Genomic DNA, 144,179 nt, shown 5'->3' with positions numbered 1-144,179 from the left:
AAGAGGATCCTTCTTCTTATTCTATGACTGTTGAGCTTATTCAGGAGTCTTTGGTGACTTACCTTGTTAAAAGCTTTTTGAAAATCCAAGGGTATAATGGAAAAGGATCACCCCTTCCCAAATGTTCATTAACCTGCTAAAATAATTCCAAAAGGCTGGTGAGGTAGGACTTCCCTTCGCTGAAACCATGTTGATTTTCTGTCAAAAAGCTTTGCTCCTCAATGTGCTTAATATTCTATCTTTAATAACAGTATCTGCTAATTTACTTAGAACAGATGTTAGGCTAACTGGCCTGTAATTCCCTAGACCATCTTCTGGAGCAAAAGAATTGGTCTGACATTAGCTACTTTCCAGCTGTCTAGCACAGAGGCCAATTTCAGTGAAGTTACATATACTGGTTAGTAGACCAACAATTTCATATCTGAGTTCCTTCAGAACTATTGGATACATGCAATCTGGACATGGGAACCTATTAGTTTTTAGTTCGCCTAGTAGCCCTAGAACTTTATACTTGCAATTTGACTCAATTCTTTAGACACCCCAAAAACAGCAGCTCCGTGTGGATGCAGTCCCCACATTTTCCACAGTGAAATATGCAAACAGTTCATTCAGTTTCTTTGCCATCTCCCCAATTTTGCTTATGCAATCCTTTCTTTGTCATCCAAAGGCCCAACCGCCTCCCTGGCCATTTTCCTACTCCCTGATATATTCGAAGAAATACTTGTCTGTCTTAATGTTTTTAGCAATCTGCTCCTCTCGATTTGACACAATTCTTTAGATACCTTTCCCCAAAACAGCAGCTCCGTGTGGGTACTGTCCCCACATTTGCTCCTTTTTGCTCAGCCTTTTGTCAACTTATATTTGTTTTGCCAGAAACTGTGCTCCTTTCTGCCTTGACTTGGGTCGTTAACCTCACAGGCATCTTTTTAGCTCATACTGAAATAAATGTTAGAAAGAGGCAAGAGTCCAGTAGCACCTTAAAGACTAACAAAAATATTTTCTGGTAGGGTATGAGCTTTCGGGAGCCACAGCTCACTTCTTCAGATACGAAGCTCATACCCTACCAGAAAATATTTTTGTTAGTCTTTAAGGTGCTACTGGATTCTTGCCCTTTTCTACTACTGCAGACAGACTAACACGGCTACCCACTGTGAAATAAATATTGTTAGTCTTTAAGGTGCCATTGGACTTTATTGTTTTATTGTCTTTTGACAAAAAGATTTCAGCAAGGATGGAAAAGGTGTACAAAACCTAAACATAAAAGCTGTGCCCCAATCCAGCCTAAACATAAAAACTGTACCCCAATCCAGCCTAGGCCAATATGCCCACAAGAGGCTGTTCAGGCTGCCATTCCAAAACCTCAAACCACAATGCAATCTCTAGATGCATAGCAAGGCCAAAGCTTCTTTTATACCCCTTATTCAAAAATGCCAGTTTATCAATTCCCGACAAAGACACACTGTCCCAAGACTGAAACAGAGGCAGCAATACGTGCCATGAGTAGGAAGGGTCAAATACATGTTCCTACGTGCCCACTGAAGCAAGGGATGTAATTATAATATCACCTGCCTTTTTGATGCCAACTAATGGGTTTGTATCTCATTAGGCAGCTCTTGAAATATAATTTTATTTCTAGTGATTTTATCACCTCTGTATATGATTCAGAACAGATTACAGACAGCAGATCATGACAGTCCTAAAGTGGGGCTGCTAAATTGTTTCTGGGCACATTTAAAGGTGCTGGTTCTTATATTCAAGGAATTAAAGAAGAAGAGTTGGTTTTTATATGCCGACATTCTCCACCACCTAAGGAAGAATCAAACCAGCTTACAATCACCTTCCCTTCCCCTTCCCACAACAGACACCACATTATGTAGTAAGTCAAACAATCTGAGATAGGGCCTTCTCTGTAGTGATGCCTTGACTGGTGCACATCCTCCTTCACAGCTGTTTGCCTGGTACCCACCTTGTTAAGTTTCAGGTACCAGGCCATAACTATTTCCCCAGACATTTGGTTAATGCATATGTTCCTTATAATCTTTCTACTTTTAATGAGAGTCAAAATAGTGTAGTAGAGTGCCAGAATGGGACAAGGGAAATTTGGGTTTGAATCCCAATTTTGTCATGAAGCTCACTGGGTGACTTTGGGCCAGCTGCACACATACGGTACTCAGACTATCCTAATTCACAATCTTTATATAAGGAATGAAGGACAGAAGAACCATGTAAACTAGCTGCCCTAATCTCCTTGGAAGAAGGGCAGGATAAAAATACAATAAATGCTGTCTTTATTCTTCAGGTTTTATCACTACTCATGTGGCTTTGTGTTTTTACTCTGGATATTTTGTTTTTAAATGGTATGAGGTACCTTAAGAATTTAATGGCAAGGCTGCCAATAAATAGATATATGTGAAAACGGCCCCAAATCCCACCTTGCAAAAATGCAAGATATAATTTTAAAATAGATTACTGACTTGCATCTTCCCCCTAATGGAAATAACCAAAAATACTAATTACTTCTCACAACAGATTACCTATTATGCATTTGGCAGTCTAGTAGTGTCGCTGCCAGCACAGATCCCATCAGTGTATATGTGAAGTTGGGATTTTTTTGCCTCAATATGCATCACTTTACACTTCCTCACACTGTCACAACTGATCTCCAGTGCTTTTAGAGTCTATGGAAGTTGAAGTACCCGTTTTCATTTAATACATTTCTACAGTGTGCTTAAAGACTTGTTATGGTTTTGGAAAAAACTTATTTTCCATGGGTGAGGGTGATTCTCTCAGATTGATAGATATCAGCAAAATCTTAGAATGTCCAGGAATTTGCCAGTCCCACTTTCACTCTCCAATTCCCTAGCACTGTTATTTACCTTCACCCATCTACAGTTCACTCTTTAGACATGAAGCCGCATTATACTGAATCAGACCATTGATCCATCAACTTCAGTATTGCCAACACAGACTGGCAGTGGCTGTCCAGGATCTCCAATAGAAGTTTTTTGCATCACCAGGTCCTTTTAACTAGAGATACTGACAACTGAACCTCAGACTTTCTGCATGCCAAGCAGATGCTCTTCCACTGAGCCACAGCCTCAGACATATCTGCCATGCCAGTTCTATATCCAAAGCACTGCATCCACATGAAAAATAAGGTTGCAAGGCAATTTACTAAAAAATAAATTAAAAGATTTCTTAACTCCACAAACCAGGACAACTAGGCCTCCAAGATAAGGTTAAGAAATGCATCCTGAATTAAGAAAATAAGAACATAAGATTGCTATCTTTCATATGGCAGTCTCTTGAACTTACTTGAAACTGTTAATCAAGAAGGACAAATGCAGACCTTGAGCCTTTCACTTCTCAAAAAAAAAACACCCTACCAGATTTTTTCCCTGCAAGGAAAAAGATATACAGTACCAGGAACTCACTGGAGGAAAGAGGTGTGGACCCATTTCCACAACAGTGTCTGACAGGAACTCTTGTTGGGGGGAATGACTTTTCACCTCTCTGGAGCAAACATGGGGACAGAGGGTGCTCCTTATTGGGAAAGGAACGATTAGCCGATGTTCCCCAAAAAACACTGTAAGCTTTAGCTATGAACTGAAAGGTTTAGCTATACCTTAAAAAGGCGATCAATATAGGGGAGTTCATGTTGAGCATACTATACAAGACTGGCACTTGTACAGCAAAAGAGAAAGCAATTTATCCCCCCTGCAAACACTCAGCTCAATGTCTTGCCAGACACAGTGCAGGACCAGTGTTCCATAGAGAAGGGCGGCAGGTGACCTAACACAGACAGCATGAGATTAACTAGCCTCTTCCTGCTAGTAGGAATCAAACTGGACAAAGGTGGGTTCAGAATACAGCTTTCTACCTCTGCATTTTTTGGTTAGCATTCCTGAGGCAGTGCATATTCTACTATACTCTAAGAGACTATAATGCTGCTTCAAAAACATCATGCTTTGCTATGATACTAACATTAGTATTTAAAAGACTAAACCACCACAATGGAATATTTATTTTCCAATACACCCAGTCCAGCATATGTTACTTAGCCCTACATAACTTGGCCAATACAGCAAAACATAACAACATAAGAAAGGCCATGCTGGATCAGACCAAGGTCCATCAAGTCCAGCAGTCTGTTCACACAGTGGCCAACCAGGTGCCTCTAGGAAGCCCACAAACAAGATGACTGCAGCAGTATTATCCTGCCTGTGTTCCAAAGCACCTAATATAACAGGCATGCTCCTCGGATCATGGAGAGAATAGGTATGCATCATGACCAGTAGCCATTTTGACTAGTAGCCATGGATAGCCCTACCATCCATGAACATGCCCACTCCCCTCTTAAAGCCTTCCAAGTTGGCAGCCATCACCACAGCCTGGGGCAGATAGCTCCACGCTTTAGCTATGCATTGTGTGAAGAAATATTCCCTTTTATCAGTTTTGAATCTCTCACCCTGCAGCTTCAGCAGATGACCCTGAGTTCTAGTATTATGAGAGAAGGACATCAGCTACACCACCCACCCCTGGCTCAAATGTTTGGTACTCAAGAGTTTAACCCAGAGGAAGGAGGGCATCTGATGAGTAGCGTTATACAACAGACAACTGCCTATTATTCTTATTCCTTTGTATTGCTGAATGGCTAAGGGCCACGTTTGCTCCCAGCCACACACCACCAGGGCAACAAACTCTCTAGGCATTACTGAACTGGAGAGGATTCCTCTGATCGCTGAACCGGTTGCAAGTTAAGAGGGCCCACGTGAGGCCCTCTGGGAAGAAAAGCGTTAACTGTAGGCAGTTCATGAAGGAGGATCGGTAAATCTCCCACAACGACCGAGATTGAAAAGAAGGAATCGACCTGGGGCAGCCTGAGCAAGACGGAGGTTGCCAGACAGCCCTTTCATTCCAGCCCCGCAGGAACGGATCGATAGCCGCCGCTCCATTACAGACTCCCCTGAACCCATGGCGCTATGCTAAGGCCCCATCGTTCATGAAAACTGCGCCTGGGAGACCCCAGTAGGAAGAAAAAGAAAAGGGAGGGAAAGTGAAGCAGGACCCACCCACCCACAGCAGTGGCGATCTTTTCTCCCTGCATTGCTACCCAGATCCCCTTGGTCTGCACAACTGAACTGTCTTGCCCACATAGTTTGTGTAATAGAAAAGGGCAAGAGTCCAGTAGCACCTTAAAGACTAACAAAAATATTTTCTGGTAGGGTACGAGCTTTCGTGAGCCACAGCTCACTTCTTCAGATACAGCTAGAATGTGAATCCATCTGTCTTTAAGTAGAGGAGAGTGAATTCAGACAAGCATTAGTATGTAAATGTGAATAGCAGGCGTGATGGGATTAGGTGTGGTATGCAGAAGAGTCTGTGATGTCCAGGGTAGAGATGGGTGTGGAGAAATCAGCACTGGTAATGAGCCATGAATGCAAGGTCTTTATTCAGCCCAGGTAAATGCATTGACTTTAGTTTGAATATCAACTGTAATTCAGCAGTTTCTCTTTCCAATCTCATAGTGTGTGTGTGTGTAGGGGGGGAGAATCCACTTGGGAACGACTGCGAAAACGCAACCAGAGCGCCATATTCAAAGATGTGCGGATGCAGCCCAACTGGGAAATCCCCACGACGGCGGTTTGTACAAAGCAGTCTCCGATTCTCCCCACCCCATGCATGCTTACTGTTGTGTATGTATATAGTTCCACAACTATACACATACACAACACTTACTGAGAAGTAAGCCGCCCCCATCTCCCTTGCATTTGGTAGGCCACACCAATAAGTATGCATCACACACTCCAATCCCGAGTTTGAAATATCACGGGCGCAGCAAGGCGTGGAACACGTGCCAGGACATTTTACTCGGGAGTAACCTTCAACAAGGCGCTCGATCCCAAGCCAGGGTGCAGGGGAGCGTGCTACAAGAAACTGGCCTCATCTTACATGAACAGAGGGAAAGGGCAAGAGCCCAGTAGCACCTTAGAGACTAACAAAAATATTTTCTGGTAGGGAATGAGCTTTCGTGAGCCACAGCTCACTTCTTCAGATACAGCTAGAATGTGAATCCATCTGTCTTTAAGTAGAGGAGAGTGAATTCAGACAAGCATTAGTATGTAAATGTTAACAGTATGTAAATGTGAATAGCAGGCGTGATGGGATTAGGTGTGGTATGCAGAAGAGTCTGTGATGTCCAGGGGAGAGATGGGGGTGGAGAAATCAGCATTGGTAATCAGCACCTTAAAGACTAACAAAAATATTTTCTGGCATTCACAGTGGGTAGCCATGTTAGTCTGTCTGCAGTAGTAGAAAAGGGCAAGAGTCCAGTAGCACCTTAAAAACTAAAAAATATTTTCTGGTAGGGTATGAGCTTTCTGAAGAAGTGAGCTGTGGCTCACGAAAGCTCATACCCTGCCAGAAAATATTTTGGTTAGTCTTTAAGGTGCTGTTGGGCTCTTGCCCTTTTCTACTACTGCAGACAGACTAACACGGCTACCCACTGTGAGTTCACTAGAGAGTGCTTGCACCCTTAACATGGTAGGAGGTCTTTCTTTCCTTCCATATGCTCAAGACAAAAGCACAGAAGAGTATAACATATGAGTGGAAAAGCATCCAACAAAACCACCTTGGTCACACAAAAACATGCCTGCCGTCTCATAAACGTTATTTGCCTTTCTTAGTGTGGCGTGACTCTTACGAATGGATTAAACTGTAATATTTGGAGAGTCCTTATGCCTTCTAAAAAAAGGAGTATGCAATGCACACCTGACTTGCTTTGCATGTTGCTGTTTTATTAGTGGAATTATGCTGCAGCTCTGTAACACATACCTGTGAAGAAGGTTGTGAGTGAAGCATCTCTAAGAACGAGTGCTACTAGACTCTTGCCCTTTTCTACATATACATATGTATATTTTTTACATATACATATGTATATTTTCTACATATACATGAGATAGGAGCTGTGTCTCACGAAAGCTCATACCCTGCCAGAAAATATTTTGGTTAGTCTTGAAGGTGCTACTGGACTCTTGCCCTTTTCTACTACTGCAGACAGACTAACACAACTCTCGATGTGGCTCACGAAAGCTCATACCCTGCCAGAAAATATTCTTGTTAGTCTTTAAGGTGCTACTGGGCTCTTGCCCTTTTGTATTTGGAGAAGGATAATTCCCAGTGGGTAGCCGTGTTAGTCTGTCTGCAGTAGTAGAAAAGGGCAAGGGTCCAGTAGCACCTTAAAGACTAACAAGAATATTTTCTGGTAGGGTATGAGCTTTCGGGAGCCACAGCTCACTTCTTCAGAAAGCTCATACCCTGCCAGAAAATATTTTTGTTAGTCTTTAAGGTGCTACTGGACCCTTGCCCTTTTCTACTACTGCAGACAGACTAACACGGCTACCCACTGGGAATTATGCACAGAGGGGTTTATTTATCTCGGGGTTTAGCTACTTTGTGTGTGTGTAAAGTGCCGTCAAGTCGCAGCCGACTTATGGCGACCCCTTTTTAGGGGGGGGTTTCATGGCAAGAGGCGAACAGAGGTGGTTTGGCGGTGCCTTCCTCTGCACAGCAACCCTGGTCTTCCTTGGTGGTCTCCCATCCAATTTCTAACCAGGGCTGACCCTGCTTAGCTTCTGACATCTGACGAGATCAGGCAAGCCTGGGCTATCCACGTCAGGGCAAAACAGATACTAGTCATGATGAACACCTATTCTCTCTAGTATCAGAGGAGCATGCCTATTATCTTAGGTGCTGTGGAACTCAGCCAAGATGCTGCTGAAGTTATCTTGTTTGTGGGCTTCCTACAGGCACCTGGTTGGCCACTGTGAGAACAGACTTGATCGTCTGATCCAGCATGGCTTTTCTTATGTTCTAAAACAAATTCTCAACTATCATTACATCTGCCTTATGGGAAAGCTTTTTATACTGCTTTTCTATATTTGGACATGATCAAGTTGCCCAGGGGTGAGATCTGACGAGATCAGGCTAGCCTGGGGTCATCCAGGTTAGCTACTTTAGGCGACTTCAAAACACAATTGCTGCCGGGAAGCGGGTTTTCAGAAGAGAGCGATACCCGCTAGGGGACCGGGGAGTATGACCCTCCATCCCCCCAGCCACCCGGGCAAGGAGGCGGGGGACTCGAGGGGAGGCCCAGGCCGCCGGGAGCAGGAAAAGAGAGGCGAGGGGGAGAGAGAGAGACAAAAGGGCCCCGCCTGAACGCCTCCTCCCGCCCCTCACCCCGGGAGCGGGGCGGCTGCAGCAGGCGCTGGGGGCCCCTCGGCCAGCACGCTTCGCTAACGGAGGCCGGGAAGGGGCAAGCCCGTCTCTCCTCGCGGTAGGAAAAGGGGGAGGAGGGAAGCTGGCGACGCCTCCTACCTGCCAGGCGGCACCCAGCCTGGAGCTGCCCCGGCTACAGGCGTCGCCTCATTGTGCCGCCATTGCTGCCGCCGCCATTTCTCCTCCTCTGCCGCCGCCGCCGCCGCCTCTCAACTGTCAGGTCCCTCCATTCACCTGGGGCCGGCTAGGACAAGCCTCCTCCCCGCCCCTGGCCTACGCAAAGGGAGCTCCACCCTAAGCTGGCGACGGTAGGGCCGGACTGGGCGCCGTTGGCGCAGCGGCGCTCTGAGAATGCGGGGCCGCCTCCTGGCTGCGCGCGCGTAGGCTCTCTCTCTCTCGCTGGAGTGTCTCTTCCCCCTGGCCCTGCTCCGGGTAGCCGCCGAATGAAAGAGCTGGCCGGGTTGGAGGAGGGGACCGGGTGAGAGGTCAAAGGTGGAGGTATAAGCCAATCGGGTGGCAGGAGACAGGAAAGCACGGCGGAGGAGGAGCCGCGGCTTTGCAAAGGGAGTCATGTGCGGTGGGGTTATTTCGCGGGGGTTTCGGAGCTAGGGATTTGCTGTAAGCCAGTGTTGGGGGAGCCCCCCCCCCAATACAGTTACAGAAGGAAAGGGGGCGGGGACTTGCTTAATTGAATTGTTCTTCTGGCTTGCTGGGGGAGCCCTGTGCAAGCAAGGCTTTTATGTGTTATTAGGATGTTTCAACATTAATGCTTCTGGGAAAGTAGCTGTATTAATCTGGTGCCATTAAAAATAATGGGAGTCTTGTGGCACTTTAAAGATTTAGCTGGAGCGTTTATGGACTATCGCCAGCTGCTTTAGTGCACTCAGGGAAGCCTCAGATAGGGTTACCAGCCTCCAGGTGAGGCCTGGAGACCTCCTGGAATTACAACTGATCTCCAAACCACAGTTTTCCCTGGAAAACAATGGCTGTTTGGGAAGGTGGACTCTATGGCATCATTCCTGACTGAGGTTCCTCCCCTTCCCAAACACTGTAGTTCCCAGGCTCCATCCCCAAATCTCCAGGAATTTCCTATCTCAGAGTTAGCAACCCTAAACCTTGCCATGATGCATTTGGGGTAGAATGGAGTTGCAGCATTTCATGGAACTATGACCCTGCTATCTCCTAAAATACAGAGCGGACTGCAATTATGTAAAATCAAGACAGGTACAGAGACCACTATGCTAAACTAGTTATCATCTGCTGTGTTTGGTGGAGAATCCCAGGTTTTGCTGATGGTTAATGCGTGAGATACAGATTTCAAGGCCTGGATCAGATCAGGGGGAGAAATGAAAAATTACATACTGAGTTCTGATTTAGCAGTTTCGTGCCCCAGTCTCCCGCTGAATTACGATGACTTTCAGGTCTGTAGCTGAATGACAGCATATTGAGGATCAACTCATTGCATCTGAAGAAATGGCCTCTAATGCACAAGATCTTACACCAGAACAAAATTGTGTGAGTCTTTAAAGTGCCTAAAGACTCTATCTTCAAACCAATCCATAGGTTTAAGCCTGCCCATGGGCAGCCCATTCCTGAGCTTTGGGGCCAAAAGAGCTCAGGAGTTGTGCAAGTGGCCGCGCCAGCGTCTGGCCCGCTTGCATCGGTGCCCAGGCCGCTTGCGCTGCTGAGAGTGGCACGGATACCGGCGTTGGGGTGCTCACGCCCATCTCCCTGTGCTTGTGTGGCAGCTCAGCCCTGGGACGCTGGCTCTGCCTCCCGACTGTGTCCCAACAGTGCAAGTCCCGGTGTCGTCATCCCAGGGGGCGTTCCCAGGGAGTTCTGGGGGACAGAGCTGCCAGTAGGCAGCTTCCTGACCCCTTTCACACCAGGAACAGCATTGCTGTGCCAGGTTTTTCCTATTTACAATGGGGGGAAATGCCCCATTTTCTAAATTTAAACTTCAAAAAGGCTTTTTTAAGCCTTTTGGAGGCTGGGGAACCTCTTTGGAGGTGCCGAGATAGCACTTTGGCCATGCTGTCCCCAGCTGCTGAAAGGCTCAGGAATGAGCTGTTAGTGACTGGGCTGTAAGGAGTATTCAGGATTCCCGCCATTAATCAGTTTTCTTAACTAGTTAAAGGTGCCACTGATGAATCAAGCAGTTTTTTTAAAAAAAACCACCCTAACCCCACCCTAATACATGCAGCTATTATGGTATACAGTGTCAGCTAGGGAGACAAACTAGACAGCCCTCACTCTGCTGTGAAAGCTTGCTTGTTAACCTTGGGCCAGTCATTATCTCTCAGCTTAACCTACTTCACAGAGCTGTTGGGATAAAATGCAGGAGGGGAGAGTAATGTTGTAAGCTGCTTTGGGTCCCTGCTGGGGAGAAAAGGGAGGGTATAAATGCCTAAACAAATTATCTTCACCAGTTACTTTCTCTCAGCCTAACCTATCTCATAGATTTTATATGAGAATAAAATGAATGCAGGGAGTATTAGTCCCAGGCTCACCTGATTTCATCAGACCTTAGAAGCTAATCAGGGTTGGCCCTGGTTAGTATTTGGATGGGAGACCTCCAAGGAACACCAGGGTCGTGACGCAGAGGCAGGCAATGGCAAGCCACCTTTGAACGTCTCTCGCCTTGAAAACCCTACAGGGTTGCCATAAGTCAGCTGTGACTAGATGGCATTAAAAAAGGGAGTATTATCTTAATAGAAATATAGAATCATAGAGTTGGAAGGGGCCATACAGTCCATCTAGTCCAGCCCCCTGCTTAATGCAGGATCAGCCTAGAGCATCCCTGACAAGTGTTTGTCCAGCCTCTGCTTAAAGTCTGCCAGTGAGGGGAAGCTCACCACCTCCCTAGGTAGCTGATTCCACAGTTGAAGAACTCTTACTGTTAAATTTTTTCCGTAATATCCAGCTGGTTCCTTTCTGTCTGCACATTTAAACTCATTATTATAAGTCCTATCCTCTGCTGCCAACAGGAACAACTCCCTGCCCTCCTCTAAGTGACTCCCCTTATGTTATGATAGATTAACATAAAAACTGCAAATGCTAGGCACCATTTTAGAAGAGACATTCCCCTTTCACTGTCACAGGAGAGAATTCTTCCAAGGAGGTGCCTACTGTGTCATAAAAGTGCACCATCTAAAAACAAAGTACATATATTTTCTTTGCTGGGGATTCCCGTGAACAATACTTACTTTTAAAAATGAATGGTGCAAGTGTCCGGGTGACCCTGAGGGGGTCAAATTTTCCACTTTTGTAAATGGTTTTTAGATTGAGGTTGGCACAAATTGCACCCTCCACTTCTCACTAAGCTATGAGGTGGACTCAAAGAGCCTATATGGAAACCACGTAGAGCAAATTAGAAATACCTAAATGCCCTTGCAAGCACTTGTAAAAGTAAGTCCCATTAAGCAATCATGCATAGGAGTAGTCAACATTCTACCAGAAGCAAGTAAGGTGAAATGAACAAAACTACTGCCATGGCAAAGACAGGAAAGAACAAACAAACAAAAATATTGAAAATTCAGAATTTAGCAGAGGTCTGAAGATATAAGGACTGCTGGCAAATGTGCAGAAGGAATCTTTTGTAGGAGTGCTTTTTCTACCACTGTCAATGTGAAAAATGTGTCAGTTAAATAAGTTTATTTGTGGGGACTAGAAAGGATTTAACAGCAGCTTTCAGAATAAATTCTTGAATCGCTGCTCTGCCTGGATTTGAGTTCTATTGCCTGAAACGCCGTGCATTTGCTGAAGCCTGACAACTATACATCTAATTGTAAATATTCAACAGCAAAAATGGCACACAGAGTAAGGACAGATTTTTAAATTTATTATTGCACTGTAGAAGGCTCACATTTCTATGGTTTTAGACCAACCTTGAGCTTGTGTAGAAATAGGTTTTCCAGGCCAGATTGGCAACCAGTGGGAGACCAGGAGAGCAGGAAGATGGAGTGGAGGCTGTGAGCGACAGCATGACATTATTTCTGGAGAGAAAATGGGGGAGGGGATGCAGAACAGGGCCTCTGAAGGTGATTTGTAAAGCAGATGTAATGACAAATTCCTTTGCAAGATACACATGAAGCTGCCATCTACTGGATCAAACCACTGGTCCATTAACGCCAGTGTTGTCTACTCTGGCTGGCAGAGGCTCTCCGGGGTCTCAGGTAGAGGTCTTTCATATCACCTATTACCAGATCTTTTTAACCGGAGATGCCAGTTGTACCGGGGACTTTGTTCATGCCAAGCAGATGTTCTGCCACTGACTGAGCCATGGCCCCTTCCATAAATAAATAAAAGTTAGATAAAGTGCTGCAAGGCAAAGCTAAATGTGTGTTTTATCTCCCACATTGAGAACCTACTGAAGAAAGGCTGTGACAACACCGTTCAAGCTGCTTCATCAAATGAAATATAGCAGCTTGTTGTCAAAGTGCTTCTTTGTCCATTTTCACATGCTTCTTCAGCAGTGTCTGGGCACTAATCTCTAAAGCCATAAAGTATTTCTGGTTCATACAAGGGACATCATTCTGCTCTTCCTGGCTGGAAGAAGAATTATATCCTGTCATGAAGAGCCTAAGGAAGGGAAGCAGCTGTTCTGCACAATGCAGTGGGAGTTTGTCAGAACGCACAGGTCTATTTTCTGCTTGGGTCAGGCAAATTTTTGCATTCTTCTATAATTAGAATACAGAAGGGCAAAATAAACCCAACAACAACTACTTTAAAGCAAATACATTTGAGAGCTCTCCGGCCATCATGAAAGAAGGGAGTGACTGGTGCAGCAGTAGTTGAGTTTTACAGGCAGTTGGGGGGGGGGAGTTTCAAGAAAGTTAGGTGTGGATCCTACCAGCTTTCTGCCAGTGCAAGACTGGGGGAGGAGAGATTTTGCCCAATTCCCCTTCTCATTGGTGCCCACCATCTTTTGTTGGATTCCAGTCAGTCTTGAATAGACTGAATGGGGTTGATTAGAGCCGGTATCAGGTTGCCCCTAGGCCTTCAGAGAAGAGATTGCCTTACTTGTATTGGCTGGGGTCCATGTGGCCCCCTCTGATCAGATGAAGAGTATGACATTACTATAAGAGCCAGGCTTCCTGTCAGAGAAGCAAGTTTGTTGCCATTGCGGAGAGCACTTTCATTTACATGTGTTCCATAGATTATCCAACGTTCTAGATTCGGCTATCTAGCTACAGTGATCCGTGTTTCTGTAAGTTTCTGTCTGTGCTAACACACCATGTTCTTTTGGTCTCTCTTGTTTTGCAAAGCACCGAAGACCTTCTGCTTTTTTTTTTTGCGCTGCTGTTTCTCCTCCGAGGCAAGGGCATCTTATGATTGGGTATTTTCCCGCTGCTTCCAGGAGGCAGGACCAAAGGAAACTTCCTGTCTCCTTGGCGGGAAGACCGCCCACTATCCTCAGTTTTAGTCCTGCCTTGCTCCGGAGAGCAGCGACCTTCCTTAGCTCTAGCTAATTCTTTTAAAAAAAAAAAAAATTCCTTTCCCTTTGTGCCTGTTCTTCCCTCGTTTGTCTCCCCGTTTTTGCCCCCCCCGTTTGTCTTCCCTCCTTTCCGCTACTGCGGATTAGTGAGGGGCTGAAGTAGTCGGCCAGGCATCCAAGATGGCTGACGCTACCACGGAGAGGGAGGACGATCTCCTCTCCTTTGAGGATTTTCAAGCCGGCGGGCTGGTCCATTCCGCCCAAGCCCCCTCCAATGACCACAGTTGCGGATCGTTGGCCAGGGAGGGAGCCGCGGTGGCAATTGCGGCCGAGGAAGGAGAGCCTGCACCTGCAAAGAAAAAGGCGCGAAAAACCGCGCCAAGGGCGGCACCGCTCCCGGGCGCACAGAAAAGAAGGAAGCGCTCCAACAAGCCGAAGCTCGGCTCTTCCAAGCTCGCCCCGTCAAAGCCGGCTCCAGCTCAGCCTGCAACCATGGTGCAGCCTTTGAACGTCTGATTACCGGTAGGAGGGCTCCAGGCGGGAGGTGGCAACCCCCCCCCCTTTGAGTACTGTGGGCGAGGGGCGGACCTTTTCCAGCGAGGAAGCTAATGACCTGGTCAACTTAGCTCTACAGAGGCAATGGCAAGCCTTCCAAGCCTTTCAAATGAGGCTTCCCCCCCCCTTCCCCTGGGTAGTTCAACAAGCTTCCCCACACCCTTCTTCCTCCTATTCTGCCAGCACAGATAGAGAGGATCTGGAACCTGCTCCCTCTACCTCTGCTAAGTGGCCCACTAAGGCGGCCAAGAAGGCCACAGTACAGACCACGGTGCTTCAGGACGAGGACCCTTCCTCGGATGAGGATCAGTCCTTGGACCTAGTTGAACGCGAGGAAGGCGAATATGACTCAGACGAAGACATCCCTCCTCCAGATGAGCAACAGCCAAGGCTGTTTTCTGGGGATGATTTTCAGAGTCTATTAGCTAAGGCCTTACTGGCACTGGACCTCATTGAGGATCAGGAAGCCCCAGAGGACCCCTCCCCAAAGCGCAAGCGGGGAGTACAGGAGTGCTTTCCCAGGAAAAGACCCCAGACTAACACGGTGCCATTCCCAGAATTTTTTCTGCAGGCCGTCACAGATGAATGGGACAACCCCAGGGAAACAAATCCCCAGTGGTGTTAAAAAGAATTACAGCCTGGCACCTCATGCCATGAGCCTTCTCAAGGTCCCCCTTGTGGAGGCTCCAGTTATCGACCTTCAAAACCCCGGCCTAGTTCCTGAGGATGGCGCTGGTTCCATCAAAGACCAGCTAGATAGGAAAGCAGAATCATTGACTAGGAAGGCCCATGAGGCCGCTGCCTTGGCCATCCAAGCAAATGCAACTACCTCCATCTTCGCCAGAGCATCTTACCTCTGGATAAAGAAACTTATCCAGCTGGTCCCTCAGGAGAACCAACGTGTAGTTGCAGGTCTGGACAGAGCCCTCAAGGCAACTTCCTTAATGGCTGATGCCTCTCTGGACGCGATTTCCTTTTCAGCCAAGTCCATGGCATCGGTCACCTCAGTCAAAAGAGCTCTATGGCTCAGAGCCTGGCCTGCGGATTTCAAGGCAAAGTCTACCTTAATGGCCTATCCGATCCAAGAGGGGAGGTTATTTGGAGAAAAGTTAGACAAAATCCTAGTAGAAACTAGGGATAAAAGACATGTGATGCCTAAACAGTTGAGAAAGGACAATCGCCCATCTGGATATCAGTCCTTTCGTTCCCCCAGAGCTCCCTTCAGATACAGGTCAGAGTCCAGGAAAGCGCCTTGGAACAACAGCAATAGCTCCAACTCCCGGGCCTTTCGTAAGGGCGGCAGATTCCTCAGACAGAGTCAGCAAACCCGGTTGGATAAATCCGACAAGTTTGCCAAACCTAACACCCAATGACTCCAGTTCCCCCCCCCCATCGGAGGAAGGCTACAAGGGTTCGCAACAAGGTGGCAACAATCGAACCCCGACAACTGGACTATGCCAATTATCTCCCGGGGTTACCTCCTGGAATTTTCTACCCCACCCCCGGACCGCTTCATTTCTTCCCCACTACCAGCCAAAAGGCAGAAACATCAAAGAACGCTCCAAGCCATTCTCCATCTTCAACAGCTGGCAGCTATAGAGAAGGTTCCAACCCAGGAAAGGTTTCAGGGAGTGTATTCCATCTTTTTTACAGTCCCCAAAGCAAATGGGGACTGGAGAGCAATTTTGGATTTAAAATTTGTCAATCGCAGAATCCTGAAAAAGCGCTTTCGAATGGAAACAATGCGTTCCATTGTGGAATCTCTCCTACCAGGTACCTACATGACGGCACTGGACCTAAAAGAAGCCTACCTTCATATCCTTATCCATCCTATTCACAGGCGATTCCTCCGCTTTACATATGCCCAGGAACACTATCAGTTCCGGGCACTTCCCTTTGGTCTTTCCTCAGCGCCCCGAGTCTTCTCCAAGATCCTCATCACCATCATGGCAACCCTCAGACAGGAGTCTATCCAAGTCCACCCCTATCTGGACGACATCCTGATATGCGCACAATCCCGGTACCAGTCCCTGGCAGATACCGCAAGAGTGGCACAGATCCTGCAGGAACACGGATACATCCTCAACTTGGAAAAAAGCTCTCTGGACCCCTCCCAGATCATCATCCACCTCGGAGTCCAGATAAACTCAACCACGAACAGCCTTTCCCTGCCACAGAAAAGAATCCACAAGATAATCATCTTAGCCAGAGCCACTATTCTGAACAGAAGATCCAGTCTGAAGGCGCTAGCAAAACTCATGGGTCACATGGTCTCATGCATAAACATCGTGCCATGGGCAAGATTCCACCTTCGCCCCCTCCAGTGGCTGCTCCGACCTTTTCAAAGTCACATCACCCACAAGACACACAAATTAATCCAAGTGCCATTTTCAGTGAAACACAGCCTCCAATGGTGGACCAATCCATCCAATCTCAGCAAGGCCCTGAAGTACCTCCACGAAGATCCGCTTCAAGTCTTCACGGACGCCAGTCTGGAAGGTTGGGGAGCGACTCTCAACTCCAAGGTAGCGCAAGGTCGCTGGTCGGCGGAGGAAAAGAAGCTCCATATCAACCTCCTGGAGCTTCGGGCAGTTCGGCTAGCCTTGCGGGCGTTCACAAGGGACATTCAACACCATCACGTCCTCGTACGCTCGGACAACATGACCACGAAGGCGTATATCAACAAGCAGGGAGAGACCAGGTCCTCTGCCCTTCACCAGGAGGCATCCCTGACTTTCAAGTGGGCACAGGCCAATGTACAATCGTTAAAGGCGGAGCACATCAGCGGAATTCTGAACACCCGAGCGGATTGGCTAAGCCGACAAGCTGTGGAAGAGGGAGAGTGGTCCTTGGACCAAATGACCTTCCAAGCCATCACAGACAGGTTCGGACAGCCCGAAATAGATCTTTTCGCGTCGGCCTTCAACCACAAGACCCCTCGGTTCTTTTCCAGATACTTCCACCCAAGAGCAGAAGGAACGGATGCACTTCTCCTTCCCTGGCCTCAGGGACTGCTGTCCGCCTTCCCACCGATTCCAATTCTTCCCAGAGTCCTGCGCAAGATTCGACAGGAGAGGGCCACGGTTCTTCTAGTGGCTCCCTTTTGGCCACGCAGACCCTGGTTCGCGGCTCTCCGAAGTCTCTCCATTCGCGAACCCTGGAGGATCCCAACCACCCCAACCATGCTTCAGCAGGGCCCTCTGACGCATCCAAAGCCCCAGTGGTTTTGCTTGACCGCTTGGCTCTTGAGCGCTCAAGACTCCTAGCATGTGGATACTCACGAGAGGTGGTGGGCACCATCCTAGAAGCTCGCAAACCTTCGACGCGACGTATATACACTGCATCCTGGAAGGCCTTCGTCAGATGGGGACAGAGAAAGAAAATAAACCCCTTAAACCCAGGAGTTATCGGAATCTTGGAGTTTCTGCAGGAGGGCGTCAGACTGAAGTTATCAGCCTCAACTCTCAAGCGTCAGATCGTGGCCATCTCCACGGTCGTTCCTTCTGTTGAGGGCGTTCCTACCTCTCAGCACAGGGACATCTCTGCCTTCCTAAAAGGTGTCACCCACATATGCCCTCCGACCATCCACCGCTTCCCCACCTGGAAGCTGAACCTAGTATTAAAGGCCCTCATCTCAGCTCCATTCGAACCCTTGCGGCAGGTTCCCCTCCAGTTCCTTCGGATGAAGGTACTATTTTTGACGGCTATCACCTCGGCCCGCAGAGTTTCGGAGCTCAGAGCCCTTTCAATCCACAAGGGCTTATGTACATTCCATAAAGATAAGGTCGTCTTAAGGCTGGATCCAGCCTTCCTTCCAAAAGTAAACTCCTCCTTCCACAGACCCAAGACATTTCTCTGCCATCCTTTTGCCCAAAACCTTCTTGTCAAGCAGAAAGATCATGGCACACCCTGGATCTTCGCAGGGCTATCCGCATCTACATCGATAGGACAGAAGAATTCAGGAAGTCCGACTCGATGTTTATTAATATTTCCAATCCCAACAAGGGGTTAAGAATGTCGCCCGCCTCCATAAGCTACACTCTGCGTAGGTGCATTGTTGAAGCCTACAAAGCTGCCAAGGTCACTCCTCCAACAGGAATCACCGCTCATTCCCTTCGCAGTTCAGCAACCTCAGCGGCGTTCAGCCGACAGGCCTCGCTTGACAAAATTTGCCGTGCGGCCACCTGGTCCACCATTAACACATTCATCAAGCACTACAGGATTAACACCTGGTCATCTGCTCAGGCGGCCTTTGGACGTAGGGTCCTTCAACACGTGCTGGAAGAAGTCTGACCCACCCTCTCTGGGAGCTCTAGAAGGTCCCAATCATAAGATGCCCTTGCCTCGGAGGAGAAGGATGCCTTGGTTCTTACCGTGAAGGCTCTTTCTCTTCCGAGGCGAAGGGCATCTGGCCCACCCAAATGGAATTCCTACACTTCTGAAGACCAGGTCGCTCCTTGCTTTATTAATCAATGGACCAGGAAAAGACACGAGGCTCACACGGCCGATACCTGACTTCTTAGCACTCAACCAGTGTGAATGAACCAGTAGTCCTCAAGTTTTTTGCCCGCCCGTTGGCGGCCCAGTTACCATGTAACCCTCCGGGGTCATTTAGGTTCACTGTTCAATGTTTTTAAACACTCCTGTTTTCCTTCCTTACCTGTGTACTCCTCTCACTGTTTGTTTAGCAATTCTCTAGAAGCTAGGCAAGCCAGTAACTGAGGATAGTGGGCGGTCTTCCCGCCAAGGAGACAGGAAGTTTCCTTTGGTCCTGCCTCCTGGAAGCAGCGGGAAAACACCCAATCATAAGATGCCCTTCGCCTCGGAAGAGAAAGAGCCTTCACGGTAAGAACCAAGGCATCCTTTTAAAGGGCTGATCTGGATTGACAGCCACTAGGTGCTTGCTTCGAGATTTCCTTCCAGACAAGAAGAGTAGAGTCTGTTCTAAGTCAGAACTAACATTGGGCTATCCCATCAGAAGTCTGTGAAACATTACAGTGTCACAGAAGGTTAAGCAAGAACACTGGACAATGTCTTTCCCTTGGCAGACTGTTCTGTAATTTAGGATACAGTGTACTGTGAAGAGTGGGGAAGGAAAGCTAAGGAAGGCCAGTTAATGTTTACAAGGGAATTTGGGATGGAACAACTTGGGGTGTGGAACACTGAGAGCTCATCAATGTTCCACACCCCAAGTTGTTCCATCCCAAATGTGAGGTAGAACTTTTGTAGACATTCCATAGGGATGTATAGCAGTAGCTTGCATGGCGGCTTACGAGCTTTCTGGATCCCACCACCAAGGACTGCTGAAGGGGATACCGTGCCCCCGTACTGGAGGATATCAGGGGTTGGTGACCAAGGTGTCTGAACTGCAACTGTGGCTCTATTCAAACATATGGTTGCTTGACAACAGGACCCAGTGCCAAATGTCATCGCCTGAGCCCACACTGGATTGTGCTATCTGTTCAGTAGCAGCACAGTGGCACACTGCTGCATCCGTGGCCCCATGCTACCGTCTCCACCTTCTGATGCCTTCCTATAAGGGCACCACATCCCCCAGCAGCGGTGCTTAATGGTGAAACCCAGAATCCTTCCTGTTACCTGCCAGGCAAGCTGCTGCTACAAGCCTCACAGATGAAAATAGGGATCTACTTGTAAAATCCTCAAGAACAGACTTCCTCGAGAGGTAGTAAGTGCTCCTTCCCTGGAGGTTTTTAAGCAAAGGCTAGATGGCCATCTGTCAGCAATGTTGATTCTATGACCTTGGGCAGTTCATGGGAGGGAGGGCATCTTGGTCATCTTCTAGGCATGGAGTAGGGGTCACTGGGTGTGTGTGGGGGGAGAGGTAGTTGTGAGTTTCCTGCATTCTGCAGGGGTTGGACTAGATGACCCTGGTGGTCCCTTCCAACTCTATGATTTTATCCTTGTGAAGGATCTCCATCCAAGCATTATCACCTACTCATTGCAGAAGGCTACACCATCTGGTGTACTTCGAAATTGTTTCTTCAGCACTGATTTAAAGGCTAAGAAGGGGTTTTTGTTTTAAGTTAATGGTAAGCTAGAAAACTGTAATTGTCCTTCAATTTATTATTGAGGACAAGGCTTACCGGTATGTGAAATACCCCCTTAATGTTCATGCTTGTACACTGACAGATGTATATGTTAGAGACAAAATGCACTCATCCGTCTCAATCAGAAATATAACTTACAGGAATCCTGGGGAGAGTGGTTGAAGCTGAAGAATAACAATCCTAGCAACCCACACATTTTAACAAGACATGCCCAAAGGCAAAAATCAGGGCAAGAGAGGAACAAGCAATTTATCAGTGGCAGGAACCAGGAAGGGACTGTTCTTGTTACATATGGGCTGTTGGAGCACATGTAGGGGGAGGTTTCCATCCAAAACCAACTCCTGCAGAATTCCAAGATTTCTGATTTTTCTGGACATTTAAAGACCTAGTTCTCATAAGTAATGGCCAAGGTAGTGTTGTGTAGCGCAGGCAAGGAGGTAACACAAGGCAGGATTCTTAACACAAGGTTTCATTCTTTGGTCCTTACCAGCCCCTTCTCTACTTTCTCCTCCATCTTTCTTTCCTCCTCCTCCTCCATTTTCCTTTCAGAATTGTCAGCCCAGCAACAGATTATGGTTTCCCTACATCAACAGTGCAAGAAATTATACCTCTTAAAATACAACAGGTAGTTTCCGAGGGGAATCCATGGCCCAGGCATGGGGGACAGTGAGTGGGAAGCCGGGGAGATTGGTATGCTATCCTGGGTCTGGGCCAGAAGCCCATTACCATGATGAGCTTTATGTCTGCTCAGTAAAAATAGAATTTTTCTTTCATGTCTCATGACATTGTATAGTTTGGGATTGCAAGAAAGCTCATTACAAATCTGTAGAGGTCCAGTGAAATTATGTGTGGGCTTTGACTGCAGGTGGGGACTGCCTCATGAAAAAGTACATATAGAAAACTAAAAGGAAAAGTTTAGGCTCCAACCTTCAACGCCTGCTTTTTCTAGGGGCAGGAATTTTTGTTTGGCCTGGAGCAACATCCAGTCATATGACCTGCCACTGGGTGATACTGCCTGACACAAGAGGCTGTCCCTGCAGTTGCCACCACACCTGCAGCATCTGCTTTTTTCTCAGGGTGGGTGAGTGTCAAAGGAGGTTGCTAAGGAAGCGGGCATCTGGGAAAGATCCACGCCTGTACTACTGTTGCATGATCCAACCCTTACTCTTTTAAAAATAAATAATACAGCTGAAATTTCAGGCTAGCTAAGGATCTGGCAATGCAATCCTATGCAGAGTTGCACTATTTAGAAAGGTGCAACTAGCACTAGCAAACTCTGGGAGATGTGGTGTGTGTGTGTAGTCTTGATGATTGATGTCATATTGCAAACCCAGAAATGTCATCAAGGCAACACTCTAGGATTCACCTGATGGTTTTTTACCAGAGAGGTACAGAGGTGAATGCTAGAGGATCACCCAGATGAAGTGACATCACATCCAGGTTAACACCAGAGCTGCCATCGTGGTGTTGGCATGACATCCACCGAGCAGCTATGGGAGTGATGGGGCCCAGGGCAGGACTGCCCTAGGTGTAACTGGGATTGCACTGTAAATGGCCCATGTGGCAGATCCAGAATCCAGGCAAAGCCCAGATCACAGGGCAATCTCCCTCCTACAAGGAGGAATTGTGGGATTTCTCTGTTAACCTGAGGGAGAGGAGGCAAATCTATGTAATAGAAAGTGGAGTTAGAAGGCTAAGCTTCCATTGTTAATTCCTTAAAATTTATATCAGCAGTTAAAGCAATTCTTAGCTTAATCAGAACACATTTAGTCACTGAAGAATGCAGTAAGTAAAATGTAGTTATGCACAATAGGGAACTTTTCTTGGTGGCTCTCAATAGCTTGGAACCACTAGGATTTGCTATGGACAGAAAAGATTTCCACCCATGAAGCATGACTTCCTTCCCTGTCCTCTTCCTTTGCAGCCCAAAATGCTCCCCAAATTCTGCTCCTGGGGGTCAGGGAACCCCCAGGGACAGGATGAAGAGGGAATCCAAGGTCTGCAGTGGGAAGGAATCAGTGAAAATTGCCTCCCTTCTGTATGGAGAAATCCTCCAGTGGACTCAAACCCGCGTATGCCTGACATTTCTCTAGTGCTGATTCTTTCAACTTATGACAATACAACTTGAGAGCTGTGCTGGCTTTTTATTCATTCAATGTCAAGCTGAGGAAAGTACACAGACAAAGTTGATTTAGTACAGAAAATCCATCCATTTATTTGAAAATTTTAAAATTTAGAAAATAAAGTTTTCAGCTGTTCATTGGTGCATACTTTTTTTCTTCAAAGAACAGTTTTGTGAAAACACTTGCTTCTTGTGGTTTGTTCCAACTATACATAAAGCATTTCATTTATTTTACAAGCAAATGTTTTTGAAGATTAAGTGCAAACATTCAGTGTATAGAACTGACCAGGAAAGCATACCTGAAAAAACAACAACTGGGAAGCATTTTTGTACATGTGCTCACTTATTTCTGTGCTTTAAAAATAAATCGTCTCTCTGTAACAGCATGTTTCAGATTGTCTCCGCTCAAGGAAAATGCCAAAGAATATATTCTTCAAATCACTGAAGTTAGCATTAAATAAAATCAACTATACGTAAGATTCCAGAGAAGAAACCGATGTACAGTAATGTGACCTCCTAATGGAAAAAGCTTTTTGTTATTCGATAATGGGTTAGCTTTTCCTAAGCTGAAAAAGAAAAGAGGGGTCCCCCATAATGACTGGAAAAGGCTATGATGAGAATCATGGGACCTGCATATATGAAAGCCTTATGAGCTGGGGGCTATAGGAAGGAGCAGAATTGGGTGATACCGAGTGAAAAAGCTGCCTGGATCCCACCCAATGGAAGCATTAAAAGACATGCAGCAAGAAGTGAGAAATGGGGGCGAGCTGCTCTCTTATTTTCTTTAATGTTCTCATTTTTTCCTCTACAATTTTTTAAAAAAAATAAAAGTTATGGATCTCAGGATTTTACAACCAAAAACACAAGCTCCTTGGAAATACTTTATCATTATTAAAAAAAACACACACAAAAAAAAAAACAAGACTTGGCTAAAGAAATGTGACAGAATATTCTATGTTAAGAAACAGCCAATTTCTTAACCATAAAGAGCAGTCCGTCTAGGGAAGTTGCCAAATCTCCATCCTCGGAAAGTGAAAAGACTGAGCGGGCATCTATCAAGGATGCTTGAGGTATAAGGTACACAGCCTTAAGGTAGTGTTGGATGAGATGATTTCATATTTCTTCAGCTCAAAGTTCTCCCGGGCCATCTCAGTGAACAAATTGGACAAGATGGTGCCATCATTTTAAGCTGTCCTCTGCCTGTTTCAATAGGGTACAGCTCGGAATTGTACATGCTAGGTCTTCTTGGCCTCAATATAATGCTCTCCAAATCATGCCAAGACGGGCAGGAAATGGGCTGTGCAGGTAGGCACCATATGTCACCATCCTCCCCTTTCCATAATCACAAAGAGAAAGATTTCTCAGCTTTGCCTGTGAGATATAGAATAAACACTTTTTTGCTAAATGGCCTGATCTATCAACTGCAGAACGTCTGGGGCAGCAGCTGCAGACTGTGCCACGTTTAATCTGAGCACTCTGCTTGCTTGAATGGATATTCAGTAAGCACCAGGGTAGAAAGGAAAATAATATAGCTTTCCTTGCGGTCCTTTGTTTTCCTGGCAGAGGAATCTTTTTGGAAGGCTATCAGTAGCATCAAGCAGTGTGACAAAACAATTTCTAAGGTGTCGTGCTGCTCTTTATAGATGACTCAGTTAAAAAATAACCAGAAAAAATCTTCTCAGTTTTAGAATTTTTTTTAGAGGCAATAGGCTGCTTGCCAAAAACAAAAGCGAATGATACAAAATAAACGAGTTATGTCATAGATATAGAAGTCTCCTTCCTGTACTGTTAATTTGATGCTGAAAGGGGGGTCAGGGAATGAGACTTCTATTTGGAAAGCGAAGCTGCAGACAATAGTCACACTGGGTTTCTAGGCGTCTGAAAGAAAAGTAAACACAGCGCAGCCGTGTTTGCATTCAAATTGCTTCAGGGCCACCCAAAAGGCATGAATTAAAAATCAGGACTCATTCAAGAGGTCAAAAACAGATGGGACAGAGGAGACCTGTGAATAGATGCACATACACACAGGAAGCTGGCAGGTCGATACTGTCCACTGTAACTGGTAGAGGCCTTTCACATCACCTGCTATCTGATCCATTTAACTGGAGATTGAATCTTGGACCTTCTACATGCAAAGCAGATGCTCTACCACTGAGGTTAAGAGTGGTGGATTCTAATCTGAAGAACCGGGTTTGATGCCCCACTCCTCCACGAGTGGCGGACTCTAATCTGGGGAACCGGTTTGGTTTCCCCATTCCTCCACATGAAGCCTGCTGGGTGACCTTGGTCTAGTCACGGTTCTCTCAGAACTCTCTCAGCCCTACCTACCTCACAAGGTGCCTGTTGTGGTGAGAGGAAGGGAAGGTGATTGTAAGCTGGATTGAGACTCCTTAAAGATAGAGAAAATTGGGTATAAAAACCAACTGTTCTTCTATCTGCCTGTCTTTCTAAAAATGTTAACAGCAGCAGCTGTGATGGGACTCCCAGAGAAGTATGCTCAGGACTGCAGCCTCTATCTGGCTTCAAGTCCCATGGGTTTGGATAACACAGAGACCTCTATGCTGTCTTCTATCTTGCCATTTATCTTGTAGATTACTGGCTGCCCAGATGTTTGGGAGCCCTGCCCAAGGACTTGAACTGGTGTCCGAAACCTGCTTGGGCTGGAAGCTCAAAGCCTGTACTTTATCTCTTGCTTTACCTCTTTTGACTTTGCGCTCTCCTCTTCTGGACAGTAGGTGTTTTGGTTTATTTGCAACTTTCCATGGGCATTCTAGTATTTGGTAGTGTCATTCCATGCCCAATATTATCTCAGTACTTCTTCCTAACTTAGTTTTAGGAAACTTATCAAGCGATCCCTTAATTACTGCTTGTGTGGGTCACGGCCTAATTTGGCAACAGCAGCTCCTAAGAGTGAGATGTGGCAGAAGGAAGATTTTCTTTCACAGTCTTTCCAACTTGGCTACACTAGTGTGCTTCTGGGCCAAGTTGGAAAGAGGGCTCTATTCACACAGACACGTGTCTCAGGTACAGGTAGATCATCTCAGGTACACATAGTAATAACACATGCTTCCTCAACCAGCTAGGGACATTTACAGTAACCTGCTCCCATATTCCTCTGGCTGTTAGCTGAATCAATGAGAGGAATAATACCACAACAAAGTGGAAGATGCCTTATTTTATGGTGTGAAGAACTGACCCAGGAAAGAGATGAATGATAGGCAAGTAATTGTCACATATTATCAATCACAAGGTTTTGGAAAAGGTTTAGGAGGATAGGTCTTTCATCTATTATTAGGCATGACAGCTAAATGGAGCTTCCCTATTCAGAGGCAGTATATCTGAGTACCAGGTGCTGCGGAGAAACAAGAGAAGGCTGTTACCTTCTTGTTTTATTTGCAGTCTTCCTAGAGGCATCTAACTAGGAAAAACAGATTGGTTGCTGAAATGATCCTTCAGAGCATTTCTGATGTTCCTATCAGACAGGCCCATTTTCAATTTCTCCTGGACAAACCTAAGCTTTAACCCTTATCAGGTGTTTTGCTGGCCCAAATCCCTTCACATCCAAGCAAGGGAAGCAAACGTACAGTGTGAAGAAGGTAAATGGCATCTATAATAAGTACACTATATAAACACAGCTAACCAGTAATATGACATTTACATAAGGGCATTCAAGAAACAGGTCTATGGATGAACATGGTTAATGAAGTCATAATACAGCCCTGGTTGACAGCAACCATAGGTTCAATTGTATGGCAAACAAACAGAAAATGGTGAGTTTTCTGCTCCAGTCGATAAGACATGGCTTTATTACTTCATTTCAATACATTGGGTGCCCCAAAATACACTAACAAGTTCACAATAATATTCTATTACATTTCCATTGGAAATGAATGGAGTCTCTCCTTCATTTTCAGCTAGAGTGCATCTGCTTTGCCTTCATGGTATATTAAATCAAGAGGGGCTGGATTCAAACTTCAAGTCAGATGACTTACATCGAAAACAAGTTCCCTACAGCTGCACAAGCGCAATCATAACAATCACCTTGAGTTTCAGCGGACCGCAAGTTTCTCCAACCCAAAATTCCCACTAGGGAAAAAAAAACATTAGAATAAATACGCATATACATTTTGGGCAGATTTCATGGCCCGAAATCAATTATAATTCCCAGTGAGTTGTGAAGACCAGAGACCTCTAAATCTACAGCATTTCCTAAAAGATTATATTCATTTTTTTCTTTAAGATCCTATAAAGCAAGGCACATATATATAAAAATTGGGAATATTGAATTGTTCACCCCGCCATTTTCATTATTTATATACATATATCTCTTTATAAATATAATCTATGTACAAAGACAAATGTGCCCAAGACTTGATAGGACGACGCAGCGGAAAAAGAGCTACGAAGTGAACCGCCTTCCAAAACAGGTCCTGCATTTGGACCATCCTTTCACCTGAATGAACCTGGTTTAGGGGCAGAGAAAACAAACCCAAAAAAAATCAGGCCGCTGTCTTTTATTATTCTGACTCACGAGTATTCAAAGGGGGTTGCTAATCAGCTGCGGGAGGAGCAACAAGCAGTAGACAAGCACCCAGAGGAAAACGATGAAATAAAACAACTCAGGCTGGTCTGACTGTGAAGTGCTGCTCTGTGGACCAGCCTTGTCTGGAGCGTCCCTCTTTTCCAGGCCTTTTCTCTTCCTAGAAAAGGATGCAAGCAAACATCAACGGGTGGGACAATGCAGTGATGAACAGAACTACAGAGGCCATCTAAAGTGAAGGTTCGTTTCGCTTAGGTATAGTTACTAGCAGAATTCATATTCTGCTTTTCTCCCCAGTCAGGACCACCAAGGCAGCTAACGATTGAAAGCTCAACCCTATAACAATGATAAAATCTATTTAAAATGAAAGGTAAAATACATAGATGAAAACACATATATGGCATTCATGGTGTATATTTCTAGTCCTCCTTTCTTGCATAGATTTGGGGGGCTACTCCCCCCACCCCCAGAACCTGACCCAGGAGAAGAAAAGGTAGTTGCGAACACAGCAAGGGTGGTTCCAAACCAGTTCTGATCTACAAATGTTACATCTCTCTTCACTCAAAGGCTCAATTTAGAAAAGGAAGAGAAAATGTACCCACCTGGTTGAGGAAGAAACATTTTCACTTGTGGCTGCGCTCTTCTGGTCATCCGTACTTCCGCTTTCCTGAAAACATTTAATTACAAATGTTTAATCCACAAAGGTCTGGGATGCAAAAAATTAACTGATACAACAATGGAAACTTATTTGGGGATGAATAGTATAGATAGGGTTGCAAACCTCCAGGTACTAGCTGGAGATCTCCTGCTATTACAAGTGATCACCAGCCGACAGAGATCAGTTCACCTGGAGAAAATGGCTGCTTTGGCAGTTGGACTCTATGGCATTGAAGTCTCTCCCCTCCCCAAACCCCAACCTCTTCAGGCTCCACCCCCAAAACCTCCCACCGGTGGCGAAGAGAGGCCTGGCAACCCTAAGTATATGGAAATTATTTTTTACAAATCCACTTACCTTACTGGCTGGATCAGCGGTACTTTGGAAAACAACGTTGGGATCGCTGTGGCAGACCCTGAAAAGTTAATTAGTAATAAGTAAGGTACATTTAAGGGGGGAAGGGCCTGTTTCCAGCACTTTTGCATGGAAGGCGCACACTGCTCCATATACATTTTTTTTTTTGCCCATCAAGTCACAGCTGACCTATGGTGACCCCTGGTGGGCAAGAGACATTTCAAGGCAAAAGACATTCAGAGGTGGTTTGCTATTGCCTGCCTCCGCATCACAACCCTTGTATTCCTTGGAGGTCTTCCCATCCAAGTACTTGCCAGGGTCAAGGCTGAGAGTGGGTGACGCCCACCGTCACCCAGCAAGTTTCCATGGCAGAGTGGGGATTCGAACCTGGGTTTCCCAGATCCCACTACGCCATACTGGCCCTCTATACATTTTAGGCCACCTGATGATCTAAACATGTTTTTTACTCAAATGCAAGGCTAGCCTCCCCTACCCAGTATGTTATCAAAAAAAGAAAAGAAAAGAGGATGGACTTACATTCACATACTAGTTACTGTTAGGTCTTGTAACAAAAATATTTTTGCTCATATAACTTTTTAAAGGGATTGTCTTATGTTCAGAGTCAACTTTCTTTCGAATAAATATGGTATATTTGTTTCCCATGCAGCCCATATCTCCATATTTCTATGGTGCTAGCATACCCACTTAGCCACAGTCTTAATATGCCCAGGCCAATGTGGAAGCCCTGACCTGGATGGCCCAGGCTAGCCTGATCTCCTCAGATCTTAGAAGCTAGGCAGGGTCAGCCCTGGTTAGTATTTGGATGGGAGACCACCAAAGAAGTCCAGGGTCGCTATGCAGAGGAAGGCAATGGCAAACCACCTCTGTTAAGTCTCTTGCCTTGAAAACCCTACTGGATTGGCATGTCGGCTGCAACTTGACAGCACTTTACCCACACACAAAATTTGGAGAAGTTATGTTATGGAAGACAAACGGTGGCTCCTGGAGAGGAAATGATCCAGCTCCCTAATTCACATATGCAGTAGGGATGCTTCTTCCAATATGGTGAGAGAGAGTGGAGCTTAAGGGGTGGCAGCAACAGCCACGGGACATAAAGGGTCACCCAGGTAGGTTCTCAGTGGTAATGCACATGCATGGTGGCGTGGTTAGAGTGTCAGACTAGGATCCAGGAGGCCCAGGTTTGAATCCCTGCTCTGCCAAGGACTCACTGGGTAACTTTGGGCCAGTCACTCTCTCTCATCCTAACCTACCTGATTGTGGTAAGGGTACAATGGAGCAGGGGAGGACAATGTTGCGAGCCACTTTCAGATCCCAGTGGGGAGAAATCGGGGTGTAAATAATCACAATAATGCATAAGGTTCAGTCCCAGCATCTCCAGCTGGTAGCATGTGTTGGCAAAGGCCTGGTGTTGGCCAGTGTGGTGTAGTGGTTAAGAGCGGTGGTTTGGAGCGGTGGATTCTGATCTGGAGAACCGGATTTGATTCCCCACTCCTCCACATGAGCGGTGGAGGCTAATCTGGTGGACTGGATTTGTTTCCCCACTCTTACACATGAAGCCAGCTGGGTGACCTTGGGCTAGTCACAGCTCTCTCAGCGCCACCTACCTCACAGGGTGTCTGTTGTGGGGAGGGGAAGGGAAGGTGATTGTAAGCCAGTTTGAGTCTCCCTTAAGTGGTAGAGAAAGTTGGCATATAAAAACTAACTCTTCTTCTCTGTCTGAGCCAGTCGTCAGTCAGAGTACTGTACACCTAGGGTACAATTCAGCTTAGTACTAAGCCAGATGGATCAACAGGCAGACTGAGTATAATGTACATTTGAATATCTTACAGAAAAGAGAGAAGGAGCCACAGTATGGGCAGGGACACAATTCTTTGCAGAACACAAGTTCTTGGAAGTGAATTAATAAATTGGGAAGGGTGAGGGGAGACGGGCATGACATGGAGTTACCTGAAAGCATAAACCTGGCTTAGACTACCCATTGTACTAAAGAAGTTCAGCCAGTTTGGTTCAATGTGCAGAATGCTGGCCCTGGAAGAATGAGGTCAAAGTCCCACACTCAGCTGCGAGCCCAGCTAGAAACAATGAGAACTCTGCGCCCTCTCTTGCTCTATCTCAACCTACACTCCTCATCTTGACAGCATTAATGGGCTCCCTCTGTGCGAAGCAAGTGTCATGGAGCTTGGCTACTCGACAACTGCAAATTGCATCTGTGCAAAAAACAGCCAGGCTATTGCTGAGCTTGGAAAACTTGCCTATGAATAAAATGTCAAATGAGCTCATATTGTTCCTGCTACACTTTTCGGGGCTTCCAAGGAGAAGAGGAGCCTAAAACCTAGAAAGCCGGGGGCAGGGACGCCGTGGGTATGAACTGGGAAATCTTTCAAAAAAAATTTAGTGCAACCGACCAACTGGCTTAATGGGTAAGCTGGTTCCGAATGAAGATGGGATTGCTGTACCACCGAGCGATCAGCTGCAGCTTGGGGCACGATCCTGCCAGATCTGAGCACTTTGAAGCCCCACTGGTGTTAACGGGAGAGTTAAGGACACACTTAAATCTCTTCCACTGGAAGAGGCTTAACTTTGAACTGCATCTTGTCCTTTCAAAATGCATGAGCTCTCCCCACAGTTTGCACTACCGTTGTCTAGGGCTGCAGCCAAGTCATCCCACAATATCTGAGGCAGGGCTGGTAAATAAGCTGAGCCTGGAAGAGGAGGGGCTGTGGCTCAGTGGTAGAGCATCTGCTTGGCATGCAGAAGGTCCCAGGTTCCATCCCCGGCATCTCCAGTTAAAGGGAGTAGGCATGTCGGCGATGTGAAAGACCTCTGCCTGAGGCCCTGGAGAGCAGCTGCCAGTCTGAGTAGACAATACTGACTTTGATGGACCAGGGTCTGATTCAGTGTAAGGCAGCTTCATGTGTTCATGTGCACAAGTTAAGTAGCTAGTGAGATAAAATGTCAGAACCAGACCAAGAAAACTGTACCTTGAGAGCCCCTGATGATCTGCAGAATCTTCTTCTAGCTTATCTAGCAACCGAACAGAGCCAGCTTTTGCACCTTGGGTGTTTTCTCCTTGGAAAATGGCCTTGTTCTTCCTTTTTTCTTTCCTTTTACTTCTTTCCTCCTGCACTGCTGTAGTATCACATTGATTTACCACGATCTGTTTTTTTTTAAAAAAAATCCTTTCAAAAGCCAAGCCCAGCACAAGTTTATCAAGACCCTCCTAAAAGAGGCTCAGCCTCTTCAGCAGAAAGTTGTATTCGGCATACAATGACACAAACGTTAGCTTTATTTATACCCAAACAAAGAAGAAGAGAACAGACCACTATCCTAAAGCAGGTCCATCTTACACTGGTAGCTGTTGCCTAAATACACAGTAATTGCACCTGGAATCTGAGGACATGGGACACTTTCAAAGGCAAAAAGGTCAACCAGAGAAACAAGAACAGGTGCCCAACATCTCAGGGCTGCTTCCGTTTGATGATCTTATCAGTTATTATATTTCCAATTGGATGGCATCCATTTTTGCGTCTTCCCAGCATGCCAGGCTTGATACCTGCTAGCCATCCCATAGCACCTACTGAAATCAACAAAGCAACCTGCATCCTACCCAAGATGCCGTGAGAGAGGCCTCAAGACCCGTGGCTAAAGATTCCCCCCCCCACGCTGCCACCACTTTTTAACAGAGTTCTGGAGATTTTGAAAGCTCGTGCAATGGGTTGTTGTTGTTTTGGGTTGGCTGTAATATAAGATATTACCGTATATACTCGCGTATAAGCCGAGTTTTTCAGCCCAAAAAAAGGGCTGAAAAAAGCCAACTCGGCTTATATGCGGGTCAATACGGTAGGGTAGGGGAGGAGGGAGGAGGGAGGAGGGAGAAGGAAAACCTACCATTGCCGCCATCCTTCGCTGCCGGCCCACTTGCGTTCCCGCGGCCTGGGAGCGGCCAGCGGGGCCTGCCTGCTCCCAGGCAGGCCTCGCCGCCGCCCCCGCCGCCCCCCCCCCCCGCCGCCGGCCCGCTCTCCTGGGAGCGGCCAGCGGGGCCTGCCTGCTCCCAGGCAGGCCTCGCTGCCTCCCAGCTCGCCTCCCCGTGGCCTGGGAGTGGCCAGCGGGGCCTGCCTGGGAGCAGGCAGGCCTCGCCGCCGCCCCCGCCGCCCCCCCCCCCGCCGCCGGCCCGCTCTCCTGGGAGCGGCCGGCGGGGCCTGCCTGCTCCCAGGCAGGCCTCGCCGCTGCCCCCCCCCCGCCGCCCCCCCCCCCGCCGCCCCGCCCCCCCGCCGCCGGCCCGCTCGCCTGGGAGCGGCCAGCGGGGCCTGCCTGCTCCCAGGCAGGCCTCGCCGCCGCCCCCGCCGCCTCCCCACTCACCTTCCTGCGGCCTGGGAGCGGCCAGCAGGGCCTGCCTGGGAGCAGGCAGGCCTCGCCGCCGCCCCCCCCCGCCGCCGGGCCCGCGAGGGTTCCTCCGGCCGGCAGGGGCCTCCTGCAGGGCCGGCAAGGCCGCGCCGCCATCCCCGCCGGGCCCGCGAGGGTTCTTCCGGCCGGCAGCGGCCTCCTGCAGGGCCGGGAAGGCTGCGCCGCTGCTTCCTGCCGCCGCTTCTCCTGGTGAGTAGGGGGTTCAGGGGCTCTTCCCCCTCCCCCCCTTGAATGGCACTGGGGTCGGGGTGGGTTGGGAGGTCCCGGGAGGCCGGCGGGAGGGCGACCTGGGGCAGGGGCAAGATCTTCCCTGCGCTCTAAAATGGCGGCCGCCATTTTAGAGCGCAGCTTTACCAGAAAAGGGAATTTCTTATTGACCCTCGGCTTATATGCGGGTCAATAAGAAATTCCCTTTTCTGGCCTCAAGTTTGGGGGGGTCGGCTTATACTCGGGTCGGCTTATACCCGAGTATATACGGTACATGGTTTCTCTTTCCACGTTACTGTTGTTGTTGTTTTTTAATTGTTCACCTAAAAGCATCAAATAGTCTCTTTGGTTAAGAGCCGGCATGGTGTAGTGGTTAAGAGCAGTGGTTTGGAGTGGTGGACTCTGATCTGGAGAACCGGGTTTGATTCCCCACTCCTCCACATGAGCGGTGGATGCTAATCTGGTGAACTGGATTTGTTTTCCCACTCCTACACTTGAAGGCAGCTGGGTGACCTTGGGCTAGTCACATCTCTCTCAGCCCCACCTACCTCACAGGGTGTCTGTTGTGGGGACGGGAAGGGAAGGTGATTGTAAGCCGGTTTGATTCTTCCTTAAGTGGTAAAGAAAGTCGGCATATAAAAACTAACTCTTCTTCTTCTTTAAAAGTGCCTTAGCTAGAATGCAAGCTTTATAAAAATATAACAACTGCAATACAGACAATTACAATATGACAGGAGATCTGGAAAAACAGCAAACATTCTTTCAGAACTCCATAATAGAGAGTCATGATGGACCTTGGGTGTCAGGCCTGCTGACCTTCCTCTTTCCATGCTGCTCTCGTTGTTAAACCTCACCAGAATTTTCTAGCTCCCTGTGCAATATTGACTCGTATTCAATTATTCTACTCAGCAAAGTTCGCTGCCTTCACCCTTCCTTCAAATTGAACTGAGTGGTAGGACACATGCTGCTAAGAATTGCCCAGGTACCTAGAAAATTCTGATGAGCGTTAACAGCAATTAGAGCAAAATGTGCAACATTTAATAGGATCTCTTCTACACCTATATATACGTGGATTCCTTTTCCACAAGAAGGTCAGCTTTTGAACAACAGAGCAATACCTGTGTCCTTCCAGAAGCTGTGAAAGAAATGTTGGCCTTTGATATTCTAAAACTGGTTCCAACTACATTGCCTCCTAAATTGCTTCCGGGTCCAATTCAGGATGCGGGTACTGACAATCAAAGTCCTACAGGGCTGAGCCAGCATACATTAAGGACCACCTACTCCCATAGGAACCTACCCAACCACTAGTTGTCTTTAGAGGCACTGCTTCAGGTGCCTCCACCATCTGAAGTTAGGCAGGTGGCAACTCAAGAACTGGCCTTCTTTGTTGTGGCCCCAAAATTATGGAATTTCCTCCTCAGGGAGATTCATTTGTCCCACTCTCACACTGTCTTCTGCCAGTAGGTGAAAACTTTTCTATTCTAGTTGATGTTTCTTCAGCAACCCTCATTATCCCTCCTCTTCCGTTATGTGTATGCCTCTACGCTAGGGTTGCCAGCTCTAGGTTGGGAAATAGCTAGCAATTTGGAAGGTGGAACCTGGGGATGGTGGGGTTTGGGGAGAGGCGGGACCTCAGCAGGGTACAAAGCTATAGAGTCCGCCTTCTAAAGCAGCCATTTTCTCCAAGGGAACTGATCTTTGTAGCCTGGAGATCAATGGTAAAAGCTGGAGATCTCCAAGCCCCACCTGGAGTTTGGCAATGCTACTCTATGTGTTTGTGTTTTGCACAATTGTTATTGTTTTATATTTATGTGTATTTTAAAATGTGTTTTGTCTATTATCTGCCTTGGGGACGCTAAACTGGGTGGAAAGGTGGCATAAAAATGTTTAAAATAAATGATATAAAACAATACATAAAAACCTATAGTAGTGAGATCACTGAACTCTCCATTACCACACATGTACAAATGCAGCTCTTGTGCAGCACATTTTATGCTATGAATATCCTACAAACAAAGAGTGATGGAAAGCCAGCAGATATCATGTGTGAGATGGCTCTGCAAAAATAAGAACCAAAATTTATGGCCCAAAGCCTGACCTCTTCCTTGAACCTAATATTGCAAATACATGTGGGCCCACTTTTAGTGATGTGGGAGCATGTTTCATTCATAGGACTGGCCCTCCTAAGTTGCACACATACATAACAAGAATCCTTCTTGTACATTTTCTACAGGGTACAGAACCCTTTTGCTATGAAGAATCACAGAATCATAGTTGGAAGGGACCACCAGGGTCATCTAGTCCAACCCCCTGCACAATTCAGGAAATTCACAACTACCTCCCCCACTGACTGCTACTCCATGCCCAGAAGATGGCCAAGTTGCCCTCCCTCTCATCATCTGCTTAAGGTCATAGAATCAGCATTGCTGACAGATGGCATTGCTGACAGTTGACCATCTAACCTTCTTCTACTTAAACTCAATGTGCATTACATTATCAGAAAGTCAGCCTCAAAACAAAAGACGAGATTGCAACCACTGACTGCAATGTCGTGTGCAGTGAATGAGAGTGAAACGTGGGGACAGTTGACACAGACATCTGAATGTTGACTATTCCAGACAGACTTTGTACAATGTCCAAAACTATTTGTGTTTTTCCACATACGGGAACGCCAAAAACAACTGTAAGATGTTGGGCACTTATTTCAGGATAGTTGCCCAACGCATCTGGGTGTATCAGCATTCATAAGACTATCAATACTTTTGGATATTCTCTGCACCATATACAGATATAATTACAGAGCAAAGCATACACCAAATGGAACATTTGGCCAGCACCGAGGGCACCACTATCAGGTCAGGACCCTGCAGAGCTGAGAAGAGAACATGACGGGGAGGTTGTCGAACTGTGCCATATGGTATTCTGCAGTCATTGGGCATGGTCCCAAACATTTAGATTCGAGGGACAAGCAATTGAAGATTATATCCATATAACAATACTGGACTCACGGACTCAAACACATCTGGCATTTCTTAAAATTAGCCAAAGGCAGTGAGTACCAACTCAAAGAGAACAATGGCAGAGTACGCTATTGTAAAACCATCTGGATGGCATACAGTGAAAGTTTAAGACATGTGCTTAAATATGCATGGAAATATAAGAACAAACATTACCACAGGGACATCAGGACGTGCTGGATCCTTCTGAGAAGAGGTGACATTACTTTTGGCTCTAGGCACAGCACTCCTTCCTACTACAGTAGCTTCTTCATTGTTCAAGGAAGACTTGGTATAACTGCAAGTATTTTTCTTTTGTTTTCCCAAGACTTTGTCATCAATTGGTGTTGGAGAGACCTCCTCATTGACGCATAGGCCAGGCTTTAGATTACTAATGTCCTCATTAGTTAGGGCAAGTGACTTTTTCTCAGCTAAACTGTTCCCTGAAACCTCAGGGCAGATTTTATTGCTTTCAGAAAGAGATGAATCTGCGTCAGGGATAGTAAAGGCGTCCAGAACTGCTGATATAGGAACGTCATAATGTGGATAATACATGAGGTCATGGGGAATTACAGAAACTTTAGGAGAGTTTGGTATTGTTTGAGGCAATGATGCACCTTGGTTAGTAATATCTAAACTCTTGGGAGTGCTCCTAATTGTTAGGGAGGGATGTTCGGCTGGAGATGGTAAAGACGTCTCAGAATCATCCGTGAGATTAGATGTCTCAGCTTCTTGATCTGCAGAATCCACTCTTTCTGGAAGTTTAGATATCTCCTCGTGCAGCATTTGTAATACATATTTATGTGCAGTCTGTTCCAATGGTGAACCTGACACTGGATGTTCCTTTGTCGGATCTGATTTGTTTTCAGGTGGATGTGAAGTCTGAGGTAATGAGCAAGTCTTTCCACCAAGTGATTCTTGTGTTTTATTGGATGGCTCCTGCACATCAATTTCTTCTTGGCCGTCTTCTGAAGAACCCAATGGGTCAATAGGATGTTCACTGTTCACAAGGACTTCAGGAGGAAGCTTATCACTCCTCTCCGGTGAATCGTGCATGCTCACTCGATTCCCTTCAGGCCCATTTATTTTATTGGTGAGAATGTCGGTAACCGGGCTGCACTGTAAACCTGCAGATTCTGTAACTGGCAGAGAGGTAGGCCTCTGAAGATCTTCTGAATGCAGCAATTCTGTGAGAGTCTCTGAATGGTCAGATAAGGGTTTGCTTAGATTGTCATGGAGTTCATTTGCCATATGCAGATTCTGGTCCTCCTGATCAAAAGGCAGATCAAGAATATGAACTTTTGCTGGTGGCGACTGGCTTCTGTCCCAGTGTGTGGTATAAGTGTGTCCCCCATTTTCATTCAGAATTAAGATCTTCTCTGGTGTTTCTTCCCCTGGTGTGTCTTTGACATGGACATAAGTAGATTCAATTGGAAATTCCTTGTCTGGGTCTGAAAAATCTTCCTATATTACATCAAGGAAAAATAATGACAATTAATATGGAATAATATTCTGTACTTCCACCAAACAAGACAAACAAATCTTTGGCAGCAATCCTAAGATCATGTTCCTGGGAGTCAGCACTACTGATTAACATGGGGCTTACTCCTGAGTAGACCTACTCAGGGTTGCATCCCATTATCTCTTAATATATATGAACAGGTCTAGTGGCCAAGCAAGTTTTAAAGTTAATTTAATTGACAAAGATTGATGAGAATTTGAGAATTCCACGCTGTCAAGGCAAATCCTTACGGTTCTGATTTAAGAGACTGGATATGCTGTTTCTGTACTTCTGAATTGTCCAGTTGTTCCAGGAGCTTTATTTAGCCTGTGTTGCTTGGTCTACTAGGTCACCTGGCTGATAGGAACCAATTTAGAGTGTACAACCCACACAGCTAGATTCCTATGGTGGTTCTTGAGGGGGCAGAGCTCTATATAAAAAGTGACCCTATTTTTTTTTAATGGACCCTTCCAAATACAGAGGCAACATACTTCTGATTCTTATATGTTATGAAGGAAGGGGGTTGACAGAAAGGTTTGGAGTAGGAGATCTGCCTGTGGGAAAATAGTGTTCTTCTATCAGTAGGTAAAAGCTTCATGATAATAATTTAGTGACACTAAAATGTACAGAAATACTTGGGTTTGGTGGCAGGGTTATACAAGCTTGTCGGTTATGAGGAGATCACTGGTTTTGCAACCATTTCTTCAAAGCTCCATCTGGAAATGATTATGACCCAGGTTGGGCTATATTGTACAGAGTTAGAAAGTCACTCACTGTTAGGGATGGGCACCATTTTTTTCAGGTTTTTTTCAGGTTCGGGTTTAACAGACTCAGAAATTTTCAGAAAAGCTGAATGTCAATATCGGCTTTCCTCGAAAATCTCCAAGTCTATTAAACCTGAACCTGAAAAATACATGGCGCATGGACTCCCCAGTGTTCAATTCTAAGCTGCTACCTCCGAAGCCCAGCATTCAGTTCTAAGCCACCGCCTCTGAAGTCCGCACAGACTTTGGAGGCGGTGGCGGACCCAGCCAGCAGGTATGTTAGGGAGGGGGGAAAGGGGTTAAAAATGGCAGCAGGGCCAAAGCAGCCCCTAATAATGCCAAAAACATTCAGCATTATTCGAGGGTCCACTTTTCAGCTCCCTTTAATTGCTGCCATTTTTTTCGGTTCGGCTTTAACCAAATGCACACCCCCTACTCACTATATCCTGGAAGGTTTTCCAGAGATGGGCTGGACCAGGACATGGCAAACTGCACTGTGAATGTGTACTGGGGCATCCACAAGGCACTCTCGCTTTTTAGAAATCAAATGAATCAATCCACAGTAGGTTGGATCTTACCGACTGCTGGAAAAAAAGAAAGGATGAAACCCCCTTTGACCACCCAAAAAGGCTATGCTGGGGTTTGCAGGATCTGCATGGACAAAGCATCATGTGGGAGGGGAGGCTGAAATAAGGAGAATAAAGCAAAATTGAGCTAAAAAGCTGTCTGGATTCTACCCAGCATCTGCACATTAACAGCAAAGTGGGGAAGAAATGCCACAATTGTAGCAAAGTCAGCTAATCAGGAAGCTGTGGCTTCTAAATCTACTCAGAATGAATTGTTTGTAATAAACACGCCAAGCAGTAGGACATGAATCACCTTTAATTTTTTTAAAAAGTTGAAAAGGTAAAAGGTGGGGGAAGAAAGCACATACCCCTTCCATCTCTGGGAAATGCTCCAAGAATTGTGCAATGTAGGTCACCACTGACTGTTCATCAGGTGATTCGACCATGATGTCTGAAGAGAAATCACACAATATGTTGAGGTTTGCGAACACTTATAACTCATACTCGCAGAACAGGAGTGTGATCAGGCATGATTCAATGAAAAAAATAATCAAGGACTTCTTATATATTTACTCTTAACGGCACATTCTCAAAGCTTAATATTCCTCTCCAATCACAGTCATAATCAGATATTTTTTCAACCAACTAACACGACCTAGATGATGTTTCTGGACACCAAGGCTGCTTTGGCATTTTGCTTGAAGGAGGCCTTGTGGAATGTTCAGTATGGATTGCTTCATAAGGGAAAATGGGCCGACTGCCCTCCTCAATCTTTGACCTCTCTAGAATTGTGGCATTGAGCCTTTGTAGAGAGTCTTTCAAAGTGAATCTTCCAAAGTGAATCAAATTCAGGTGCAACTGGGCCTGCTTCCAAGCGAAGCCAGCTCTGTAGAGTGCAAATTGGCTGGCCCCTCATGGCAATAGGGTTGTGCAAAAAAACATTTCAGTAAATTTCAGGTTTGGGTTTTTACAACCCAATTTTTTTGGTGATACTGAAATAAGTCATATACCCATACCAGTAAATATGGGTAAGCAGCTTATTTTTGGGCTTACCAAAAAATTTGGGCCCGTTATAGTCAATAGGGGTTCTTTTTGAAGCTCCTGGGGGGGCATTTTTGGAGGTAGAATCCCCAAATTTGCAGTGTGGCTGCAAGGGACTCTCCTTCAACCTTCACCAAAGTTTGGTGAACTTTGGGACAGGGGGTCCAATTTTATGGGCCCACAAAGGGGTCACCCCCATCCTCCAGGCATTTGCGAGCTGAGTTGTCAGCCTTGCCAAGGACTGGCGGAAAGAGCCAATTCCAGGCTGGTGCCTCAAAGTCTAGGGTCTGCCTTTGTTTCTGGGGCAAATGACATCCTGAGCAGTCCTTTATTGTCGTCATGAAAAATCTGATTCCAAGAGATGGTCACGTGCAGGGAAACGAAGCCTCTACTCAGGACAACCTTCCTTTGTAAAGGAGGTTTTATGGGGGGGTGATATTGGAGCTGACTGAAGTCATGACCACAGGGCTGTCAGAGATTGCTCATCCACAGGGCTGTCAGACATTGCTCATCCACACGATAGCTTGTCCTTTAGAGACTGCTCATCCACGTGGATGAAGAAATCTCCTTCGGAAGCCTGGTGGATGGCTGTTGAAGCTGGCTCTTTTTAGTTGGAGGATATATCCCTCCGGACGGGCCTGAGTGAGCTTCGTCTTTTAAATAACCCTATCTCAAAAGGGTCCCAACTATGGGGCCCTAACAAAACCAGTCAAAAAAAGAAAGGAAAAGGGGAGATAGCACAGAGTCATGCCTCTGAGCAAAGGTGAATAACCGAACCGGAAAAGCCAGATATCTATTTTTCAGGAATTACCTATTCGGCTTTGGCTTTATCCCCAGGTTTTGCATTCTGGTAAACTTGAATCCCGAAGTTTACTGAAATGGCTACTTTCGGGTTTATTTTCGGTTAGGGTTTATTGATATGTACAACCCTACATAGCAATCATGAAGCTCTCTCCCTTTTTACCTTGGTGTCCAAAGTGCTGATTGACAGAAGGGCCAGCCAGTCACAAAGCCATTGCCTCCCCTCATGATCCTACATGAGGCTACAAACATGTATTGGCCTTAAAAATACTGCAAGTCCAATTGGAAGGCTTGGTAGCAACAGTCCACAGGGCCCAGGCTTTATCTGTTTGCACTAATAATCCAACAGGCAAGCAGAAGAAGTTCAACTATGAAAAATGTTACCTTCTGGCTCCAGAAGTCTTGGAATACCTAGATGGTCTTGTGCTATTGTGAAGGCATCCTCTAAATTATCCCGAGATGATTTATCCAAAGCTTGCTTAATGTCTACCAAGCTAGCATCTATTGCTTTGATTATAGCTAAGAAAGCAAGACCGCTTCGCCAACTGCTGGTGAAATCCTGAACTGCAACTCCATACCTAGACAAGAGTACCAAAGAGAAGGCATTGCGAAAAACCAAACACACAAACAAAAAAGTAGAGTGCCACTGTCAAGGCATGGAGTGCAAGGCTGTGCAGGTTTGCCACAGACAGTTCGTCCCTTCCTGGGATCTCTCCCGGCTTTCCCCCTGCTCCATTCAGGCCTGTAGCAAGCTAGGGAGGGCCCAGAACACCCTCCCTGCCCCCAGACAATACCCTTTTTCATCAGGGCTGAATCTGAGGCGTAACGAACCCAGTCCGAATAAACAAGAAATGGTTTATTAAGCAACTACTGTAACAAGTAAAAGGAGCAAAGTTATAAAAACGGGGCAGAATGAATACAGGGCAAAACTCACAAAGAAAGAAGCTGGCCAGAAATCAGCGAAGCTCCCTGACGCAGCTGCTTTGTTTAGTTCCTACTCTACTTCACTATCTGATTCCAGTAGGCCAGACTCACCACACCATGGGGCAAGGGATCAACACTCTCCAAGAGCAACCTTACTGCTGCTTAGCTTTCGGGAGAGAACACCTCTCACTCTGTGCAGGCCCTTATAGGCTCTTTGTTAAAGCGCTGCCTCCTTAACAGCAATAGTTGTCTGTTTTTCCTCCATTTCCCCCCATTCCAATCCTGACGCTTGGAGGGTGCCTGGAAAATGTAGTCCTATTGCAATGTAGTCCTATCTGCACAAGGCCTCAGGCCTTTGTGGAAAAGAGGCTTCCTTTCTTCAGCCTTTGTCCTAGGATCATGACAGCCATGCTCAAAACTCCTGTAAAACTCCTGCACACATGTGATGATGTCACTTCCGGGTTTAATTCTGGGGGTTTGAGGCTAAAGCAGCTGCAGCAATAAGGTGCTTCCGGGGGTAAACCCGAAAGTGGCGTCACTGTGTGTGCACAGTTGAGTGCGCACACAGCTGTGGCTCCGGAGCAGCAGTGTGGATTGACGGGCAACTGTCCGCCAAAACCACCCACTTGGCAACCCTACTGGGATGAAATAACTTTCCAGCTTTAACCATTACATATGAAGTGTTTGTGAAAGTGACTCCATAGAACGGTTGCCAGGTCCTCCCTCTCAATCGGCAGGAGTTTTAGGGGGCGGGACCAGGACGGCCGCATATGTGCGCAGCTGCGCACATGTGATGATGTCACTTCCGGGTTTAATCCTGGGGGTTTGAGGGCTAAAGCAGCTGCAGCAATAAGGTGCTTCCGGGGGTAAACCCGAAAGGGGCGTCACTTGCGTGCGCACACAGCTGTGGCTCCGGAGCAGCTGTGTGGATTGACGGGCAATTGTCCGCCAAAACCACCCACTTGGCAACCCTACTCCACAGCTAGATGGGGGTCCCTGATCTTGTTAGGCTTCTGTGGAATTTTTAGTGGTGAACCTAAGCCTGCCAGGCCCCCAGTGGGGGCAGGTGATTCCCCACCCACAGATCCCAGTGGCAGGATAATTTTTTTAAAAACACCATAGAGTTTTACCATAGAGTTTCTAACAATTCCTAGACCTACCTGTTATCACTTCTGAGTAGCTCTGGGAATCACCAGGAACTCTATGGTAAGGGCCTCCTGTAAGTAGACAAGGCCTTATTTTTCTTTCTCATTTTTCTCCTGAGACACTGCCCCTCCCCGTTACCCTTCTGCCGATTGCCAGGCACTGCCTTGTAACCCCAAGCAGACACCATGGGAACTATTGTGTTTTGAGAAGTGTGTTCACATCTGAAGAAGTCTTCCACCCACTGGTGCTCTCAGCTAATTCTACCACAGTGTGTACTTTCTCATTCTGGCTTAGTCCGTGGGTCTCAATTCCACATCCATTTCCTGATGAGCAAATCAGGAAAGCACCCACCCCTCTCAAGCAGCAAAAAAGGAAACAGCATGCCTATCCTTGTGTTATAAACTGTACCCATTTTTGTATACATTTTGGTCAAAAAGAACAGGGATTGTTACCGGAACATAGGACAGACAGGAAGGGACCCAAAAGCCCCTCTGCTCACTTCCGCTGCAAGGCCCTAGAGTACTGGTGGCTAATGTGCAAACACTACATTGTCTGCTCTCAAGTTTGCACTGGATTCCCTTATGAATGAGGCCTATGCATTTCTTTCTGCAGACCACAGAGGCAAACTGTTCTTCCATCGAACAAGTAATGGAATTTGCAGCTGGGCTACTTGAGACATTTCTAGGGGAGAAAGGGGGGGGAAGCAAGGGGTGCAGTCGACTCACTTTCTTGTTTTCCTTTGAACCCAGGTTAAAAGGGCCTTGATTGCTTTTCGCTGATCCTTCACTGAGACAGACATGCTTCTCTCAACATTAGGCGTGCTGGGATGAGATGTGTCTGAGTCAGGCCCGCTGGGCCCAGACGACAAGCTGGAAGAGGAGGAATTCCTATTGAGGTTGCCCGTAAGTTCCTTAATCTGGAACGAGAGAGGCGACAGCTGGGGTCAGAAGTCCCAAACAAAGAATCCATCATGCTGCCGACAGGACAAACAACCCTATTCATTTCTCTAGGCCAGCGCTGATAGCACAAAATTCAGTTCATGCCAGCTTCTCTTGCACTGCACATGCCATTGATGTAGGGCCAGTTTTGTGGCATCTGAAAGCACTTGCCTTGGTGAGGCAAACACAGGCAGCTGGTTTCCAGATTCAGACATGTTGGATTTAATAATAACAAAAAGAAGAAGACGTGGGCTGGGTTTTGCAGGATACTATCTGTGGCAAAAACAACAACAACCCAACAGTCTGATGTGCTCAAGGGAAAAGTCTTCTGTCATTTCTCTAAGATTGCCGGTCTACATGTGGGGCCTGGCGTTCTCCTGGAATTACAACTGATCTCCAGACTACAGAGATCAGTTCCCCAAGAGAAAATGGCTGCTTTGGAGGGTGGACTCTATGGCATTATACTCCACTGAGTTCCCTCCCCAAACCCCACCCCACCCTTCAAACCTTCCACCTCCAGATCTCCAGGAACTTCACAACCTGACGCTAGCAACCCTAATTTCTACACTTCATACAAATATATATATATATGACAATTACATAAAGCAGCTTATTGCTCTATATAGGATAAATCTTATTAATAATTAAACCAATACATAAACAGTATGGATATGGGAGAGGGCAGACTCACCAGAACAGAGTCCCATAACCATCCTGATATTTCTGGATAGATAAGAAGTGACATCACTGTGTCACAGGACATTCTAAGATTCACCCAAAACTCTATGGCATCAGGACATTGCGGAGTGCCATTCCAACCCCACATTTTCCCCTTGCTGCTCGAGGAGGAAGGCAAGCAATAGGGGTAGGACTTCCCCCACCAGATAAATGGCAACCCTTATCAATGTACACTAGCTTGGATCCTATGAATGAGTTCCAAGCATGCTAGATTGTCTCTGCTGCAGTGTGAGCTTCCTCTTCCACTAAAACCTCCGTTTGCGCAAGATCAATTGTTTTCAATGGGCCTTTGCACAAAATGGAAGTTCTAATGGAAGAGGAAGAATGCTCTGTAGCAGATACTAAGGGCATATGGAACTTGTTCATATGATCCAAGCCCTTTCTCTCTTTAGCCGAGGAAAGTGCAATCCTTCTACTCTCTCTTTTTTTTTTTTTTTTTGCCACTTTCCAGATGAAACACCAATCCGTTCCTCAGCTGTCAGGCTCCAGCTTCACCACATCTGAATATTCTGAACCCACAGCCCTTCCCAATTTAGAAAGCGCTCCAAGCCAGCAACGTCTCCAAATAACAAAGCACACAGCAACCGCTACAGTCTAATTAAGCAGCCACTCTGTGCAAATATCCTTTGATAAAATTAATCTGGCCTCGATCAGCTCTGCATTTCAGTTTACTACAAGGTCAACTGTAAACACTTAAAGAGGAATTTAGGGCTAAAATAGTCATTTCTCCTAATAGGGATTTTATTTATTTGTTTGTTTAGGGAATTTTTATGCCAGCTTGCCTGGGGAAGCTCCCTGAGACAGCTTACAAAACAACGTAAGAAAACATAACACTAAACGTTATAAATTAAAACCTAACATTAAAAAACTCAGTCCGGGTTGTTGTTTTTTTCAAAAAAAAACCCAACACTTTAAAATAAATGTAGCGATTTTCAGAGTAAAAGCACGCTATAAAATGATTTTCAAAAGATTTTCAAAGATCAACCCTTTAATTAAAAGCCTCCAGGAACAGAAATATTGTGGCCAAGGGTCTGAAGGAAAGTAACATAGACACCAAGAAAGCCTCAAGGGGGGGGCACCTCACATGATGAGGTGCCACTACAGAAAAAGCCCTGTCTCTGTTTGCCTGGTTTGTTTGTTGTTGTTTTTTTAAAATTAAATTAAGCTTGGAACAGTTTGGCAAATTTTGGAGATTTTCTGCATCAACAATGAAGGCAATAAAGCAGGCATTAGTTCCACCCCTGAAATGGCCCATAGATGTCAGTATCCTTCCTAAAATACTGAATCTAGAAGTGTGGGATTCACATCTCAGAAGCTCTAGGGAAAATGGGGCTGATCTAAAGTGCCTGATGATTAGGCACTAGTTGGGTTAAGGCTAACTAACCTGCACCTTCACCATAATGAAAAAATAGATTTAAGGTTGTGTTCTGTTTAGCACAGATGACGACTTCTTAAATGTAATTAATCTAGAATTCAACATGCTATTTTAGAACTGCCTCAAGTACGATATATTCATGAAGGATTTCAGTAATTTGCAGTAATACACATGTACAGTATACTCAGAAGTAAGTTCCATTGGACTTGTTTCCTAGGTAGTGCGTTTAGGACTGCAACCTTAATTCTTTCCTAAGAAGAAATTCATGGAACTACTTACGAGCAACAGCCCCAGACTTACGTGGGGCTGTGTTTGCAGCCCAGGGCCGGGAGCATGGATGGGGAGCCATTGATCCAGCTCTGCGCCGGCAGCATGGCTCCTTGCTTCCGGGGGCTGGCGAGGGTGGTGGGAGCATCAGGCAGACCTGACTAGAATGGTTGTTGTCTGGGTCCGCCCCGCCCCCCTTATTTACCCAGGCAGCCTCATGTGTCTTGCCCTCTCTGGGCCGCTGAATTCAATAAAGCTGTGGCCTATTTTCCCCCAATCTGCTGTGTGATCCTTCCCCCGAAACTCGCTCTCCTCTTTGCCTCTCAGCCCACAAAGATGGTTTGTTATGAATCTTGCTTTTTAAAAAACGTTGCCTCTAGAATGCATAATATTTAAAAGCTGCCCCATAACTGTGGCACAGTTGGTGCAAAAATGCCAAAGTTGTTCATATTTTACAGGTATAGAGGACATCTCCCAGCAAAAAAGCTTCTTACAGACTGTGTCATCCAAGCAGGTTCTTCCCAATACTTCCTTCTTAAAATCAGAACTTTACTAGATGACACATATGGAATTCAGCTGCCATCCTCTGACCGAGTGTGCAATGCGGTGCGCAGAGGAGATATTTTATTCTGGGACATTGTAGGTTGGAGAAGTAAGAATAGGATTCAATTATGACTAACTGATATTTTGGGATCCCCGCTGCTCCCTCCTCACCTGCAATTAGGTCTGGGTTGAAGGACAGGAAGCTGTGGCCCTGCTTTTAAGGCACCAAGCAAACCAAAGGCTTACGTTCCTTCAATCAAATTAAGTACTTGTTTTTTGTGTTTTTTTGCAAAGAAGGTGTTTTTTCAAATTGTTTGTTTCACTACACCTGTTAGAAGAAGAAGAGTTGGTTTTTATATGCCGACTTTCTCTACCACTTAAGGAAGAATCAAACCGGCTTACAATCACCTTCCCTTCCCCTCCTCACAACAGACAACCAGTGAGGTAGGTGGAGCTGAAAGTGTGTGACTCGCCCAAGGTCACCCAGCTGGCTTCGTGTGTAGGAGTGGGGAAGCAAATCCAGTTCCCCAGATTAGCCTCCGCCGCTTATGTGGAGGAGTGGGGAATCAACCCCGGTTCTCCAGATCAGAGTCCACCGCTCCAAACCACCACTCTTAACCACTACACCACGCTGGAAGGAGGTTGGCTCCTGTGCAATAACATAAGCCAAAAAATCATGGATCCATCCCCAGGTCCAGTCGACGGATGTGCTCTGCAAGATTTGTTCTCAGATCTCCCAGGCTCATGAGGGCCCGATTCAGACTGGGCCCACAGCACATGGGAAAAGGGGACTTAAGCATCCCCCCTGCACTGCTTCCTGACCTGAAATGACCCCGGGGAGTTGCTATTTGTCCCACTGGGGAAATTTAACATGCACTGATAGGCTGCACATTAAGTTTCCCCAATGGGGAGAGTATCATTCCAGGTTGGGTGGGGGGAAAGTGGGCAAGAGGCTTAAGACCCCTCTCCTCACAAGCCATAGTAACCAATCCAAATTAGGTCCCCGTGCCACTAGGAATTAAGTTCCAAGCTCAGTACTCCTACAGCAACTTTGGTTGACTGGGCCTAGAAAAGCAGGGTGCCAGACAAGGTAGGGTTCTCTACATACTCGGGGGACTTCCCATTTACACCACTGTTAACTCTGGTGAAATACAAACACCACTGTTAACTCCGGTGAAATACCCACAACAGCAAACCTCTCTCTCTTTTAGTTATACAAAATTTGCATGCTGTTGAAACCGAATGATTTAATGGAATGGCTAACCAATGGTTACAGCCTTTTTTTTTACCTGAAAAAACAGGATTACGTTCCATATCAGGCCGAGTACCATAGAAGAGTTTCCATCTGCTATTTCCGCAGCATCAATGCTAACCAGTTTTACCTATAGGAAAGCAGAATTGCAAGCTTTTAAGAGATGCTTCGATAGGAAGAAAAAGAGGGAGATCAATACTCCAAAAATGCAGTTTTAATTACAGAATGTACATTCGTCAAACCTAAAGAGCAAGGAACACAAGAGGCAGTGGAGTTATATTGGGTTATGCTTTAGCTTCCAATACATTTGACATGAATTATTTGTAGGTCAGATGCACTGACAGATTTCCACTAATAGATTTTTGCGGACGTGGTCTTTCTACTGCATATTCACCCCTCCTGCTGTTTCCATGGCATCTCAAATGTCCCCCCCTCAAAAAAAATATAAACAAAATAAAAGGTCTGCAGTGCCACAAAGGAAGTTGGCCAATCACTTTGGTGAGCCACTGCTTACAAGTGGCTTCTTCACACCCATGAAGCTGCCTTATCCTGAATCAGACCCTTGTCAGTATTTACTCAAACTGGCAGCAGTTCTCCAGGGTCTTAGGTAGAGTTCTTTCCCATCACCTACTGCCTGGTCATTCCCTCCCCGCCCCGCCCCCCAACTGGAGATGCCAGGGAACCAGGGACCTTCTGCATTGCAAGCATGGCAAGTTCTTCTCCGTTCACACAACGTGGTAGCAAGTGTGCCACATGAGCCAAATATGAAACCTGAAGCATGACACAAAATCTTTAGCAATAAAAAAGGGTTGCCTAGCAGACAGATCAAGGTGGAAAGCATTCCCCAAAGTTAGAAAGTTTTTTTTAAAAAAATTAAAGTGCCACTTGTGGCCTTCGAGTATTTTCTAGCATCTCCCCATCTAGTAAAGGTAAACATAGTCCCCTTTGCAAACACCGGGTCATTACTGACCCATGGTGTGATGTCACATCACAACATTTACTAGGCAGACTATGTTTATAGCGTGGTTTGCCATTGCCTTCCCCAGTCACCTACACTTTACCCCCAGCAGCAAGCTGGGTACTCATTTTACCGACCTCGGAAGGATGGAAGGCTGAGTCAACCTTGTACCAGCTACCTGAAACCGACTTCCGTCGGGATCAAACTCAGGTCATGAGCAGAGCTTTTGACTGCAGTACTGCAGCCTACCACTCCGTGCCCCATCTAGTACCTACTGTTAATTCACCGGAGTTTATATGATGAGGTGTCATTTTTTACTATATGGGTTTGGTGGGCTGCACCCAGATTTAGCTTCTTAATGTAGAGAAAAAGTGGGAAATACATGTTATTAAATAAAAAATAAATGAATAAATGCAAAACTCTGGTTCAGGTTTCATCCAATCGAACTCCACTGCTGACTAGCAACCTAACTAGAATTTTCTCCATTAATGGACTTCTCACTTAGCAGTATTCTTGTGGCCAAATTTGACATTAGGCTGGACACACAGCTGTTTCCAATAACAGCAGTGACGTTGGCTATCTCATCTTTGAAAGTTCAACCAGCTCCCGAGGTCACAACATTCCACATATTCCTGCACCCAACAGCAGCCAGTGAAGTAGACCAGAGATAGGAAACTCATAAAGCTGTGATGTCACAAGGTATGGGCAGATACATTGAAGAAGGGTGGAGCTAGACACTGGCTGCTGATTCTTTGGTAGCATCTGTGTGATTGGCCCTGAGTTATGTAAATTATTTTTGATGCTGATATGAAGACGCTTTTACGTTTTGCAGACGATGATTTAATTTTAATGTGGACATTTTGGGATATATGTATACCTCCCCCTACCACCATCTTTGAATAAGATTTAGCAGTATCATCTTGGCCAACATAGAAAGATTTGGGGGGCATTATTCACGCGAAATGCAATCTGAGGGGAACTGGAACACTGCAATTTGTGGGGGTTTGGAAAAAACTATCAGAATGCACTTCTGATGCAAATGGGACTTTTAAAAGGGTAGATATGATAGAGGTCTATAAAATTATGCATGATAGGGAGAGAGTGGACAGGGAGAATCTTGTCTCCCTGTCTCATAATACTAGAATGCGGGGTCATCTGCTGAATCTGGAGGGTGAGAGAGATTCAAAACGGGTAAAAGGAAGTATTTCTTCACACGACACATAGTTAAATTGTGGAACTCCCTGCCCCAGGATGTGGTGATGGCTGCCAACTTGGAAGGCTTTAAGAGGGGAGTGGACATGTTCATAGAGGAAAGGGCTATTCATGGCTACTAGTCAAAATGGATACTGTGTGTGTGTAAAGTACCGTCAAGTCGCAGCCGACTTATGGCGACCCCTTTTTAGGGGGGGGGGTTTCATGGCAAGAGACTAACAGAGGTGGTTTGCCGGTGCCTTCCTCTGCACAGCAACCCTGGTATTCCTTGGTGGTCTCCCATCCAATTTCTAACCAGGGCTGACCCTGCTTAGCTTCTGACATCTGACGAGATCAGGCTAGCCTGGGCTATCCAGGTCAGGGCAAAACGGATACTAGTCATGATGAATACCTATTCTCTCTAGTATCAGAGGAGCATGCCTATTATCTTAGGTGCTGTGGAACACAGCCAAGATGCTGCTGAAGTTATCTTGTTTGTGGGCTTCCTACAGGCACCTGGTTGGCCACTGTGTGAACAGACTTGATCGTCTGATCCAGCATGGCTTTTCTTATGTTCTAAAACAAATTCTCAACTATCATTACATCTGCCTTATGGGAAAGCTTTTTATACTGCTTTTCTATATTTGGACATGATCAAGTTGCCCAGGGGTGAGATTTCTATCAGTAGTCTGAGATCCCACGCTGATGTTTACTGCAGATGACAACACCAGAATATTACTCAGTCAGGCAAAACTAAATGCTGTCTAATGTCCAGTAACACAATGTTTCTAAGTGATGGAATGTGCAGGAATATTTATCTTCTCCTCCAGACCCTTCCAAATTCTGCATAACTAGGTATCATGACAGACGCTTTTCACTTCTCACTTTGTGGTTTAATTCACTCTCAAGTTTGGTTAAGCACAACTGACAATAAAGACAAACCTTTAGCCCATAGCTTACTATAGACATATCAGTTCCAACAGTTGGTATATAATTCCTCTGAAGCAACATCACAAACTCAGTTAAGGGCCAAATCTTTGAATTGTTTAACCCCTCCCCCCGCCCAAAACAGCACCTCTAGAAAACCTGAGCACTTCCAGTTTGCAACCTGTGCCGCACAGCCTCTTGGTTCTTGCTGTAACCACCAGAGGTGGCGTACTAGCGTTCCCCAGGTGAAACTGAGGCGGTGAGGGAGAGAATCATGACTTCCTCCAAAGTTATGCAGATGCGGGTCAGCTCTCAGTTCCAAGCCCAACTTCTCTATCCCCTAGCCCTCCTATGGACCAGCCAAACCTGGAACTGTGTCATGGGACCTGAGGATGAGACCCCAAAAGGGGCCTCAGAGACACACTTTCACTGGCAGCACTGGAAAACGTTCACAAACACTGCTCTTTTTACCGCTGCTGTGTTGTGATGGGAGAAGCAACATCGCTGCCAAACATGCTGCTGTTAGAGACCATGGGGCTATTTTTGGATTGGGAAATCAGTAATCTTGGTTGCACTACCATAACCACTTGCACTTCTCAATGGTTCCTAGCGTGAGCCACTTACAAGTTTATGACCGCAGACACCCAAAGAAGGGGCTGGAGACAAGAGTCAGCCCATCTCCTTCAAAAAGTTCAGGTTGTCCAAGGAAAACTCCTTGCCTTCAGTTGGTGCTAGTGACTATGACATAGTAAGGTCCTTAGCAACAGGGTGTACATGTTAAATGTGATGTCAAAAGCACATGCAAGGTTCAGTGATACCAGAGGAGGGGCTCAGCAAAACAACCTGCTGCAGCTTCCCGATTCAGTGAGGCTGTAGCTATGGCCATGTTTATGATGGAATTCAGACTGGAAGCTGTGACTGGTTTGCTACATGAACTGGCCAGAAATCCTGAGGCTCTTGTGCTTCCTCCCTTCCTGTCCTCATGCACAGAGCCAAGACTGATGACTTCCTGGTTTAGGAAGTCTTCAATCTAATGGGAACCTGATAGGGGGTCCAAACTGGGGTGCTTTAACAAATTGCAATTTGTCTCTTGCCTACAAATCAAGTGGTTTAGAAGCCCAATTTGTGGGCAAGAAACAAACCGTCCTTTGTTAAAACCACTCTAGTTCTGGTATCACTATCAACCATGGATGGAACAAAGACTTTCTAAACCTGGATGTCTTCAATCTGTGCATGGCACATGAAGGTGAGAAGGGAGCAGGGAGGCAGTGTAGAAGACTGACGTTTCAGGCTCGTTCGTGTCATGAACAAATTGCGGTTTGTTTGTGATGTCTGAATGCAGCCTATAAGGCTGAAGTTGTTGCAGGAAATTCTACTGGTTTTTTTAAAAAATGCATAGGGGACTTTTCATTTTAGAAACAGACCACTAAAGGGGAACATGATAGAGGTTTATAAGAGTAAAAAGAGTGGGCAGAGAGAAACTTTCCTCCCTCTCCCAAAATTCTAGAACTCAGGGGCAAGTTGATGGGCAGTAGATTCAGGCCAAACAAAAGGAAATACTACACAAGTGACTAAAATGTGGAATTTGCTGCCGGATGATACAGTGATGGCCACAAGCACAGGCACCTTTAAAAGGGGATTAGCCAGATTTTATGCATGGCCGTTTCCCTCGCCGTCACCCCTCCGATGACTTCGGGTCTTTGTTTGGATTATGCGTGCCGTTTCCGACCGTCAGAGGTCACCTCACTCTCCCCCTGCATTTCCCCTGCATTTTCAGGGGCCTGTTTTATCTCAAATTTGAAAACCAGGGCAAAATGCGGGGAAACACAGGAGGAGAGCGAGGCGACCTCTGACGGTCGGAAATGGCATGCATAATCAACACAAAGTCCTGACGTCGTTAGAGGAGTGACGGCGAGTGAAACAGCCATGCATAAAAGACCATGGAGGAGAGGTCTAGCCATGGTGACTAAAGGGAACCTTCCACATTTAGAAGCAGTAAAACTCTGAATACCAGTGCCAGGAAACAGTATCACGGGAGGCCTCGGCCTTTATGCCCTGTTGTAGCCCCTGCACAGTAACTGGTTGGCCACTGTGTGAAACAGTATGCTGGGCGAGATGGACTGCTGGTCTGATCCAGCAGGGCTCTTTTTATGTTCTTATCCCAACATCCCTACATTCAGATGCGCTATCAAGTCACAACCAACTTATGGCGACCCCAGCAAGGGGCATTCAAGGCAAGCGAGAAGCAGAGATGGTTTTGCCATTACCTTCCTCTGCCTTTTTCTCTGCCCTCATAGTTCCATGTCTCATGCAAAGAGAGGAGATGGGTAGTAAGTCTGCTGTATAAGACCTCTCTCTCCCTGCTGCAGGTATGCTAAATTCTGGGTGAGAGTTTTGGAAAGAGACCTTGGCTCTATGGCTTTCACCTTATGTCCCTGTGTAAGCCAGGCTAGTTGAACCAACACCAGCTCAGGGTGACAGATTGTCTTGTCTCATATGTATATACCTTAAATTGCATTTTTAAAATTCTGTAAGCCACTTGAGTCCAAACTGTGTGAGAAAGCGGGATAAGAATACTTAAATAAAATCCTCAGAATTCAGACTTGTTCTGTCCTCTCAAGAGAGAATAAGAATCTCTCTGTGAAGAACGCCTGTATCTCCCTGCCCCTGCATAAGACCTAGAAGCAGAGCAAGTTCTGTGACTGTCTTGCTGCTCCTGCCCCTCGTGGAAAAGGACCTTAGGAGGCAACACCAAAGCAGAATGGCTTTTCACTTGCCAAAGGTACACAAAGTTCCCGCCTGATGCTTGCAAAAGTCATGTATTTCCTCTCTAGATTTCCAGCTTTAGGAAAGGAAATGAAATGATCGACTTTGATCATTTAGCAGAGAAATATAAAACTCGTGATACTGGAAAGATTCTTAGAATCAGACGACTCAAGTCACTAACCTTTAAAACGAATAGACTCAGAACTCACTACAAATTACATGCACTTCTTGTTATTTTCTTTTAATAATTAGGCTCTTGATTTAATATTACAATATATATTTTTAATCCTTATTTTTAGGAGTCTATAGGAGTTTCCCCTCACCCTACATACATAGTATATATGACCTTCTAGACTCAGTCAATCAAAGCCCAATTTCTTCAGCCTATACATTACTCAGGGAGGACAACAACAACCATTTTTGGCAACAAGTACTGGGAGAAGTGAAGAATATGCTCTCAGATTTAGAACTACTTACATTGCTATCCTCCAAAAACTTAAGGGCTTTTGCAATATTGTTCAGTCGAAAAATACGATGGGTCGAGGGCTTGTATTCGTGCAGCTAAGAAAACAGGAAGCAGAGTGGGTTGAAAATGAAGTCGTCAGTGAGGACTTTAAAAAAAGTCATTAATAGTCTCAGGTAACAACAGTAATAGTTCAAGTACATGCACTGCCCATTTCCCCCAATTAGAAATGTCCCCATATGAGAAAAAGACAAAGAAAGCAAGTACCAGTCTTTTCCCCTCAATTGGGGCAAAGGAGGCCAGGGGTCCAATTTCTGATCATAGAAATTATGGAGGTTTAAACCCCCCTTTAAGCCCCCTTGTCCCGAGTGACATGGCCCTATCCATATCACACACACACACCCCGGGAGCCCTGGCAATTGCTTTTTGGACTAATTTGCACAGTCAGGGATCAGACCAAGGATCCTGAGCATTATATATACTTCAGCCCCAATTAATAATAACAACAACAATAATAATAATTCAGCAAAGGGCTATGTCATAGACTTTAAAAAATAGCAACCATAGTTTGTTACAAGGAATTTTAAAAAATAAATCCCTATAAGCAACTGCCACATTTTAAAAATTCTGCCTCTACAACTTACTGCATTTGCTTGTAGATAAAACACAACTCTGCTCTTAAGCAGCTACTGCCATCAGGACCACACTGTACATAATGTATTTATGATCAGTGTTCATTTTCTCTTGCCTATTTAGCCTTTATCTTTCACATGCTTCTGCAAGCGACTTCCTCCCAAATTGTACAGAGAGAGGACGGAGGGAAAAGATAATGGCTGAGATCGTCTAATGGATCACATAAACAGAATCAATATCGTTGTGAGTCTCAAGGTAATCAGCCCTTGAGAAATCGCAAATGCATTTTATGATAAGCACAAGGCAATAAGAGCCTTTCACAGTCTATCAAAGAAACAATCATGCAGATAACCATTCAAGGCCAATTTATATGGCAATAATGGGAGGGTGATAAGGGGGACTGGATCTGTTCCATGTCAATTTGTACAAGAAGGTCCCTTAATCTTTTTTTAATCAAAAGATAAACACCAGGTAGTATTTATTTACAGTCATAGACCATCAAATAAAACAGGATTGCAGAATTGCTTGATGAATAGTAAAGCATGTAAACAAAATGTGGCTAAAATTACAATACTTAAAATGGCAAGAACATTACAAAAATAGCCCAATCATATATATTTGTTAGATTAGTATAAAACCAGCCTAAAAGGTTCCGAGCATTAAAGATCCTATGTTTCCTAAACTATTGTTTAGACTTAGTCCAGCTCTGCCTTATTTTAATTGCTAGCCCAGCAAACCTGGCAAAAAGATAAACACATAATTTTAACATTCTTGTTAGATTTTGTGCTCCCAAGCAATGTTTATGCATAATCACCAATGCACTCTGAAAGTCTATTTCCCCCCCTCTTACAATAGCCACTTCTTGTTCTGGCAGGTATTTCTTAGGAAGGATGGTATTTTCCATTTTCTCTAACTCAGCCCAGTAAATTAACACAGCAGAATTCATACATCATTCTCCATTTTCATAACCCATTCCAGCTCTTAAGTGTGCCACATGAGGATCTAGGGTAACAAAGAAATTTGCTAACAACCATGTCTTATAACAGGCCTCCAAAGTATGTGGTTTGAAGTATTTTTCTTATTTATATGCATCAAACTAGGCCCCAGAATTCAGCACATTCAAGTTTTTCTTATTTAAAAAGGCAAGTTTCTAGCTTAGTAACACCCAACATGAAGCCCATGGATGCCCAACAATATAGAATCATAGAGTTGGAAGGGACCACCAGGGCCATCTAGTCCAACCCCCTGCACAATGCAGGGAATTCATAACTACCTCCCCCCCCCACACACACACACCACCAGCGACCCCCTATTCCATATACTGGCCAGCGCCCATCTGCTTCTTCCCTAAACTGAGGAGCCAATCCTGGCTTTTCTCCACCTCATTAGAGAAGGAGGAGCTTCAGAAACCTCCAAGAAATCTGTAATTGCCCCTCTCATGGCAGACATTTTGTGATTGGTCCCCACTACCCTTTCTCAAAATTCCAACTTGACATGGTTGGAGGCTCTTGTTCTAATTCCTAGAGCTACAACAGTAGGGACTTCCACTAGGAATGCTGAACTGAGTGCCACGTCTCTTGGGGGCTTCCCAAGAGAACCAAGATTTGTTCAAATCTGGGGTGTAATACTGCACCCCTACCCGATCCTAAACAGTGGGTTGGGAAACAGGATTTCTCCTGCTGGCCACGAAGTGCGGTTTGACCCCCAGTTTTGCCGAGAGAGCCATCGTGCGACTCTTGGAATCCTGGAAGAGGTCCCGTCTGGCTTGAGGAGGAACCATTGCCGTGAATGTCTCTTTTGGAATTTAGGCTCAGCTCTCCCCTATCTATCACCATCTAAGCAATGATACTTAAGCAAGAATACCTACTCTTCTAAAATTTGAGTAAGTAACAAGAACTCTTTTGTTTTACCTGGAATTGGAAGCTTTGAAGAAGTGGAAAAAATATCTATAGAATCCAAATCCTCCCATTTGAGATTTGGTTGACTCTTTGACATTTAAAAACATTCGATAAGCCGACAGGATCTTAATCAAATTGATCGGTGGATAGACACAACAATCGGGACTATTTGAATGATGGTATATCCACCAATCAGAAATCCTGAAGTGCAAGGAGGAGGGACGAGCAGATTCCCCCCCATTTCCGGGAGGAGGCTTTTCTGAGTAAACAAATTCCTTTGCCACGTCTTACCCGGAAGTATCAGTTATCGTCTGCCATCGTGAGAATACTACGGGATTTGAGACCGGATGTGTGGCATTGTGTAACTGGCAAATACTTCCCCAGTTCCTAGGCAAAAGGAAGGAGGCAGACGTGCAACTTTTTACTCTACCCCCCGCAACATCATTTTACAACTCAACATATTCCTGTCTGGATCTTACAAATTAAACTTCAATTAACCACCAGAAGTGGAAACCATGGAAAGTGAGATTAAATGCATGGATCGTCTCTTCTCTCTGACAAACAACACTTATTAACTTGCTATTCGGAAATTGGATGAAATTCTGGGAGATCTTAAGGACATTAAAGTCCGGATTATGACAATGAGATCTGAGATGAGAGAAGGAAGCTCCCCAAATGATAAATCATTAAATGAAGAATTAAACACTGCAAAGGAGATGGAGAGCTACGAAGGATTTCCGAAGGATATATACCTGCAAGAAGAAACTGAATCTACCCGACTGATAACCATGGAGATGTATTTAAGCGACTTGGATTTTTGGTTGTATGTACTACCTGATGAACTTTTCTAAGTTAACTGGGAGAACCTAAAAGGGCAAAACAGCTGGAAACACCGGGATTTTTCTCTTCGCCTTGGGGATGGAAGAAAATCTGTTGCAGATTCACTATCTTACATCAATTTTTACAAAGGGAACTGCATTAACAACTTCCATGGATGCCCTTCATCGTTCAAAGCTTTTGGGAAAGAGAGGAAGATGTTGGAAATTTAAGATAAAGAGACTGGGTCAAAGGGCTTAATTTTTTTGGGAGGGATTTAACTTAAAAGGTCTGATTAAACGGTTTGGCTTTGATAAAAACAGAATAATTAATGACATTAACATAATTGACAGTTATTAGATATGTGGGAGAAACGGAGAAATTAGAATATTTATTTCTAAAGGAGGTTAAAAATGTTATATATTATCTAATCCATTTTTATTTCTATTTTTTATATCTGTTCTTTTTTTCTTTTTCTTTTTTCTTTTTTTTTCTCTTTACTTTAAAATAGGTAAATGAAATAGTAAATGTTTAAAAATGTTTGTAATAATATTAGGATTAGAATCTTAAACAAAGGAGATAACAAATAAATGATAAGATTGAGGGAGGTGTAGGGGAAGTCTTTTTATTTTATTTTTTATTATCTATATATGGATGTATTTTCAACAATTATTAATTAGAATCTATACTCTGATGTTTACTTGTATTGATTGTTGAATACTTTGTTTGATTGCTATAGAAAAATAATAAAAAAATTATTTTTTTAAAAAGAACTACAACAGTAGGCTTTTTTAAAAAAAGAGAGGGGGAGAGCACACTTTCAGTGATTTAATGTTTCCTATAGATAATACATGTGAGCCAGTTTTGACTACATGAAGACACCGATTGGCTGCATCTTCCCAATGCATGTTCACACAGCGCACATATGAAGTTAGTCCTGCATGCCAGATCATGCATAAGCCCCAGTGCTTCCCATTCCCTGCTGGTATTTAATGGAATAAGACTCCTTGTACTTTCTAGAGAGCTGGTCCATACATGGATCTTGCTGCGGGGAATGCTTCAACCCCTAAGCAAATTTCTCACCCCCACGCTGTATAGCACGATACACCTCACTGCAGGAATTGGGTCCATTTCATGACAAGGTTCTCTTCCTGACATTCCTATCACTGGTGTCTGCCAGGGAGGGTGGGGGAAGTGCCTGGGGGAAGGGAAGCTGAACTTGCCAAGAGGATGCCTATCCTCCTTGCAAGACTGCCAGTCAGATGTAAGACAAGCCGGAAAGATTAAATTAGAAAGCAAATAAGAGTCCGATCGATTTATGATGTAATACTAAGTAAAAGAACTTGGTGCAAAACATGAGTGGGACAGCGGCTGTTAGTGTAACATGACCCATAGCTAAAGCTTAACACACACTGTGTTCATGCAATTTCTATTAACAATGCAACTAGAACATACAAGACTTGGTTCACTGGCTCCAGATACATTTCTGATCTGGTCTTTCGGCTGTGAGAAGCTTCTCCAGACAGATTTTGTTGGAAATGAAGGACTGTGCAATGTTCCCTTGTACAGAGCATGCAAGTACTTCAGACAGCAAACTACATAGATCAGCTCCTCTATCCTTCCTCTCCTCTGCTCTACTGCTATCTCTTTGTTAACCCAGAATGCTACTCACAGGGCTTCCCGCCTTCTGGCTTACTTCTTCTCTTCCTACAGCTTCTCTTTCTAACTGCCATGCGGGCAAGATGGGCTTGCTGCAATCCCTCACTAGCCTAGATAGATAGGTAGAATTCCTGTTCTTCCTTTCCTATCGAAGTATGGAGCTCCTTTACAATAAAGGATTTCTATTTCTTCCCTGAAGTAACATGCCTCGGGTGGACAAAAGCCACACCCTCCTTCCACAGAGCAAGCTGACCATGACCGTTATTAAAAAAAATATACATACCAGATTATGCCCTGAGAGAACCTCCAGTAAAGCCATCAAAATTTTGCCATCTTTAATATCAACAAACAAATCTTTCACTTCCAGAGAGGGGCTGCACTGTGAAGAGAGGAGAGCAGGATTAAAATACACACAGACACCTTTAATATCCTTTGAGTCACATTATAACAATGGTAATTTACTTGAAGTGCACTGAATGCTGAACAGTAATTGTAATCGTCCACACTAAGTAATATATATTGAAGCATTCATGGATCTCACTTTTCAGAAGTAATAGCCTGTATCCTACTGCTCCTCTCAACAAAGTATGAAGCCTTTGAGCCATTTCCCTCGGAGATAGGCTCCCAAGGCTGCTGGAAGGCTTCCAACTTGGCTGAGAGGAGTGGTACAATACAGGCCAACACACATAATTTCAGCACTCTTCTTTAGCTCTCTTACCTTTTCCAAATGCATATTTATCCACCGGGTAAATGTCCTTTTCTGTACATTTTCCCTCTCCACTGCAAAAAGAAAGGAAGACAGTGCTCAGATTCTTTGAAGAGGGAAAGCTGGTATTAAGAATCAACAAACAAAAACGCACAGCTCTTTAAAAGGGCAGGGGAATGAAATCTAGCGTGGACTTCTTGTACTACAGACTAAGGGTCGACCTCAGTTCCCATTGCCCACTGCCGCTTGGAGCAGTTGTGGGGGATAAAGTCAATGTTAAAAATAATTAAAAATTAAAAACATCAATGTCATGAGCGCAATGACATCATTTCTAGGTATAATGTGGAAGTGACACTCACAACTTTAGGAATTGCCAGAAATTCTACAGTAAAACCATAGAGTTCCCAGCAATTCCTAGAGCTACCCATTGACCCAGAAGTGATGTCATTATGATTGCGGCGGCACCCCATATGCACACACCCTCAGACTGGTTGCCAGGCTCAGTCTGGCAACCCTAAAAGGTTGCCAACTCCATGCTGGGATATTCCTGGTGACTTGGGAGTAGAGCCTGGGGAGGGCAGGGTTTGGGGAGAGCAGAAGGACCTCAGCAGGATATAATGCCATACAGTCCACATGCCAAAGCAGCCACTTTCTTCAGGGGAATTGATCTCTGTGTGCTAGAGATCAGTTGTAATTCTGGGAGATATTCAGGTTCTTCCTGGAGGTTGGCAACCTTATTTTACCTTATTCCCAATAAAGCATTCTTAAGATTTCCCTGTAAATAACTGGCCTGGGCAGCTTTTCTCTACCATGTCTTTCCCTGCCTCCCCTTCTTTACTAAGCTTCTGGGGGAGTTATCCATATGTCGCCTGGCTGTAGCTCTCCAGTTAAAGGGACTAGGCAGGTAGGTGATGTGAAAGACCCCTGCCTGAGACCTGGAGAGATGTTGCCAGTCAGAGTAGACAATACTGACTTTGATGGACCAAGGGTCTGATTCAGTATAAGGCAGCTTCATGTGTTCCAAAATACATATTTTTGGCATACTATGGGTTAACGGTGGAATTTGCATTACTGCGGCTATATAATTCTTTCTGGAAGGAGGTATTTGGGACAGTCCACACCAGCAAACCTGAGCTTGACCGCACCTCTGTGTGTGACAAACTTACCTGTTTTCTTACAGGTTTTATGAAAATGTGTGCCATGCTCACATTATGTTTTTATATGTACGCTTTACACAGCACAGGTGTGCATTTCAGAAAACGGCTTATGGCACGGTGTGCTTGACCACACTGAACTTTGTAGCCGATGCAAGTGTTCACTCCTCAGCAAGTATACATTTCTGAAGATGCTGTGTACACCGTCCTGTTAGTATTTTTCACACATTTGTTTCCTTTCTCCCACTCCTGGTCTTTTTTGTAGAATTCCGAACACTGGTAAGGCCCATGAGCCATTCCAGTTTGTAGCACTGTACAGACTCCATAAATGTTATACAGTTTCCATAAACTGCATGGACCATGGCTTTCTTTGCACCTTACTCTCGTGAAAAGGCGCAGCAAGAAAGTCAGTACAAATCTAAAACATCTACCCTTCGGCATATAAATTACCGAATCTGCGTTTGAGAATTTTCTGAGCATCTAGAGAGCAGTAAAAGATTATAAATATTATAATTACACACAACATACAGCCAGGCCTGTTCACAAATCCACGGCCCCCTGCCAGAAAAAAGTAACACTCGCTAGGAGAATTTAACAACATAAGCAGTAAAAGTAGAACGATCTGGTTTGGGTTTAACTTCTAAGCTCCATAAAGACAACAGAAACTTTAGAGGAGAAACATATACCATGCAAAATACTCTATTTTGCTTTAGGAAAAACAAGGTTTCTGCAGAGGTGAAGGAATGCAGGGGTCAAGAGCTGAAATGCTGGGCTGCTTTAGACAGCCACACTCCAAGTCTGTTTCATACCAGCATTTTATTTATATCCTGTCTTTCAAGATGATGACAAATCAACCAGGCAGCTTAAAGAATCGAAATAACCCTATAAAATGCTCATAAAGACATTAAGGTCACGTTTATATTTATATGCCATTAAAGGTTTTGATTGATTGATTGATTGATTGAGGTCACTTTTATAAAATTGAAGCAGAATCTCACAAGAAGCTGCAGTGTCAAACCCAGGACACCACCACACTTCAAAGTTTTGTTTTGGCTTTCTTTAAAATAAGGAAGTCTGCCCCTGACAAAGAGAAATCTAAAGGTGTGGCATCAACATTTCAGGAAACCTTGGAGGTGGTTTCACTTTGATGCTGTGCTGAGAAAAAGAGACAATGCTGGATGGTAAAATCTATCAGAGCTGCCTCCAGGTTTTTGTGAACCAAAGGCAAGGGGCCTGTGATTAGGGTTGCCAACCTCCAGGTACTAGCTGGACAGCTCCTGCTATTACAACTGATCTCCACCTGTTAACAGATCAGTTCACCTGAAGAAAATGGCCGTTTTGGCAATTGGACTCTATGGCATTGAAGAGAACGTATTGTGGAAATGAATTTACCTTAGCAAATATCCAAGGATTCGAATTCATCTGAATGTATAGGTTTATATAAGCGTGTTACTATTAGTTTTTAAATGTTGAAATATATGACATAATCCTAGGATAAAGAATGATTTAAATTAGAAAATATATGCAAAGGGAAGTATTAAGAGTATAAATGGGTAGAGGAGGATGGAGGGGAAGTCAATATTTTTTTGACATTGATTAAATTAGTAATGTTTATATCTTTTTAAATTAATATAATACATATTGTTCTGATATTATTAAAAAAATAATAAATTTTTTTTTTAAAAAAAGATCTTCCCCTCCCCAAACCCCACACCCTCAGGCTCCGCCCCAAAAACTTTCCACTAATGGTGAAGAGGGACCTGGCAACCCTACCTGTGATGCATCTTCTCCAGATGGGGTTGCCAGTTCTGGGTTTGGAAATTCCTGGAGATTTGGGGGTAGAGCCTGGGTGGGCAGGGTTTGGGGAGGGACCTCAGCAAGGGTACTCTGCTGTAGAGTCCACCCTCCAAAGCAGGCATTTCCTCCAGGAGAACTGATCTCTGTCATCTGGAGATCAGTTTTAATTCTGGATCTCCAGACCCTACCTGGAGGTTGGTAATCATACCTCTCATGGTCCCTTATCACCTTGTTATATGTATAGACATGGAACCAGCTGCTTGTTGAGCAAGGCCCAGAATCACTACTCATCCCACCACATACACTTCTTAAGGTTAGCTGTGGCTGCTCCTTCTGGACAGCCAATCAAGGAGGCTGTAATCTGTTTCTGAGCCATGCCCTGTTGATTTGAGCACATCTTCATGGCCAAGGGCATTCAACCGTCTTTGTCGTAGCAGCACCCATACCCCAAACACCACTAACCATGTCTGTCTTCCATACTCCTCCATGCTGAGGACATCCTGAGAGAACCAGAGAACAGTGGTTCTGTTTCCACGGTGACAATAGTCCAAGCTCACCAGGAGCAACCCTATTGTGAGGGCAGCAGGGATGCTATCTTGGGTTACCCAAGCCCTGGATGTCTCATGAAAGGCTGGAGGGAGGGAGGGAAAATAGATGGTCTGGGCTTTCCCTGATACTCTTCCTCCTCGACACTTCTCAACAGGCCTGGCCTCAGCAATTAGCTCCCCATCATGGAGAGACAATGCTGACTGCCATCCTACAGGGTCTCAGTTATATCTCTCATTCATTCACTCAGTAAATATCTCCTGCTCGTTTGCTCAGGGAAATTACTTGAGCAAGGTAATAAAAGCTAAAACTTGCCAATCAACATTTCTTTCTCAGCGGGGCTGTTGCTGGAAGTCAGCTGCTGAGGCTCTTTGACAGCCGCCGCCATTGCATTCCATCATCTGTTCCTCTTGGTGAGGGCAACCCCCCTACAAGAGGTTTGTGCCTCCTGGAAGCATTTTGGTTTGCCCATCCCTCCTTCAGGCCCCAGTGTAGTGAAAAGGTCTGAAACTATGTTATGAAGGCTGCAGCTTTGAAGAAGAAAAAGAAGAAGAGTTGGTTTTTACATGCTGACTTTCTCTACCACTTAAGGAAGAATCGAACCAGCTTACAATCGTCTTCCCTTCTCCTCCCCACAACAGATACTCTGTGAGGTTAGGTAGGGCTGAGATACCTCGAAGAGAGCTGTGACTAGCCCAAGGTCACCCAGCTGGCTTCATGTGTAAGAGTGGGAAAACCAACCAGGTTCACCAGATTAGCGTCTGCCGCTCATATGGAGGAGTGGGGAATCAAACCCAGTTCTCCAGATTAGAGTTCACCATTCTAAACCACTGCTCTTAACCACTACACCATGCTGGCTCTATTCCAGAGGATAGGTGTAAACACAAGGAAAGTCCTCATTAGTTTTTGACAGAGTTTAAACTAGGGCACAGTAGGAGGATACACGCTGAATGGGTTCAGCCTGTATCCACATTGGTTATGGCTGATTCACACTACCTTTATTTGTAGTTATTTCAACCTGGGTTTAACTTTTTCTCTAAATGGGACAATCTGAATCAACACATGGAGACCAGTTATTGCATATTTTGTTTGCTTGAAAACAGGTGACCACAATACACGAAGCTGCTTTATACTAAATCAGGCCACTGGTCGATCAAGGTCAGTATTGTCTACTCTGACTGGCAGCAGCTCTCCCGAGTCTCAGGTTGAGCCCTTTCATATCAGGTACACTACTTGATCCTTTTTAACTGGAGGCGCCAGGGATTGAATCTGGGACTTTGGGCATGTAAAGCACATGTTCTAACACTGAGCCACAGCCCTGCCCTAATTATTCAAGGACCCCCATTACCACAACCTAAGAGGTGAGTTGATATTATTTATCATAACTGTGGGATGGTTTATATTGCCTTGCAAGATTCCACATTCCCATTGAGAAGCCTGGTGGCTAAGAGACAGCTACAAATGAGGATGTCCTTGGTTCAAATTTTACCCTTAGCCCAAACTAGTTGGTCTTAGGCAAGTCACTGTTCTCCAAATATCAGTGACATCCTCAATAGGGGAATAATACTATCAACCTACCTTATAGGGCTGCTGTAAGGATTATCAAGAAACTGCACGTGTAGCATTTTTTAAAATGAAATATTAATGCTAAATATTACCACTACCTACCTTAAAATCAAAGGAAAGGTTTTTGTGAAGCATATAAATGGGATGAAGCTCTCTGGTATACAAAATCTACTAGACCAACCACTGGATAGTAAGAGTAAGCCTCTTCAGATGTTAGTCGGCAAAGTTATTTCTTAGGAATGCATTCATGAAGAGGATGTTTCCTTTGATCTTAAGTATTTTGATGGGTGAAAGGAACAAAGCCATATTTGACTTTCCCTCTTGAAGAGCCCTGTTTTTGTCTCCATCCCAGAACAAAATTATCTCCCGAACAGCAGTTCAAGGAAAGCAACTCAAACGAGTGTAACTTTGGATGGGAAAAAAAAAAAACATTTTCAGAGGAGTGAGACAAAAGCATCCTCTTTGTGTTTCATCCAAGATACCTTTCTTCTCCATGGCTGAGTTTTGAAAAAAATAATGTTCTGCAAGTTTAGCGCCAAAGTTGGCAGCACATGACATGGATTGGCTGCTCCCCACCCCACCCCATTCTGTTGCCAAAAAACAAAGTACTTTGCAGCTTTTAAAAAGTATATGTTCATAAAGTTATTATGGAGACAAAGAACCGGGGGGGGGGGGGCACACGTAACTTTTATGTACCACTTTAAAAATGAGGTGGGCAGTCTCTCGGATGCATGCAACAACAGCTGAGATCGTTGACCCAATATTTAATTTGCTGGCTATCTGTCAATCTAATTATGAAGGCAGGAGAAAGGAAGTCTCACCTGGCTGCTGAGGGGTGCACGGCACATTCTTTGATAACACTCTTTACTCCTGAAAACCTTTCTAAGGCATGAATTCATAGCCAAAATAATTTTAAAAACCCTTAGTATTTCTGATAGGAACCTCTTCCATTTCAAGATACACTGATTTCAGTGGGTGAAATCCATTACTCCTTGAAGACAACAGGAACTGGCTGTTCCACAGTTGTTGGCTTTATGGGCATAATATCAAAGTTAAGATGAATTATTTATGGTTCAAATCAGGCGCAACTTTGGAGCTCACCAGACTAACTCCTGCTTCCCCCCTCTTCCAGAGTAGACCTGTTTCTATGGCCAATCTGTTACAGGTGAGATTATACACTGTTAATTTAAAAAATACATTGCAACGTGGCGGAAAGTGCCATCAAATCACAGCTGATTTACGGCAACCCCATAGAGTTTTCTAAGCAAGAGACGTTCAGAGGTGGTTTGCCATTACCTGCCTCCTTGTGGGCTGAGAGAGTTCTGAGAGGACTGTGACTGGACCAAGGTCTCCCAGCAGGCTTCATGTGATGGAGTGGGGAAATCGAACCTGGTTCTCAAGATTAAAGTCCACCACTCTTAACCATTTAACCAGGCTGGCTCTAGACTCTTCCAATGAAACCACGGGCAAGTAAAATTGACCTATACCTTCCCTTTGCAGCACAGCAAAAATACAAACTGATGAAATAATATTGAGAAACAACGTTCAACAGCCTTTTCTCCTACAAGAATACTATCCCCCATTTTATACTACCCGTAAGACCAGTTTTAATAGTTTTGGAAAATTCACTTCCTCAGTTGAGTTGAACATTTTTTTAAAAAAATCTGGATTTGCACTGGCTTGGGCTGCCACTTAATAAAATGATGTTATTTACTAAAAATAGGCCCTCTTGTTCCACTGGATTAGAATCGCAAAGCCTAATTTAATTGAAAAATAACTTAACCACATGTTCTTTTATTTCTAGAGGCTACTAAGCTTAATCATGAGCTCCCTACTTGGATTTTTATGTCACCCGCAGCAGCAGAAACACAGAAGCTCTCTCTTCCTGCCCCTCCTCGCCTTGGTGGCAACATTTTTCTTCTTCAATGAGTTCATCTGGGGGTTAAAAGGAACATGCTCTACCTGAGGAATAAATGTTGTTGGACCAGATGGGTCTTGGTCCAATGCAGCACAAAAATATTCTTGTAGCAGAGGCAGGCAAACCCTAGCATGGGTGCCAAACAGTGGTAGATGCCAGACCATTTTTCTTGGCACGTAGGCGTGGTTCTCTGTCCAAGCAATATAAGATCAATTTTGCTGGAGCAGGCCAGTGGTCCATCTCAAAGAAGAGTCATAGAATTGGAAGGGGCCACTAGGGTCCTATCTATTCCAATCCCCTACACAATGCAGGAAATTCACAACTGCTGCCCACATCCCAGTGACCCCTACTCCATGCCTAGAAGATAACCAGAAAAAAAATCCTCCAATCTGGCCTGGAGGAAAATTTCTTCCTGACCCCAAAGTGACAATCAGCATTTCCCTGGGCATGTAAGAAAAGACCATGTGAGCCAAACACTGACGCAACCCTTCTTGTCCTCCCTCTCATGATCTGCCTATGTTCACAGAATCAGCATTGCTGACACATGGCTGTCGAGACTCTTCCTAAAACCTTCAAAGAAGGAGAATCTAGCATCCTGTCTCACCAGTAGCCAATCAGTTATTCTGGAGGGCCAACAACAGAGCACAGAGGTCTTCCCCTGATGCTGCCCCCGAGCACTGTTACTCAGAGGTTTACTGACTTCAAATGTGAAGTCATCTTTAGTCACCAGTGACCTATCCTCCATGAATGTGTCTAATCCCATTGAAGAAGAAGAAGAGTTGGTTTTTATATGCTGACTTTCTCTACCACTTAAAGCTTACAATCGCCTTCCCTTCTCCTCCCCACCACAGACACCCTGTGAGATAGGTGGGGCTGAGAGAGCTCTAAGAGAGCTATGACTAGCCCCAAGGTCACCCAGCTGGATTCGTGTGTAGGAGTGGGGAAACCAACCCGGTTCACCAGATCAGAGCGTACCACTCCAAACCACCACACCATGCTGGCTCTCTTTTAAAGCCATGTATGCTTGTGGCCATCAGTACATCTATTGGCAAGCCTCTGGGCCCTGATATGGGAGAAGCTAACAAGCATGGGACTGATTGAGGTCCAAGATAAGCCCTGCTGGTGCTGATGAACTTGGGAGTTTTTCATATACCCATATTACAATCTAGGTCCAGCTAGCACAAATAACAAAACACCAAATGCAGATTTAGTGGAGACATATATGAAGAACACAAGTTGGAACTAAAGAAAGGTCCATGCATGTATGCAAAGAACCTCTACATCCATACAAGAGGGGTTTCAAAAACAGGAAAAATTATGTCTTACAATTGCCTTCCCTTCCTCTCTCCACAATGGACACCTTGTGAGGTAGGCAGAGCTGAGAGAGTTGGGAGAAAACTGTGACTAGCCCAAGGTCACCCAGCAGGCTTCATGTATAGGAGTGGGGAAACCAACCCGGTTCACCTGGTTAGAGTCCGCCACGCTTAACCACTACGCCATGCTGGCAAAAGGGAACAACTTTACAGAACTTCACAACCACCCACACATATAAGAATTAACTCATCTTTTTGTCTTTACCCTAACACCTCTTCTGGTATCACATCAGAATGTAGTGCCTTCTAATTCAAACGAATTGATGTCATACAAAAATTAATGACATGCCTTTAGAAATCCTGTTAAGAGTGGAACAATACCATTTGCTTCTACATTCTTAAAAAACCAAATATCCTCTCATTTCAGTTTTATTTTTGGCTACTGTCAGCACACTGCATAACTTAAAAGTCTATTCCTATCTAACAAGACAGCATTTGTGCTATAATTTTCTCCATTGTGGGCTATGCAACTATCTTTAATGGGCTTGTCTTTTATCTTGTTAATTATGGTGAAAAGTGACTTGAAATTCTGAAATATGAAGTTACAACTCAGTGGGTAATTATACCAAATTGCATAACATGATGAATACTTACTGTTACTTCATTCATGGCCAACAATACTCTGGGGCACATTAGGCAAGGTTGAGCGTAGGTTGTCAGCCTTCAAGTGGGGCCTGGAGATCCTCCAGAATTACAACAGATCTCCAGACAACAGAGATCAGTTTCCCTGGAGAAAAGGGCTGCTTTAGAAGGCCGGCTCTCGGGCATCACATCCCTACTGAGCTCCTTCCCCTCCCCAAAACTCCACGGTCTCCAGGCTCTGCCCCTGATCTCCATGAATTTCCCAACCCGGAGTTGACATCCCTAGTGGTTCACCTGAATTTCTGGGTTATCATTCAAGGGCAAATTGTCCATCAATTTCATCACCCTGCTGTGGAGCACCATTTGGATTTTCTGCCTCAAGCACCTAAATTTATTTGCCGTTTCTTCTTTCACACATTATAAATCACCCAACCCAGGTCTGAAATGGAGTGCATGCTTGACTGGGAGCCACAGCCTACACCAGCACTCCGAGAAATATATCCAAACAAGACACACAACATGCTTTTGGAATTGATATTTTGTTAGGTCCACACTTAAAACCATGGGCTTGTGGCTAAATAATATAAGGCAAGAAGAGGCCCTTAGGTTACTTCAAGCAATCGATTAATTCATCAAAACTAATGTGCAATATAGTAACCAAGCACTAGAAACCAGAGTCCAAGACCCACACACAAAGATAAACTGAGAACTCAGCTTCCAACAAGAGATAGGTAAAAGGTAAAGGTAGTCCCCTGTGCAAGCACTGGGTCATTACTGACCCATGGGGTGACTTCAAATCCCGACATTTACTAGGCAGACTATGTTTACGGGGTGGTTTGCCAGTGCCTTCCCCAGTCGTCCACACTTTACCGCCAGCAAGCTGGATGCTCATTTTACCGACCTCAGAAGGATGGAAGGCTGAGTCACCCTTGAGCCGTCTACCTAAAACTGACTTCCGTCGGGACTGAACTCAGATCGTGAGCAGAGCTTGGACTGCAGTACTGCAGCTTACCTCTCTGAACCACAGGGCTTCTCCAGCGAGAGATGGAGTGATCCAAATCTGACCAATCTGAGTTTTGGATCTCCCAAATGTGCCTGTTCTGATCCCATCAATGCCTTCCCAAAACCTAGTAAATTCATAGGGTAGCCATACTGGTCTGCAGGAAAACAGCTAGATTCATGTCCAGTAGCACCTTAGAGACCAACAAGATTTTTGTGGTATACGATTTCACGAGTCTAAGCTCCCTTTGTCACATACACATTGGAATGGAGATCTCTGAGCACTGCAAAGAAGGAACTCAGAATGCAGAGGTACAACATATATTGTTACTGGTTTAAAAATCTGCCACTAAACAAACAAAAATTAAACCAAAAGTAAAACCAGCATCAAAACACTGAAAAAAGGCCAATGAGACAGTAGGAAAATACAATTGGCACCTAAAAGTTGCCAAAGTGGATGTCAACCACCTGTACCTGGGGAAGACTGTTCTGTAGTTGGGATATCCCCACTGTGAAGAGACTGTCCCTGGTCTCTGTCTGCCCAACCAAGATGGTGACAGAAGCTGGATCAGGGACACTGAAATAGACCTTAGAATATAAGCAGGTTTACATAAGAGTAGGCAATCTGTCAGATATCCTGACCTCCACTAAAGAGGGCTTTATTTTACTACTTATTTATTTAGTAAGTGGACACACCACCTCTCCAGTGACCTGCTCCAGGCAGCTCACAACTAAAGCCATACAACAAAACCAAACAAGCCGTTACAAACCAAAGAAGCAGTTAAGAACAAACCAGGGCGTAAAAACAGCAATAAAATAAACACTGGACAGCATAAAAAGATATTCATAAAATAGTCCTCAGGCTAGAAGCAGGCCATAAAACTGGAGCAGCACTGTGGTGTAGTGGTTAAGAGTGTTGGACTAGGATCATGGAAGGTTGCTGGGTGACCCTAGGCCAGTAACGTACCTTCCGCCTAATCTACCCCACAGGGTTGTTCTGAGAATAAAATGGAGGAGAGGAGAATATAAGCAGGGCTGCCAGTGGGGGTGGAGAACTGGGGGTACAAAATTCCCAGGGCCCAAGTCAGTTTGAGGGCCCAGTGAAGCTGGAATAATCCAAATTCATTTGTTTTACTTTTAGTGCAGTTGTGGTGGAAAGTACCGTCAAGCTGCAGCCATCTTATGGCAACCCCATAGGGTTTTCAAAGCAAGAGACATTCAGAGGTGGTTTGCCTCTGTGTAGTGACCCTAGATTTCCTTCGTGTTCTATCATCCGAATACTAACCAGGGCTGACCCTGCTTAGCTTCTGAGATCTGATGAGATCCAGCTAGCTTGAACCATCCAGGTCAGGGCAATAGTTTTCCCTAGCCACAGTTAATACATGATGCCTTCAACTCTACCTGAAAACCAAAGTTGTAGCCACTGGATAATTTCAATGCTGTCATGTCTGTCCTCTGGCCAATACCACCTGACAAAGTGAGCTTTGACTCACAAAAGCTCATGGTAGGGGAAAGTGCTGTCAAGTCACAACCAACTTATAGCGACCCTCTAGGGTTTCAAGGCAAGAGACATTCAGATGTGGTTTGCCATTTTCTGTCTCTGCATCTTGACCCTGGACTTTGGTGGTTTCCCATCCAAATACTAACCAGTGCTGACCCTGCTTAGCTTCTGAGATCTGATGAGGTTGGGCTAGCTTGTGCTATCCAGGTCAGGGCGTATACATTTGGGAAAAAGTTGGACTAAGGTGCTACAGGAATCAAATTTTGTTCTAGTACTACAGATGAACATGGCTACCCACATGAAGCTTGCAAATACCAGTGAATAATCTGTCTGCCCATGCTCTGAAGCAACCAACACTTCAAGATTGTCTTCAAGGGCAGCACCTTGCTAAAGCAGGTTATTAGCATACGAGCAGGGTTGCATGAAACTGGTTTTTTTTGGGGGGAGGGGGTTGTTTTCTATAAGATGAGACATTTAGAAACCTGTGTTCTCACCGTTAACTTTCCATTTGTTCATTTGCTTCGACGTTTATAGGAAGGCCAGAACTGGAGCAAAATGTTCTGTCAATTAAGAGTTTACATTTGTCCCAAGAGTCACATAAAACTCTATGTCCCCTTGGTTGCCTGCCAGAGAAACCAGTCTTTGTCCAGGAATACATTTCTAACTGAGTCACTGTATTCCTAATCAAGTAGTAACTATTTGTCCTGCAATTGCAATCTATGCAGTCAAGAGCAAAGCCCATACCCAGGCCTTTTTGACACCCCCCCACTAGGGTTGCCAGGTCTCTCTTTGCTATAGGTGGGAGGTTTGGGGGGCAGAGCCTGAGGAGGGCGGGGTTTGGGGAGGGGAGGAACTTCAATGCCATAGAGTCCAATTGCCAAAGCATCCATTTTCTCCAGGTGAACTGATCTCTATCGGCTGGAGATCAGTTGTAATAGCAGGAGATCTCCAGCTAGTACCTGGAGGTTGGCAACGCTACCCCCCACAGAGACAGCCGTTTAGGGGAAGGGGCTGTGGCTCAGTGGCATAGCTTGTGCTTTGCATGCAGGAAGTCCCAGGTTCAGTCCCTGGAGTCCCCATTTGAAGTATCTTAGGTCGTCCTTGTGTCTGACGCAGGGACACCATCACCATATATCAGGAATGAGCTGGCATATTCCCTTTTCCTTTCCCTCTTTTCAGCTATGCCTCCCTGCAGAGTGTGTTCACTTCTCATGCTCTGGGATTCTGAGCCACAGCAGCTTCGAATCCCAGCTTGTGGGTGGTAAAGAAACTCTAAGTCACCTGAATACCTGCATTTGTAAGCCCTGTTTACAAGTTACAGTGAATGCACATACAATCCGAATACAGCATACATTTAAGTGTTTTTTGCATATGTTTTGACTAATTTTCATGTTACAGTCAACTCATGTACACCTGGGGCATGCCTATTACATTGTCTATTGTGAAACACAGGCAGGATTATACTGCTGAAGTCTTCTTGCTTTGGGGCTTCCTAGAGGCACCTGGTTGGCCACGGTGTGATCAGACTGCCGGACTTGACGGGCCTTGGTCTGATCCAACAGGGCTGTTCTTATGATTCATACACCACATTACTGATCCCCAGTTTCATTTGTAAAGTGAACGCATGCCGGTCCTTTCTTTCAAACAGATGTATGCATTTACAGGCAGGATATATGTGCGTTCATTGTAACATGTGAACAGGGCTTGTATATCATGGGATACTACACCTTGTTGCAAAGCAGGAGAGCTTAACTGTGCTGTGTTTCCCAGGGCCATAGCTGGGGTTGAGTGGGGAAGTGCACTTCCTAAGCATGAGAAGTGCACTCCCTAAGTGCAGTTTTCCTGGCCTGAAATGCCCCTGGGGACACTATTTCGCCCCACTGGAGGTTGCATGTATACCAGTGGTTCCCAGCCTTTTTTTGACCAGGGACCACTAGGACTTTTTTGTTCGGTGCAGGGACCCCAAGGCTCAAAATAAAAATTCAGAGAATTTGAAAATAAACTTTAATCATAACTGTTAGTTAAACATTAAACTTAGAATAATATTTGAATATATATATTTTATAATAGAGAACTTTTAATTGAAAATATTAATTTATTATGGGTTTAGTTCTCGCGGACCCCTGGGGGTCCACGGACCCCCGGTTGGGAACCAGTGACGTATACTAATAAGCTCTACATTATGTTTCTACAGTGGGGCAGATAGCGCCCTCTGTCGCCTAGAGACTTTGGGGCAGTGGTCATGGAGGGGGAATTTGGGGGAGCGCTTTCACCTAGAATCTGTGGTACAACTTGTCCTCTGAAGCTGCCATTTTCTCCAGAGGAAGTGATCTCTGTAGCCTGGAGATCAGCTGCAATTCCAGGAAACCTCCAGGCCTTACCTGGGAGGTTGACAACCTTACATGCTCTGTTTATGAAGGAAAAAAGCAGAAGGAGCTGGTGGGCATGAGAAACATGCCACTTTTGGTGCAGCTTCGTATGGACTTTGACTGCATTCCCAGTGAACTTCATGGCTGAGGGCATTAGAACGCCGGCCACTCCAGTCCAAAGTCCTACATTCTGTCCAGTACGCCAAACTGGTTCTCGAAACTATATTCGGGCATTAGCCCGCCGCGGCCTTGCGGAACAGCTTGGAGTTTCCTATCAATGTTTTCGGCTTGTTCTTTTGCTACGAGTTGGAAATTATGTTTGCCCTTTCCGCCTGTCAATAAAGTTCCCTCACCGTGCCCAGCTTCAGCACTGGGCACGACTATTTGAACGGCAGCTTTGTGGAAACAGACCTCCACCCAGATCTCAAATAAATCATTTACACCTGTTATCTTCTTGAGCTTTCTACATTCAGTAATGTAAGCGCTGTGAAACAAACCAAGGATTCTTTTTTTTTAAAAAAAAGCAAAACAACAACAGTGAATACCAGTGAAGAGGATGGCCAAACAATTTTTCTTTCTTTTTGGCCTTGAACTTTGAATTTTATAATCACCGTTTTTAGAGAAAGGCGAAAATAATCTATATTCAGCTATATTTACAATACCAGCCATTATTTTGAAATTCATCCAACAGGCTTCCTTAAAAGCTTTTATCCATGAAGGCCTTTTTAATAGGGGAGGGAAAGGTTTTAATTATTATTACATAAGGCTTTTGCCAGTAGTGGCAGCCGGGGGTGGGGGGGGGGGGGGAGAGAGACAGCCTTGCAAAATCAGTTTAGAAAAGTTTACTAGCCCACAGAAAAACTTTTATGAGCCTGCTTGCCTTCACATTCGCACCTGCCATTTGTGGACTAAAAGAAACAGAATGCTTAAAGCGAGGGCCCCCAACATGGTGCACGTAGGCGCCATGGCCCTTGCCGACACCTTTTCTTGCACCCGCTATGTGTTTTAGGAAGTGTGGGGGGGGAGAGGAGTAGGGCTTTTGGCCAGCAAGGCTTCTGATGGACTGCTGGACATTTGATTGGCTGTGCAGATTTTTAAAAAATGCTGCTTTGGCAGCAGCTGCCCACACAACGCAAGGATCTACGCTGCATTACTGAAGTTAAGCTGAGGCAATCATTTTTGTGGCTGGCTCCGCCTCTTGCGGCAGCCATTTTGTTGCTGCGCCCAACGTGCCGTGTCAGAATTCCAAATATGCCTGCAGGCTCAAAAAGGTTTGGGGGCCCCGATTTAAAGCTTTCCTCCCTGACTGTTTGCTATACCTGCGCATGCAAAAAAGGCTCATGACAGTTCTTCTTTTGGTCTTCCATGTTTGTTCTGCGTGCTTCTTTACGATGCACCCTGTGTAAGAGCTTCCTATGCTCCCACAGGGGCTTTCTGGGATGGCACATTAGGACAAGACACCTGAAACAGCAGGAGTGCGCTATGCATGGAGAGTGCCCCAGGCCCATTGCTCTTCTTGCACAGAGAGCATAAACAGCACAAACCCAGCTTATGTTTCTCTGCAGTACAAATGAATGGGGTAGGAAGGTAGACAGCTTCGAGATTTTACAACCCCATGAGAGCTATCCTACATTGTGCAAAATGCTCGAGTTGTTCAGACCATAATGTGAATGGAAAATACTGTGTAAGGTGAATGAAGGGGCAGACTGCCAGGAATGGATGGAAATCTGACTTCTGAAAAATCCTTCTTACGGTGCTCATTAGACTCTTTATTAGAGCTCTTTGGAACGACACGCTGCATTTATTTATTTACTTTACTTATACTCTGCCTTTCTCTCTTAAACTCAAGATGGATCACAAAATTTAAAAGCAATGCAATAGGAACAGTATAAGGCGTACAATAAACAACGCAGCAAGAATGGGGAGGGGCCGTGGCTCAGTGGCAGAGCATCTGCTTGGCATGCAGAAGGTCCCACGTTCAATCCCTGGAGTCTCCAGTTAAAGGGACAAGGCAGGTAGGTGATGTGAAAGAACCCTGCCTGAGACCCTGGAGAGCCGCTGCCAGTCTGAGTAGACAATACTGACTTTGATGGACCAAGGGTCTGATTCAGTAGAAGGCAGCTTCATGTGTTCATGTGTTCAATGGCTTACAAAATTAGAAAATGCAAACCAAATTCAACTTAAGATATGACATAAGTGTGGTTGCCTACCTCAAAGTTGGAACTGGAGATCTCCCAGAATTGCAACTCAACTCCAGATTACAGAGATCAGCTGCCTTGGAGAAAATGGCTGCTTTGGAACGGGGACTGTATAATATCATATCCCTGCTAAGGTCCCTTCCCTCACCAGGCTCCACCACCAAATTTCCACGAGTGTCCCAACCTGGAGTTGGCATCCCTACATATAAGCAATGCAAAAACTGGATTACAGACATTAGAAAACAGTGCAGTAAGAACAAAAGAGTGCAAACAGTAGACAGGGTCATAAACTACAATCCTATATGAAGTTTTGCTGTCATTTTTATGACTTTTGTTTGGAAGAGAAGGCAGGCAAAAGGGCAGCAATGTAAAGAGGGAAACCTGCAACAGGGGCTATTTAACACTTTCCTCTTTCATTATTTTCCTGCTGGAAAAATGCCACTCAGGCCACCTTTATCTATGCCAGGAAGAAAAGAAAAAAGAATAGAGATTCTTAAATCTGTAAGACTCTCTTCATCACTGTTATTTTGCCACTCCGCACTCCCCTCCCCACCTTTTCTTGGGTTTTTATCTCCAGAAGATGCAAAACAGCACACAAGAAACCAATAGACGCTGAGCTGGAAAAGGCAACCCACAGTTTGCAGCACCCCTCCGATGCTGCAGAAAGGCTGCGATAAACCTCAGCGCCCTTTCGTCTGCAACACGGATCAGAAAGATTCCCACGAGGAGCCCAAGAACAACGTTGCCAGGCAGCAGCAGCTCTCTCTGTGCCCAGAATGTTTCATAACTAGATTTGTTTGGTCCCTGCACAGGCTCATTAAGTATCACCAGACTGTGGCACCTTGATAGATCGCCTCAAAGCCATTTTACTTCCTTATGCAAAGTTCTGAAACAGGGGAGGCATGACTGGTCTCCTGCCAAAATGATTTTCAACCATAACCAAGGCAGGATAATGCTGCTGCAGTCGTCTTGTTTGTGGGCTTCCTGGAGGCACCTGGTTGGCCAGTGTGTGAAAAGACTGCTGGACTGGTTGGGCCTGGGTCTGATCCAGCAGGGCTTTTCTCCCTGCCCCAGGATGTGGTGATGGCTGCCAACTTGGAAGGCTTTAGGAGGGGAGTGGACATGTTCATGGAGGATAGGGCTATCCATGGCTATTAGTCAAAATGAATACTAGTCATGATGTTCACCTATTCTCTCCAGGATCAGAGGAGCATGCCTATTATATTAGGTGCTGTGGAACACAGGCATGATAATGCTACCGCAGTCGTCTTGTTTGTGAGCTTCCTACAGGCACCTGGTTGGCCGCTGTGTGAACAGACTGCTGGACTTGATGGACCTTATAGTAGAAAAGGGCAAGAGTCCAGTAGCACCTTAAAGACTAATAAGACTTATGTTCTTATGTAAGATTTATTTACTCCATTTATACCCTGCCTTTCTCCCACTGCAGCTTATCTCATTCTTCTCCCCTCCATGTTGTCCTCACAACAACCCTGTGAGGTAGGTCAGGCTGAGAGTGTGGGAGTGGCCAAAGGTCACCCAGCAAATGTCCATGGCGTGAGTGGGGACTCGAACCTGGGTCTCCCAGATACTAGTCTGACTCTTAACCACTACACCACAAGGGCTCTCAGATGTATCTCTCCCACGGTTTTCAAGCTGTGTCGCTCTTTGAAAAGGACAGATGAGAGGCCCATACAACCGTAGGCTTGCAGCGGAGGGATTTAGTTGCCTGGTTACCTGGCGGCCCTATTTATTTATCACAGGAAACCAGAATGAGCTGTGCTGATTGCATGTGGCTCTGAGCTTGCTTCAAGCCCATGCAGAGGGTGAGCAGGAATAGGAAATGGTCCATTGCAGGATGGGAAATGCTCCCATACACAGACTGTAAGGAAGGGATGCACACAGTATTCTAGAGAGAGGATGATGAACACAGCTGTTCTCCTCAAAAACCTGTTAGCTGGATTGCTGCCCAAAAGCACCTAAATCGAAACAATCACATGTAAAATCATGACTGGACGTTGCCTTCTTCAGCAACTCCAGCCTCGGAAATTCTTGAAGATTTAAACATATGAACATAAGAAAGACCATGCTGGATTGGACCAAGGTCCATCAAGTCCAGCAGTCTGTTCACACAGTGGCCAATCAGGTGCCAAGCCCACAAACAAAATGACTGCAGCAGCATTATCCTGCCTGTGTTCCACGGCACCTAATATAATAGGCATGCTCCTCTCATCCTGGAGATAATAGGCATGCATCATGACTAGTATCCATTTTGACTAGTAGCCATTAACAGAGCCCTCTCCTCCATGAACATGTCCACTCCCCTCTTAAAACCTTCCAAGTTGGCAGCCATCACGACATCCTGGGGCAGGGAGTTCCACAATTTAACTATGTGTTGTGTGAAGAAATACTTCCTTTTATCTGTTTTGAATCTCTCACCCTCCAGCTTCAGCAGATAACCCTGCGGTCTGGTATTATGAGGGAGGGAGAAAAGCTTCTCCCTGTCCACTCTCTCCATACCATGCATAATTTAATAGACCTCTATGGAGGCAGTGCCTGTGGAAGAGGGAATCTGGAGAGGGCTTTCACCTAGAATCTATGACATATTATAGAATTTTCCCTCTGAAGCTGCCCTTTTGTCCTGGGGAAGGGATCTCTTTGTGGAGATCAGTTGTAATTCTGGGAGAACCCCAGGCCCCACCCGGAGGTTGGCAGCCCTGCTTCAAACATTGCTGCGCAGAGCCAGATACAAGCCTCTGTCTCCAGTTTGCAAGAGGAAGAAAAACAGACTTTTGTGATGTTTGTTGAAAAACAAGAAAAATATATGAGAAACTGATGGGCGTTTGTAGAGGTAAGGCAGCCTTGCAGTACTACTTCCTCCTATTTTGTATGCATACAGATGTGCATTCATTAACCTCCAGTTAAAGGACCAGCAGTAGGTGATGTGAAAGACCTCTACCTGAGACCATGGAAAGCCACTGCCGGTCTGAGTAGACAAGACTGAACTGACCGATGGCCCGACGGTCGGACTCAGTAGAAGGCAGCTTTGTATGTGTTGATGTGTGACCATTCCTTACCCTGAAGGAAGCCTCCTTTGGCGGATGCTTGGATCCACTCCATCAACAACCACAAAGCACCTCAATAGCATCTGGAAGGAACAAGGAAATCCATCCATCGGAAGCCTTGCTCACACTTGCTCTGGACTGTTTTCCTCTGCCGAGCACATTCCTCTAGCGCTAAATGTTTCTACCCACACAAGACCAGAGTATTTCAATGAACCAAAAAGCACCTAGTGACAGAGGAAAGTGCTACACTGTAAAGAATGGCCTCTGTGACAGACAGAGAGCTGCACAAAGGAACCAAGGGGGCTAGAGCAACTGCCCTATGAGGTGCGGTTAAAACGCTTAGGGCTGTTTAGGTTGGAAAGAAGGCAGTTAAGGGGAGACATGATAGAGGTCTATAAAAATATCCATGATATGGAGAGAGTGGACAGGGAGAAGCTTTTCTCCCTCATAATGCAGGGTCATCTAGAATGCAGGGTCATCTGCTGAAACTGGAGGGTGAGGGATTCAAAACAGATAAAAGGAAGTATTTCTTCACACAATGCATAGTTAAATTGTGGAACTCCCTGCCCCAGGATGTGGTGATGGCTGCCACCTTGGAAGGCTTTAAGAGGGGAGTGGACATATTCATGGAGGAGAGGGGTATTCATGGCTACTAGTAAAAATGGATACTAGTCGTGATGCGTACCTATTCTCTCCAGGATCAGAGGAGAACACAGGCAGGACAATGCTTCTGCAGTTGTTTGTGGGCTTCCTAGAGGCACCTGGTTGGCCACTGTGTGAACAGACTGCTAGACATGATGTACCTTGATCTGATCCAGCATGCCTTTTCATATGTTATGTTCTAAGGCTTAGGGTCCAAGCCAGGAAGTTTAGATCAGCACAGTCTCCGAGCAAGCTGTGCTCCAAGGATACGGTGGAGATTTTAGATACACAGACTGAACACAACGCAAGCCCAAGCCAGACTGCAACTGACGCAGTTGCCAGCTCCGGGTTGGGAAATACCTGGAGATGTTAGGGGTGGAGCCTGAAGAGGGTGGGGTTTGGAGAGGGGAGGGACTTCAATGGGGTATAGTGCCATAGAGTCCACCTTCCAAAGCAGCCATTTTCTCCAGGTGATCTGATCTCTGTTGCCTAGAGATCAGTTGTAATAGCGGGACATCTCCAGCTACCACCTGGAGGGTTGGCAACCCTAAACTGAGGCAGCTCCCTTTCAGTAACTTTTCTTCCCTTTAGGTTGTTCCCTTCCATCATTTGCTTCTTCGAAAACAGATCTTACCATTCACCTTTGCATTTTGCTTTGGAAGCCAGGGCTGGACAATTACATTTTCCTATGCTGGGAATGTAATTAGATGTCTTCCGTGATGGTGCTCCTTATTAGAACTAACAACTTTATGATTCATTAATAAGCTGTGACTGGAGGGGGAAAAGATTGTTGTTGTTAAAAGAAGCAGATGACTATTCAACCTAAAATTAGTTTCCATCATGTTTTCTTTCAAGCTGCATTTTGTATACTGGCTACCCAAGCATTAGTGATCTGCAGACGCAACAGATGTTTTCCCCCACCACCACCACTACAAATGGGTTTGAAAAGCAGAAGCAATTTGAAATTTGGAATCCAACAACCAGCCATGACCAGCCGCATAATACGATCAAACAGAAGACACGAGCACCCATTTGGAAAATTGAATTTGGAGCTAGTGGAAGAAGAGTGTGGCGTACAGACTTTACTCCATAAATAATTTAGAAGTGATCCATCACTTAGGTTAAGATGACCTGCCTCTCCCCAGTAAATCTGGACCAAGGGCCCTTGATATAACCCAGCGGTTGAGTCTCTTTCAATCCACTTCAGCCTCCCATACAAAGAACATTGTACCTGAAAATGCAGGGGGTGGGGGCGTGATCTGGAGAGGGGAAGCAACAAATGAAGGGGAATGTCATGTCCTCACCAGCTACTTCTCCTTTGCACTAGAACGGTTGGTTTTTATATCCCAATTTTCTCTACCTTCAAGGAGTCTCAAACCGGCTTACAATCACCTTCCCTTCCTCTCCCCACAACAGACACCTTGTGAGGTAGGTGGGGCTAAGAGAGTTCTGAGAGAACTGTGACTAGCCCAATGTCACCCAGCAGGTTTCATGTGGAGGAGCGGGGAATCAAACCCAGTTCTCCAGATTAGAGTCCACCACTCTTGAACACTACACCATGCTGGCTACAATCTCCCCACCACCACCACCTGTGCTTTCCCCCCTAGTTTCTACACATCTGGAATCCCCAGCTAAAGAAATGCAGACATGGGAAGGATAAAGAATGCAGTTCTAAAAGCAATAGGTGGGAGACGAGTTAACTACACACTGCTCACTGCGTCTTCCCTGCAGATTGTGCCCTTTCCCCTTTCGTCTTTTAAGATGCTATGCAGAGACTCAGGTTTCCAAACCTTGCCCACCGGACATCTGATTTGGCTTAAATGCTTCCTGCATCTGGTACACTTATATGACTACCCAATTAGTGTGTCAGCTGCAAACTGCCATATTGTTATGCATGCTAGCTATTTCAAAAAGGAACTATCCAACCCACTACACATGAGCATTTTTTTTTTAAAAAAGAGAGCCACGCACATCTATTAATGTGTCTTTCATATATTTGGTGGGGGTTCCTACATTTTGTGCCGTAGCCTAGATGCAGATGTAGCACCACCAGTACACAAGCTACCTTTCACAGTAAAGCAAGCACAAGAAGAAAAGTACAGACAGGCAGTGGTGGTGGTAAGTGCTGTCAAGTCGCAGCCAACTTATGGTGATCCCATAGGGTTTTCATGGCCAGAGACTAACAAAGGTGATTTGCCATCGCCTGCCTTTGCATAGCAACCTTGGCCATCCTTGGTGGTCTCTCATGAACACATGAAGCTGCCTTCTACTGAATCAGACCCTTGGTCCATCAAAGTCAGTATTGTCTACTCAGACCAGCAGCGGCTCTCCGGGGTCTCAGGCAGAGGTCTTTCACATCACCTACTGGCCTAGTCCCTTTAACTGGAGATGCCGGGGATTGAACCTGGGACTTTCAGCATGCCAAGCATATGTCTACAAACTGAGCCACGGCCCCTCCCCTATTACCCTCTATTACTCCCCTAGTACTCTCATCCAAGTTCTAAATAGGGTTGATCCTGCTTAGCTGCCGAGATCGAGGTAGCCAGCATCAATAGCATGGGAGAGTAGGAACGGAAGAAAAGATGGAATTGAAGACAAGCAAACATGTACAGCAGAAGTAGAGCAAACAGAGGGGGTGGTTATCCCCAGGCATGTAACCATAGTGTCTGTGTTACAGATGACTTTGCCACTGGTGTATCCCAATGTCTCTCAGCTTCCCACCTTTGGTATGCTTACGGTAAGTCTGTTTTTTTTTTTTTAACTTTGTACATTTTTTGATCATGTGCATCAATTTTAAACAGACGATTTGGGTGTGACCAATCCCTTCTCTGTGCATTGGGAACTGGAATAAGTAACCTTTGAGGTCCCTTCCTGACCTACAATTCCATGCAGCACGTCCATATCCTCAGTGGTTATAAAGGGATTATGCTGTTGGAGAAAGTTCATTCCTTGCTGAAGCGCAACACAGGCAAAAACTGAACATGTTAACACAGGACTGGACTGTTCTTCCCCCTTCTTCCAACAGCCTAAGTTGATTTACAGCTTAAGCCTACTTTCACTGTTATTATCCTGAGCTGAGATAAAGTACAGAGCCAATGACCGAGGAACATACAAAGCCCCTCTGTCCAGGGCTGCAGCCAAATGCAAATCTATACTTCATAGAATCACAGAGTTGGAAGGGACCACCAGGGACATCTAGTCCAACCCCCTGCACAATGCAGGACATTCACAACTACCTCCCCCCTCCACACCCCTAGTGACCAGAAGATGGCCAAGATGCCCTCCCTCTCATCATCTGCCTAAGGTCACAGAATCAGCATTGCTGACAGATGGCCATCTAACCTCTTCTTAAAAACCTCCAGGGAAGGAGAGCTTACTACCTCCCGAGGAAGCCTGTTCCACTGAGGAACTGCTTTAACTGTTAGAAAATTCTTCCTAATGTCTAGACGGTAACTCTTTTGATTTAATTTCAACCCATTGGTTCTGGTCCGACCTTCTTGAGCAACAGAAAACAACTCGGCACCCTCCTCTATATGACAGCCCTTCAAGTACTTCAACATGGCTATCATATCCCCTCTCAGTCTTCTCTTCAGGCTAAACATACCCAGCTCCTTCAACCTTTCCTTGTAGGACTTGGTCTCCAGACCCCTCACCATCCTGGTTGCCCTCCTCTGGACACGTTCCAGCTTGTCTACATCTTTCTTAAATTGCGGTGCCCAAAACTGAACACAGTACTCTAGGTGAGGTCTAACCAGAGCAGAGTAAAGCAGTCCAGGACTGTTTACTCCTGGTCCAGCTTCTAGAAGATGCCTCTTCCTTATCTTTCTTTTAAATATCAGATTCTGTTACAAGATCGGGCACTCCACTCCCAACACTACAGCATAAACTGCACATACACTCAAAGTTACCTCAGGTGTAGGGGAATGGGTGAGAGTCGGTGTGGTGTAGAGGTTAAAGGGTCAGACTAGGATTTAGGAGACCCGCTGAGCCATGGAAGCTTGCCAATGACCTTGGATCAGTCACCCTCTCTCGTCCTAACCTACCTCACAGGGTTCTTTTCAGGATAAAATGGAGGAGAGGAGAACGATGTAAGTCGCTTTGGATCCCCCCTGGGGAGAAAAGCAATGTATAAATGAAGCAAATAAATAAAATAATTTAAAGCACAGTGCCAAACCCTATTTAATGCTAGCATTCAGAGCTCTTGACAGAGCCAGAGCTCTAACCACAGTCAACTGGACTAACCAGTAGTTTGGATTAATCTGCGCAAGATTTACCTTAAGTGTTATCGTTGTTGTTTTAACCAGGGGGTTGTGGTAAGAAAGGAAAGGCAGAACTGCCCAGTTCAAACACACCTGATTTGTAGATTCCCCCATGGCCGTATCTCACACAGTCCCAGTAATACATGAAAGAGTAAAACCAGGTGGAAAAATCATTCCTCTTGTCAGTACAGCCAAGCCCCAGAGAAAAGGCTGTGACTCAACAGCAGAGCATCTGCTTGGCTTGCAGAAGGTCCCAGGCTCAATCCCTGGGATTTCCAGTTAAAAGGATTGGGTCATAGGTGATGTGAAAGACCTCTGCCTGAGACCCTGGAGAGCCACTGCCCATCTGAGTAGACAGCACTGACCTTGATGGACCAATGGTCTGATTCCATACAAGGCAGCTTCCTGTATTATGTGATCTGCTACAGTCCTTACTCATTTATATTTCATGCCGAGGCAACCTAACACAATGACAGCTTGAGTTCACTCCGCCATTTTGTGACTTGACATAGTGCTATCGCAGCAATTAACATGGGATAAATTAACACTGCTCCAAAGGGAGTTCCCATCTGTTCTACAAATTGCACGAGGGAAAGGCCACAGTTACCCGGCAGCAGAGTCTTGCCTCTAAGGAACGGACATGTGCTTTAGGGGAACGCTTGCAACAATGCCCCCAGAACAACACACATCTCTTCATTTAGCAATATAAGGCAGTGTAGCATGCGCAGAAGCATCTTAAATTATGTATCCCAATGCACAGGGTAAAATCCACCATGTTATGCATGTTGCATGCATTACTCCTTGACAACCACATTTCCTAGTAGTTACTGCTGGTATTTTTAGCCTTTTTCATCACCCCGGTACAGTAAAAGGAACAACAAAATCTGGGCTTTAATAATACACAGAGAGGCAGCAGCTGAGGGTTTCTGTACGCCTCACGTTCTGCTGTGAGCTTGCAAGATGTTCTTTGAAGAGGACACTGAGCGGCCTTAAGGTATTATTGGTTGCCGGACCATGTTCTCTCTGGCAGTGTGGGGACTGCTATTTTTAAAAGTGGTGAAGAGCCTTTTTACACTGCCGCATACTGAGAACCAGTAGACGAGAGTGTTAAGTGAAAGGAAGATGCAGGGGAGTGAGCAAAAACCCTTGCGGTTGAGTGGCTGCAAGAGTTCTCAAGGCAGATCTCTGGGAACAGCTCCTGTTTTTCCCGCCTCCTATGCTCAAAGCCAGCACTGGTCATCCATTCACCCGCTGCAAATTTGCCTCCTGGGGTACGAATACCACGACGGGAGGAGAGCACACAGCAGTCGTTGCAGGCAGATCAGCAATCACATGGATCCAACTTCCAGCACCTTAGCCCATGCCAGTGGTCATGCTGCATAGCTCACTCTCCATTAGTCAATGGCACAATCTTGGCACAATCTCTGCTCAAGCAACCAAGGCACTGGGAACTCTGTTAGGGCCAGAAGTTCAGGAGAAGGCAACAGGCCTGGCTTATGCCTGCCAGCGTGGTGTAGTGGTTAAGAGCGGTGGGCTCTAATCTGGACAACTGGGTTTGATTCCCCACTCCTCCACATGAAGCTAGCTGGATGGCCTTGGGCTAGTCGCAGTTCGCTCCGAACTCTCTCAGCTCCACCTACCTCACAAGGTGTCTGATGTGGGGCGGAAAAGGGAATGGAGCATTGTTTACTCACCGTGAATGCTCCTTCTCTCCTGAGGCGAAGGCGTCTTGGATTTGCGGGTTATTTCCTTGCATCATCCGGGTAGGCAGGACCAAAATCTTTGAACTTCCTGTCTTCCCCTTGGCGGGAAATAGCCTGCAATATCTCAGTTCAAACTTGCAAAGCTACTAACAGACAGGAACGAATGAAGCTCCTTGATAACAATAACATGAACAACACATAACAATGAACCCCAAAAAACTGTAACAGTGCCGGGCGGGCAAGACGCCTTCGCCTCAGGAGAGAAGGAGCATTCACGGTGAGTAAACAATGCTCCATTCTCCTACTGAGGCTCCAGCGTCTTGGATTTGCGGGACCTCCAAGAGCTCCCAAATGGGTGGGAAGGGCACTCTATTCCACTACATGTTGTAAGACCCTACGGCCGAAGGCGGCCTGAGCCGAGGACCATGTGTTCACCCTATAGTGCTTTATGAAGGTAGATACAGACGACCAGGTAGCGGCCTTACATATCTCCTCAACCGGGGCTTGATGGTCAAAGGCCGCCGAGGTAGCTGCGCTGCGTAGAGAGTGCGCAGTAATGCCTTTCGGAGCAGAGACTCCAGTGGCCTTGTAGGCCTGAACAATGCACAGTCTAAGGGTTCTGCTAACGGCCGAAGCCGACATCTGCATTCCCTTCCTGGGGTTGCTGATTCCAACAAACAAGGAGTCTGACAAACGGAAATCCTGTGTTCTCTCTATGTAAATGCGTAGAGCCCTACGCACGTCCAGCTTATGCCAGGAACGTTCTTTTGAATTTGACGGATTAGGGCAAAAGGAAGGGAGGTTTATTTCCTGTCTCCTATGAAACTGGGAATTGACCTTAGGAGAGAAGGTAGGGTCTGGAATTAAGACAACCTTATCCTTATGGAAGGTGCATAGGCCCTTGCGAATAGAAAGGGCTCTGATTTCCGAAACCCTTCTGGCAGAAGTAATAGAAACTAAAAATAGAACCTTCATGCGAAGAAATTTTAATGTGGACCGATCGTAGCGGTTCGAATGGAGCCTTGGTGAGGGCATTAAGCACCAAGTTGAGACTCCAGGAAGGGAATCTATGAACCACCGGAGGTTGTGTTTGATTAACTCCCTTTAAAAAGGCAAGAATGTGCTGGTGTTTCGCAGTGGCAATCCCTTCTAACACTGGTACTACAGTGGAAATAGCCGCTATCTGCCTCCTTAGGGTGGAAGCAGAGAGTTTGAGTCTAAGACCTTCCTGTAGAAAATCAAGAATGTGTTGGACCCCTGGTTGCAGAGGATCCACTTTCTTACGCTTGGCCCAACGAACGAAGGCTTTCCAAGAGGTGTTATATATGCGCCTTGTTGAAGGCTTACGCGCCTCAATTATGGTGTCTACCACTTCCTTTGAGTAACCCTTCTCTAAAAGGTGTCCCCTCTCAAGCGCCAGGCGGTCAAGGAGAACCAGTGAGGGTCTGCATGGATCAGAGGTCCCTGGCGTAATGTGCCCCAATGGGTTGGAATTGGCCATGGCTCCTGAACAGACATCTGCCGCAGGGTGGCAAACCAAGGACGGCGAGGCCAGAATGGTGCTATTAGGAGAACCTGGGCTTGCTCTTGTCTGATCTTCCTCAGGACTTTGGGAAGAATGGGCAGGGGGGGAAAGGCGTAGAGTAGACCCTGAGGCCAAGGAGTTAGGAGGGCGTCTATGCCTTCTGCTGCTGGGTGGTAGAATCTGGAGAAGAACCTGCTTACCTTGCAGTTTTCTGCGGTAGCGAATAAGTCTACAAGGGGCATTCCGAAGATAGCAGTAACCTGCGAGAAGGCCACTTGGTCTAAGGACCATTCCCCTTCGTCTGCGAACTGCCTGCTTAGGTTGTCCGCTTGAAGGTTCATTACACCCCTGATGTGCTCTGCCCGAATGGATCTGATGTTTGTCTGAGCCCAGGAAAAAATCTGAACTGCCTCCCGATGAAGGGAGGAGGATCGAGAGCCTCCCTGTTTGTTCAGATAGGCTTTCGTGGCTACATTGTCGGTTCGAACTAAAACATGTTGGTCCCTGAGAAGGGGGGCAAAGGTTTTGAGAGCTAACTTCACAGCCCTCAGTTCTAGAATGTTGATGTGTAAAGAGGCCTCCCCTTTGGACCATTTGCCCTGGGTTGAGTGAGAAAGCAGGGTGGCTCCCCACCCCTGCAAACTGGCATCTGAAAAAATTTGAATGGGGTCCTTGTGGATATAAGGAGTGGATTTGGTCAGGTTCACCTGATCTGACCACCATCGGAGACTCCTGCGCGTTTCTTGGGAAAGAGAGATTGTTCTGTCCCTCTTCATGGCTATGTCCCTCTGAAAAGGACGGATTTGCCATTGCAAGGGTCTGGAGTGGAAACGTGCCCACGGGACTATACCTATACATGAGATCATTAGCCCAAGAAGATGAGCTAGAAACATAACCTTGACCCTTTTGGTTCTGGCTGTAGAGACTGCTGCATGTTTCAATTTTAGCATGCGTTCTTGGGAAAGAGAGATCGTATTGAGGGAAGAGTCTATACGAACTCCCAGATGAGTCATTGTTTGAGAAGGGGATAGGGAACTTTTGGCAAAGTTTATGAGAAAACCGTGATCCTGAAGGATCTGGATTACTCTGTCCGTGTGCTGCCTGGACTGAGGTTCTGAACGAGCACAGATCAGAATGTCGTCCAGGTATGGATGCACCTGGACACCTTCCTGCCTGAGAATGGCTATCAGAGTAACTAATATTTTGGAAAAGACCCTGGGGGCGGGACCTAAACCAAAGGGCAGGGCTCTGAATTGGTAATGGTTCTGGGCAAAGGTGAATCTCAGGAAGCGTCTGTGCGAGGTGTGAATGGGCACGTGCAGGTAGGCCTCGGTCAGGTCCACCGCTGTCATGAAGGTACCTGGGAGTAGGGATTCCACAATGGATTTTACTGTTTCCATGCGGAAATGTCTTCGAGCCATCCTTCTGTTCAGGTATTTTAAATCTAGGATGGCTCTCCAGTCCCCATTCTTTTTTGGGACTGTGAAAAAGAAGGAATATACTCCCAGGCCCCTCTCGAGAGTGGGGACCAGCTCTATAGCCTGAATAGAAAGAAGGTGCTGTATAGCTCTTACAGTTCTGTTGAGCTTCTCCGTGTTGATGGGAACTGGAGACTGTATAAAGCGATCCTTCGGAAGGGAGGAGTATTCTAGAAGGTATCCCGAGGATATGACTTGGGAGACCCAACGATCCGGCTTCGAGGCTGCCCACCTGGAACTGAAGAACAGAAGCCTTCCCCCCACTGGTAATAGATTGGCGTCACTGGGGATTAGATTTTGTAAGTTTATCCCCTCTTTCGGCACGAGACTGTTGATTCCGGCTTTTGGAGAACCCACCCCCCCTACGAAAGGGACGGGAGGAACCCCATGAACCTCTCCTGAAATCCGAGCGAGGCTTGGATAGGGTTCTGGAGGGACGAAAGGACTGAAACCCTGAAAATCTAGGGTCTTTCTTGAACTGTTTTGGCATTACATGCTTCTTATCTTTGGTCTCAATTAAAATTTTTTCTAATTTGTCACCGAAGAGACGGCCCTCCTGAATAGGATAAGCCATCAAATTAGTCTTCGCCTTAAAGTCCGCCGGCCAGGCCCTGAGCCAAAGGGCCCGACGAACCTGAGTCATAGATGCCATGGCACGCGCAGTAAAGGACATGGTGTCCAGGGAAGCATCGGCCATCAGGGTAATTGCAGCTTGCACTCTCTCTAAGCCCCCAATTACTCTATGTTGATCAGGTGGAATTAGTTGAAGGATCTTTTTTACCCAGAGAAAAGAGGCTCTGGCAAATATGGAGGTAGTTGCGCTGGCCTGGATCGCCAGGGCAGAGTTCTCATGAGCCTTTCTGGTAAGAGCTTCTGCCTTTCTATCCAATTGATCCCTGAGGGATCCTAATCCATCCTCAGGCACGAGACCTGGAGATTGTAAGTCAACTATAGGAGCATCAACCAGTGGAACCTTTAGAAGGCTCATGGCATGAGGGGCAAGGTTGTAAAGTTTTTTAATAGATGGTGGAGTTTGTCTGCTTGCGGCAGGATTGTTCCACTCATCATGCACTGCCCTCAGAAAAAATTCAGGAAACGGAACCAAATTGTGTCTGACAGATTGGCGAGGAAAACATTCCGCTACACCTAGTTTCAATTTAGGTTGAGAAGGCTCAGGCTCCGAAGAGTCCTCATTAAGGTCCAAAGCTAAAATGGCTTTAGCCAAAAGGGATTGATAATCCTCATCCTTAAACAAACGAACCTGAGGCTCCTCTGTGGAAACCTCCTCCTCATCTGTCTCAAATTCCCCCTCCTCTTTCTCCTGCTCTGATTCTGGAGAGGAGACTTGAGAATCCTCATCCTGTACCAGGACCCGGGTTTTTAATGCTGCCTTGGTAGGCCACTGAGAGTTGGATGCAGAACTCTTGACATGGGAGGAATCGACCCTATCTATTGTAGACTGAGATTTATTAGATGAAGCGGTCGGGGAGTCCACTGAACCTTGCCCTGCCAAAACCTGCGAACGGGCTTGGTGGGCTTGAAAGGCAAACCATTGCCTTTGAAGGGCAATATTAATTAAATCATCAGCCTCTTCCCTGGTAAGGGTCCTACTACTAGAGTGGGGTGGGAAAGGGCCCCCCGCATCTGGAATTACTGGCGCTGACTGAGAGTTAGCAGCCACGAGGCTGGGAGAAAAATGGCCGCCCGCAGAAGGGTAGGTCCCAAAATGGCCGCCCGGAGGAAAGGAGGGGGGCAAGAAGGCGCCCGCCGCCACATGGAAGGGGGCGCAACCGGCATAATTAAGATTACCCGCTCCCGAAGGCCAGGACATCAAGTGAGGAACCGGAGAGGATCCTCCGGCAACTGCGTCCTGAGCGGGAACTGCCGCGACCGAGGAGGCGGGAATTTTCTTACCGGCTCTCGGGGATGAGGCTACCTTGTGGCTGCGCTTGCGTTTGCGAAGAGCTTGAAGAACCGGCGCGGCTTTTTTAAGCGATGCCGGCTTGCGCGCCTTTTTTGCCTTGGTAGCTTCCTCCGGGGCTGTTCCAGAACGCTCCTGCCCCTCACTTCCTAAAGCACCGCAATCGCGGGCATTGGAAGTATTTGGCTCCTTAGCCACGGACTGCACCAGACCGAGTTGGTAATCGGTCACCGAGAGGAGGTCGTCCTCCCTCTCGGTAGCAGCGTCCGCCATTTTGAATCTCCGGAGGACAGAGGCACCGGGGATCAAAGAGCCGCCCAAAAAAAAAAAAAAAAAATTAAAAAACACACCACAGACAAAAGGAACAAACACACAGAGGACAGTTGATAGCAGAAAGACACACAAGGAGCTGAAGAAAAAACGCTGATGGAAGGCAAAAATTCCAACTCAGTAAGCACAGAGCTGTGCTTGCGACCTGCTAACCCTTCGGAGGCAGGACGGAACTGAGATATTGCAGGCTATTTCCCGCCAAGGGGAAGACAGGAAGTTCAAAGATTTTGGTCCTGCCTACCCGGATGATGCAAGGAAATAACCCGCAAATCCAAGACGCTGGAGCCTCAGTAGGAGAAAGTGATTGTAAGCTAGTTTGATTCTTCCTTAAGTGATAGATAAAGTTGGCATATAAAAACCAGCTCTTCTTCTTCATTATCGTCTTCCAGACCTGACTGGCCACCCACCAAGGCAAATTGGTGAGATGCCACCAGTACCACCAGGACTCGGCTTGCACCAAGTAAACTCCTCCCGCTTGGACTGCCAGTACACCATCTTCATGTTGCATTTCCTCCCCCCCCCAGCACTTTATCCAAAATTGGCTGCTCACCCCTGTCATAGGTGATAAAGTGGAGGTACTCCAAATCCATGGAGAAGCCATCACATGATAATACTTTAGAAGGTCAGCCTTTTTCCATTGCAAGGTGAACTAGCTGCTCCCCAGTTGCATCTTGAGCTAGATCAACCTGCTCTAAATTCGCAGAGCAGGTCAGGAAAGTCTAAAAATGAAATATACGCATGAGCTTACCAACATCACTAATTGGCCTCATGGTGATTTTCACTGCTAATGACCCAGACGCGCTATAATTAGATAAATTAATTTTTAAAAAACTCCCTTTGCCTTATTAAAACTCCACGAGACAATCACCCCTGTTGTCTTGAGTTCACTCCAAACTCCCTTTTCAGCCCAAGTCTCCTTTCAGAAGTCACGGAAAAAATCTCTGGATACTCTGAAGAGAAAAGCAGAGAACGGTTTTTTAAATTCCTCCATTCGGTAATAAGAACTACACTGGCCAGAATGCAGGTTTGACTGAAATGTATTCTTCTTCCCTGGTTATTCTGGAATGGAATGTGCTGAAGACTAAAGAACTGCCGCTGAAAATGGCAGCTCTGTGTCAAATTCTCTCCTCCGGTGACTTTCCCTACCCTGTGTCCTAAAATCACCCCGTTATAAGTTTCTTCACTTCCACTAGCAGCATGCAACGAATGATACATACAAAGGGAGAGAAATGAACACCAGAATATGGGGATGAGACAGTGACTACAAATTATATTCAACACTTGAAAACTTGAAAGTGAACAAATATACTCGACCAGTGGCGCACGTGGACTTTTCAAATGGAGCAACTAGCACGCATTTCTCACCATTATCTCATGGTCACTGACAATACAGCAATTTCTGCTATTTGGTCTTGGGAATCAGGCCAAGACTTCAACGTTTGTACACATTGGGGCGGGGGGGGGGAGCACATGTTTCTTGGAACCAATTTCTGCCTTCAAAAGTTTTCTTAACATGATTTTTGAAAGCATACTTCTCGTTGTTCCTCCAAGTTAAAAAAAATCAAGTTAACATGAAAAATCCAGGGCAACCACCTTGCGCTGTTTACACCATTTTAGCTTCATTTCCCCACCCCACCCCCTAGTTCCCATGCCTTCTGAAACCAAGATGTAGAAGGCCTGAAAAACTGGGATAGGATACAACACACCTTTAAAAACAACAACAACAATCTTACACATTGAAACAAATTAATACCATTCAAAATTCTAATGTTTATGTCTTAATTATGGGGGAGGGGGAGAAACCACAGCATCCTTCCCACACTCAAGGGTCAAATACAATATACCAAACGGTAATTTGTTTGGTTCTTGTAGGTTATCTGGGCTGTGTGACCGTGGTCTTGATATTTTCTTTCCTGACGTTTCGCCAGCAGCTGTGGCCGGCATCTTCGGAGGAGTAACACTGAAGGACAGTGTCTCTCCGTGTCAAGTGTGTAGGAAGAGTAATATATAGTCAGAAAGGGGTTGGGTGTGAGCTGAGTCATTGTCCTGCAAAGTATTAAAGGTAATGTGGAAATCATTGTCCTGTAAGAATCAAGATAATGTGCTAATGAGGGTGTGGTATGTTAATGTGGAACCATTGTATCCTAAAGTGATCTGTTAACAGGTGGAATCCAAGGCTAATCCGCACGGCTATTGTGGACTGTAGTCTTTATTAGTCTGGAGGTTTTCAGGACAGGAAGCCAAGCCTTATTCATTCTTAAATTCATTCTTAATTTGTTTGTCTCAGCCTTTTTTGGTCCCGACATCCATTCCCACGGTGCTTAGACACCACCCACTTAAATTAAACTGGCTAATTGTTATTTACATACATTCCAGTCCTCAAAGTGGATCTACAGCATGAGCCCCATCTATTTTACTGACTGATCACTTTGAAGATTGGCTGCTCATGACCAGATACTTTTTCACTACAGATGTACCTGGAGACTGTTTTTGTTTTTTGTTTTTTTTTGGTTCTCCAAAAGCAAATATTCTATTTCCTAACTATTTTGGGATAAAATTTTCCTGGGACTTAGTTATTCTCTCCTACTGCTAATGCACCCTTGGTAGAAATCGGAGGAGGGGGTTCAGTGTAAGGGCACGTACTTTCAAAGTTCAACTCCTGCCATCCCTAGCTAAAAGGAGCCTAAATAGGTGGTGGAGAAAATATTTTGCCTATGCATTGAACCCTGAAGAGCCACTGCCGATCAGAGAAGACAGCAAAGGACAAGAGGGATTTGTTCTAGGGTTGCCAACCTCCAGGTGAAACCTGGAGTTCTCCTGGAACTACAACTGATCTCCAGGTAGGGTTGCCAACCTCCCGGTACTAGCTGGAGATCTCCTGCTATTACAACTGGTCTCCAGATCAGTTCACTTGGAGAAAATGGCTGCTTTGGCCATTGGACTCAATGGCCTTGAAGTCCCTCCCCTCCCCAAACCCCACCCTCCTCAGGCTGTGCCCCAGAAACCTCCTGCAGCTGGCAAAGAGGGACCTGGCAACTCTATCTCCAGGCTACAAAGATCAGTTCCGGGAGGGGGGGAGCAGCTTTGGAGGGAGGACTGCAGAGCATTAAATCCCCACTGAGCTCCCTCCCCTCCTAAAACTGTGCCCTCTGCAAACTCTACCCCCAAAGCTCCAGGAACTTCCTGTCAGAGTTAGCAACCCTGTTCAGACTACAGAGATCAATTCCCTTGGAGGAAATGGCAGCTTCAGAGCATGGGCCCTATACCACTGAGTGTAGGAAAAGAGTGACATCACACCATTCCTGTAGTTCTGTGAACAGACCCAATTCTCCCCTCAACCCTTTTATCCTCCCAAACACTCTCTGAGGTACACTCAGCTAAAAGAGAGTAACTGTCCCAAGGTCACCTAAACATCATCACTGCTGAGCAGGGATTTGAATCCACATCGCCACATTCTTAGTCAAGCATGCTAACCACTGCACCACACTGGCTCTAGAGCGTTTTCTTGCATCTTTGCTATGTATACTTCATGGGATTGTATTGGTTGAACATCATCACAGCTAACCTTTTCCAGTCTTTGATCCTCACCACAGACACAGGGTCAGGCTTTCAAGGAATGGCATGTCGATAATGCATTCATCAGCAAACGTTGTAAATCACATTCCTAGTTATATTAGTAATCCAGATCACAACAGTTCATTGTGATTTTGAAGGCAATCAGATTTCTCGTTGTATGAATTTCCTGCATTGTGATCTCTCGTTGCGAATTTCCTGCATCTCTCGTTGCGAATTTCCTGCATTGTGTGAGAGGGTTGGACTAGATGACTCTGGGGTTCCCTCCCAACTCTATGATTCTATGAAACCATAAATATTTCAAATCAGAAAGGCCAGAATGTCTCACTTCAAAACAATGGTGGCCATGGGGAGAAGATTAAACCTACTTAACAAAAACTAAACACTTCCGTGACCTTGGCTGAGGCAGAATCGAAACCTTTGACAAGTCTGATACAAGTTTTAAAAGGACACTGGAACAAAAGGGTTTCCCAGTCTTCTTTAACTTTATGTTCTTATCAAACAAACAAAAAGAAAGAACTCTGCCTAATGGTTAGCTTTTCTGATGGAAGTGTCCTCCCCTGTTCTTTTCTGGGCCATATCTCTTCGGGCTACAGACGGGGAATCTGTTGGTCTGAATGCATCACCACAGAAAAGAAGAAAATATCCCTGCACCAAGAAAACCAGATGTCAAGAGAAAGGGGTTTTACTCTAGCTTTCTCTCCAGCATAGTATTTTATATATTTCAGTCTTCTTGTGGGGCAGCCCATTTCCCCAACTGGAAGTGCTACAGCCCAGAAACCATTTCACCACAGCTGCCCTGTTTGTCAAGGTGTTATAGGATGGATTTTGCTATCAAAAACATGTAGGGTTGCCAACTTTCAGGTACTAGCTGGAGATCTCCTGCTATTACAACTGATCTCCAGCTGATAGAGATCAGTTGAGCTGGAGAAATGGCCATTTTGGCAACTGGACTCTATGGCATTGAAGTCCCTCCCCTCACCAAACCCCTCCCTCCTCAGGCTCTGCCCCAAAAACCTCCCACCAGTGGCGCAGAATGATCTGGCAACCCTAAAAACCAAAAATAACCCCAACAGGGTAAAGAGACTTTAAAAAATTGTACTTCTGTCCTGTACAAGCTACTCCACAGAGTAACAAAAGTGAAAAGTCCCTAAATTCCAAAAGAGATAGTACAGGGAGAGAAGGAGCAGAGACATAGGGGGGAAATACAGCTAAAACAGGGATGTGGGGTAAAGTTTAAGCAAACTCTTCATAAAAGAGGCACAATTAGAAGTGAAGAACAGAAACTAGTATTTCATAGAATAGAATAATGGAATCATAGAGTTGGAAGGGACCACCCGGGTTATCTAGTCCAACCCCCTGCACAATGCAGGACTGATTTGACTGATTTCAAGGAGAAACCGCCCAAAGAAACATCAGCAAGATGGTGGATTTTAGGGAAATATTTGCATTTGACCCACAGAGCTTGCAGTTCTTGTTTGGACTTTTACGGACGTTTTTCAAAAGAAACATTTGGATTCAACTAAACGACAACAACAAAAAGAAACCTTATATAAAAGCCCTCCTTTTTCTCCCAAGTGTAATTCAGAATGAGTCCATCCTAATTAGCTGCATCCCCTTTAAGCACGGAGTTTCTGAACCAGTACATCTATTTATACCACCGAATGAAGAAGAAAAAAGGTACCAAGCCCTCCCTTGCCTTTTAAGTCTTACTGAGTGTTTTCCGCAGGAACAGCCTTTGACTGGAAAAGTGCAAGTCCCGCGCTTGAAGAATTATACCCTCCACAAGCCCTTGTTCTGTGGACAGCCTTAGTTGTTGCTTTGGAGAAAGAAGCTTGATTAAAAGTTGCGACTGTGGCTTTGGAACGGCAAATTGTAGCTCGTAGATACGGTTCAGCTGCACACCAGGAAACGCACCAATAATTATGATCAAGAAAGAACCCCCTTCCCCAACACACACAAACCCTACAATCCCAGTGATCGTTCGGCTAGCCTATCCCTGCTGTATTTAGCTGAGGGACGGAAATAGGGGAGGAGGGAAGAAGACGTGTTAAAAAGAAATACAGAGTCAATACTTCTGTTTGCCTAGTGCAATATGACCCAGCACTAACAATCTGCACTCAAGCTTGGTTGGTGCTGGGGATTAAATGCCCCCCCCCCCGAAATCAAGAATACTGGACCCTTCCACCTTCCAAAGAACACATGCAAAAATGATCATGTTAAGGCCAGCTTATACTGATAAAATTAAAAGGGTTAAGACAAGTTCATGGAGAGGGTTGCCAACTTCCAGAGGGTAAAACCTCAAACAAGACAACACCAAGCTATTAAATTTTAACAGCATATATATAGAGACTCAATAAAGGAAGCCACAGCCTTCAATTTGCAAGATCTGAGCAAAGCTGTCAAAGATAGGACATTTTGGAGGACTTTCATTCATAGGGTCGCCATGAGTCGGAAGCGACTTGACGGCACTTAACACACACATATAGAGACAAAAATATGCATAACAACAATCTAAAGGTCTAGCGTACGTATAATAAATAACATGGAACGAACACAATACTTCTGCAAGTCAACAAAGCGTAGATAACTTAAAGCCAACCCATGCATAACACATAAAACATCAACCTCACAGGCATAATCAAAACAATGAACATTACAACTTCCTGGTGGCGGCTGGAGATCTCCCAGTACTAAATTTGATCTCCGGACTACAGGGATCAGTTCTCTGGCAGAAAATGCCTGCTTTGGAGGGTAGACTCTGTGTCATTATACCTTGATGAGGTCCTTCTCCTTCCCAAACCCTGCCCTCCAAAGGCTTTACCCCAAAATCTCCAGGAATTACCCAACCCAGGGATGGCAACCCTATTAGGCAACCCTCACTGCCTGCTGCTCCAAACAGCAACAGGAGAAAAGGTTTTTAAGAAGTTGATGTTGCATGCACCATGACATCATCTCTAGAGAAATACGGAAGTGACACTCAGTAGCTCTAGGAATCACCAGAAACTCTATGGTTTACCATAGTGTTTCTTGCAATTGCTAGAGCTACTAGACATCACTTCCAGGTTTTTCCTGAAAGTGAGATCAAGGTGCGCTCAACATTTTGCCTCCCCTCATGACCCCATCCTGCAAGCTCCCACCAATTTCCAGGCACAGCCTGGGGAGCCTAGTGGGGAAACCGGGCACTGAGTTAGATGGTCCATCAATCTATTCCAGAAAAGCAGTTTTAATATTCTTTTTTATGAATACTTTTAAGGTCCCTTCAGAAACATTGCTAGAATGCCATATTAATTAGTTCCTGCCGTGCACTAGGTGCTGTGCAGAAATCCAAAGGAGGGATATGAGACAGAAACAAGCTTTATATATACAACTGGAGAACAATCAGGATTGCAACCACAGTCTCTTTGGTTAAGCACCCACCACCTCTCCCTCTATTGTTCCATCCTCAGCCCCAACAGTAACCTCCCCTCCCTCGCACACTGGAAGTATGTTTCATCTTAAGAGCCAGTGTTGTGCAGTGGTTTGGGTGTCCGATTAGGAACTGGGAGAAAGAGGTTTGAATCTGCACTGTGTCATGGCAACTTGCTGGGGACCTTGGCCCTCTCCACCTAACACATCTTACAGGGTTGCTATGAGCATAAAATGGAGCAGAGGAGAACGATGAAAGGTGATCTGGGTCCTCATTGGGGAGAAAGGTGGGGTATAAATGAAGTAAATATATAGTATATACCCCACATATGACTTAACATTTTCCAGTAAACGCAGTCACATAGAAGAAGAATTGGTTTTTATATGCCGGCTTTCTCTACCACTTGAGGAAGACTCAAACCGGCTTACAATCACCTTCCCTTCCCCTCCCCACAACAGACACCCTGTAAGATAGGTGAGGCTGAGAGAGCTCTTAATACTGTAACTTGCCCAAGGTCACCCAGCGGGCTTCATTGAAGAAATGGGGAAACCAACCCAGTTCACCAGATTAGCCTCCCCCACTCATGTGGAGTGGGGAATCAAACCCAGTTCTCCAGATTAGAGTCCACCTCTCCAAACCACCACTCGTAACCACTATACCATACTGGCTCTCCATAGAGATACATATCTTATTTACATTTCTATAATCCACGGAACAAATTGAGTAAATGGTTAAAACACTTGCTCTATTCCATTTTGGGCAAGATAAACTGACAATTAACGATGTTAATAACGATTAATAGCTCAGTGAAACAAGCGAACTATAAATCATTATATTTTCTACAACCCAACTGTTATCACCCATACAACATTATCACGACAATTCTTAATAACTATTTATATTGCTATTTTATTTATTTGTTTTAGACGTATACCCTGCCTCTCCCCTGGGTCACAGGGCTTGGGGTGCCTGAACCAACATACCATGAACAATATCAATCTATCAATAGAAATAAAACATACTAAATCTTAAAATACAATCTGTAAGATAGTATCCTAGCTCAGGCATCAGAATAAAACATGACCTAAGTATAACAATTTAAAGAGTTGTAGAATTTATAAAAATATTGCTCTAAGGACCAGGAATAATAAAATGGTTTCCAGTGTTTAAGAAATGTTGACTTCTTTATTGTTTCCTTTCTTTGCTGGACAATTTCAGTTAGTTTAGATAATTTAGATGTTAACCATATTGTTTGCATCCAGGACTATAGATTTAAATCTCTAATACACTTCCAACTTTTTGCAATTAGCATTCCAGCAGCAGCCAGACAACCTAAAACCATATGTCTATATACTGATGGCAGCTGAGCATTAATACGTCCAAAAAGAAGCATTTTAATCTCCTGATAGAAATTAGAAGAATGATGAATTTCTGTCTAACAATCTTATTCCACCACCTTAAAGGATTCTTATGTAATCTAATTAAAACATCTTGCAGACGAGATCCTATGCATGTTTACTTAGATGCAAATCCCATTAACTTACTTTTAAGTTAGAGATCTATATGAGTTAATGTGCACTTAAGGCCACTGACTTAACTGTGCCTTGTGAAGCCACAAATCTATGGATTTAAACCCTACTGAACTCATGGCTAAAGACCCAATCACTCTAATTTGGGCATAAGCCCCATTCAACTCAGTGAGACTTGTGTATGTGTGTGATCGTGTGTGTGTGTTTCGTCATCAAGTCATAGCTGACTTATGAAGACCCCATAGGGTTTTCAAGGCAAGAGACATTCAGAGGTGGTTTGCCATTGCCTGCCTCCACGCCACGCCCAGAGGCGGATCTACTGTGAAACTAATGAAGCTTAAGCTTCAGGGGCCCTAATCCCGGAGGGGCCCCCTGAAGCAACTTTTTTTAATGAGTGAATTTCTCAACAAAATAGATTGAGTTTTTCAAGTGATAGAATCATAAGCCAATGGGTTGAAGTACTTAATATTGACTTTAGAATATGCTCTAATACCCATTTCATATGGCCTCAAAATGTCCCTGTCATTGGTCAAATTTCACAATTTTCTCGGGGGCTTGCTGTGCTCGAACCCCCAGCTGTAAGGGCTCACTGAGCTTGCCAGAATCTATTCACAGCCTACATTTTGGCAGCTGGATTGTCAGATCCTTTGTTGGTGCATGGCTTAATAGTTCTGTAGTTTTATTTCATCACGGCATGGCCCATTTTCAAGGGCTCCAGCTCACCACCCTGTTCTCCACCATTTGGGCCTTGAGGTCCTTGCAAGGGCAGCAAGGCCCTTTGGACCTTGTTGGATGTTGCCCTATTGTTGCCGGTTGTGAAGGGCCCCCCATAGCAGTTCAAGCTTCAGGGCACCAAAAATGTAGGTCCGCCACTGACCACGTCCCTAGTATTCCTTGGAGGTCTCCCATCCAAATACTTACCAGGGTTGAGGCTGAGAGTGTTTGACTAGCCCAAGGTCACCCAGCAAGTTTCCATGGAAGAGTGGGGATTCGAACCTGGGTCTCCCAGATCTTAGTCCAACACCTTAACCACTACACCACATGAGACTTACTCCTGAATAAACATGAAGATATATGGTGTACATGTTCCAGGGGCTGTCCTTGAATTTTGCTTCTTACCATTTAAGGAATACTGGCTTTTTGACGGAAAAGTAAGCACCACAAAGCTACCTTGCATTCGGCAGATCATTTTAAATTTATAATTCACAATGTTGCTGGGACACCATAAACACCCCCACTACTAGCTCAGGAGTTCAGCTATGCCTTTAGTTGCATTACAAAGAGGAAAAAAACATGACCTGAGAATACTTGCTGTGACTCAGGGAAGCCTGTGCGTCCCTGGTCAGCAACTTCCTGGAGGTCTACTTTGAGAAGCAAATGAGCGAGCAGCTTATCTCCCACATCATAAAAGTAAATGGCTAACGTGTTCCCTCATTACAGAGATCACCTTATCTGTACCTTCCACCTCAAAGTTCATTGCTGAAGGGGGCAGGAGTCAACATATTGCTGGGAGCCCTTCCCCTCCCCACAACAGACACCCTGTGAGGTAGGTGGAGCTGAGAGAGCTATAAGAGTTGTAACTTGCCCAAGATCACCCAGCTGGCTTCGTGTGTTGGAGTGGGGAAACTCATCCAGTTCACCAGATTGGCCTCTGCCGCTCATGTGGAGGAGTGGGGAATCAAACCCGGTTCTCCAGATCAGACTCCTCCGCTCCAAACCACCGCTCTTCCCCACTACACCACGCTGGCTTCATATACCACGTCTCACCTACTGTGGGCGTTCCATGTTAAATCTGAGTTTGTAACACACAAACAAAAAAGCCGAAGAGAAACACGTCATTTTTGCACATTCAAAATCCCAGCTGTCAATGCCTATTTCGAGGCTCCCACTTTCCCCTCCTCCGGTAATTCTAAAGATGAGGCAAGGCAGCATTTAACAACTTCCTTCAATGACTGTGCTTCTGAGAACGTCATCAGCCCAACTGGGCAAGTTTTTGTTGCTGCTATTTTATTAATTACATTGATTGTTATAGGGATGTGTATCTTCTGTAATTATTGTGTTTAAATAATAGAGGTTCTAACTAGATTGTACCTGGCCAGTTTAAACTCATGAACACATGAAGGTGCCTTATACCGAGTCAGATCGTTGGTCTATCAAAGCCAGTCTCGTGTACTATGGTAGCAGCTCTCTATAGTCTTAGGTATTTCACATCACTTACTGCCTGGTCCTTTTAGCTGGAGACACTGGGGACTGAACCAGGGACCTTCTCACGCAAAGCAGATGCTCTATCACTGAACCACAGCCATACCCCGAGACTCATGTCTCATGAGTGTAAATTTCTAGGGAGACAAAGCCTTGGCATAGGTCAAGAATAGAGTTACCAGCTCCGGGTTGGAAAATACCTGGAGATTTGGGGGGTGGGCCCTGTGGAGGGTGGGCTTGGGGAGGGGAGGGACTTCGATGGTGCATAATGCCATACAGTCCACCTTCCGGAGTGGCCATTTTCTCCAGCTGAACTGATCTCTGTCACCTGGAGATTAGTTGTAATAGCAGGAGATCTCCAGCCACTGCCTGGAGGTTGGCAACCCTAGTCAAGCAACACTCACACACTGTCTTCTTTCATGTTTTATACTTCAAGCCAAAGATCTCTGAAAGATCACACTCACATGAGCAGCTAAAGGCAATATGACAGTCTGAAGGCCAGCCCAACCGTCAGCAATCTGATCCGCAAGATCATCACCACTTACAGATGCTAATTACATCAGTTATATGTCTGTAACTTTCCATTGTATCTGCTTATTTCATTCCATCCTAGACTTGATTTTACATTTTGCCTACCTAGCAACAGTTGGGAATGTCTGAGTGAACAAATTGTGGATTGGATCTCGTTTTAAACTGGCCTCTTCATAACATCCCACACACACACACACCTACCTTTCTGTTGGGTATATAAGTCACCTTGATGGATTTAAACTTCAGTGCAACTGATGAAGTGAGCTCAGACTCTTGAAAGCTTATGCTGGAATAACTGCCCATTCCTGAGCTCCGGGGACAAAAGAGCTCAGGAGGCACGCAAGTGGCTTCGCCAACATCTGGGCTGCTTGCGCCGCTGCCGCTTGCGCCGCCCAGAGAGGAACGGACGCTGGCATTGGGGTGCACACGCTGGCCTCCCTGCACTGGAGCAGCAGTGCAACCCTGGGACACCGGCTCAGCCTCCGGCTGACATCCCAACGGTGCAAGTACCTGCCCCATCGTCCCGGGGGGCATTCCTGGGGTGTTCTGGGGGCAGAGCTGCCAGTAGGCAGCTTCCTGACCCCTCTCAGGCGGGAAACACCCCCTCCAGCAACAGGTTTTTCCTGATGCAGCCTCACTGTTCTCAATGGGGAAAATGCCCCATTTTCTAAATTTTACCTTTAAAATGGCTTTGGAGGCGCCTCGGGGCGCCTTGGCCACGCCGTCCCCAGCTGCCGAAAGGCTCAGGAATGAGCTGTAAACTTTGCTAGTCTTTAAGGCGCCACTGGATTTCTATTTCACCGAAGAGTAAATCAGTCAATTGTATCATTAGGAAGAGTTGGACAGTCAGTCTGAGGTGGCAGACCCTGAAGTGGCATTAACAAGCTGAAAATCATCAATACAACTGTTTTTTTAACCACCAACAGTGGTGATAGATGGTACCAACCGACCTCCCAGCCTCAGGCACCAAAACATCCTGCACCATCTCCACCTAGATAATTCTCAAATACAAATTCTGAAATTTATCAGTCTGAGAGCACCCATTCCAAACTGGTAGCAGCTCTGGTAACACCACAGCATTCATAGCAATACAGTTCAGGCGGAACGACCATCAATATATCGAATATGAATGATATAGCTTACAAAGTGAAAGACGAGTGCTGTAGCGAACATAGAGGCATGTACCACAGAAGACAAAGCATGACTTGGTTTCAACGAGACTCAGATAAGAAGATGGTTTTCAATGAATATTTTCTGTGGTGTACTAGTTAAGAGCAGCAGGAATCTAATCTGGAGAACTGGGTTTGATTTCCCCGCTCCTCCACATGAGCGGTGGATGCTAATCTGGTGAACTGGGTTGGTTTCCCCACTCCTCCACATAAGGCCAGCTGGGTGACCTTGGGCTAGTCACAGTTCTCTTAGAGCTCTCTCAGCCCCACCTACCTTACAAGGTGCCTGTTGTGGGGAGAGGAAGGGAAGGTGATTGTAAACAGCTTTGAGACTCCTTAAAGGTAGAGAAAAGTGGGGTATAAAAACCAGCACTTCTTCATTAGATGAAATGAAGGAGAGCAGGACGATGTAAGCCGCTTTGGGTGCCCATTGGGAAGTTGGCGTGATATAAATGAAGTGAACAGACAGTGCCTGTAATATACGGTAATGGAACTTGGCTCTATTAATTTCAATTTTTGCTGATGTTCACACCTTCTGGTACACATGAACAAACTGAATCAGACCCTTGGTCCATCAACATCAGTATTGTCTACTCAGACCGGCAGCGGCTCTCCAGGGTCTCAGGGTCTCTTTCACATCACCTACCTGCCTAGTACCTTTAACTGGATATGCCAGGGACTGAACCTGGGACCTTCTGCATGCCAAGCAGATGCTCTACCACGGAGCCACATCCCCTACTTGGTACATTTGCTCTGGAAGCACTTCCTTGACTTAGCAAAATATATATATATATATTGGTCAAAGTCTGGCAAGCCACAGTGCAAGGTCATTTAAAAAAGGAGAAAGAATTCAACGCTATCTCAGACTGTAGCATTCACAACAGCTTTTATGCCTTAGCAGCTTTGCCATGGAACTCACTAGGAAGGCGGAAATAGCCTTTAGCACCACAGCAAATGGTGTTCTCACAACCCTCCCCTTTCTAAAAGAATCAATGGCAAAACTCCCTACAGAATTCAGTAAGAGCAAAACAAACATTCTGCGCCACTTCAAAACCCCACTGGCACATTCAGATCATACACCACACTGGGTGGAAAAACAGATTGGATTTTTAAGTGGACGACTGCTGTACCAGACCTATTACATCACATCATCTGATGTGAGCTGCTGGATACACACACACAAAATCATATATTCAACTACCTCTACAGTGCAATGCTATGCAGAACTAACCCTTCTAAATCCATTGAAGTTAATATGCTTGGAAGGGTGTAACTCTGCTTTGGATGGCAGTATTAATTAAAAGGTTCAATTAATTCTGGTGCTCATTTTACCAGGGATGCATAAGAATGGCCACAACTTAGCCACTTTAATTAAAAATAAATTGGATCAAATTAAGTGCTGTGAAATGAATCCCCACCCCCTAACTCATGTTGTTTAATTTGGATTTCACATTATGAAATGTATTCCCTGCTACAAAGAGGGTATAATGGGAGACGACACCAAGGTAAAAGAAATGCTCATCTGCTCCTTGCTCTCTGTAATTTCTTGAACCTATGCCCTTATCCCATCTTACCTTTTGGCTGGTATACTAAAAATTAACTACGGGTGCAGTTCAAGTTTACTTCTTGATTTCAACAGGACTTACTTCCCGATAAGACTGAGATCCAGATAAAAATTCTTATAATCATGCCTTGATGCATTTTCACTCTCAGTTCTGTCAGCAAAGCTGATTCTATGACCTTAGGCAGTTCATGAGAGGGAGGGCATCTTGGCCATCTTCTGGGCATGGAGTTGGGGGTCACTGGGGTGGTGTGGGGGAGGTAGTTGTGAATTTCCTGCATTGTGCAGGGGGTTGGACTAGATGACCCTGGTGGTCCCTTTCAACTCTATGATTCTACTTGCAAGCCAACATTTTGGATGTGTGTCAACATGCAGGCATACATACAGCCAAGTTTCAGGTGGGTATCTGACGAAGGGAGACTTGACTCTTGAAAGCTTATACCCTGGAAACCTTGAACACATGATGCTGCCTTTTACTGAAACGGACCCTTGGTCCATCAAAGTCAGTATTGCCTACTCAGACCGGCAGTGGCTTTCCAGGGTCTCAGGTAGAGGTCTTTCACATCACCTATCTGCCTAGTCCCTGTAACTGGATTGAACCTGGGACCTTCTGCATGCCAAGCAGATGCTCCACCACTGTGCCACGGCCCCTCCCCTGTTGAGGTCTCTCCTCCTCAAACCCCGCCCTCCTCCCCAAATCCCCAGGAATGTCCCAAGCCAGAGTTGGCAACCCAATTATTCGCATGTGACCCACCTGTGATTCACATTTTAAGAAAAACAACACTAGCAAAAAGAAACAATCTTGTGGGTCTTTAAGGGGCTACTGGACTTGAATCTTGTTCTTCCACAGGCAAGTGAAGCTCAAACCAAATGCAAGCCTACGCAGAAAAAAAAGAGAACTTGCAGCCCTTCTTTTGGCCAATCTGGAGCCAGAAGACAAATAAATAAAAATAATCTGTCCTGTGCTACATGCTTAGAGCGCAGCTATCTCAGCAAGGCAAACCTTATTTTCCTTTCAGTCAGCATAGCACTTAATTGCACTTCATTCGTTAACTGCAATTAAAAGGTCCTAACCAACTACGGACTCCTAACAATTCACTCGTTATTAAAACAACCTTTCTGTTGGAAAAAGGAAAAGGTCTTTCAACGAGTCGACCTGCTGTTTTCATACTTTCGACCCTTTCCAGGTCCACTGGTCTGAAGAGAAATTCTTTCACATTCTTCACATTCCAGAGCATCCGGAGGGGGCACAGGCTGTTCAGAAGGGATGCCAACCAAGCGGCGCTGGGCCTCACTGCACCTCCTAGACCACACTCGACACTCCCTGGCCATGTACGGCAAGGTGTCTTTCAGGAAGTTCCACCGCGATCCTAAACAGAGCTAGTCAATGGTCTTAGGAGGGTATAACACTGCTTAGGATTGTATTGTGTATCTGCCATTACTCAGCTCCTCATTCTTTACTTACTTCATTTATACACCACTTTTCTCCCCAATGGGGACCCAAGGTGGCTTACATAATTCTCCTCACAACAACCCCTGTGAGCTGTTAGTTAGGCTAACAGCGTGTGACTGGCCCAAGGGGGTCTGGAGAACAAGTCCTATGAGGAAAGGTTGAAGGAGCTGGGTATATTTAGCCTGAAGAGGAGAAGACTGAGAGGAGATATGATAGCCATCTTCAAGTACTTGAAGGGGTGTCATATAGAGGAGGGTGCCGAGTTGTTTTCTGTTGCCCCAGAAGGTCGGAACAGAAACAACGGGTTGAAATTAAATCAAAAGAGTTTCCGTCTAGATATTAGGAAGAATTTTCTAACAGTTAGAGTGGTTCTTCAGTGGAACAGGCTTCCTCAGGAGGTGGTAAGCTCTCCTTCCCTGGAGGTTTTAAAGAAGAAGTTAGATGGCCATCTGTCAGCAATGCCGATTCTATAACCTTAAACAGTTAATGAGAGGGAGGGCATCTGGGCTATCTTCTGGGGATGGTCACTGGGGGTATTGGGGGGGAGGTAGTTGTGAATCTCCTGCGTTGTGCAGGGGGTTGGACTAGATGACCCTGGTGGTCCCTTCTAATTCTATGATTTTAAGATCAGCCAGCAGGCTTCCATGGCAGAGTGGGGATTCGACCCTGGGTCTCTCAGATCCTATATCAACACTCTAACCACAATACCACGCTGGCTCTCATTAACAGTCCCCCTGAAAAGCTTCCAAGAAACATAACCAGAGCTCCCAAGAGGACACAGTCTGAAAGCCCCTAAATAGAACATTAAAAATAAACTAGACACCAGCAGCTAAAAATCTGGCTGTGTGTTCCAGATCAATATGTGGACTTCAGCTTTCCACAGCTCCTGGTCACATGTGTTAGCTTAGACCTTTGTTCGTGCTACAGAAGGGGGATGCTGCTTATGAAATAAAGTTCACATGAGGCTTAGGAAAGAAACAGAAACCTTTTTATTGTGCAGGAACGCCATGGTGGATAGGAAAAATAATCAAGCTAGGATGGAGAGAGATCGCAAAGAGAGTGTCTTGCCCCCGTGGCGGTTAGGAAGATAAGCAGGAAGAAAAGGAGTTAGCCCAAAGGAAGGAATCCCTAAGAGCAGCAATCCAGGTAAACAAAGGGATAGTAGCAGAGCAGACAACAGGAAGGATATAGGATCCAACCTATCTAGCCTTGTCAGCTCTACCATTCCCCTCTGAAGCACTGGTGAGCTCTGTATAAGAAGAAGAAGAGTTGGTTTTTATATGCTGTCTTTCTCTACCACTTAAGGGAGACGCAAACCGGCTTACAATCACCTTCCCCTCCCCACAACAGACACCCTGTCAGGTGGGTGGGGCTGAGAGAGCTCTAAGAGCTGTAACTTGCCCAAGGTCACCCAGCTGGCTTCGTGTGTAGAAGTGGGGAAACAGATTAGCCTCCACTGCTCATGTGGTGAAGTGGGGAATCACACCCGGTTCTCCAGATCAGAGTCCACCGCTCCAAACCACCGCACTTAACCGCTACACCACACTGGCTCTCCTATAAAGAACCAGCCTTCCACTTCCAACAAAATGCACATTATTTCCCACACCATTTCTACTCCTCTTTCCTCTGGGTCACCTCCATCTCCAGTCCTCCACTCCTAGCTCCCCAGCTTCTCTCAGTCTGTTGCCTTCGCCAGTCCCCACTGCCTCCTGGTTCTATAGGATCTTGTTCTCCCCACCCCCTTTAGAATCTGAGCAGCTCACCAATGATACTGAGAAACTCTTCTGCTGGCCTGAACCCTCCATAATATGAGGATCGCTCAATCAAACATTGCCAGGCTATTATCACCATATTCCTTGGTACATTACACTCTAAATGGGATTCTTTTTAAGCTGCTAAAATAAAATCTTTAATTAATTTAAAATGGGATTCTTTTTAAGCTGCTAAAATAAAATCTTTAATTAATTTAAAATAATTTAAAAATCTGCCAACAACTAATCAGGTGCCAAATCTCCATTCACACATTGATAGAAAGTAATGTCCCATGATCCACTGGAGGGATATTGTGCAATGATTAAAACACAAACAGGAGTTTGTTTATGTGATAGAAGGGTAATAAGAAGACCCATGATGGGTCAGACCACTTGTCCATCTAGTCCAACACCCTGTTTCCAACAGTGGTCAGTCAGCTACCATGAGGAAGCCAAAAGCAGAGCCCACAGACAACAGCCCTGAACGGATGACTGCTCCCAAACATTTGAGAGTTGGAGGCATTTGCCTCTGACCCACTAGGATATCATGGGTACTAGTCAATGATAGACCTGTCCTCCATAAAGCGATCCAAACCCATTTTAACCCCATCTAAGCCTGTAGACATAACATCCTGCGGTAGTGACTTCCACTAACTTTCATTTGTCATTTTATTGCTCATTCACCTGGTTTCCAGAGGTCTTTCTGTAGCTACTCACAATCCACTTGGGGAGGGGGTGTGGTTCACTGGTACAGCATCTGCTTTGCATGCACAGGGTCCCAGGTTCCATCCCTGGCACCTCCAGTTAAAAGGATCAGGTAGTGGGTGATGTGAAAGACCTCTACCAGACACCCCGGAGAGCCGCTACCACTTTGAGCAGACAATACTGATATTGATGGACTAGTTCTGTATAAGGTAGTGTCATGTATTCATGCGTGTTCACTTCACAGGGACCATGGCTCAGTGGCAGAGTATCTGCTTTGCATGCAGAAGGGTCCATATTCAGTCCTCAGTATGCCTCTAATACAAAAGTTCTCCGTTTACATACTTAGAAATATCAACATGGCAAATTCAGCAATTTCAACTAACACAGCAAAACAGGAAAACTAGTATAGAACTTACTAATCACATGAATGATTGTATGTCGGTTGTATCCTACAGCTTCCGTCACCTAAATGAACAACTCTTCATCTAATGGAAGAAAGTTGCAGGATCTAACCCATAAATAGGGAGCTGTTGTAGGCACCATGTTTAAGATGCTGGATTTTTACATTGTTTGTTTTTGCTGTCAAGTCACAGCTGACTTATGGTGACCCTGTAGGGTTTTCAAGACAAGAGACTTTCAGAGGTGGTTTGCCATTGCCTACCTCGGCATCACAATCCTGGTATTCCTTGAAGGTCTCCCATCCAAATACTAGCTAGGGCCGACCCTGCTTAGCTTCTGAGATCTGGCAAGATCAAGTTAGCCTGGGGCTATCTAGGTCAGTACTTCACATGGCTAGTGGCAGTTTATAGTATAAAAATACCAGAAATATATTTCAAAGGTTAAAGAAATAAAATGTTCTAAAACACATAGGAAAATAAGAAAATGACTGCTGGAACAGGCCAGTGGTCAATCTAGTCCAGCATACTGTTTCACACAGTGGCCATCCAGATGTCCTGGAGGGCCAACAAACAGGGCACAGAGGCCAAGGACTCCCCCTCCCGTCACTGGATAGAGGCACCTGGTTGGCCACTGTGTGAACAGACTGCTGGACTTGATGGACCTTGGTCTGATCCAGCAGGTCCTTTCTTATGTTCTTGTGTATTCAGAGGTTTGCTGCCTCTATGTATGGAGGTTCCTTTTAGTCTCTATGGCTAGTAGCCGTTGACACCAAAGGTAGTACTAATTAATAATCTGAGAAGTTGTAAAAAGGGAGAAAGAGATTGGTTGGTAATATATGCTAGAAAAAGAACACTCCTTGCAAAAAAAAAATTGCAAGTTTGATTTTAAAAAGTGGAAGGCTGCAGAAAGATATGGTAGATGAGTATAGTGCAAATTACAGGTTGTTTCCAAGACACAGCAGGGCAATGATATTGCTCTGACTTATTTGTGGATAATTAAAAAAAAATAGATCACATATTAGAACATCAATATGATATAATCCATGTTATAAAGCTGATTGGCCCTTGCTTCGTATTTTTTTAACATACAGATGACAACTCATATGATAAATTTTTAGAATGTCAGTATTTCTGTAAAATTCATTAAAATTAAAAACTTTTTAAAAAAGTTCTCAAGCCTCACAAAATCATAGTTCCCAGAATTTCTAGAAAAGAACTATGACAAGTTCACGCGGTAAATGCAGCTTGAGTCATGCAAGATTGATATTACGTGATGGCTTTTTAACATATTGTGCAAATACTGTACTTTGCGGTAGGTATACAAATATATGGTATGCAAATATGAACATGCATTGGGCTTTCTAGCAGAGAACAGACTTGCTCGTTGCTATGCTAAAGCCCCAAGATGACGTGCCATGAATCCCTACCAAGTCCCATAGAGTTGGAGGGAATTCCATGCCCTAGTGTGTTTAGGATTGCAGCTAGTTAAAACAGAACAAGATCGGTAGTCGTGTTAGTCTGTCTCTAGCAGTAGAAAAAAAGCAAGAGTCCAGTAGCACCTTAAAGACTAACAAAATTTCTGGCAGGGTATGAGCTTTCGTGAGCCACAACTGAAGAAATGAAGTGTGGCTCCCGAAAGCTCATAATACCCTGCCAGAAATTTTGTTAGTCTTTAAGGTGCTACTGGACTCTTGCTTTTTTCTACTAAAACAGAACAAGTCTTCATCTTTTCCTCTGCAAAAGGGGGGGAAGGTATGTGTTATATAAGAGAAATTAGATCTCTTCCCATCAACTGCAGCAATTCCCCCCCAGCATGCTTTGTAGCTGTACTAAAAGCATTTGCAGCGGGTGCCTAATGATAATGACATGTAATCCCAAACCTATTATTTTAATACAGCTATGCTTCAGCTTAATGTCAACTGTTGATTAAAATGATTGAGATGGTACATTAAATAAATTGTTTTCCCATCCCGGCATACAAAGCTATTCCTTTATGGTTCACTTTGGTTGGCAGACTCTCTGCTACGTCAGGCTCGATGAGCAAACATAACTTTTGCTGGAAATATTTTCTCCGCACCAAATGATAATGGAATAATTTCCATTACTCAAAGTAGTCCATCCAGAGTGGCTAGAAGCAATAAATGTGTCATCTCCGCCTTGATTAACTCTGCAGAAGCTCGTTAAGACGACACCTGCTTTCATCCGTGTGAGCCAAACTGCATTCAGATAGACTGCTGTAATTCTTGCAGATTCACTCGGTGAAATTTGTTTTCCAGATACACAACACACCTTTGTGTCTGATCCAACCAACCTCAATTCTCTTTTAGGGTGACACTGCCAGAATCAAGCTGCAACCAGGGCCATAGCTGGGGGGGATGGAGAGAAGGAGAACTACCTCTCCTACAGGAGGAGTGGGCTGGGTAGGAGAGGCAGTTCTGCCACCCTCTCTGTATGACACAGGGGAAGCGGCTGCCCTCCTCACCCCCCACACACAGTTCTGACCCTGGCTGCAACCTATTAACATTACTGAACATACGAAGCTGCCTTATAGTGACTCAGACAAACAGTCCATCAAAGTCAGTATTGGCTACTCTGACACTCAGCCGCTCTCCAGTGTATCAAGCACAGGCCTATCACCTACTGGACCTGATCCTTCTAAGTGGAGATGCTGGGGATTGAACCTATGACCTTCTGAATGCCAGGCAGATGCTCTACAGCTGAGCTATGGCGTTTCCCTGTGTCCCTGTGGCATCCAACGCAAATGCTCTAGCAAGAGCAACTACACATCTTGTATTTTACATCTGTGACAATCTTGGGATCTTGCCCCTCAACAGCAGGTAATTGGAGCCTGCTGAGCCTTGCCCAAAGTTTACAGACTAACGATTCATAACTAATAAGTACAACTTATTCGGTAGTTATGTTATCCTAGCCCAGCGGTTCCCAAACTGTGCTCCATGGAGCACTTGGTGCTCCCTGAAACATCTCCTAGTGCTCCGTGAAGAGACTTGAAAGAAAAATACTACTGTCATTCCATTTAGTATATAGGTGCTAGGTGAAAATGCTCCGTGACTAATTTGTCTCCTGAAAAGTGCTCCATGACTCAAAAAGTTTGGGAACCGCTGTCCAGCCCATCAATGTCATGCACACGTCCACTGATGGCTAGGCCCAATTCTATTTACCTCAATTTACTTTTTGGCCACCCCCTCTCCTACCTTACTTTTGAACTAGACCTTATAAGGTGACATCTGGAATTTGTAGAATTCATCGTCAATATAAACCTGATTAAACTGAAGCAGATCAATACAACGCTGAATTAGTTCCATTAAAACAATACGATGTTACCTTAAAGCCAAACATCACTGAACTATCAGCCCAATTCTATGAATATCTACCCAAAGAGTAGGCCCTACTGAGTCTTGCTCCTATGTAGTAATGCTCTAGATTGCAACCCCAAGTGACTGAAATTCTACTACCTCTACAACCTCAAGGAAGTTAGATCCATCTTTGAATTAACATCTTCTCAGCAATGATCTGAACAGTATATAGGGGTGAGATGACAAAGATTATGATGAGGCGTATAGTTCACAAGAAGCTGAAATCGTGTTGTCACTGTGAACAAGGGGTAAAACCTTGGAGCATCCCTATGCATGCTGAGTTTCTAGGTTCACTTAATCCCCCAATCAAGATCCATTTATACATCTTCTGTCCTGGGATGATAATGTCGGATCTGAACTCGCTTCAGCTTCTTATTTGTTTGCTCTTTCAAGGGGTGAACTGGTCAAGGAGAAATGAAGAGTTCAAAAACCCTTGGAACATCAAAGGTCTTTGCCGAGCTTCCCTTTCATTCCAGACGGAAAAATCATGTCACATTTGTTAGAAATAACAAACTACGAATTGCCAAGAATGAGTGTGGGTTTCACACCTCGAAAGTCCTTGTTTGTATAGACAAGGGGTTGGTTCCAAACCACTGCAAATGGAGCAAAGCTAGTTCTGCTCTGGTTGTCGGGGGATTCCTGTGAATAGCACAGGAAGTAAAGGTGCATGGGGGGGTCTGCAGTGGGAGTGGGGAAATAAAAAAGTCCCCCCCCCATCCTCCACCAACCTAAGTTCCATTCCACGGGGGGAAATGCCACTCCAACCGCAGAAGAAAACCTTCAGATCCAACCCAAGAACGACAGCATGGTGGCATAAAAACTTCTGAATTCAGGGCTGATGAACAGAAAACTTTTGGACATCCACAGAACAGACCCTTAAAACCAATTAAATTGTCCCATTCTTTTTTCCACCACGTATGAGTATTATTGATTCACTGCACAATAAATGCTTCCTCAACAACTACTGATGCCACCACAAACTGCCCGCGTTATTCACAAATATTCCACAACACATTCCATCTAGGACAACAGTGAGATAGCCTCTCAATAAGATCTCTATATGAGCCTGCTCAAGTGAAGATCCTCTTGGAGGTCATCTCCATGTGTCCCCACCTGGAGTACCGTGGTGGGTATGGTCTTCTGAGCAGTGTACAGAGATTGTGTCTATTACATTGCAGAGTGACATACATGATTCTTACTATAGTATTCCCTATTACTATGTATGGGTGTGAAAGAGGGACAATGAAGAAAGCTGACAGGAATAAAATTGATTCATCTGAAATGGGGTGCCAGAGGAGAGTTTTACAGATACTACAGACCACCAAGAAGACAAATAAGTGGGCACTAGATGAAATCAAGCCTGAATTCTCCCTAGAAGTGAAAATGACTAAAAAGGCTACTGGTCACATCACCAGAAGACGACTCACTGGAAAAGACAATAATGCTAGGACAACTTGAAGGCAGTAGGAAAAGAGGAAGACTCAACACGAGATGGACTGATTCAACAAAGGAAGCCACGGCCTTCAGTTTGCAAGACCTGACCAACACTTAACGATGGGATGTTTTGGAGGTCATTAATTCATGCGGTCGCTATAGGTCAGAAGCGACTTCACAGCACACCACACACATACATGAGTCTTCCCTCCTCCACTTTATCCTCACAACAACCCTTTGAGGTAGGCTGAGAGTGTGTGTTTCTGGCCCAAGGGCACCCAATAAGCTTCCATGACAGAGGGGTGACTTGAACCCGAGTCTCCTAGATCACTCTAACCACTATACATTGCTGGCCACATAGGACATAAACTGGGACCCTATTATTTTAAAGACACGCAATTTATCAACGGGGCTTTTTAAAGTTATCGCAGCACCGTAAATTCATCTTCAACCCCCTCTCCAAGATCAGTGTATACAGATCGTGGTGATATCTTGCTGGTTCTGGACAATAAAGTTTTTATTATCTGGTGGACTTTTCTATTTGCTTAGAACAAGGCATGTGAAACTGTTTCTTCATCAAACATTACTTGGGGGAGGAAGCAACCACTGAATGTAGGAACAAATTATTACAACATCTCAAAACTTCCCTTGCCACCTGCTATCTATATCCACACATCTACTTGGCACGTCTCCCTTCATCCGGTGAAACTACCAACCATTACTATTGGATTTCGATGGAAGGAAGAGTGCTTTCCAAGACAATCTCTAAAAATCACAGCAGACACCTTGAAGCTCCACTGACATGCTGGAGTGGGCGGAATTCAGTCTTGCACAGTCTGCTTGTTTGTTTTTCTGAGAATTAGGATCATCCACTAACGCACCTTTTAAGTTTACAAAGCAAAGGTGCAGCCAACAGGATCTCTTGAAATTGGCCCCTTGCCCACCAGTGAACAAGGCCTTTCTTCTTCCCACTCCATCACTTTGGAAAAGTTTCGCCTCCTGTTTTAAGCACCATCCCGTCAATCGATCATACTTTTCTCAAACTTAAAAAAAACAAAACACTCTGCCACCTTTCATTTTCTGACGCCCGATTCCTCCTGCAAGTACTAAGCAACAGGCAGAAAGCGATTTTAAGCCATCTGATCTGAGTCTTTGGCCACAGATCTCCAACAGAAAAGCGGGCGGGCGGGGGGGGGGGTTTGAGACACAAGCACACCCAGTTTCCCTACATGCCCCACCAGATTCCTAACACAAGCATGTACATTCTCTCTTCTATAAATTTAAAATGTCATAAGCATGGAGTGGGGGGGGCTTTCCTCCAAACTCAGCAGTCCAAGTAGCAATTGAGAAGGAAACAGTGCACAATGCACAGGCGGAATGGGGGGGGGGGGAGGAAGGAAGCAGGGTTTAAAGTCCCCAAATCGAATCCATCTGGAAACCAACCCGGGAGGGGGACGCACTCCGATCCAGGCGCAGGCGCACGCACAACACCTCCATGGCGCAAGCAGAGAGAGGGAAGGCAAAGGGAGAAATCTGTTTTATGTTTTACCTTGGAGGTTTTGAACTCGGATGTCGCTAATCTGCCCGATCAGCTCCTCGCGCTGAAACCAGTCCCACTCGTGGCCGGCCATGGAGCAGCAGGCGGCGGCGGGGATGGCAAGATCGCGGCTGCTGCCGCAAGAGGAGGGGGGCTCTTCGATGCTCCCCGCCCCCGCAAGCAGAGACGAGGGCGAAAAAGGCGGAGGAGAGAGCGATCGGGGGTGGGTGGGTGGGTGGGTGCAGGAACCGGCGGCCCGGCAGCGAGGGGAAAGAGTTGGAGCGGGCAGGCGGCACTGCAAGGCGCCCAGCGCACAGAAGCGGCGCGGCAGGCTGGCTCAGCAAGCCCCCGAGACCACACGCGCGGGGAGGGCGCAGGGGAAGGGATGGGGGTGGACGCACAAGGTAGGCAAAGCAGCCCCACACCTCTGGACGGGAGGGAGGGGCGGGCAGGCACTTTGCGAGCTGCCCTCCTCCCTCCTCCTCCTCCTCCTCCTCCCCCGATCAAGTTTTTAAAGGGGCGAGGGCGCGCCCGAGGTTTCCCAGTTGCACGCTGCCAGGTTGGCCACCGGCGTGACGCAGGAGCAGGTCAGGGTAGGAGCCGCGGCACCTGGTTAATGTTTACTGGCGGGGGGGGGGGAGGCACGCACGCCTCTTGGGAGGCGAGCCCGCCTCCTCCTCCTCCTCGCGCTCTCTGCAGGCGGGTTGGGTTGGGTTGGCTTAGGGGGAAGGACCAAAACAAACCCGAGCTCGACCCAGCACGCCAGCTCTTGCCTTGGATCTGCCGCTCTCTAGATGCACCTTTTCCCCATCCAGATTCTCAAATTTTAACGCCCCGGAGGTTTTTGCCTTGGCTTGGCCGCTCTCTAAATGCACCTTTCCCCCTATCCGAATGCTCAAAACTCTGCGCGGGGGCTTATTTTTCTGTGTTTTTTTTTTTATAGTGTAATTTTTTTATAATTTTTATAACATAAAACAAAAACAATAAACAAACAAAAATAGGAAAAAGAAAATAGGAAAGAGTATCAATTATGATGATACAAAGTTATAAAGTTCAACAGAGCAAAGGTACCCTTTTGACCCTCCACCCACCTTAAAAAGCGACCCATCCGTTTTTCAGCTTTGAGATTTCGGATGGGGAAAACGGGCATCTAAAGAGCGGCAGAGCCCAGGCAGAAACCTCCCATGGGTCAATGGCCTCGCGAAGGGGGCAGCCCCCAAAGCCGGGCGCGGCCAAGGGGAAGCGGCAGGCTTCTTAGCATGGTCCTCCACCCCATGAAAAATAAGATCCAGTTCGGCAGTTCCTGCCTGCTTGGGGGGGGGTTGCAAGGCGGAGGGAGAGAAGGAAAACGAGGGATCAGAGCGAGGGGCGAGGGGCGGAGGGAGTGGGAAGGCTGGGGAAGGAGCGACAGTATTGATCACCCGTCAACCTGTAGGATTTGGGAGCATCCGGGGCTCCCGCAGGAGCAACAGAAAGGCCTGGAAGAGGGATTTCGGGCCCGGGGTGAATCCCAGGAGGGTTTCTCCCGGCGTTCCCGCCTGCAGTTGAGAAACAGCCACGGGCCTCCTCTCTCTTTCTTCCGCCACGTGTGTGTGTTAAGTGCCGTCAAGTCGCTTCCGACTCATGGCGACCCTATGAATGAAAGTCCTCCAAGATGTCCTGTCTTGGACAGCCTGGCTCAGATCTTGCAAATTGAAGGCTGCAGCTTCCGCCACAGACCTCTCGTTTTATGGCCGTCCCAAATCTGGTCCCCACTTAAGCATCCCCCAGTTCTGGGGACTCTGGGTTTTGCGCTGCCTAAGGGTTTTGCGCTGTAAGGAACAGCTCCAGTGTGAAGTCCGCGTGGGAAGGATTCACGAGGTCAGACCGGAGTTCAACAACACAGCTTTATTTGATTTGAGCACAGAACTAACTTACACACTGAACCTGCCCTGCTTATATGCCCCCCTGGCCGCCTGCGCCCACTCCCCCCCCCCATCCATGATAGGGGAGAATACCCTCTCGGTGACCAATGGGACATGCTGGCTTAGGGCCAATAGGATCTGTTTGCTTAGCCAGTAGGGCGAGTAGGGTTTAGGATCCTTCGTGCGGGACTCAAGCTCTTAAGTCTCCCCTTGCTTACTACCCTACTAAATACATACACAACATCCAGTATGGAGATCCTGATTTCAAAGCGACGCCGGACACGCCAAGGCATCCCCCCCCCTCCCGGGGCTTTGCACCGACGCGACCCCTCTCCCTCCGGGGGTGGGTCGGTGGGAAGCCTCCCCCCCCTTTGAACCGCGAGTTAGCGGGCCCGCACGCGCCCGAGGGTGGCTTGGGTTTGCCTCCGACCACCTCACGTGTGGAAGTCGTCCCTCCTCGTGCCTGGCCCGCTCATGCTGCAGAGAGAGGAGGCGGAGCGGGGCTGCGCTGAAACGAACGACAGGCGAGCCCATTAGAAACCACGGGAGACGCTGCACAGCCCATTGAAGATCAGAGGAGCCGGGGTGCCCATCCAGTTGCAGGGGCTCCGTTGAAACACATTACAGCGCAAAAAGAGTGGCAAATAAAATGTGGGCTGGATTTTCCAGCAAGGGCTCTAAGCCCAGATACACTCCTCTGGGACTGGAATGACAGCCCCACAAGTGGATTGGCATTCCCTGGGACTAGCACAAGTGTTCTTGGGCTGAAACGTATTTCAATGGAGCCCATGCAAGTCTATGGACGCTCCGGGTTCCTATTATCTTAAATGGGCTGTGCAGCGCCTCCCATTGTTTCTAATGGGCTAGCCTGTCATTCGTTTTAGTACATCCCGGCAAAGTGCTAGGGGTTGCCAGTAATAGATTGGGAAATTTCAGGAGATTTTTGGTGGTGCAGCTTGATGAGGGCAGGGTTTGGGGACAGGGTTGCCAACCTCCAGGTACTCCTGAAGAAAATGGCCCTTTTGGCCATTGGACTCTATGGCATTGAAGTCCCTCCCCAAACCCTGCCCTCCTCAGGCTCCGCCCCGAAAACCTCCCACTAGTGGGGAAGAGAGACCTGGAGACCCTATTTGGGGAGGGCAGAGACCTCAGCAGGGTATAATACCATACAGTCCATCTTCAGAAGGAGCCATTTTTCCCCAAGGGAACCTGAACCCTTCTACCTGGAGATCCATTGTAATTCCAGGATCTTCAAACCTCCAGATGGGGCCTGGAGATCTCCTGGAATTACAACTGATCTCCAGGTGACAGAGATAAGTTCCCCCAAAGCACATGCTGCTTCAGAGGAGGTGCTGTGGCTCAGTGGTGGAGCATCTGCTTGGCATGCAGAAGGTCCCAGGTTCAATCCCCACCATCTCCAGTTAAAGAGACCAGGCAAGTAGGTGATGTGAAAGACCTCTGCCTGAGACCCTGGAGAGTCGCTGCCGGTCTGAGTAGCCAACACTGACTTGGATGGACCAAGGGTCTGATTCAGGATAAGGCAGCTTCATGTGTTCATGTGACTCTATGACATTATACCCACTAAGGTCCCTCCTGTTCCCAAACTCTGCCCTCCCCTGACCCCACCCCTAAAATCACCAGGAATTTCCCCAGCCAGAATTGACAACCCTATCCAGGTCCCACCTGGAGGTTGGAAAACTCTCTTTGAGGTAGTAGAATGGACGTCTCCACTTCTGAATTTAGGAGCACATTTTGGAAGGTTTCCCTGTACATAGCAAAGAGAGGATATATAGAGCCTTCCCCCCCCCCCCCCCGTTAATCTATTACTTGGAGATTTGAACATTCAGTACTGGAATTCGCCACCTGTGGTCTGGAATGGTACGATCCCCTCTCAGGGCTCTGCTACCACATTGCCGCCTCATTCATTGGCACGTGTGAGCGAGAGTCTGGGCAGCGGTTCAAAGCACCACTCAGCAACGAAGTTCTGCTGGTGACCTTGGAACCAGTCACTGTTTTTCTTGCAGAGTCGTTGGCACGGATGAAAGGGAGGCACCACACGTGCTCTTCTGTGTGCCCTGGAAAAAGAGGGGAGAGTAAAATGTGATTGATAGCAGGGTTACCAACCTCTCCCAGAATTACAGTTGCTCGCCAGGCTACAGAGATCATAGAATCATAGAGTTGGAAGGGACCACCAAGTCCAACCCCCTGCACAATGCAGGAAATTCGCAACTGCCTCCCCCACACACCTCCAGTGACCCCTACTCCATGCCCAGAAGATGGCCAAGATGCCCTCCCTCTCACGATCTGCCTAAGGTCATAGAATCAACATGGCTGACAGATGGCCATCTAGCCTCTGCTAGATCAGTTCCCCTGGAGGTAGGATTGCCATCTCTGGGTTGGGAAATACCTGGAGATTTTGGGGGTGGTGTTTGAGGAGAGCAGGGTTTGGAGAGGGAGGGACTTCAATGCTATAGAGTCCAATTGCCAAAGCTGCCATTTTCTCCAGTGGAACTGATTTCTACTGCCCGTATATTAGTTGTAATAGCGGGAGATCTCCAGCTCCTACCTGGAGGTTGGCAACCCTACCTGGAGGAAATGGCAGCCTTGGAGGATGGCCTCTATGGCATTACATCCCCATGGAGCATTCTCCCCAAAATCCACCCTTCCCAAGCAACACTTTGAAATCTCCAGGAATTCTTTCAGCCAGAAGTGACAACACTAGACAGATAACATTCTGGAACAAGGCAAGAATTCTTTCAAATAATGGCACAGCCTAAGGGCCCTGAGTTGGGAAGTCAGTTGCTGTGCTTCCATGTGCTTTATAGTCTTGGGGCTTTGGCAGACTACTGTTTTGGGGTGAGCATGGAATACATAGCCCTGACTCCTTTATTTCAAGGGATCCAGCTTTGCATTGCATTAGGGAAATAGTGTCTTCCCGGCATTCCTGTGATAACATTGAAAAATGTAGCCTCCTCACGCTAACATTGAGTTTCCAGGTCCCTCTTTGCCACTGGTGGGAGGTTTTTTGGGGGGAAGCCAGAGGAGGGCGGGGTTTGGGGAGGGGAGGGATTTCAATGCCATAGAGTCCATTCGCCAAAGTGGCCATTTTCTCCAGCTGAACTGATCTCTGTTGGCTGGAGATCAGTTGTAATAGCAGGAGATCTGGCAATCCTGTCTGCATGCCTTAAAATTCACCTGCAGCTTCTGGCACCTTCAAATCACAGACCCTCAAAATAGTCTAGGATTGTTGTGTTGTGTTTTGCCAAATGATAGGAAACATCCAACCTAATGGTTCTTTCCGCAAAAGAAACAAGGGGACCAACTTCAGGTAGTCGGACAAAATATAAAGACCTCTTCTGGTTATGCAAGGAAAAGGGGGCATCATTGGTTTTCTGGCAGCAGCCATTTTCAAGAAAACGTGGAGGGGGAGATGTCCTAGGAAACCCAAAATAAATGTGCTTGAGCACTGTTAAATAAATAATGGCTGCTGATAATTGGAAGTCAATATTTCATTATGCAGTCGGTTCAGTGTGCTTCATATATGACCAAGTGCAATGAAGCCGATACACGCCAAAATCCTGATGCATGTTTATGTTTCCATTATCTGTGGGCACAGTCCTCAGCAACAACACAGTGTAAATCTCTTGAATGACCAGGAATGTGAGTGTGCCAGCAATTAGCTATACAAGACATTGGGAGTTCTTTTTTTTTTTTACCTTGAAATACCTTTTTTTAAAAAAAAATACTTTGAAAAAGCAGGTACAAGCGCCCCATTCAAATGGGGACTGTGAATCAAGGGGGTGGGTGGTTTAAGCTCTCTCCCTGCACTAATTTCCCAGTGTAGAATGACCTTGAGTAGCTGCTATTTTGTACCACTGGGGAAACATTTTGTGCTTTACACTCTAGAGGCACCTTAGGTAGACTAGGATAATGTTTATATGATTTTATACGACTGTTTTAAATGTTTCAATGCTTTTACTGATTTAATAGGATATTTATATTGTCCCTGGAAGAGTCACTGGAAAAGACAATCATGCTAGGAAAAGTTGAAGGCAGCAGGAAAAGAGGAAGACCCAACAAGAGATGGATTGACTCTATAAAGGAAGCCACAGCCCTCAATTTGCAAGATCTGAGCAAGGCTGTTAAGGATAGGACACTTTGGAGGACACTGATTCATATGGTCGCCATGAGTCGGAAATGACTTGACGGCACTTAACACACACAAGCCGTTCTGAGCCCAGTTCTTGGCTGGAGAGAGCAGGGTAGTAAGTGGAAATAATAAATAAATAATCATACAGGTTGCCAGTTCCCCCTGGCCAGCGGCAGGGGATGGGGGGGGGCGGGTAGGATTGCCAGGTGCAGGTTGAGAAACTCTTGGAGATTTGGGGGTGGAACCTAGGGAGGACGGGCCTTGGTGGAGTATAATGCCACAGAGTCCACCCTCGAAATCCTCAATTTTCTTCAGGCTATCTGATCTCTGGAGTCTGGAAATGAGCTGTAATTCTGGGGGCTCCCCAGGTCCCACCTGGATGCTGGCATCCTTAGGCTACCTGAATGTTTGCTCCCAAAAGAGGAAATAGTGGTTCTCCAGGGCCATTTCAGACTAGGAAGCCATTGCGGGAAAGAAGAATAAGAATGTGCCGTCACATTGCAACAGATTCATGGTGACATCATCCACAGTGTTACCCAAAGTTGGCAATCTCTATTTTAGTTAGCTGGAGACAGAGAGCAAGAGGGGGGTAACTGGGATCTATAACCTGTTTATACCATGATAGTCCTGGGTGGAAACTCTCAAATGAGCAGGCAGTTGTATAATTAAAATTGGTTTCATTAAAGAATAAAAATAGCAAAACAAGAAATATATCCTAAGCAATGAAAATATGCACACAAAACATACAAGAATGGGCTAAGAGAAAAGGGAGGAAGTTGGATAGGGTTTCAGGGGTGGGTGATAGTCTTGAAGTGAAGTCCATGGAAAGCAGCGCTGAAGAGGAGAAAGACTGGTGTTTCCAGGAGCAAAGGAAAGAGCCTTCCCACAAGTGGGGGTGCATGCATGGATCCAGAACACACACAAACACACTATAAATGGCCAAAGGACCAAAATGTATACCCGAAAAGGGTTCCTGAGGGGTATCCATTTTGTGGGAAGCAGTGTCTTGCTCATAACAGTCTTCAGCCCCCGTGCCTTCGTGGCACCCCTTAGTGGGAAAAGGGGTCCAACTGCTTACAATTGGGTGTCCCAGGCAAGAGACAAGCAGAGGTCTTTTGCCATTGCCTTCCTCTGTGGAGCAACCCTGGACTTCCTTGATGGTCTCCCATCCAAGTCCTGACCATGGAAGGGAAGATTCACACCCCAACAACAAAGGGGGGGAAACTTAACCCTAAAAACAACACAAGTACCCAGAGGTCAAGAAAAAATCAACATCCAAGGCCAAAGGTTATATAATATAAAAGTTATGTCAATACTAAATATGTATATATTTATTACAGGCTAAAATCAATAACGTATATAAGGCCCTGCAATAGCCTACCATACCAACATGCTCATGTAAACATACAACACAAATAGACATGAAATCACAAAATTAGACTTTGACTGGACCAAACGTGTTTCAGCCAAATGGCCTTCTTCAGTGGTCAAAACAATCATTTTGTGATTTTATGTCTATCTGTGTTGTATGTTTACAGGAGCATCTTGGTTTGGCAGGCTATTTCAGGGCCTTATATACGTTGCTGATTTTAGCCTGTACTAAATATATACATACGTTGTATTGACATAAGGTTTAAACTCCTCCACATCTCACACCACAGGCCTAATGAGAAAGGGGGCCTCTGCATACCTCCTAGCCCAATCCGTAGTCGGACCACCCGAGCCATCTCAATGCCCAGGAACCACCAGAAATACATTCTGAGGGGGGAAAAAACATATAGAAATGAATGTTAGTTATGCAATAGAACAACCACAAGGTCCTTTCCAAGTAATCACTTTGTACAACAACAAATGCCCAGCCACTGCTCACTCAATATATTGTCCCTGGCAGAAGAACACTGTTCTTTCTCTAGCTGATGCGACTATTGAGATTTGGATGAGTTCCATGCAATCATTTATTCTAGAATTGCCAAGATTTTTTCATGCCGCTGCTACATAAATCCAGGTGATGGTGTGGTCAACTGGTGGCATTCCATTTCCCCCTTGTTTTTTGGTCTTTTTTTCAAGCATCGTTTGTTGCCATTTTTTCCAATTAAAATATAATTACAGCTCCAGGCATTCTCATATGCAGTTGAGGCACTGGTGGTGGAAAGTACATCATGTTTCTGCTGACTTCTGGTGACCCTGTAGGGTTTTCAATGCAAGAGACAAACAGGTGGTTTGCCGTTGCCTGCCTCTGCATAGCAATCCTATACTTCTTTGGTGGTCTCCCATCCAAGTACTAACCAGGGCTGACCCTGCTTAGATTCTGAGAGCTGACAAGATCTGGCTAGCTTTGGGTCATCCACGTCAGTGCAATTGAGGCATTACTGCACCTTTAAATCCTGTTATTACCTTTGCTTTTTTAAAAAGCTTTTAACTCTTACTTGAATAGATGCTTTTTTCAGTGGGAGAGGGAAGTTAGTGATCCCCAGTGTGTTTCCCAATGGCACCATAGTGCCCATCAGTGTTTTTCATGAGCCAGCATGGTGTAGTGGTTAAGAGCGGTGGTTTGGAGCGGTGGACTCTGATCTGGAGAACCGGGTTTGATTCCCCACTCCTCCACATGAGCGGCAGAGGTTAATCTGGTGAACCGGGTTGGTTTCCCCACTCCTACACACGAAGCCAGCTGGGTGACCTTGGGCTAGTCACAGTTCTATTAAATGCTCTCAGCCCCACCAACCTCACAGGGTGTCTGTTGTGGGAGGGGAAGGGAAGGTGATTGTAAGCCGGTTTGATTCTTGGGGGGGACTTTCTCTACCTTAAGTGGTAGAGAAAGTCACCATATAAAAACCAACTCTTATCCTCCTCCTCCTCCTCCTAAGCAAAGGCCAATCTTGGCTTTCTTCTACCTAAATGGAGCAGGAGCTGCTTCAAAAGAGCCCACAAGGCATCATTTTTGTGTCTTCAGACAACACCTGTTTGGAAAAAGGCTGCCTTCACAGAATCATAGAATCATAGAGTTGGAAGGGACCACCTGGGTCATCTAGTCCAACACCCTGCACACTGCAGGAAATTAACAACTACCACCCCACCACATCCCCAGTGACCCCAACCCTTCATTATAGGATGATGCCTGGCTTGGAACCTCTTAACATTTTATGGAACCTGCCTAGACCTGTGATTGGACCCAGCTCTATGCTAGTCATTTTGTGATTGCTCCCTCTTGGCAGCCATTTTATTGTGTCTACTGTGTACATGCCATCAGGTCACAACCAAATTATGGTGACCCCAGAAAGGGGCTTTCAAGGCAAGTGAGAATCAGAGGTGGTTTGCTATTTCCTTCCTTTGCAGAGTCTGCCGTGGTGGTCTCCCATCCAAGTATTGACCCAGCTTAGCTTCTGAGATCTGATGAGATCAGGCTATACCATACCACCTTCCCTCCCTGGTGTCTACTACCTGTTCTCAAAATTCCAAATATTTTAAATAAAATAATTGCTCTTTTTAAAAAATACTCGTAATTGCACAATTGTGTGTAAAGTGCTGCCAATTTGCAGCCGCCTTCTACTGACTTATACTGGTGGTTTGCCATTGCCTTCCTCTACCAACTCTTCCTTGGAGAACTCCCTTCCAAGTACCAAACCAGCTTACCATCTGAGATCTGACGAGATCAGGCGATACCGTACCATTCCACGTCTCAATCGCAGAATTACAATTATGAAAAAACCTTTTTTTCAAATGACCTATCATTGCAGCAAAGAAAAATGCCACAATTGAAGACTTCCGTTTCCTCTTCTCTTCTCCCAGAATCCAGGAGTATACAGGAAGTAATTAAGTTAGTTCTGCAAAAGCTGTTTTAAAATAACCGATGCAAGGAGATTTTTCAGGGTGGGGGGAGGCTGATGTGTGGAATGTCGTTGCACTTGTCTCATGGGCACATGGACATAATTGACTCAGTGAGTGACATAATTACCTTCCTCGGATTCCTGCCTTGTTTTATTAATTTAATTACATCATAAGATGACGAGAGAACCTGGCTTCCCCGACTGAGATTTGTAAACATGGAGGCTTTGTCCACATCTAATGACAAACGATGGTGTTAGCATGAGCAAGTCGGGGCCCTTGCGCTCCGTCCTTCCCTTGTAGGCTTTGATTCCCTGCCTTTGAGGCCAGCCATTGTATAGCATTATATCCAGGCTGGCAAACTACAGTTTGTAATTGCCTTCCAAACTGCTGCTGGAAGCCACCATCAAAACAGGGGTAGATTGGCCATTATGGCCACCAGAGGAAATGGCAGTGGCCTGAGGGCTATCTCTCCTAGCCCCCGCCCAGCCCAGGAGGTGGGCAGGCCAGTGAGGATGCCACTGCTGTGCATAGGCAGGCGGTGTGGTGCCCAGCCTCACCACCCTCTCCTGGTCCCCTTTCTGCTGGGTAGGGTTGCCAACCTCCAGGTTGAGCTTGTAATTCTGCTTGAATTCCAACAAGGGTTGCTAGCTCCAGGTTGGGAAAAACTTGCAGATGTTGAGGATGGAGCCTGAGGAGGGCAGGGTTTGGGGAGGAGAGGGACGTCAGTAGGCTTACCAGGTCCCTCCTGTCCTCTGGCAGGAGGTTTTTGGGGTGGAGGTGAGGTGAGAACATCTGTGCGTATGGCTGTGCTGACACGACCGTGTCACTTCTGGTTTACACCTGGAAGTGTCGCATCGCAAAGGGCCTTTTACCACTCAAACTCAGTGGTAAACAGCCCCTTGCGATGCGGCGCTTCTGGGTGTAAACCGGAAGTGACCTGGCGCCGCGGGCAGGCACCCGTGAACGCGTTGCCTGCCAACCATCAGCTGTTCGACTGGCAGCCAGGTGGATTAGCGGGGGTTTGCCCACCACCACCTGGCACTTGTCAACCCTAGACGTCAGTGTGATATAATGCCACTTTGTTAGTAACATTCTGGTTACAAAGCAGCTCTAATCAAGTATTACCTGCTAACAACATACATAGCAGCCTGAATAGTCCAGACTAGTCTGAGCTTGTAAAAGCTTGAAAAGTAAGCAGGGTTGGACGGTTAGTATTTGGATGGAAGACCACTAATGAAGGCCATAGTTGCCATGCAGAAGAAGGCAATGGCAAGCTACCTCTGCTCATCTCTGTCGGCAGAAGATCAGTTGTAACAGTGGGAGATCTCCAGCTTCTACCTGGAGGTTGGCAAACCATATTTCTCCATCATGTAAAGGCTGGGTAAAGATTTGAACTGGAGGGCGAATTCTATAGGAAGAGCTAAACAGAGAATGAATAATTATTGTGGGGGGAAATTCTTCTCATATCTTATCACCTTATCGTTGGCCCGCATGACACGTATATCTCTATCTGCAGACACCACCGATATTCATGGTTGGTAGCCAGGATCTGTTCTGCAGTTAGAGAATTTACGGGGGGTTTTTTATCAGAAGGCTTAGGGCCTGTGGCTGTTCCGCCCACATTCAGAAGTCTCACAATGGCTGCAAAGTGGCTGTAACTTTGCAATAATCTTTGAAGACAGCAAGGGTCTAATGTAGTCCGGTTGGCAGCAGTTGCAGCTTATAGTAGTTTTCTGGCAAGCCTATAAAGGAGCCGTCACCAGCCTCTGACAAGCAGAGGCCTTGAGGCAAACTCCGCCAATTACATCAAATTGCCATTAGTTCGTGGCAATTATGATGTCCGTTAAGCACAGCATGGGTCACCCTTGTGACCTGAACGTTGAAATTCTGACAAGAGGGAAAAAATTACGAAGCCAGCCTAGAACATGAAATGATAGCACTGGAACATATTTCCGTTGTAGTGGCCTTTGGTTGAACAATAAAGAGTGACAGTGACGAGTATTTAAACGTTATATCTCCCAGTATACAAAAGCGGCTTCTGAAAATCCCAGCAGGCTCTAGCGCACTGGTTCCCAACCAGGGGTCCGCGGACCCCAGGGGTCCGCGAAAGCTAAAGGTCCACGAAACAAAGTTATAAACCCTTAATAAATTAATATTTTCAATTAAAAGTTCTCTATTATAAAAATATATATTCAAATATTATTCTAAGCTTAATGTTTAACTAACAGTTATGATTAAAGTTTATTTTCAAATTCTCGGAATTTTTATTTTGAACCTTGGGGTCCCTGCACCGAACAAAAAAGTCCTTCTGGTCCCTCGTCAAAAAAAGGTTGGGAACCACTGCTCTAGCGTGACAAAGAAACAGAACTGAGGACAAGGGCTGTACTTAGGGGCGTGGGTTTTATTCTCAATAGCTGGGGGTACTCAGGGCAGGGCTCAAAGTTATGCCCTAGCCCAACTGCTAGGGTTACCATCTTTCAGATGGAGCCTGGAGACGTCTTTTTTTTTTAATGCTTTTATTTTGTAATAAAAGAATACAATACATAAGCATACTATAACTGTTATGTATGCATGTGGGTGTGGGTGATTGAATCAAGGGAAGGAGCTCCTTGTAATTGCATCAGGGGGAACCCTGGGCAGCTTGGAGTTCCCCAAGGCTCCTGACCGGTATGTTCCAATTGGCTACTGGGGTTCCCCCCCCCATCAAGGTCGTGTGGGGAGTGGCCGCAGGCGGCCAAGCGGGCATATAAGCAGGGGTCTGGTCACTGTAGTTAGTTCTGTTCCTGTTCACCTAATAAAGCGGTTGCTGTTGGAACGCCGTCTCTGACCTCGTGTGTCCCCCCCCCCATCGATTTAACAATAACCACTAACATACATAAAAGATGTTACAAAACATACAATCAAGTTTGCCTCATTTATATCTGAATTTGCTCTCTGTTACATTTTAACATATATTGTTACCCCGTCAAAATTAAACGTTCTTATTGTATTTGTCCATATTTTAAATCCTTTCAAAATGTTAACTACCTCAAAGATAAAATCAAGCCATCATGCTGTAGTGGTTAAGAGCAGTGGTTTGGAGTGGTGGAGTCTAATCTGGAGAACCGGGTTTGATTCCCCACTCCTCCACATGAGCGGCAAAGACTAATCTGGTGAACTGGATTTGTTCCCCCACTCCTACACACGAAGCCAACTGGGTGACCTTGGGCTAGCTACACTCTCTCAGCCCCACCTACCTCACAGGGTGTCTGTTGTGGGTTAGGGGAAGGGAAGGTGATTGTAAGCCGGTTTGATTCTTCCTTAAGTGGCAGAGAAAGTCGGCATATAAAAACCAACTCTTCTTCTTCAACTTCTTCTTCTAATATTTCTTACTTATAATTTTATGTATCCATAATGATTTGTAACACTATCATTAAATTGGTTATCTATATATCTTTTCCACTTATGTTAGTTAAATATTATGGCTATACTATATTAACTACTTTAATATTCCTAGAAATGAAATCAAGCATTTAGTATTTCTTACTTATGGTTTTATGCATCTATAATGGCTTATAACACTCATTAAATTGAATATCTATATATCTTTCCACTTATATTAGTTAATTATTATACCTATACTATATTACTAAATTATTAAAATATTTATTAGACATAGAAGAGTTAACGATCTGCATATTCATAGTAGGTTTTCCATTTTCCTTGCAGTTCTTCCATTGATCTTTTATTCAGCAGATCTGTCAATTTGACCATCACTGTATACTCAGACATTTTCTCTTGCAAGCTATCTATTTCTGGAATTTTTTGCTGTTTCCACTTTGTTGCTAGTACAACTCTGGCACCTGTAATCATATAGTTCAATACTTCTCTCTTCTCTTTTTCAGCATCTGGTGGTATAAGTCCCAATAACATAGTTCCTGGGTCAAGAGGAAAATTGATTTTTAATGCTTTCTGCATTTCCTGATGAACTTCAATTCAAATTTTCTAAATAGTTTTGCATGACCACCAAAGCCAGGAGATGTCTTGAATTACAAGTGATCTCCAGACTACAGAGATCAGTTCCCCTGGAGAAAATGGGTGCTTTGGAGGGTAGACTCTGTGGCATTATACCCTGCTGTGGTTAGGGTTGCCAGTTCCAGGTTGGGAAATTCCTGGAGATTTGTTTTGTGTTGCCCCAGAAGGTTGGACCAGAACCAACGGGTTGAAATTAGATCAAAAGACTTTCCGTCTAAACATTAGGAAGAACTTTCTAACAGTTAGAGCAGTTCCTCAGCGGAAGAGGCTTCCTCAGGAGATGGTGAGCTCTCCTTCCCTGGAAATTTTTAAACAGAGGCTAGATGGCCTTCTGTCAGCAATGCTGATTCTATGACCTTAGGAAAATCATGAGTGGTTGGGCATCTTGGGCATTCACTGGGCATCAGTGGGGTATGTGTGTGGGAGGTAGTTAGGAATTTCCTGCATTGTGCAGGGGGTTGGACTAGATGACCCTGGTGATCCCTTCCAATTCTATGATTCTATGATTAATGGCTCAGAAGAGGGAGGATGTGATGAGAGGAATTATCTGCCGCTCATGTGTTAAAAAGGTAAAGGTCCCCTGAGCAAGCACCGAGTCATTCCTGGCCCATGGGGTGATGTCACATCCCGACGTTTTCTAGGCAGACTTGTTAACTGTCCCATAATCCCAAGGGCTGGCTGACAAGTTTTATGATGACTGCAGACAAAATTGTTACCATCCCAAGCCGCCTCCAATATTAATTTAAGCTCCTAGGATAATTAAGCACCTTCTCTTTCAAGTGTTCAAATAGTGCTTTTCAGCTTGGGCAAGCATTCCTCAAGGTAAACATCTTTCTGTGCTGTGGAAACTGCCTTGGGCACCGTGCCCAGTCCCGTGATATAGTTCATATGCGAAAGGCACAATGCCATGCTTCAGCCAAATTCAGTAGAAACAATGGGTGTGGTCAAAGCATGGAATGCTGTTGACTCCTTGAGGTCTTTGCCTTTTTCAGGTGTGGGAAAGAACAGGAGCACACAATATCACACCACAGGACCACCCAGTTATGTGTAAAGAGAATATTCATCGATGGTGTACCGGTGCAACTGAGACTGGAGGCAAGTGTAGCTGGCAAGTGATCTGCCTGGCCTTTCTGTCCCAGTGGCAGTGTCTAACCTTCCTTCAAGAAGCTCAGGGCAGCAATCAAGGTTCTTTCCTCCTCCATTTTATCTTCACAACAATCCTGTGAGGTAGGTTAGGCAGAGAGGAGGCAGCTGTCCCAAAGTCACCCAGTTTGCTTCATGGGGATTTGAAACCAGGTCTCCCCGGTCCTGCAGTCTAACAAGTAAACCACAGGAGTATTCCCAGTTTCAGTCTGCCATACTGAAAGTACTAGGGAGGAAGCCATATCAGGCCTGGTGAAACTTCCAAGTAAATATGTATAGGATTGCACTGTCAATTTGCTGATGTTGAAATCTTCCACTCTGGTTCTCTGAGTCCCCACTGTTGTTTCGCTAGTTCTTTCACTAGACCTAGGGATGCCAACCTCCAGGTATTGTTTAGCGAATCTAAAATATACAAAAAATTACCTATGCTGTACAATGGATATTTTCAATAAGAAACAACAGCACGAGGTACATATGCAATGTTAATGCAATGTCTACTCTTGAGTAGACCACAGTTTTACATGTAATTAATTCATTACACTCCTTTACATGAAATAATATACAATTGATGACTATGTACAAACAAGATTCAATACACACGTATAATCAAATCTCTCCAAACACAATATGAAATAACTGCAAAACTTAATGCAGGAAAAATTCTCGTATGGCTTAATTAAGGAGCATGGAGCCACGTGCCCCCGCCAAGATGGTATGTTGAAAAGAGAAGACCTGGATAGAATCGGAGGAATCCAACATCCAGACGCCACCTCTAGATTAGCGTGCGTTTTGCCAAAGAGACTGCTTCATCAGTAAGCTGGTCTCCGTATAATTTCCCGGCAAACTGCCAACATGCAACGCAGTTTTCCCGGCAAATTGCCAGTATTCAACCACTTCAAAGGGTGAGAAGCACCTCTACAAAAAATAACATTTTTTACTATAACGTAAGTCCCTCTTAAATTATTATTATTTAAAGAGCATCAGAAAAGCAAATCATCATGCTTACCATAAGATTCAGACCACCAAAACCTCAATGGGTTCCCTTTCTTTGTCCTAAGGTTCAGTGGTCTCATTGCTATGGATCCAATTTAATGCCGTTGGTGGCAAACCACTGTCAGCTGCAATCACACACCTAATGCCAGGTTATTTCATTTAAAGGAGCAGCCATTCAGCATGCCAATAGTACCTTCATTCTATTTTGATTAATTTGGAAAGTTATAGTTTACAAAATTATTATTTACAATCTTCTCAATGGGGATGAGGATACTCTTAAGGAGTTTTAAGGAAATTCTTAAGGAGTTTAAAGAAATTTAAGGAAAACCAGAATGAAGTTAAAGGAAAGTTAGAGAAAACATGGCAAGTCAAAATCAGTGTTCAAACCGGGGGGCACTAAAGTTTTAAAAAGGAAGAAATATTTCATTTCCTGTCTCAGAAGGATCTTCCGTATGTCCTGCCGACAGAACGGACATGGTCTGTATTGCCATGCCAAATTATGAAAAAATGCATGTCATTTTCAGTATGCCCCTTCTCAAGATAGTGTGCTGTGAGGGGCGCGTTCATGACTTTAGCATGAATACACGCCCTATGTTCACCAATGTGTAATTTCACAGGTCTAATCGTGGAACCTATGTACATCCGTGAACAGGGGCATAAAATGGCGTAAACCACATTGGATGATGTACAATTGCTAAATTGTGTAAGTTTAAATTTGAAACTGGATGAGGTGGAGCTCACTTGTTTCACCGGAAGACTCAATGCACAGACTGAGCATGTGCCACATTTGTGGTGACCGGGTATGTTGACCCCTTGTCTCCCTTTCAAAAAATCAGTTCTAACTAAGTGGTTCCTGAAGGATTCAGTTTTTCTAAGACCAATAAGTGGGGGTTGTTCGCAACCTGGTATGTTATGTAAAATATGCCAGTGTTGGTGCACTATTCTTTTAATGTCATAAGTGAAATGATTAAATGGTAAAGAAGCAAAAATCTGAGCATTTTGCTGTGGTGTTTCCGTTTGTTTTCTTAGGAGAGACTCCCGGTCTGTGCTGGCTGCTCATGCTTCAGTGCTATGTATAATAGAGTTAGGGTAACCCCTGTGTTTCAGTCTGACACTAAGTTCACCTTCCGCTTGTGTGAAATCATGTTCATGAGTAGCATTCCGCTTCAGCCTAAGGAGTTGGCTGAAAGGTAAATTGTTGCGGAGATGCACTGGATGATGTGATGTGTAGTGTAAACCAGCTCCCCGGTCAGTGAGTTTCTGGTAGGGTTTAACTGCTACCCTGTTATTCTCGGTTCTAAAGACTGTCACATCCAAAAAGGGAATGGAATTAATGTTGCATTGTCCAGAAAACTTTAAATGTGTGTTAATGGTATTGATCCAGTTTAAGAGCATCTAGTACTGTTCCATAGAGTCCAATATAAAAATAAATCATCAATAAAACGGCAATAAAACAAAACATGTGTGGAAAAATTAACATATTGAAAAAGTTGGTCAAATTAAAAGAAAATCATATACATATTTGAGACCGAGGGCAGCACCCATTGCTACACCCTGTGTTTGTATGAAAAACTGGTCCCGATATCTGAAAAAATTGTTCTTGAAAATGATATCGATAAGACTCAATAAAAAATGTGTGGGTGGCTGCAAATTAGTTCTCGTGTCCAGTTTCCCTTCAATAATATTTCTGGCATCAACCAAAGGGACATTGGTGTATAAAGACGAAACGTCTAGTGTTGCAAAAACTGCCCCTGTTGGAATAGTGTGATGTTCAATTTGGATAATGAAATCGGCTGTGTCCTTAATGTAAGATAGTGTTGACAGCGCAAAGGGTTGTAAGAAGGAGTCTATATACTGTGAAATTGGTTCTATTAAACTCCCTATTGCAGAAATAATGGGGCGACCTGGGGGGGTTGGTTAATGTTTCGTGTATTTTAGCTAAAGAGTGAAAGATGGGCCCTCTCGGAAACTGAACCAGCAAAAAATCTGCTGTGGATTTGTTAATGGAATCTAAAGTGAGACCTTCATATACCACTGTTTTTATGATCCCTGAGACTTTAACTGTGGGGTCATGTGAAATGGCTTTATAGTAATTTACATCATCAAGCTGTCTCCGTTTTTCATCCTCATACTGTGTACTGTCCAAAAGTAAAAAGTGTACTTTCAAGAGTAAAGATAAGACTGTAATGTAAAAATTGTGGTCTACTCAAGAGTAAAGAATTGTGGTCTACTCAAGAGTAAAGACTTTAAAATTGCATATGAGCCTCGTGCTGTTGTTTCTTATTGAAAACCTCCAGGTATTAGCTGGAGATCTCCTGCTATTACAACTGATCTCCAGCCGATAGAGATCAGTTCACCTGGAGAAAATGGCCGCTTTGGCCATTGGACTCTAGGGCATTGAAGTTCCTCCCCTCCCCAAATCCCCCCCTCCTCAGGCTCCTCCCCAAAAATCTCCAGATATTTCCCAATCCGGAGCTGGCAACCCTAACTAGACCTGCTTCCACAGTGCCCGCATTCCCCAGCATGGTGTAGTGATTAAGAGCAGTGTAGAGCCAGCGGTGTAGAGCCAGCGTGGTGTAGTGGTTAAGAGCGGTGGTTTGGAGCGGTGGACTTTGATCTGGAGAACCGGGTTTGATTCCCCACCCCTACACATGAGTGGCTGACGCTAATCTGAACCGGAAGTGCTGCATCACCACAGCCAATTGAATACTCAAACCCCAGGGTTTGAGTGTTAAATCAGCCATGGCAATGCGGCACTTCTGGAAGTAAAACTGGAAGTGGTGTCATCACGTGCGCACGGCTGCTGCTCCGCCAAACCACCCACCTGGCAACCCTATAAACACATCTACTCAGAAGCAAGTCTTGTGCTATGCCCCACATGGTGTGTATGTGGGGGGCTGTAATTCCAGGCCCACAACACTTCTCCTAGTCCCAGGGGCCATCATTCCACTCTGGGGGTCATCATTCTAATCCCTGAACATTTATGCTACTCTCAAGGGCCATTATTCCAGTCCCAGAGCATTGATCCTATTCCTAGGGACTGTAATTCCACCCTGGGGGCTTTCATTCCATTCCCAGAACACCTAATTTCCCCTCTCCTCCCCCCATGTCCTCCGGCCAGCCTTTCAGGTGCCAGCGGGCAAAGGAAAGGTTCACCAGACGGTCTCCCACTATATCAGTAGACCTGGGAAGCCTAGTGCACACATGCTAAATTTGGGGCGAAAATGCTTGGCAGATTATCATCTCAAATGATGACAAATCCACAGTTCAGCTTCAACCATTCTCTGGTTTTCAGACATTTCTTATTTTCCTAGAGTGCCCAGGGGAGCGCCTACAAACAATGCACACTCTGAACTACATTTTGCAGGCGTCTCTGCACACAAAACCACCATTGAGTACCCGGCGGTGGCCACCAGCAGCCAGTTAAAATGAAATGTAAATTCTATGAGAAGCTATTGTTGCTCTAAAGATCACATGCGCTTTGTAGCTTGGCAGCCTACATAAATATTTGAAACCAACCCTCTATGATCAGCATAATTTTTTTTTAAAAAAAACACATAATTATTTATTTTGTGCTGGGAAACAGTTCACTTCCTCCACCGTGTATTTTAGGTGTGCCAACTATTCTGAAGGGCGAAGGAATGAATTAGATCTTTCCGTTTTGCTATGTAAGTGCATAGTTGCGACCTACCTTTCTTCGCTGCTGCATCTGATAAGTGTGTAGGAGTCTTTACTCAGTGATCTTGGGGTCAACAATCCCGGAACTTGCTTCAGATTTTGATTTATTCACATGTTTAGCTAGATGAGTCACAGACGAAGGAGGATCGGCATGGGATTTAATTTACTCCTTCCTTATTCCGGGGAAAGGGCTCGTGCAAGTCATTTAGGGTTCTCCCTCTTTATAAATTTATTTCTCTCTTAAAATATTCATACCCTGTCTTCCCCTTGTGGCCCAGGAAGGTTTACAACTCCAAGATTAAAAACATACAAAATACAGTCCAAACCCCATTAACCCCACTCCCCAAGGAACGCCTGCAGCTTGAAGCCCATTAAAAGGCCTAGTAATGGGCAGCCCATTCCTGAAGGGGGGAGCGAAGCTCTTTAGAAGTTGGTGCGACCCCACGCTGGCGTAGGTGCTACAGTGGCGCCTACAGCAGTGCGGGGGCAACAGGCTGGCATCTGTGCACCGCCAGCCCCTGCTGCCAGCACAGTCACACCTTTCAGGAAAGCCTCCGTCCGTGTGTGTGTGTGGTGTTCCTGGGGGTGAAGCTGCCTTTAGGCAACTTCCACAGCCCTTTCGCCCTGGGAACGCCCCCTTGAGCGGCGGCGGGGCTGCACCACTTTTTTCCAGTGGTGCAGCCTTGCTGCTCACTATGGGGCATTTCTAGGGTTGCTAACTTCAAGGTGGTGGAAAAATCCTACGTAGGAAATTTGCTTTCAGTACTAGTGGCTGTGTACTGAAAGTAAATTTCCTACATAGGACTTTTCCACAGCATTATCTCAGTGCACATCTTGCTTATAGTAACTTCAAGGTGGTAGCTGGAGATCGCCTGCTATTACAACTGATCTCCAGCTGATAGAGATCTCTGCTTTGGCCATTGGCACTCTATGGCACTGAAGTCCCTCCCCTCTCCAAACCCTGCCCTCCTCAGGCTCCGCCCCCAAAATCTCCTGGTATTTCCCAACCTGGAGCTGGCAACCCTAGGCATTTCCCCCCTTTTAAAATTTTAAATGGTTAAAAAAATGTTTTACCTCCGTGGCGGCCGGGAAGCCTTGGAGGAGGCGGTGTGACTTCACCACGCCCGGCCAACGTGGATCCACCACCCCTTCAGGATTGCTCTCATAATGGCCTTTCAGTGTCTCTTAAAAAAATTCTACAGAACAGAGCCCCTCCCACCTCCTCAAGGCATAGGTTGCCAACTCCAGGTTAGGAAATACTAGGAGATTTGGGGGTGGCTCTCGGGGAGGGCAGTGTTAGGAGAGAGGAGAGACCTCAGTGGGGTATAATGCCATAAGTCCACCCTCCAGTGAAGCCATTTACTCCAAGGCAACTGACATCTGTATTCTGGGGAATAGTTGTGATTCTGGGAGATCTCCAGGCCCCACTTGAAGGTTAGCAACCCCATAGTTGGGAGTAGGGGTGCCTGCCTCTAGGTGGGGGCTGGAAATCTCTTGGAGCTGATCTCCAGACTGCATACAGTACTTATTTATTTATTATTTATTTATTTAAAAGATGTATTCTCCACTTCTCCTGGAGAAAAGGGTTGCTTATAGGTGGACTATATGGCATTATACCTTATCGAGGTCCTTCCTCTCCCTAAAGCCCACTGTCCCAGGCTCCACACTCAAATCTCCAGGTATATCCAAATCTGGAGTTGGCAACCCTAGTTGGGAGCCACTATAGAGAAGGGAAAGTATGGCAAGCAGCCTATCCTCAAGCGATGAGCGGGATGAGACACTAGTAGAACTTGTCAACCTGAAGACTGTAGGTGATGTCACGAGGACGTCCAGGAAGAGACAGTCCTTCACATATTTGGGGCCTCGTCTGTGAAGAGCTTTAAGGGGCATAACCAGCATCCTGAACTAGGATTGCTAACCTCCAGGTGGGGCCTGGAGATCTCCCGCTATTACAGTTGATCTCCAGATGACAGAGATCAGTTCCCCTGGAGAAAATGGCAGCTTTGGAGGTTGGACTCTATGGCATTATGCCCTGCTGAGGTACCTCCCCTCCCTCCCCTCCCCAGGCTCCACCCCCACAATCTCCAGATATTTCCCCACTCAGAGCTGACAAACCTATCCTGAACTGAACTCTGAAACAAACCGGCAACCAATACAGCTGGTTTTTTTTTAAAACATTGACAAGGTGAATTAGAAAGCTTGTGTGTGTGTGTGTGTGTGTGTGTGTAAAGTGCCATCAAGTCACAGCCGACTTATGGCAACCCCTTTTGGGGTTTTCATGGCAAGAGACTAACAGAGGTGGTTTGCCAGTGCCTTCCTCTGCACAGCAACTCTGGTATTCCTTGGTGGTCTCCCATCCAAATACTAACCAGGGCTGACCCTACTTAGTTTCTGAGATCTGACAAGATCAGGCTAGCCTGGGCCATCCAGGTCAGGGCATAGAAAGCTTATAATCAACTATAATTATTACTACAAAATCAACGAAGGGAAAAGTCTGTATGGCCTCTCGCACTAACTTGAAAATACTGACATGTCTAATTGTATACGGCGATTATCAGCAGCACAATCATGCCCATGCTGGGACATAGTAAGAAACTTTAGACACTATTAGCATCCCAGAACTATGGATCTAATCAGGCAGGCAGGTGAGGAGAATGGAGTCACTTGAGGGGGATGTCATCTGGCAACACCAGCAACCAGGAGTCCAGCAGCACCAAGCTGGCTACCTGGAGAGGCAAGTGTGAGGCGCGGACGTGACCAAAGACACAAGGCTATCATGACTGAGTGGGATAAGCTTACCCTCTGGGCAATGCAAGTTAACTGAGTGTTCTGGATAATCAAATGCTGGATAACAAAGCTTTTACTGTACAGCATATGCAGTGTATCTGGCCAGTGGCCAAGTAAACTGTACTTCCCAGCGTGGTGTAGTGGTTAAGAGTGGTGGTTTGGAGCGGTAGACGCTGATCTGGAGGACCGGGTTTGTTTCCCCACTCCTCCACATGAAGCCAGCTGGGTGACCTTGGGCTAGTCACAGCTCTCTTAGAGCTCTCTCAGCCTTACCTACCTCACAGGGTGTCTGTTGTGGGGAGGGGAAGGGAAGGTGATTGTAAGCCGGTTTGACTCTTCCTAAAGTGGTAGAGAAAGTTGGCGTATGAAACCAACTCTCTTCTTCTTCTTCTTCTTCTTCTTCTTCTTCTTCTTCTTCTTCTTCTTCTTCTTCTTCTTCTTCTTCTTCTCCTCCTCCTCCTCCTCCTCCTCCTCCTCCTCCTCCTCCTTCTCTCTTTTGTTTGCTGGCATTGCTCTACTAGTAGATGTTTTGAGGGCCAACAATTGCTTCCTGCTGATTGTAATGGAACCAAGTTGATATTATGATAGCAAGATGGGAATATAGCCCCAGTTTCTGAAGGAACAAGATCAGTTTGCACAGGAGCTGCAGGTTGGGATCCTTCCACACATCCTGAGCTTCTCAGGTTCCCTTAGTAATGTGGGAAGGAACTCTGCTGAAATGGCTCCCACACCACTGGCACAACATGAAAAGGGTGTTTGAATCAGCAGACAGGTGTAATCTCTACAACCTTGCAATCTATTGTGGCATTCCACGCTGCTTGTGCTAGCCAAGCAGATCTAGCCATAGCCCCATTGAGTTCCCTGTGACTTCTGTGCAAATAATTATGCATTGGACTGCAGCCTAAGTCAGCATGTGTGCGCTAACTTAATCAAAGCTGCACAATGATGCGTACATGGAATTCACTCATTACTAGGAAATAATTTACTTCCTCCATCATTTATTTCAGGTTTGCCAACTTGTCCAGGGGCTGGGAACAGACTGGACTGTTTCATTTGCAATGTAAGCATGTGTGATCTGTTTCTGTTTGACGCACTAAATAAGCCAGTGGTGCACATTTTTGTGGTTTTCCTGGGTGAACCACCCCTGAGCTTATTCATTTGTTATATGCACATGAATTACTCTCCCTATTTATAACTAGGGTTTGGTTTGCTGCAAACATATCCCAGAATTCCTCACGTTGGGAGCTAAGGAAACAAACTGATGATATGGCTCTCATTGAAGTGTGTGTATTTACTAGCTCTTTATGGGTGCCATTTCAGGTTTTAGTAGAAGGAAGCAAGGAAATCTGATGGAGGAAACTTCACAGCAGAGTTAGGAAGCCAGCTTTCGTTTCAAAGTTAAATTGCAGAAAAATAGTATATTCAAAGAGCATTTGTTGTAGCTGCTATGAAATATATTAATCATAGTCACATCATCACAGCACCCTGGCTAGTCTAATTTTAAAGGAAGGACACTTTGAAGGGGAGAGGGTGGGTGGGATAGATAGAGTCCCCTGCACGGCCTCAGCAAATGCTAGGAGATTTCAAGGGTGGTGCCAGAGGGAAGGCCAAGCTTGGGGAGGGGGTGATTTCACTTCCAGGTGATGCTCTAGGCTTTCTCCCCTAGTCTCTATGGTCTTTACCAAAGAGGCTGGAGAAATTCCTAGAGCATCACTATGTGGAGGCCATTTTTTTTCTCCCGCTCCACAGTTTCTCAGGGGTGGGAAATTGGGGCTGGAGGCTGGTAAACAGAAGGCTTAGGAATAGAAGGTGGTGACATCTCTCAAAGTGGACCTCCATCGACCACAGCTGCCAGATCCTCCACACCGCTCTCCTCCCCCCTCTGGGTTGGCAACAGATGGTCAGGCAGCTGGCAGAACTTGCCAAGACTGGATTTGGCCCTCAGATCATCTGTTTCTGCTCTCTAATTAGACTCTTAAAGTACAGCCAGGTGCCGATTTGTTTCTCTTCTTTTACCCAACTTTTCAAGAAATCCTGTTTCCTGGTTGACATTTATATATGAGGGTAATTAATGCAAGGGATTTCAAAAAAATGCTGAAGGGGCTTTCCCACATGGTTGGTTTTGGCCCCAGACTGGTTTGGTTTCTCCCCTGACCTGGAAGCCCATTTTGAGACACCTTTTTCCTCGTTCATGTTTCTGTCGGTTTTCTTTGTCCTGCCCGCTCCCAGCCACCCCCCTGGCCCACTTTTTGATGATTGGACTGTTGTCACCATCAAACCACTCCCTCTCCCCCCTCCCTGAAGATGAATGGTTTCGTTTTGAATTATTGTAAATTAAAAAAATTTTTTGCCCCGGTTTTATCAATGTTGTCTTGTGCTGCATCCATAGGGGACACAGAAGAGCTTTCTTTGTGACAAGAAGGGCGAGGCACAAGAACATTCCTCGCACACCTCCATCCCTGCTTGCTGCTGCCCTCACCCCCTTCTTTCCTTTTTCCCATCACACCTATGCAAAAAGTGCAAATGTGAGAGCAATTTCACCTGCACCCTCATGGCCCTGAACTCCCCTGCCCCCCCCCATTTCTCCTCACTTTCCCTACCAAGACATACTGTAATGCTGCAGTGCAGCTTGACAGGTAAAAGGGGGAGTGAAGCCCTTTAAAGAGCTAAAGGGGAAGAAGTTAGTTTTTATACCCCAATTTTAACTACCTTTAAGGAGTCTCAAACCGGCTCTCAATCACCTTCCCTCCCCCTCCCCGCAACAGACACCTTGTGAGGTAGGTGGGGCTGAGGGAGTTCTGAAGGAACTGTGACTGGCCCAAGGTCACCCAGCAGGCTTCATTTGGAGAGGCAGGGAATCGAACCCGGTTCTCCAGGTTAGAGTCTGCCGCTCTTAACCACGACACCACGCTGGTGTCCAGTGGCTTTTTGAAAATGGACTCTAGCTCCACCCCTTCTCCATAGTGATGACAGAGGGGTTACCTGCGTGGACACTCACCTACAGCCACTCCAAGGTTCTTTCACACAGAGGCTTCACCATGGTTGGGGTGCCAGACTGCAGTGGCTTTCCTCCAAGCTTCCTCATGCCATTGTGATCCCCGAGTTGTGAAAGCCCTGCCCATGGATTCCTTCTTTCAGAAAGACGCAAACAGGTTTATTTTTTATCCAGTTTAAAGGGAAAGCCCTTGGCGCAAGTCATGCTCAGAATGAACAAAATGAAAAATCCCCCATGCAGAAGCAGCCGATAATATAAATTTAGCTGGGCAGAATGGAAAATCAGAAGGTTTGGATCTCTGCGAGCCACTAACTAGAAGGGCGCACATACAACATCTTTACCCATGAGCTTGCCTCTTACAAAAATATACTTCGAAATTTCCCCCCATTTATAAAAAAAGGAGCTTGGAGATTTTGCAAGAGAATACCATAGCTTAAAGAAAAAACAGCTGCTGATGCCCATGTGTCTTTTCCTCCTTCTACAAAGAGGATTTAAGAAGGAATGGGGGAGGGGATGTTCTGGATCCAGATGCTGAGAAGGATTCTTTGTGCACATGGGTGCTCTGCACATTCATCTCTGACTTGTATATATAAAAAAGTTAGCACATCATACTTAGGGTTGAGTCGCTCCAGGCTAAATTAAAATTCTGTACCAGATTCTCCATGAAAAAAATCTAAATTCTGGGACATGTTTATATAAATTGAAATGTTTTATCTTGCTAGGCATGGAAGAGGGCCATGGCACCATGAAGAGCACAGAAGCACCACTCTTGACCAATGGAAATATTACTCATCCTTCCACTGACTTCTAAAATTTTGTGAGGGATTCTCATGTTTATAAGCTTAATAGCTTTTTAAAAAATGATTCACTTTGTCACATAGAGGCTCAAATTTCTTAATAGGAAACGGACAGGGTTTAAAAAAACACACGAATGCTGACATTCTCCAGGTGCTGAGTTGCTTCCCCAGTGTACATGAGGCTTAATCTGGAGAACTGGGTTTGATTCCCCACTCCTCCAAGTGAGCGGCGGACTCTAATCTGGTGAACCGGGTTGGTTTCCCCACTCCTACACATGAAGCCTGCTGGGTGACCTTGGGCTAGTCACAGTTCTCTCAGAACTCTTTCAGCCCACCTACCTCACAAGGTGTCTGTTGTGGGAAGGGGAAGGGAAGAGATAGTAAACTGGTTTGATTCTCCTTAAAGATAGAGAAAATCGGCATATAAAAACCAACTCCTACTCCTCCTACTCCTCCTCTGCTTCTTCTTCTTCTTCCTCTTCTTCTTCTTCTAGAAAGACATGTGTGTATGTCAAATGTTTAATTTTAGCAAGTACAAAACCCTCTATGCAATGCATGCATTTGTGCCAGTCTCCAAAGAGCATTGTAGGCTCCAATGGCATGTGAGGGTGATAAAACCATTTGTCTGATTCTGTTTGATAAGGGCAGAGGAGAAGGCATAGCTGTTTGAAGAAAGTTCAGTTTTGAACAATTGGGTCTGAGACTTCCATGAGTAATCCAATCCATATGCCCTTTTTCAAACATTTTAATGAATGTGGGGCTGGAAGGGAGCACAGTAGCAAGCTCCCTATGGGCATTCCTTGGAATGCCTACATATACGGTTGCCAATTTCCAGGTACTAGCTGGAGATCTCCTGCTATTACAACTGATCTCCTGCCGATAGAGATCAGTTCACCGGTAGAAAGTGGCCGCTTTGGCAACTGGACAATATGGCATCGAAGTCCCTCCCTGCCCTAAACCCAGCCCTCCTTAGGCTCCACTCCAAAAACCTCCCACCAGTGGCAAAGAGGGACCTGACAATGCTACTTACATAACCTATGTATGTACACATGATGTGCATATGGCTCTCTCCATGCAGTTGGGAGCCCTGCGTTTTCAGGATTCTCAGTTGAATGGAGTGAATCCTGCACACGTACCATTTATACACATCCATCCTTCACCCCGCCATGCATGTTCAGAATACCATCCTCCTTAGAACAACTGAAAAAGGCTATAGATTCTCATTGAACATGCTCAGAGAGCCTCCAGGAAATAATGACTGGTGATCCTTACTGCCCTCTACTGGGATGAATATATATCAGACGATCTACGCTGTTTGATATGGGGGGTTACTGTACTTTGTATTCCGAGCAATGTATTAAGAGTTTGAAAATGTTATAAAAAACACCGCTTTAAAAGGGTTCTTGGATACCATGGCTTATAAATGGTTGGAAGACTTCTTCACAGCTGAAGGGGCCAAACAAAGCGCGAACAGTATTTTTTATAACGTTTTCAAACTCTTAATACATCGGTGGGAATTCACAGAAAGTGCGAACAGTATTTTTTATAACATTTTCAAACTCTTAATACATCGCTGGGAATACAAGTGCGGTAACCCCCTTGAATGAAATGTTTTCACATTTAATGATTGTTAACTGTGCTGTGGCACTTGCGTGGTAGAGGAGCGCCGTGGACCCTGGTCTTTCCTCTTCTCCCTCACGTACATTAGTTTACTTGTGATTCATGCTCCCAGTTGTCCAGAGGCCCAGTTTATGTGAATCTTCCCATCGAATAATCAAGGTTGTGTGAACGGGCCTCTGTATGACTGGGCTTCTGACCCATTTTTAAAATAATGTAATCTGGTGACAGAGAGACACCTGGGTCACATTTGAACCATGTAGGTGACAGGGGTGACCCCATAAATATATATTTGGTAAAATTAATGCTAAATACTTGGAACGACGACGACAGCTACCACTACTAATTATTATTTTCTTTGTTTTACTAGTAACTGTAGTAGAAGAAGTAATATAATGATAATGATAAAAATTTTGAGTGTTTTTATACATATATATATACACACACACACACACACACACACAGAGAGAGAGAGAGAGAGAGAGAGAGAGAGAGAGAGAGAGAGAGAGAGAGAATCCTACAAGATTTTAAAAAGACTGAATTAGACTGGAGATTTACACTAGTAATTCGTAATTATAAATTAACCATTTGAATTAGTATAATGTGCAACTAAAAAAAGAGAGCGTTTGCAGTGTGCTCTCCTCCACCAGCCAAGTATCCGCAGAGCTAAAAGAATACCAGAGGCCTGCAAAGATGTGCTTCGAGTCTGTCTAGGCATCAGAGTAAAACTAGACATGATCCAGCAGATCCATGATCGCGAAACACAGCAATGGGATTGGGCACAAATCTAGTTCAGTACTGAAGGAGGTAAGAGTTTTAAGCCTTTTCCTCTGCACAATTTTTTCCAGTCTTTGGTGCCTGAAAGTTGCTGTTTCTCCTGAAGAAGAAAACATAGGAGCCATCTGCGGTATCTAGAGTTGCCTGTCAATGGCTGGCACCTAGCAGGAGATGGGGGGCAGGGATATGGGGGGCCCCCATCATAGCACATGAAGAAGAATTGTTTTTTATATGCTGACTTTTGCTACCACTTAAGGAAGAATCAAATTGGCTTACAATCACCTTCCCTTCTCCTCCCCACAACAGATACCCTGTCAGGTAGGTGGGACTGAGAGAGCTCTAACAGAGTTGTAACTTTCCCAAGGTCACCCAGCTGGCTTCGTGTATAGGAGTGGGGAAACAAATCCAGTTCACCAGATTAGCCTCCACCGCTCATGTGGA

General features: G+C 45.6%; 1 protein-coding gene across 1 annotated transcript; it reads right to left on the bottom strand.

Moving 5' to 3' along the window:
- Window positions 1-26,996: 26,996 nt before the first annotated feature.
- CLMN (calmin) lies at window positions 26,997-115,152 on the bottom strand. Its single transcript, XM_056852258.1, has 13 exons — window positions 115,071-115,152; window positions 59,522-59,583; window positions 59,087-59,182; window positions 53,812-53,895; window positions 47,530-47,622; window positions 43,105-43,295; window positions 40,694-40,887; window positions 38,836-38,918; window positions 35,814-37,100; window positions 31,011-31,186; window positions 28,012-28,069; window positions 27,602-27,666; window positions 26,997-27,159 (listed from the first exon to the last, which is right to left on the bottom strand). Exons 1-13 carry the CDS (start codon window positions 115,150-115,152, stop codon window positions 26,997-26,999), a joined length of 2,634 nt encoding a protein of 877 aa, XP_056708236.1.
- Window positions 115,153-144,179: the final 29,027 nt, after the last annotated feature.

Source organism: Euleptes europaea, chromosome 6 (assembly GCF_029931775.1).
Source record: "Euleptes europaea isolate rEulEur1 chromosome 6, rEulEur1.hap1, whole genome shotgun sequence".
In the NCBI taxonomy this organism is placed as follows: Eukaryota; Metazoa; Chordata; class Lepidosauria; order Squamata; family Sphaerodactylidae; genus Euleptes; species Euleptes europaea.
Note: the sequence above shows the minus strand (reverse complement) of the source record. Positions and strands in the feature narration are given on the sequence as shown.

What these genes read in the sequence shown, in the direction of transcription:
- CLMN (XM_056852258.1), bottom strand. Translation starts at nt 115,152, where the DNA reads ATGGCCGGCCACGAGTGGGACTGGTTTCAGCGCGAGGAGCTGATCGGG. An exon ending in AAGACTTCTGGAGCCAGAAG is followed by an intron (nt 38,919 to 40,693) that starts GTAACATTTTTC and finishes ATTTCTCTTCAG; the next exon opens with ACATCATGGTCGAATCACCT. An exon ending in GATCATCAGGGGCTCTCAAG is followed by an intron (nt 28,070 to 31,010) that starts GTACAGTTTTCT and finishes TTAACTTTTCAG; the next exon opens with GGTCTGCCACAGCGATCCCA.